Genomic DNA, 144,179 nt, shown 5'->3' on the forward strand with positions numbered 1-144,179 from the left:
CTTCCCCCTGAGTCCTCAAGTTCATTATACCATTCTTTTCTCTTTTTTTTGATACAGAGTCTCACTCTGTCACCCAGGCTGGAGTACAGTGGCGCTATCTTGGCTCACTGCAAGCTCCGCCTCTCAGGTTCACGCCATTCTCCTGCCTCAGCCTCCCGAGTAGCTGGGACTACAGGCACCCGCCACCACGCCCGGCTAATTTTTTGTATTTTTAGTAGAGACGGGGTTTCACCATGTTAGCCAGGATGGTCCGGATCTCCTGACCTCGTGATCCGCCGCCTCGGCCTCCCAAAGTGCTGGGATTACAGGCGTGAGCCACCGCGCTCGGCCTCATTATACCATTCTTATGGTGCCACACACTTTTAAACAACCACATCTCATGAAAACTCACTCACCATCAGGAGAACAGCACTGAAGGAATGGTGCTAACCCATCCATGAGAAGTTCACCCCATGATCCAATCACCTCCCACCAGGCCCCACTTCCAACATTGGGGATTACAATTTGACATGAGATTTGGGCGGGGACACAAATCCAGACCATATCACCTACATATGTTTCAAACTGGGATGCAGTTTCCCAATTTATTCCTCACCCTTCAGACACTGAAACAAGTTTATGAACAATATTTAGCTTTTTAACATTAGAATTGGAGTTATAATATTGAAAGATGTTGAAAAGGTAATCTGGGTTAGTTCCTCTCCACATCCCTGACCCTATCTGAGAAGTTTGTTAGCTTCTTTGCTCTTCTGAAACATCAATTCCCTAATGGCAAGATTCCATAAGAGAAGAAGAATTGTCATACCATTGCTAGAAATCTTCATAAATACCAGGAGTAAATGTCCCTGATCTTTGTGAAAATGCATTTGGGGCTCCTTTGCTTCCTTCCAGCCCCTTTCCAGACATATCCCTTGATTCCGCTCAGGAGGTGAGCACTGGCCACAAAGTCCTGCGCTGTCTTTATTTAGGACACTAGGCCCACAGGATTCTGGGTGCCTCCTTCAGTGAAGAGGCTTCTGCACTCTACCCTTGTGTCAGAAATCCCATAAAGTTAAGGAACAAGAGATGGTAAACCACTTCAGGAGATAAATCATTTCAGACACACCCAAACGGGATGTCTTATCTCAGGTTCCTTCTCTTTTACCAAAGGAAGACTCAACCAGGTTATCCCCGACACAAGCGACCTGAAGCATGAGTCTCGGCAGCACTTAAGTACACTGAGAAACCTGCACAAACCAGTGGCTCCTCCTAGACACTGAGAAATTAAACTTCAGGCTTGGATGAAGCCCCAGACATTTTAGGGAGATGATCAACAATTTTTCTTCTCTATTTTACGTGGAAATGCTAATTTCACTTGCAAAAGAGAAGCCCCAAAATAGTATTCTTTATGATTATAACAGCAGAAATGTAGGAGTATAAAAGTTGTAATGTTATAGACAAATTAAGCATGAAATGCAAATATAATAGCAGAGTGGGCTGGGTATCCAGATCTCAGCTGAAATTCTCTGAAAGGGTTACAATGTAAAGCTTCTTCAGGGGACTAAAGGACCACAGTGTTAGGGAGAAACAGTAGGGGAAAAAAGAGGATGAAGAGTCAGGGGAGGCCGTCTTAGGTTTGTGATCTCTCTTCAGCGCTTCTCAGGAGGCTGATCACGAATTTGAATATTTGCAGCAGTGAATTCTCCCACGGCAGTATGCGTGCTTGAGCTAATAGCTGTTACATGGGGGGGGGCTGTGGGGGGCGACAATACAGATTGCTGCTTATGGTGACTGTCACAGCTTAACGATATTTGATTACCTGCAAATCTGATTGCTTTAATCCTCTGCTCAAAATTCTTCAACAGATCCCAGTACTAATAGAATAAATCACTCATCATTCATTGGTTTGCTCATCTCATCCCTTCATTTTTTTCCCCACAAATATTTATTGAGTAATAGACCCTGTGCTAGGTGCTGGAGATATAGCAGTAAAGAAAACAGAAAAGGGAGTCCCACCCTTGTGGAGTTTGTTCTTCTGGTGGAGATAGACCATAAGTAAATAATTTAAATGGAGATAATAGTTTGATAATAGATTCATGTGGATTTTTTTCACAGACACCCTAACCCAAATCATATTTAAAAAATCCAATCATATTCCCCTGCTGCCATTCCATCAAAATGGTCCCCACCTAACAAAAGGAGCATATGATAAAGGGGAAACTCCCTCCAGAGGAGGTGAAATAAAAAGAAGCACTTTTCATTGAGAGTGGGAGTATGGAGGTGGGATGATGCAATAGAAATATTCAGATAGGAAGAAGGGTGACCTGAGATCCTTTGATCTTGGTGGCAGGGTACAAGCCTCAGAGAAGCTCTATGTTTGACATGGAGGTGGGGGAGGGAAGAGTGGGCTATAGCACAGCATCTGTAAAGGCAAGTGTCTAGGGAGTGCTGCTGAAATCATGCTGGGTTCCCAGTGGTCTGTATCTAGAAGCGATTCAAAAGTTCCTGTGTAGCCCCAGGGTACCAAGAGGACTGCAAGACCAAGGGACTCCTGGGCTACTGAGATGAGAGCAGTAATGGAGTTTGGTGCTTCCAGAGTTCTGGTGGTAGTGTTTGTCCATCCCAAGTGGATTCTAGGACAGAAGTTGATGGACAGGGATGGATTAGAGATAAGCTGGATGATACATCTCAATTGGAGTCCAGCAGAAAATGGCAATACATAGACCAGCTGTACCCAGGGAAGAGTAGTAAACTTTCCCTTATACAGACACTGTGCTCCCATAGGAGAAGGGAGAGGGGAAGAACAATTCTATAAGGGCTGAACTTTGAATTAATGCTTACCAGGAAGAGACTATCACACATGAAAAGATGGAGGGAGAATGAAAAAAAGACTGGCCTGATAGGAAAGGTTTAGCTCAGGAGAGTCTTTTTTGCCACAAAGCAGAAGCATAAAATTTGTTGACTCATTAGTGGGTTTTTAAAAATTTTTAATTTTTTGGGTATATAGGTATATGTATTTATGGGGTACATGAGATGTTTTGATACAGACAAGCAATGCATAATAATCACATCATGGAGAATGGGGTATCCATCCCTTAAGCATTTATCCTTTGTGTTACAAACAATCCAATTATACTCTTTTAGTTATTTTAAAATGTACAATTATTATTGGCTATAGTCACCCTGTTGTGCCGTCAAAGAGTAGATGTGTTTTTTTGTTTGTTTGTTTGTTTGTTTGAGACAGAGTCTCACTCTTGTTGCCCAGGCTGGAGTGCAATGGTGTGATTTCAGCTCACTGCAACCTTCACCTCCTGGGTTCAAGTGACTCTCCTGTCTCAGCCTCCCAAGTAGCTGGGATTACAGGCGCTCTCCACCATGCCTGGCTAATTTTTGTATTTTTAATAGAGGCGAGGTTTCACCATGTTGGCCAGGCAGGTCCAAAAGGTAGATCTTATTAATTCTTTCCAGCTATTTTTCTATATCCATTAACTATCCCCACCTCCCCCCAGCTCCCAACTCATTAATGTTTTAAAACATAAGTTTCATGAAGTCACACCTCTGCTTAAAATCCTTCAATAGTGACGTTGGCAAGATGGCTGGCTAGAGACGCCTGGTATTCATCTATTCCACAAGAAAGGCCCAACACAATGAATAAACAGACTAAGGTTTGACTGGAGCGTGGAAGGGAGAGTGGTGGAGTGTGGTGGGGGAGTGGAGATGCACCTGTGGTGATTAGAAATCCAGGAGGGCAGCGAGGAGGCACTGGGCCTCTATAGCCCTGTCTCCCCCGCCTGGATTGGATGTGTCCAGAGTCAGGAAGGACTTCTTATTGCAGGGAAAAGGTAAGCACAAGATCTCCACCAGCCCCCACTGCCACTGCAAAAACCTACAGTCCTTATTACAGAAGAATCCTACGGTCTTCCCAAGCCCTGAGCCCAGTTTGAAGAGCTGCTGGGTATTCATGCAGCTACATTGCTCCAGATTAGGAGAGCAAGGTGTGCACTCCCCATTCCCCCCATCCTACTCCCTGTGGGCCAAGCTGCTGCAGCATAATGGCATCTTGAGAAAAGAGCAAACTCTGAAGCACACCCTGTTCTGGGAGCCAGTAGCCACTGCATATCTCCAGCACTGGGGCGCTCCATCCTCATTATGCCAAGCCCACACCACATGGTTGGCTGAATGCCATACGTCAGCTGCACAGAGCTTGGGCCTAGAATCAGCTGTGACTCTGGTCCTGCACAGCAAGAAAACAAACACCTGCTTACTGCACTTCCAGCCAGATGAACAGTCTGCCAGTCCTGCCCAGGGCCAACCTGCCTTGAGCTGGCCAAACTGCTCTGCACCCTTCCACAAGAGAGAGAGGCCCCTGAGCCTCCTAGTAGCTAATACGTACCCAGGCCAGTAGAGTGGCTATGCTCCCATGCTCAGGACCTGAGAAACAACCCCACAGCACCCCTGCCTCTGCAGACATGCGCCTGGCCTGCCTAATGGCCCTGCACTTCCCATAAATACCTGGGAAATACTCCTGCAGGCTGCCCCTGGTAGGCACGACCCCCAAACCAGCTAAGCAGCCAAGAGCCCACATCCAGGACTTGAGAAACAGCTCTGTGGGCCACCACTAGTGAACATGCCCTGGGCTGGCTAGGAAGCCATGTGCCTGCATACCAGGCCTAAGAAACAGTGGGCCATCACCAGCAGAAGTATCCCCAGGTCAACTGAGCAGCCACGAAGCTGTGTCATGAGCCTGACCAACAACCCTGTGCCTGCCCCCAGACCTGTCTCCTATGCCAACAAAGCAGGTGTGCACCCATGTCTCAGGCCCCAAAAACAGCCCCACAGGCCACCTCTGGTGGGCATACCTGCAGGCCAATCAAATAGCCCTGTGCTTATATCTCAGATCTACAAAACAACCCTGTGGGCCACCCACTGCAGAAACACCCCCAGGCCAGTCAAGCAGTTGTGCAGCTGTGTCCTGGGCCTGAGAAAATGTTCCATGAATCACCCCATCAGGTGTATCCCTAGGCCAGCCAAGCAGCTATGCACCCATATACCAGGCCTAAGAGACAGCCCTGCTGGCCTCTCTGGTGGGCATTCCTCCAGGTCAGCTGAGCAGCCTTACACCCATGTCCTAGGCCTTCGAGAAACAGCTCTGTGAGCCACTTCTGGCAGGCATGTCCCCAGGGTGGCCAAACAACTCATGCTCCTGGACAGAGTAATAGCCCCATGGCCCCAACCCCAGTGAGCCAGATCCCAAGTTGGCCAACTCACCATATGCACACACATGCCTCTGACCTGAGAAACAGGCCAGTGAACCCAGCCCTGGCAAAGTTGCACCACCATTGCCACAAACTATTTCAGACTAGGCCACTGAGAAATGGCCAAATGCCACTAGTGTGGAGAATGGCTGAAGAAACTACATGGAGGTTACATTACACTACTGTATCTTCCTAAAACCAAGGCCAGTACACCCCATGAACCAACACCCCAGGTCCCATTCATATAAACAAGTCTTTTCTTATGAAACCTACTCCATAAAATTGGAAGAGGTGATTTTTCCACCAAAGGCATATAAATCAACATAGGAACACACAATCATGACAAAGCAAGAAAACATGTCACCTCTAAAGGAAAAAGATAATTCTCTAGTAACAGGCCCCAATCTTGAGGAAGTAGATGAAATTCCAGAAAAAAGAATTCAAAATAACAACCTTAAGGAAATGGATTGAGATACAAGAAAAATACAGATAGACAATTCAATGAGGCCCCAATCTTGAGGAAGTAGATGAAATTCCAGAAAAAAGAATTCAAAATAACAACCTTAAGGAAATGGATTGAGATACAAGAAAAATACAGATAGACAATTCAATGAGGCCCCAATCTTGAGGAAGTAGATGAAATTCCAGAAAAAAGAATTCAAAATAACAACCTTAAGGAAATGGATTGAGATACAAGAAAAATACAGATAGACAATTCAATGAAATCAGGAAAACAATTGATAATTTGAACAAGAACTTCAACAAAGAGATAGATATCATAAAAAAGAGTCAAACAGAAATCCTAGAGCTAAAAAAGTCAATGAATGAAATTAAAAATACAATCCACAGCTTCAATAATAGACTAGACCAAGCAGAAGAAAGAAGAAAGCCTACTAAATTTTTGGCACACCATAAAGCAAACAAGTATTTGTATTATGGGTGTTCCTGAAATAGAAGAGAAGGGGAAAGATGAGGAAAATATATTTAATGAAATAATAGCAGAAAACTTCCCATGTCTTGGAAGAGAAATGGACATTTAAGTCCAGGAAGCTCAAAGAATTGCAAGTAGATTCAACCCAAACAGGTCCTCTCTGAGGAACATTATAGTCAAATTGTAAAAAGCCAAAGACAAAGAATTCGAAAAACAGCAATAAAAAATGTCAAGTCACATATAAGGGGCCCCACTAACAGTGGATTTCTCAGCAGAAGCCTTACAAGCCAGGTGAGTGAGGAATGAATGGGATGATATATTCAAAATACTGAAATAAAGAAATCCTGCTAGTCAAGAATATTATAGCCAGCAAAGCTATTATTCAGAAATGAGGGAGAAATAAAATCTTTCATAGACAAACAAAAATGAAAGGAATTAATTACCACTAGGCCTTACAAGACATGCTCCAGGGAGTCCTACATCTGGAATTGAAAAGGTGATTACCATTATCAAGAAAACATGTGAAACTATAAAACTCACAGGTAGAGCCAATATACAAAGAAGAAAGAGAAAGGAATCAAAGCTTAGCACTGCAGAAAACCACCCAACTACAAAAATAAACAATAAGGGAGGTGGTAAGGAACAAAAGATATACAAAACAACCAGAAAACAAATAACAAAATGGCAGAAGTCCTTACTTATCAATAACAACATTGAATGTAAATGGACTAAACTCTCCAATCAAAAGACATGGAGTGACTGAATGGATAAAAAACCAAGCCCAACTATCTGCTGCCTACAAGAAACACACTTCACCTATAAAGACACAAATAGACTGAAAATAAAGGAATGGAAAAAGATAATCCATGCAAATGGAAACCAAAAAAGAGCAGGAGTAGCTATACTAATATCAGATAAAATACATTTCAAGACAAAAACCATAAAAAGAAACACAAACAGTCATATTATATGTTGAAAAAGGGGTCAATTCAGCAAGAGTATGTAACAAGTATAAATGTATATGCAGCCAACACTGGAGTACCCAGATATATAAAGCAAATATTATTAAAGCTAGAGAGATAGACCCTAATACAATAATAGCTGGAGACTTCAACACCCCACTTTCAGACTTGGTCAGGTTATCTAGACAGAAGATCAACAAAGAAACAAAAGGACCTAATCGAAATTTACAGAACATTTCATCCAATGGCTGCAGAATACACATTCTTCTCCTCAGCACATGGAACATTCTCAAGGACAGCCCATATATTAGCCCACAAAAGAAGTCTTAAAAATTTCAGGAAAACTGAAATAATATCAAGTATCTTCTATGACCAAAATGGAATAAAACTAGAAATAATAAGAGGAATTTAAAAAACTATACAAGCACATGGAAATTAAACAATATGCTCTTGAATGACTAGTGGGTCAATGGAGAGCTTAAGAATGAAATTGCAAATTTTCTTAAAACAAACCATAATGGAAACAACATACCAAAATCTATGGGATAATCTAAAAGCAGTGCTAAGAGGAAAATTTATAGCAATAAGTGCCTACATCAAAAAAAGTAAAAACACCTTCAAATAAACAACCTAATGATGCATCTAAAAAACTAGAAAAGGGAAAATCAAACTCAAAATTAGAAGAAAAAAGTAATAAAGATCAGAGCAGAAATAAATGAAATAAAAATGAAAACAATACAAAAAAATCAATGAAATGAAAAATTTTTTTTTAAAAGATAAACAAAATGGACAAACCTTTAGTGTTAGACTAACTAGGAAAAAAGAGGGAAGACCTAAACAAAATCAGAGATGGAAAAAGAGATTACAACTGATAATGTTGAAATTCTGAGGATCATTACAGACTACTATAAGCAACTCTATGCCAATAAATTGAAAAACCTAGAAGAAGCAGATAAATTCCTACACACATACAACCTACCTAGATTATAACATGAAGAAACCCAAAACCTGAGTAGGCCAATAACAAGTAATGAGATCAAAGCCATAATAAAAGTCTCCCAGCAAAGAAAAGCCCAGGACCCAATGGCTACACTGCTGAATTTTACCAAACATTTAAAGAAGGACTAATACCAATCCTACTCAGACTATTCCAAAAAATACAAGGCCAGTATTACCCTGATACCAAAACCAGACAAAGATACATCAGAAAAGAAAACTACAGGCCAATATGTCTGATGAACATTGATGCAAAAAATCTTCAACAAAATACTAGCACACTAAATTCAATAACAGTTAAAAAGATCATGATCAAGTGGGATTCATCCTAGGGATGCAAGGATGTTTCAACATATGCAAATTAATCAATGTGATACATCATATCAACAGAATGAAGGACAAAAATCATATGATCATTTCAATTGACGCTGAAAAAGCATTTGATAAAATTCAACATCCCTTCATGATAAAAAAAAAAAAAAAACTTAAAAAACTGGGTCTAGGAGGGCTGGAGCCCAGGCCCGGCCCAGCAGCACCCCCTAGGTAGACTGGGGCGAGGCCGTGCCGGCACAAGGTGAGCCCACTGCTGGAACATCCAGTCATGGATAAAAATGAGCTGGTTCAGAAGGCCAAACTGGCCGAGCAGGCTGAGTGATATGATGACATGGCAGCCTGCATGAAGTCTGTAACTGAGCAAGGAGCTTAATTATCAAATGAGGAGAGGAATCTTCTCTCAGTTGCTTATAAAAATGTTGTAGGAGCCCGTAGGTCATCTTGGAGCGTCGTCTCAAGTATTGAACAAAAGACGAAATGTGCTGAGAAAAAAAATAGCAGATGGCTCAAGAATACAGAGAGAAAACTGAGACCGAGCTAAGAGATAGCGGCAATGATGTACTGTCTCTTTTGGAAAAGTTCTTGATCCCCAATGCTTCACAAGCGAGAGCAAATTCTTCTATTTGAAAATGAAAGGAGATCACTACCGTTACTTGGCTGAGGTTGCCGCTGGTGATGACAAGAAAGGGATTGTGGATCAGTCACAACAAGCATACCAAGAAGCTTTTGAAATCAGCAAGAAGGAAATGCAACCAACATATCCGATCAGACTGGGTCTGGCCCTTAACTTCTCCGTGTTCTATTATGACGTTCTGAATTCCCCAGAGAAAGCCTGCTCTCTTGCAAAGACAGCTTTTGATGAAGCCATTGCTGAACTTGATACATTAAGTGAAGAGTCATCCAAAGACAGCACACTAATAATGCAATTACTGAGAGACAACTTGACACTCTGGACATCAGATACCCAAGGAGACGAAGCTGAAGCAGGAGAAGGAGGGGAAAATTAACCGGCCTTCCAACTTTTGTCTGCCTTGTTCTAAAATTTACACAGTAGACCATTTGTTATTCATGCTGTCCCACAAATAGTTGTTTACAATTTATGACAGGTTTATGTTACTTCTATTTGAATTTCTATATTTCCCATGTGGTTTTTATGTTTAATATTAGGGGAGTAGAGCCAGTTAACATTTAGGGAGTTATCTGTTTTCATCTTGAGGTGGCCAATATGGGGATGTGGAATTTTTATACAAGTTATTAATGTTTGGCATAGTACTTTTGGTACATTGTGGCTTTACAAGGGCCACTGTTAAAACTGCTTCCATGTCTAAGCAAAAAAAGCTGCCTACATATTGATTTGTCCTGGTGGGGAATAAAAGGGACCATTGGTTCCAGTCACAGGTGTAGTAATTGTGGGTACTTTAAGGTTTGGAGCACTTACAAGGCTGTGGTAGAAACAGATATCCCACAGATACCACATGTTAAACCATGTATATATGTGGAACACTCAATCTCAATGTGCAGACCCTTGACTACAGCTGCAGAAGTGTTCCTTTAGACAAAGTTGTGACCCATTTTACTCTGGATAAGGGCAGAAACGGTTCACATTCCATTATTTGTAAAGTTACCTGCTGTTAGCGTTCATTATTTTTGCTACACTCATTTTATTTGTATTTAAATGTTTTAGGCAACCTAAGAACAAATGTAAAAGTAAAGATGCAGGAAAAATGAATTGCTTGGTATTCATTACTTCATGTATATCAAGCACAGCAGTAAAACAAAAACCCATGTATTTAACTTTTTTTTAGGTTTTTTGCTTTTGTGATTTTTTTTGGATACTCACCTAACATGCATGTGCTGTAAAAATAGTTAACATGGAAATAACTTGAGATGATGGCTACCTTTGTTTAATGTCTTATGAAATTTTCATGAACAATCCAAACATAATTGTTAAGAACACGTGTATTAAATTCATGTAAATGGAATAAAAGTTTTAAGAATGGAAAAAAAAAACCCAACTGGGTATAGATGAGACATACCTCAACAAAATAAAAGGCATATATGACAGACCCACAGCCAGAATCATATTGAACAGGGAAAAACTGAAAGCCTTTCTTCTAAGATCTGGAACGAGACTAGGATGCTCACTTTCACTATTATTCAACACAGTACTGAAATTCCTAGCTAGAGCAATCAGACAACAGAAAGAAAGGGCACCCAAAGAAAGGAAAAAGTCAAATTTTTCTTGTTTGCAGATGATATAATCTTGTATTTGCAAAAACCTAAAGATTTCACTACAAAACTATTAGAACTGAAAAACAAATTCAGTAAAGTGGCAGAGTACAAATCAACATACAAAAATCAGTAGCATTTCTACATGCTAACAGCAAACAATCTGAAAAATAAATCAAGGAAGTAATTCCATTTACATTATTACAAATAAAATAAAATATCTAGGAACAAACTTAACCAAAGAAGTGAAAAATCTCTGTAATGAAAACTATTTGACATTGATGCAAGAAATTGAAGAGGACACAAAAAATAGGAAGATATTCCGTATTCATAGATTGGAAAAATCAATATTGATAAAATGTCCATATTTCCTAAAGCAATCTACAAATTCAATGCAATCCCTATGAAAATACTGAGGATATTCTTTAAAGAAATAGAAAAAATAATCTTAAATTTCATATGGAACCACAAAAGACCCAGAATAACTAAAGCCATCTGAGCAAAAAGAACAAAACCGGAGGAATCACAACACTGGAGGAATCACAGAACTATAGTAACAAAAAGAGCATGGTACTAGCATAAAAACAGACACATAGGTCAACGGGACAGAACAGAGAACCCAGAAACAAATGCATACATCTACAGTGAACTCACTGATCATCAGAAAAATGCAAATTGAAACTACAATGAGATATCATCTCATTCTGGTTCAAATGGCTTTTATGTAAAAGACAGGCAATAATGAATGCTGGCGAGTATGTGCAGAAAAAGAAACCCTCCTACATTGTTGGTGAGAATGTAAATTAGTACAGCCACTGTGGAGAACAGTATGGAGGTTCCTCAGAAAACTAAAAATAGAGCAACCATATGATTCAGCCATCCCTTTGCTAGGTATATGCCCAAAAGAAAGAAAATTAGTATATCAAAGAGATATCTGCACTCCCATGTTTATTGCAGCACTATTCACAATAGCCAAGATTTGGAACCAAACTAAGCGTCCACCAACAGATGAATGGATAAAGAAAATGTTGGCACATATACACAATGGAGTACTACCTGCCCATAAAAGGAACAAGATCTTGTCAGTTGCAACAATGTGGATGGACTGGAGGACATTATGTTAAGTGAAATAAGTCAGGCACATAAAGACAAACTTTGCATGTTCTCACTCATTTGTAAGAGCTAGAAATTAAAACAATTGAACTCGTAGATATAGAGAGTAGAATGATGGTTACCAGGGGTTGGGATGTGTGTGTGTGTGTGTGTGTGTGTGTGTGTGTGTGTGTGTGTGAAATTACTGGATACAAGAAAAACATAATTAGAATGAATAAGACCTAGTATTTGATAGCACAACAGGGTTACTACAGTAAACAATGATTTATTGTACATTAAAAAATAACTAAAAGAGATCATTGGAATGTTTGGAACACAAAGAAATGATAAATGCTTGAGGTGATGGGTTTTAAAAAAAAGTTGATCTCATGAAGATAGTGAGTAGAATGATGGTTATCAGAGGCTAGAAAGGGTGGGTGGGGAGATGCGCAGAGGTTCACTAATGGGTACAAACATACAGTTAGATAGAAGAAATAAGTTCTAATGTTTGATAGCACAGTAGGGTGACAATAGTTAACAATAATTTTTTGTGTATTTCAAAATATCTAGAAGAGAAGATTTGAAATGTTCCCAATACAAGCAAATGATAAATGTTTTAGGTGATAGACATTCTAATTATCCTAATTTGGTCATTACACATTGTATGCTTTTATCAAAATATCACATGTGCTTTAATATGTATAATTACATATCAATAAAATATATTAATATTGGTTCACTAATCATAGTAAACATGTATAATAAAATGGGAACTTTCAGCACTGTCTGCTAAACTTTTCTGTAAACTTAAAACTATTTTAAAGAATAAAATTTATTAATTTAAGAAATAAGCTAATTTTTTAAAATGAAATTAAAATCAACCATTTGTGAAATGTTTGAAAACTTTGAAACACTTTGATGGAACCCAGGATTTTGGGGAACATAACATGAGAACTACTGGTCTTACCAACAAAAATGATTCTGAAGGTGATTCAATTTCCATCACAGGAATCCTCACTTTTCACAGTAGTGTGGGACTCATAAGGACTGTTCATGCTGAAATCATGCAAAGTGATCTTAATAATCAATGGGGAAAACTACAACTGTTTAGTGAAGTGACCTTTCACAATTTTTTCATCAAAATGTAAAAAATATCTTTTGTTGGTTATAATGAATAGGGAAGTGAAAAAAGTAGTAACAAATATTTATTTAGCACACTGCAATTTAAAACATTAGAAATATTGAGATTTAAAGTGTTTTTCTAATGAAAACTTACCAAAATAACCACTGCTAAGAAATTTTCTTCCTCTGTCTCTAAATTCTTAACTAATATCTTAAGATATACAGGTTGGTCTTACCTACTTATGGGAGACATTTTGGAAGGTGCGCTTTAAAATTATTTTTTATTTTTCAACATTGAAAAATTTTATAGGTATGAATGCTTCCATCATTTCATTATAGGGAAAATCCCCCATGATTTTTTTTTTTTTAAAGACCTTGGTATTCACCCTTCGAGTTACAATTGGGACAACTGGGAGAGGGGGAAGAGTTGGAGTGGGTTGAAGAACTAGGAGGGGCTCGACAGCTGGAGGTCTAGTCTACTTAGTTTTTGTACTGGAAGGGCTCATCACCAGTTTCATTGAGAAGACACTTGTGGATGAGGGCTTCTGTCACCAAAAAGGGGTCTCAGTTGGCAGAGGGGTGATGGTCTTCAAAGTAACCCTTCTTCTCCTGGCCGACAGTCCAGGGAATGCATATGCTGGCGCTACGATTGGCTACACCAGCAGAAAAGTTGTTGATGTTGGAGGTTTCATGGAATCCAGTTAGGCGTCGGGCCTTGTCCAGGCCTCCCTTGGGATCATAGGCACATATGTGGTACTGGTGTCGCTTGCTTAATTTCTCGATGGCCTCCCCAGTGTATTTCAGACCATTCTCCTCCCACGTGGCCTTGGTGCTGAAGTTGGTATGGCAGCCTGCACCATTCCAGTTCCCAGGAATGGGCTTAGGATCAACGGTTGCTATCACTCCAAAGTCTTCACACATACGATGCAAGATGAAATGGGCCACCCAGAGATGATCTCCCATGCTGATTCCTTCACAGGGTCCAATTTGAAATTCTCACTGGGGAGGCATGATCGGCACTCGTCCCCACAATCCTGACTCCAGCATACAAGCAGGCCCGGTAATGAGCCTCCACGATGTCCCTGCCATAGGGACACTGCAGTAATATGGACTGCAGTAATATGGACTCTGAGGCCCCGGGAAGCTGCTGGAAGGCCAACCAAAGGGGTGCCCATTTGTCCCCACGAGGGTATATTCCTGCTCCATGCCAAACCAGGGGTGCTGGTTGCTCATCACGTCGATTATCCGTTTACAGGTGTGCCTCAAATTGGTCTCTGCAGGCTTTTGATTGTTCTTGAAAACTTCACACAATACCAGCTTGTTAGGATCCTTACAGAAAGGGTCCTTAAAAATAGCAGCAGGAACGAGATACATGTCACTGATGGAGCCTTCAGACTGTAAAGTACTAGAGCCATTGAAATTCCCCTCAGGCAACTCTTCCACACACTTGGGCTCCCTGTCTAGGGTCCGGGTCTTGCAGTGCAGTCCTTCTCCAGTACCATCGATCCAGATATACATGACCTGGACTTTCTCTCCCTGAGGCAGGGACATGTACACCTGCTTGATGCCTTTATTTAAGTGGGAACATGCTGAGGTGGTCATGGTGGAAGATGTTCTGGGTGCCGAGCAGACGGGCCAGTAAAGGTAGGCCGCGAGAGTGAGGTGAGGTGAGGAGAGGAGGCCTCTGTGCTGCTCACACGCTCCACTCTTCTCCCACTCTTGACTCTCCCTCATGATTTTTGTTCACACTTTTGAATATTCTAGTATTCAAGAGCTTCTAAGTTTTTTACTCAAACAATTCAGTGACATTCAAAAATTTTCAAAATTATGGAACAATTTGCATAAGAAACAAGGACATTTCTTTTTGCAATATTATTGTCCATGTACGTGGCAAGTATGTATTTCTCTTTGAAAAATTATCTTTTTAAGTTGCATAGTGTGTAATAGTGGAGATAATGCTCCCAAGCACTCTCTGAACTAAGATTTAATAAAACATTTCTACCTTCTCCAAAAAAAACTTACCACACAAACAAACCACACACTTATCAAGAAAAGTATGAATAGCACTTACCTTCTCATAGTATAACTTGTGATATGGCATGAACAGCTTTGCAAATTGTCATACTCCTTTCTAAGTTTTGATTATCTTCTAACATTTCACCCTTTGTATTTTCAATGTTATGACATATCTCTGAGAGGTACTGTAATGTTAAGTTTTTGCTGGCATCACTTCCTCTAACATGAGGTCATCCTTTCCTCATTTATGTTTATAAGATGATTGTCTTCACTACATTCCTCTCACTTTATATCTAGGGTTTCTTAGAGGGTGGCGGTATCACTCATGGTCAGCTATTTTTTCTATAACTCCATTTACATTAGATTCAAATTTCACCTCCAGCATCATCACCCTTTGGTGATGCCAGGGCAATGGGTTCCTACCCTGATAAAAGAGTAGATTCCTGTAGTTGACAGGTCCACCAGAATCACAAGTGGTGGGGAAGGGGAAGTTTCTCAAATAGACACTACATATTCATGATAGATTTTGCTCCTATCACACATTGTCATAACACTATTTATAGTGATAGAGGTTTATTAGTTCGTTCTCGTGCTGCTATGAAGAAGTACCCCAAACTGGGTACTTTATAAAGAGGTTTAATTGACTCACACTCTACATGGCTGGGGAGGCCTCAGGAAACTTACAATCATGGCGGAAGGCACCTCTTCACAGGGCAGCAGGAGAGATAATGAGTGCCGAACGAAGGGGGAAGCCCCTTATAAAACCACCTGATTTTGTGAGAACTCAGTCACTATCACGAGAACAGCACCGGGGCTGGTGGTGGGGTGGTGTGGGAGGGGGACCGCTTCCATGATTCTGTTATCTCCACCTGGTCCCACCCTTGACATGTAGGGATTATTACAATTCAAGGTGAGATTTGGGTGGGGACACAGAGCCAAACCATAACAAGGATACCACCCCTAAGAGGACAAATCCAATCATCAAATCTTAAGCTCCTTTCTGCACAAATCACCACAATTCTGTTTCTCAAAAAATCTTTCCACCTCCATGGTTCCTAGTCATTATATCCCAGATGATCCTTACCTTCTCATCCACAAAAGAAATGTCCACATGTTCCATGTCTGAACTTACCTGTTCTCTGACTGCAATGGAAACAGGTGATACCTGCCTCTGATCTTCTTTACTTTGTGAACCCTTAAAATTTCCCTCTTGGCATTTCTAGCCTTGATACTTCTGTGCAGGTTTTTGTTCTGCCTACTGTTTTGGTGTTAATGTTTCTTGTTCAAAATATGAAATGAGGACTACCTACTTCAATTTTCATTCAAGGATGAAGAAAAAAAAAGGCCAACCTGCCAACATGGACTAGTGACAATATGCATTGTAAAGAAAATAGAACTATCATCCCTGAAGACTTGGAAAGACATGCTGCTGAAAATGCCTTGACTAGAAAAAGCAGACGCACATGTTAGGAACTATGATATCTGCTTAATGTGTTTTCAACAAAATAAATGTGCCTGGTGAAACCCCGTCTCTACAAAAAATACAAAAATTTAGCAGGGCATGGTGGTATGCACCTGTAGTCCCAGCTACTTGGAGGGCTGAGGCAGGAGGATAGCTTGAGCCCAGGAGGTCGAGGCTGCAGTGAGCTGTGATCGTGCCACTGCACTCCAGCCTGGGTGACAAAGTAAGACCCTGTCTCAAAAAAAAAAAAAGAAAAAAGAAAAAAGAAATGTGTCAACCTGGGCAATATGGTGAGACCTGTCTCTACCAAAAAAAAAAAAAAAAAAAAAAAAAAAAATTAGCCAGGCATGGTGGCACGCACCTGTAGTCCCAGGTACTCAGAGGGCTGAGGCAGGAGGATCCCTTGAACTTAGGAAGTCGAGGCTGCAGTGAGACATGATTGCACCACTGCACTTCAGCCTAGGTCACAGAGCAAGACCTTGTCTATCAAAAAAAGAAAAAGAAAACAAAGGAAAAAGAGGAAAAAGAAAAGCAGGTGATCACAGGAAGATATTTAGATGATTGGAATAGACTAGTAACCCAAATGTGATGTAAATAGAGATGAAGGGAGTGTTAGCTGAGAAAGAATAGATTTCAATGAAACAAAAGTTGTATAAGAAGCAGAACTGACAAGAGATTCATGGAAAAATGAGATTCCTGTCGTATAAGGATACAATTGAGAAGTACTTCCAGACTGTAAAAACAAAAACAAAACTAAAACTCCAAAGTAGACATTATAAGAGAAGATGATAGATATAGAGACCAAGGGATGAAAATCAAATGTAGGAATAAAAGACTTTTATTGTAGGAATGGGGAGCAAAACCAACAAAAAAAGAAGTAATAATGCAAGGTATAAGAATAAAACATTCCTGAGTGGAAAAAAAGAGCTTAGATTATATATTGAAGGAACTTACTGTTTTCCAGCAAACTTAACTTTTAATAAATGCTATATCTACTTATATCCTGTTGAGACTTACATTTCCAGGTAAATTTAAACACATTAATTTACCCTGCTATAATGACATAAAATATTTTTTTTAAGAAGGAAAAAACCCATGATATTAAAGAAAATGGGAAAGCAGATGGAGGAAGAGGGAGATGACAGTAAATAAAAATTGTCGACAAAATTTTGGAAACTGAAAAACAGATAGACTAGTAGTAATTGATTTAGGAGACCTGAGAAAGGAAAAGGCTAAATACCTGTGAAGTGACTATACAGGAATAAAACTCTAAAGGCTCAGGATTTGGTGGCAGCTACCTCTGAAAGTTGGGTTGAAAGTATGAGAACAGACACCTAAATCTCCTCTTCTGCTCCTCACAAACTTTTAACACTCCTTCTCCCACAAAAGCACAAAGCCTAAAGGTTTATGCTCCAGAAAAATTAATGCAGAGAGACCCTGGACTCATCTGGACCAGGCACAGCTAAGGGTGAGGGTACTGTAGTGAAAGCTAAATGCTCCTTGCTCTCTTTACCTACTGTGCTCTGACAATACGAGAGCCAGACCTATACCATCTATAGAGGCAGGAGATTGGAGGAGTCTTTTCTACCACAAAATCCACAAAACCTAAATTATTTACTCTCTAGCTGTGTCAGGGTTTGCTGAACCCTGCTTTAGGCCATAGAAATTAAAGGGTTTTTGAAAACTAAACTTTGCTAAGTTTAATTTTAGAATTCCTTAATTAGTTCTCTTTACGTTTTTCTGAAGTTTATGGATAATAAAATGATAGTGTTTCTAAGCAAAAGATAAAGATTTTGCAGAGTTCTTTAATAATTAATTCTGTGAAACGTATTCTCCTATCAATAGAGTTAAGTTGAATTTTCCAGGATGGGAAAATGAAATCAAGCAATTTCCTCCCATGTTAGGGCATGGTTTTCTTGAATTCATTCCTGTTTGGGGGGTCACTGAGATTTCATAACTGTAAATTTATAACTTTACTAAATTTGTGTAATTCTCAGCCATTATATCATCACATATATTTTCTACACCAATCTTTTTCTCCTCTCCTGGAATTCCACTGACATGAATTTTATCTTTTTGATATTGTCCCAAAAGTCCTCATGATTGTACTCATCTTTTTTTTTCCAATTTTTTTCTCTGTTTTTCAGATTGAAAATTTCTATTGGTCCAAAATCAAGTTCATGGACTGCTCAGTCATTTCCATTCTGCTCTCAACTGTGTCCAGTAAATATTTTATTTCAGACACTGTATTTCTCAGTTTTAAATTTCCAATAGGTTCCTTTTTATAATTTATATTTCTTTGCTTAGAGCTTCTATATTTCTATTTATTTCAATAGTGTTTACTTTTACCTTCTGGAAGATGCACATAATAGCCACTTTAAGGTATTTGTCTAATAATGTCAACATCTTGGGGTTGACATCTATTGATTATTTTTTCCCTTAAGAATTGGTTACATTTTCTTAATTCTTAATAGGTTGAATCTTAGACATTTTGTGTACTAAATTGTGAGACCCTGGGCCTATTTAAGTCCTCTGCAGAATGTTGGTTGTTGTTATTTTAGCAGGAAGTTAACCCTGTTAGGTTTGGATGGAAAGTTCTGTCACTTTCTGTGGGCAGTAGTTCCAAAGACTTCAGTTTTCAAAGTATTTGCTACGCTGTTTGGGTCTGCTCTTTGCATGCACTACTTAGAGGTTAGTCTGGGACACAGGTGATGGGCTATATGGCAGTTCAGCTCTCAAAGCTTTTGCTATGCGTTTTTTTTTTCATATGTTCTGAACATACACAGCTTAATGGTGAGTATGGACTTGTGACAATGCACATGGAAGTTGGGGATCCCTTATCCCCCTCTCTCCTCTGCTGGATTTTCAATACATTCTTTGTTTGTCAGGAGCCCCTTTTTACCAGTCCTTTCGTAGAGAGTTGGAGTTTCTCCTAGAGTTGTGGCCACCATAATCATACAGTTCTGTGTGATTGGGTCTACACTCAGGACAAGGTAGTTAGAGAAAAGAGAGAGAGAAAAATAACAGGAACTCTTCCATCCACCCACACACACTCTTCCTACCTCACAGGCATTTTTTTCCCCAGTTCCTCCTTCCAGAGGAACAGGTTTTCTCTCAGGGTTCTGGGTTTCTGTACCACTGCCTACCTGACAGCTCAGCTGTATGACCAGGGCTGGTCTTGGGCATGGTTTGGAAAGGATGAAAAGAGAAAAATAAAACCAAGGATTCTCTCTACACTCACTAGCTTGCTTGGTCCATCTTTTCCAGACCTATGGCCATGAAAAATGGGATTTTCTCAGTTTTTGCTATCTGTTCCTGCTATATAGTTCCCCAACTCAGGTTGCCTTTGGATCGAAATTGGTAGGTAAAGGAAGAAAACAACCCAGGAAACTCACTGCCTCCATTTGGATTGTTCTTCAGGCTTTGACTTTCCTTCACAGCCAACTGCTACTTCTACTTCTCAGAGTTCTTAGATAGTTGTTTCTTGTATTTTTCCAGAATTTTTGTTACAATCAGTGGGGGAGATAGGCTGCAACTTGGCTAGACATCAGCTGGACAGTTTTTTTTTTAATCTTAAATTTGATAAACAAAAGAGCTCACATAGCAGGCTTGAATTAACTGAAATTTGGAAAATTTCTAGACAAAACTAACTATTCCTGTTGTCCTTCCTTTTATGGGTTGAAGGAGCAAATCTCTATGGTACCTAATGGCCATTTTAGAAAACCCCATAGGCCGGGCGCAGGGTGGCTCACGCCTGTAATCCCAGCACTTTGGGAGGCTGAGGCGGGTGGATCATGACGTCAGGAGTTCAAGACCAGCCGGCCAAGATGGTGAACCCTGCCTCTACTAAAAATACAAAAAATTAGCCAGGCGTGGTGGTGGGCGCCTGTAATCCCAGCTACTTGGGAGGCTGAGGCAGAGAATTGCTTGAACCCAGGAGGCGGAGGTTGCAGTGAGCCAAGATCATGCCACTGCACTCTAGCCTGGGTGACAGAGAGAGAGTCTGTCTCAAAAGAAAAAGAAAAGAAAACCCTATAAATATAGTTTATTCATAAAAGACACCTTTACAGTTTTTTTTTTTTTTAAAGTCTGACTGACTTTTAGATAGGCAAAATCAAGAATAGTTAGTAATTAGACAAAATAGGCTGGGCATGGTGGCTTATGCCTGTAATCCCAGCACTTTCGGAGGCCAAGGTGGGAAGATCAGTTTAATTCAGGAGTTCAAGACTAGTCTGAGCAACATAGTGAGATCTCGTCTTTACTAAAAATCAAAAAAATTAGTCAGGTGTGATGATGTGTGTCTATAGTCGCAGCTATTTGGGAAGCTGAGGTAGGAGGATTGCTTGAGCCTGGGAGATGGAAGCTGTAGTAAGCTATGTTCCTGCCACTGCACTCCAGCCTGGGTGGCAGAGTGGGACTCTGTCTCAACTGAAAAAAAAAAAGAAGACAAGATACAAGTCATATATATCCAAAGATAAACATGCCATTATTTTCTATAGGGTAAACTAAAAGTTAGAGACTCTGAATCATGACAAAACCGCTTAGTCTTTAAATCTATTTCTTTTTATCTCATAACTTAGTAACATAGACTACTATGTAAATACACTTTTAAGTGTTCACAAAAAGAAACCCTAACAGTTTAATAAAGATTTTAGACTTTAAAAACATTTACTTACATATTTTAATTAACAAATAGAAATTATATGTTTATCATGTATGTTGTTTTGAAATATACATTATGAAATGGCTAATTTGAGCTAATTAACATTTGTACTACCTCACATACTTATTTTGTATGTATATAGCGAGAACACTTAAAATCTACTCTCTTAGCAATTTTCAAGATCTTTTAGACATTTTTGGCTGCTTATCTGGACTAGTTATCCCTAGAGTATGCACATAATAACAGAGTGACTTTTATTTCTAAGTTAATTTTTAATGTTTTCCAAGAGAGGGGAAAAAAGGAGGGAAAGGAACAGAACAAAACAGAGGAGATCCTCATTAGCATAGTGGTGAGCAAAAAAAAAAAAGAGGCAAAACTGGCTTCAGACAAATATGAATACTGTAGAAGGCTAATTATATTCCTTCAAGGAGAGGAGAGAAAGCTTAGATGCAGGAAAACCCATTTTCACATATAGACATACAACAGAGAGTTATTACAGCTGGTTGAAACAGTAGCTGTGACCTTCCACAATTTTATAAGTGGTACAATTTAAAAGCCAGCATTTATTAACTCCTGAAGCACAGAAATGAAGGAGGGGTGTCTTCTACACGAAACAAAACAATCACTCCATCTTAATCAGGCAAGATGAAAAACCTCCTTAAAAGGATTTCTTCGGCTGGGCGCGGTGGCTCACTCCTGTAATCCCAGCACTTTGGGAGGCTGAGGCGGGCAGATCACGAGGTCAGGAGATGAGATCCAGACCATCCTAGCTAACACGGTGAAACCCCGTCTCTATCAAAAAATTGAAAAAATTAGCCAGGCATGGTGGTGGGTGCCTGTAGTCCCAGCTACTCGGGAGGCTGAGGCAGGAGAATGGCGTGAACCCGGGAGGCGGAGCTTGCAGTGAGCCGAGATCGCGCCACTGCACTCCAGCCTGGGCGACAGAGCGGGACTCCGTCTCAAAAAAAAAAAGAAAGGATTTCTTCTCTTTATGTTCTAAGGTACCTCTCAAAGGAACAAAGTAGTCTCTATAAATAGTTCACTTAAGTGTTTGCTGCAATTGCAAACTGTCCCTGGTAAAATTATGACAGACAGAGAAGCATACAAGTTAATGTGATAGTGATAAACCATACAGGAATTGAGCATTTGACCTAGATGAGGCTCAGTTTGGGATGAGGCAGAACACGTGAAATGTCAATGGTCCATAGGATGGTGCTTGTCCAGCGCTTGGCCAAAGGCCAGGCTGCCACTGATGACAGGCTAGCTAAACCTCCCAAGTTGGGCAGACAAAACTAAACAAATTAGTCCCCAAAGACACAAAGATAAGATAAGGGAAGAGCCAGGTATAGTGGTGTGCTCTTGCAGTCCCAGCTGTTTAGGAAGCTTGAGGCTGGTAGTTCGAGGCCAGCCTAGTCAACATAGTGAGACCCCATCTCTTAAAAAAGAAAAAAAGGGGGCCAGGCGTGGTGGCTCACCTGTAATCCCAGCGCTTTGGGAGGCTGAGGCAGGTGGACCACAAGGTTAGGAGTTTGAGACCAGCCTGACCAACATGGTGAAACCCCATCTCTACTAAAAATACAAAAAATTAGCCGGGCGCGGTGGCAGGCGCCTGTAATCCCAGCTACTCGGGAGGCTGAGGCAGGAGAATTGCTTGAATCTGGGAGGTGGAGGTTGGAGTGAGCCAAGATCGGGCCACTGCACTCCAGCCCAGGCAACGATGCGAGACTCTGTCTCAAAAAAAGAAAAAAAAAAAGAAAAAAAAAGGATGAGGTAAGATAAAATAAGATTGAGAAAGAAGTCCTTATAAGGATTTGAAGTGGTGACCCGAGACAAAGTCTGTCCAAAGGACACCATACTATGGAGGCTTTCTGAAGTCCTCAACCCCTTTTGTACTGGCTTGAGGGACTGTCTTATTGGATCTTTACCTGTCTTCTCCCTATAGATGTTTCCTGTTCCCTTTTCCCAGAGACATGCATGAGTTGCTCCCTCATCTCCTACTGGTCTTTGCTCCAATATCATCTTCTCAGACCTCCCCTTGCCACCTATTTAAAATGACAAATCTTGTTTATACTCTTGACTTGGTCTCTTCTTTATTTTTCTCCATTGCACTTATCACCACCTAACATACTACATATTTTCCTATTTGTTTGCTTTCTCTCTACTTCCACTACAATGAAAGCTCCCTGAGGGATTTTTTTTTCTGTTTCTGTCTTGACTAGAACAATGCCTTTCACATAAACAAAGGTACCCAATTTAAATTTGAGGGATCAATGAATTGTCTATGGCAGTGGCAGTGAAGACAAAAGCCTTAAATGGAGCCTAAAATATCCTTACAACAAGAAGTGCCCCTCCCTCAATTACAAAACATTTGTTTCTGGGGTATGGTATTAGTTCCATAAGCTAGAAGAGAAAACTTACAGCAGGTGAAAACTACTGGAAAGAGGCTGGGCGTGGCAGCTCACGCCTATAATCCCAGCACTTTGGGAGGCTGAGGCAGGCAGATCACGAGGTTGGGAGTTCAAGACCAGCCTGACCAACACGATGAAGCCCCATCTCTACTAAAAATACAAAAATTAGCCAGGTGTGGTGGCGGGCACCTGTAATCCCAGCTACTCGGGAGGCTGAGGCAGGAGAATTGCTTGAACCCGGGAGGTGGAGGTTGCAGTGAGCCGAGATCATGCCACTGCACTTCAGCCTGGGTGACAGAGCAAGACTCCATCTTGGGGGAAACAAAACAAAACAAAGCAACAAAACAAAAACAAAAAAACAAAAAAAAACCCCAAAACTACAGTGAAGAAAGAAATCAAACTGGAAGGATAAGAAAAAGGGGAAAAAAACTAAACAAAGACAATCCAAAAAGAGGATTAAATTGGATGAAAGACTGGACCAATGAAAAGAGATAGAGTGCAATGGATGAAAGAAAAGATGGCATTTTGAAGCACTAGCCTTTTACCAATAAATGTCGTATTATAGGAAAGGAGTATCTGTGATCTATGGGACAATCAATTATCAATTATGTAAAATACTAACTATATGAAACCACACTTCGTCTTCAGAGCAGAGGTTCCCCTTCTAGGTGGCAAAGGGGAAACGTCCCTTCACCTTTAGAAGGGTCTATGAAAATCAACCGACAAAAAGCAGATTAATAGGTGAAAAGGCATATAAGTCTATTAATGTGCATGAGGGAGGGGATTATTAATAGAGTGATTATTACTGAATAACCCAGTGTGGTACAGAAATTTACATATCATTTTTCATGGACAGTAGGAGATAAGGAATGTCAACAATTCCTTTGAGGGGCAGTAAGTCATCAGGGAGAATGAATGGACCCAGGAGTTGGGAGGCCTACGTTAAGGGAAGGTGAGAGGTAGAGCTACACGGGAACAAAGGTTGTCCTACACAGATAAAGCTCCCCGGGTGATCTCTTGGGGCTACCATCAGAAGAACAGATGAAAAATCTGGGTCAGCAAGGTGGCTCACACCTGTAGTCCTAGCCCTTTGGGAGGCCAAGGAGGGAGGATCCCTTGAGGCCAGGAGTTTGGGACCAGCCTGGGCAATATAGTAGACAACCTGTCCCTATGAAAATAAAATAAAAATTAGAGGGGTGGGGTGGTGCTCACCTACAGTGAGCTATAATCACACCACTGCACTCTAGCCTGGACAACAGAGCAAGAGTCTTCCCTTTAAAAATAGTGTGTCTGGGTGTGGTGATGACACCTAATTTCTTCTCTTCTCCAGTGGTTGATCTTTCCTGGTTATTTGAATCCCTTATGGAGGGGATTTTAGACAACTGCATTGCATTTCTTTTGGAAACAAAGTTACTTGTTTAGATAAGGGAATTCCAAGAGAGTCCCTCCCTGCACTTTGAGTGTGGGGAATAAAACAAAGTTAGGGGTTAGGGTTAGGGATCTTGATTCCGAGGCAGCTTTTTTTTTTTTTGAGATGGAGTCTCACTCTGTTGCCCAGGCTAGAGTGCAGTGGTGTGATCTCGGCTCACTGCAAACTCTGCCTTCTGGGTTCAAGTGATTCACCTGGATTCTGAGGCAGCTTTTAAGGCCTCACCATGTCAAAGCATCAGGAAGGAAGCACCATGTCAAAGCACAATGAAACTTAAGATTCTTTAAGATTCCTTTCTGCTGACTCCAAATTTTTAGACAAAACTTTACTCCTTTAACCACTTGTAAATTAAAGAATCTCTCAATCCATGTATAACCTGTAAGATCTGCTTCAAGACATCCTGCCTTTTTGGGCTGAACCAATGTATAACCTTCATGTACTGATTTATGACCTTGCCTGTAACTTCTGCCTCCCTAAAATGTATAAAACCAAATTGTAATCCAACTGAGGCAGGCACACTTTCTCAGGACCTCTTGAGACTGTGTTACCCAGGCCATGGTCACTCATATTGGCTCAGAATAAACCTCTTTAAAATATTTTACAGAGTCTATTTTTTTCCACTAACAGCCCCAACACCCTCAACAACTTCTCACTTCCTTTCCCCCCCTCCCTGTTTCTCCCCTCTAATCCTTCCTCTCTTTCCTTCTCAACCCTCAGGACTACATGTGCACACACCCACAAAGACCAAAAAATCTGTGTAGAGAAATGCACCCACACAGACGTTTATACCTAGAAACACATATGGTCAGGTTCTGAAGACCCATCTCCACAGTTCATGTCCACGTGACACAGAAAAACATTCCCATGAGGAGATATCCACAACCCCAGTTTCCACACGAAGACAAAATAAAATCTAAAACTCAGTTAATTAAGATCAAATATATACAAAATAATATGCACTCAGAGTTAAATAAATATTTCAGGAATCCTTCTGTTATTTCTGCATGTTATCATTACACAGAGACACCAGCAGTTTATGCATGTTGATTCCTGCATTTTGGATCACTCCCTCTTCCAACTCCACATATTAAAATCCTCTCTCAGCTTCAAGCACCAGCTTGAATGCCATCTTCTACATGAAGCTTTCCCAGATCACTTCAGCCAAAAATAATCTCCCCTTTACAGGAGATTTATATAGCAACTTTATATAATATTTATAAGGAGATTATATACCACATACTCTCAGATACCGTATTATTGTATAGATACCTATTATTTCCCACTATGCTGTAACTTTTAAGTTATCAGAATTCACTTCTACATACTTTTATATCCCCTACAGTGTTTTATTCAACAAATAGGTTTTAATGAACACCACTTTTAGCTAACAGGGAGAAAACTAAAGCACAAGAGAGGAAGGCGGCTTAGATGAGAAATGGGGGTGCTTGGTCTCCTCTGGTAGGAGATCAGGTTGTGGTCATGCCAGTAGTCTGGTGTTTAGGATTGCCCTCCCTGCCTCTGCAGCTGTTCAGGACGGTGGAGACTAACGAGGGGAATCAGAGAGAACCAGGAGCCAGCTTTCAGCTTTATAGGCAGAAAGGTTCCATTTTGTCAAGGTTCTCTGAACCAAGTGGTTTCTTTGGGATGGATCCACTGTAACTAAACTAAAAAGAGACTGAAGCATAAATCGGAATGCTAATTTACTAATTTATAGTGATAAATGTAACTCCAACGAACCTGGCCTACTCCCACCTGCTGGTCAGGGCATTCTCTCCTTCTAGGTCTATTTACATTGCAAGTTCTAGGCTACTCAGAAGTGTCTGATGAATTTGTAATCCAGTCAGTGCTGTGAGTGCATAAACTAGAAAACCTAGAAGACATGAATAAATTCCTGGAAAAAATACAACCCTCCTAGCTTAAATCAGGAAGAATTAGATACCCTGAACAGGCCACTAACAAGCAGTGAGATTGACATGGTAATTTAAAAATTACCAACAAAAAAAAGTCCAAGACCAGACGGATTCACAGCAGAATTCTACCAAACATTCAAAGAAGAATTCGTACCGGTCCTTTTGACACTATTCCACAAGACAGAGAAAGAAGGAACCCTCCCTAATTCATTCTATGAAGCTGGCATTACTCTAAGACCAAAACCAGGAAAGGACATAACCAAAAAAGAAAACTACAGACCAATATCCTTGATGAGTATAGACACTAAAATCCTTAACAAAATACTAGCTAACCAAATCCAACAACATATCAAAAAGATAATCCACCATGCTCAAGTCGGTTTCATACCAGGGATGCAGGGATGGTTTAACATATGCAAGTCAATAAATGTGATATATCACATAAACAGAATTAAAAACAAAAGTCACATGATCATCTCAATAGATGCAGAAAAAGCATTCAACAAAATCCAGCATCCCTTTATGATTAAAACTCTAAGCAAAATCAGCATACAAGGCACATACCTTAATGTAATAAAAGCCATCCATGACAAACCCACAGCCAAAATAATACTGAATGGGAAAAGGTTGAAAGTATTCCCTCTGAGAAGGGGAATAAGAAAAGGATGCCCACTCTCACCACTCCTCTTCAACGTAGTACTGGAAGTCCTAGCCAGAGCAATCAAACAAGAGAAAGAAATAAAGGGCATCCAAATCGGTAAAGAGGAAGTGAAACTGTCACTGTTTGCTGACAACATGATCGTCTACCTTGAAAACCCTTCACTGTTTGCTGACGATATGATCGTCTACCCTAAAAACCCTAAAGCCTCCTCCAGAAAGCTCCTAGAATTGATAAAAGAATTCAGCAAAGTTTCCAGATACAAGATTAATGTACACAAATCAGTAACTCTTCTACGCACCAACAGTGACCAAGCAGAGAATCAAATCAAGAACTCAACCTCTCTTACAAGGGCTGCAAAAAAATAAAAATAAAATACTTAGGAATATACCTAACCAAGGAGTCAAAAGTCTTCTGCAAGGAAAACTACAGAACACTGCTGAAAGAAATCATAGATGACACAAACAAATGGAAACACATCAATCTCATGGATGGGTAGAATCAATATTGTGAAAATGGCCATACTGCCAAAAGGGTTGTGAGTGGAACAATCTCAGGTGCTAGTGTCACTGGGCTGTGACAGCCTAATGCCCTTCCTGCAGTTGGGGGACACACCTGATGAGAAGAACTAGGTGTGTACCAGGATGATACTGGAGACCTTTGGATCCAGCCTTGCTCTTTGGTTCCTGTTTTTAAAAAATTTACTTTATTTCATTTCATTTTATTTTTGAAATAGGGTTTAGCTCTGTAGCTTGGGGTGGAACGCAGTGGCACAATCACAGCTCGCTGCAGCTTCAACCTCTTGGGCTCAAGTGATTCTCCTGCCTCAGCCTCCTGAGTAGCTAGGGCTACAGGAGCATGCCACCATGCCCAGCTAATTTTTTATTTTTTGTAGAGATGGGGTCTTGCTGTGTTGCCCAGGTTGGTTTTGAACTCCTAGCCTCAAGTGTCCTCCTGCCTTGGCCGCCCGGGCTCCTGTCTTAAAATTTCTTTTATTACTGTCCTTCTTTTAAAAAACTACTGGATATGTGAATAGTCTGCAATTTCAAACAGCTTATTTATAATTATTCTGAGTATTTATATCCCTCTTAACTTGAATGAAATGGAGGTCGCAAGGACCTTAGTGGAGTTTAGAATCAACATTTTCATCTATCTCTAAGTTGCTGTGATGGGCTAGTTATTTTACTTCTTGGTGATTCAGTTTCCTCTTGTATAACGTGGGATAGCAATACCTGGGTCTGGCTGGTGGTAAGCAATGAATGAGGTGATGCGTATAACAGGCCTGGCACTGGGTAATGGTGCTCAGTCAGGGTTAATTCCCCTTTCTTCCTTGTGTTCCTGAATTATTTGACCTTTATTTATAGTTCATTGTCTAGGTTAGCTCATCGCCAGAGATGGCCAAACTCACCTATTATATGAGGACTTTTCATAATATTATCCACAGAGAGTTGCTGACACCCTATTAACCACCTCCCCTCCCCAAGAAAGCTCTTTTCTTTTTCTTAATTGAAATCTGTCATAGATAGGAATAAAATTTCAGAACATTTAGAAACATTTTAAATGGTGAAAAAGACGCAGCTACTGAAAACATTTTTGAAATCGTGACTAAAATTTCATTTCATTTATTTATTTTTATTTTTTTGAGACAGGGTCTTACTCTGTTGCCCAAGCTGGAGTGCAACGGTGTGATCATGGTTCACTGTAGCCTTGACCTCCCAGGTTCAAAAGATCTTCCCACCTCAGCCTCCTGAGTTGCGTAGCTGGGACTACAGATGCATGCCACCATGTCTGGCTAATTTTATAATTTTTTGTAGAGATGGGTTCCCATTATGTTGCCCAGGCTGGTCTTGAACTCCTGGGCTCAAGTCATCCTCCTGCCTCATCCTCCCAAAGTGTTGAGATTACAGGCATGAACCATCACGACCAGTCTAAAATTTAATTTTTATAGGAGTTTCTTTTAGATGCATTATTGAGGCAGATGGAAATGTAATTATTTTGTTTGGTTGAGTAGTAACTATCAGTAATATTTAATAGGATAATACTTTTATATAAGAATAAGAATATAAATTCATTTTTACAATCATAGTAACATATTTTCGAGGTATAAATAAAATTTAATCATTTTGATTATAAGATCTTCATGTGTATATTATTAAATCAAAAGCATTTCTACATGTTTATTTATTTACGCATGACTGTCTTCTGAGTTTTTACTTTATTAGTAAGGTATTTTAAAACATTTTTGGAAGATTCTGTTTTTAATTATCTTTTTACTAAGGAAAATTTCAAATAACATACCTCCATGTACCTGTCACCCAACTTCAAATTAATATTTTTTAACAATCTTGTTTCTTCTTTACCCCCACACTAGTTACCTCCTCGTTTTGAAGTAAATTCCAGATATCAGAAATTTATACCATTAAATATTTTAGTATGCATCTAAACATATACAAGCTTTTAAAATGACAGAGCTACCATTATTAAACCTAGAAAGTTCATAATAGTTTCTTCATATAATCAAATACCCAATCAGTGCTTAAATTCCCTTGATTGGCTTATAAATTTATTTTTATTTTCTCGAACTCCTGACATCAGATGATCTACCTGCCTCGGCCTCCCAAAGTGCTGGGATTACAGGCATGAGCCACCACCCCTGGCCAGTCACCATGCCCGACCCCCTGTTTTTATTTTCTATAATTTGTTTGTTGGAATCAGAATACAAATACAGCCCACAAACTTCAAGTAGTTGAAATGTCTCTTAATGCTCTTTTAATACATAGATTCTGCTCCATTGCTTTAACTTTTCTCCTTATAATTTTTTTATGGAAGAAACTAGATCCTTTGTCCATAGTCCTGATTCTGCCGATTGCATCCCTGTGGTCTATCATGTTTGTTTGCCCTCTGTATTTCCTACCAATTATATGTTGCTGAATTTGATCTGCTAAAATGTTAAGAAATTTTGCATTCATGTTCATGAAGAATGTTGGTCTCTAGTTTTCTATTCTTGTAATGTCTTTGGATTTGGTATCAAGGCAATTCTGGCTTCAAACAATGAATTGAGAAGTATTCTCTTCTCTTTAAATTTTTGAAAGAATTTATGTGGAATTGGTATTCTTTCTTCCTCAAATATTTGTTAGAATTCACTAGTGAAGAAATATGGTCATAAAGAAATAAGAGTTTTCTTGACAAGAATTTTTTTGAGACAAGATTTAAACTACAAATGCAATTTCTTTAAATGGATATAAGGCCATTCAGGATATCTATTTCTTCTTAAGTTTTGATAGTTTGTGTCTTTCAAATAATTTGTCCAGTCTTAGTCCATTTTGTGCTGTTATTACAGAATACCACAGAGTGGTAATTTATAAAGAGAGAATTTATTCTCTCACAGTTCTGAAGGGTGGGAAGGTACCAGCATTTGATGAGGGCTTCCTTGCTGTGTCCTCACGTGGAAGAAGGGCAGAAAAGCAGAAGAGAGAGAACCCACTCCTGCAAACCGTTTTTTTAGTGGCATTAATCCACTCTGTTCTCCTGACCTAAAACACCTCCCAAAAGGCCCCACCTCCCAAAACTGTCACATTGGGGATTAAGTTCCCAACACATAAAGCTTGGAAGGAACACATTCAAACCATAGCAGTCCATTTCATCTAAATTGTCCATTTACAGACATTAAAATTTTCACATTATTATTGTTATTGAGACATGGTCTTACTCTGTCACCTAGGCTGGAGTGCAGTGGTGATATCTCAGCTCACTGCAACCTCCACCTCCCAGGCTCAAGCAATCCTCCTACCTCAGCCTCCTGAGTAGCTGAGACTACAGGTGCACATCACCATGCCCAGCTAACTTTTGTAGTTTTTGTAGAGATGGAGTTTTGCCATGTTGCCCAGGCTGGTCTCGAACTCTTGAGCTCAAGTGATCCACCCACCTCAGCCTCCCAAAGTGCTGGGGTTACAGGCATGAGCCACTGTGCTTGGCCTTCACATTAACTGATTGTCCTTTAAATATCTCTGGAATTTTGGTGAGTCACCTCTCTCATTCTCAATATTGGTCATTGGTCTTCTCTCTTTTTTCCCAAAGTTCCTATGACTTTTTAAAACATGAAGGACCCTGGCCATGCTGAGGCTTCCACCTCAGAGTGATGGTGTTTCGCTTGGCATAAATTGTATGCAAATTTCTTAACCAGGCTTCCTGAGTTCCCCACAGTGTCCATAAGTGGAGTCAATGCCTCTGAAATTCAATCAAATTTTGAGTGTGAGGGGAGGGACATAGTTTCATCAGAGTCTCAAATACAAACCCATACTGAGTGCCTTCTTGCTTAAGGGTTATTTTTGATACTTATTTATTTATTTATTTATTTTTATTTATTATTTATTATTTATTATTATTATACTTTGGGTTTTATGGTACATGTGCACAATGTGCAGGTAAGTTACATATGTATACATGTGCCATGCTGGTGCGCTGCACCCACCAACTCGTCATCTAGCATTAGGTATATCTCCCAATGCTATCCCTCCCCCCTCCCCCCACCCCACAACAGTCCCCGAAGTGTGATGTTCCCCTTCCTGTGTCCATGTGTTCTCATTGTTCAATTCCCACCTATGAGTGAGAATATGCGGTGTTTGGTTTTTTGTTCTTGCGATAGTTTACTGAGAATGATGATTTCCAATTTCATCCATGTCCCTACAAAGGACATGAACTCATCATTTTTTATGGCTGCATAGTATTCCATGGTGTATATGTGACACATTTTCTTAATCCAGTCTATCATTGTTGGACATTTGGGTTGGTTCCAAGTCTTTGCTATTGTGAATAGTGCCGCAATAAACATAGCATTCCCTTTGAAAACTGGCACAAGACAGGGATGCCCTCTCTCACCACTTCTATTCAACATAGTGTTGGAAGTTCTGGCCAGGGCAATTAGGCAGGAGAAGGAAATCAAGGGTATTCAATTAGGAAAAGAGGAAGTCAAATTGTCCCTGTTTGCAGATGACATGATAGTATATCTAGAAAACCCCATTGTCTCAGCCCAAAATCTCCTTAAGCTGATAAGCAACTTCAGCAAAGTCTCAGGATACAAAATCAATGTGCAAAAATCACAAGCATTCTTATACATCAATAACAGACAAACAGAGAGCCAAATCATGAGTGAACTCCCATTCACAATTGCTTCAAAGAGAATAAAATACCTAGGAATCCAACTTACTAGGGATGTGAAAGACCTCTTCAAGGAGAACTACAAACCACTGCTCAAGGAAATAAAAGAGGATACAAACAAATGGAAGAACATTCCATGCTCATGGGTAGGAAGAATCAATATCATGATACTTATTTAATATAGAGATTGCTGGACTCTGCATCTAGAGATTCCGATTCATTAGTCTGGAGTGAAACCAGGAAATCTATATTTTTAACAAGCTCCCGAGTGATTCTGATGTAAAGGCTGGTATTGAGAGACCACTGGAGAAGATAACCTTTGAAAGCTCCTGTCAGGGTGGAGATGTCACAGGACTAGGCGTATTGGGTGGGCATGTGCTGCCCTCTAGTGTCTCTGGCTGCCATCTACCGTTACTCCCCACAATCCCGCATTGGGTAGTAATCTGCTGCGTGAGCTCTGGTGGTTTTGCTGCCTGACACTACTCTGGGGCTTCCTGCCCAACTCCCTGGAAATTCTAGCTCTTGGGCATTAACAAAGGTGCTCATCTATAAAAGTGTTGCTGCTGAGTCGCTGTCCCCGGCACCTTGGTATATTTGAGATGTTCACTAGTATTTTCTGAGTATGAGACACAGCGAAGCTCTTTCATAAGGCTTGTGTGGAGGGACAATCTCACATCAGTGGCATGTCAGTCACATTTTTGTTTACAAGGCGACAGGACTCATGGGTACGTATGAATTGGTAGCCATGAACAGTTCCTTGAAGAAATTCTGTTGCAATCACCGTGGCTCTGCAGCATTATAATGAAAGCAGGGTCTGGCTTAAAGCAAGTTTTCTAGAAACAAATGAAGAAGAATCCTTGATAGTTGTGCAGCCCTCCAGCGTCCACAGAGGCTTTTCGTGTACTTCATCTTCCTTGTTTGCTGTTCGCTCTCAACCACGAGGCAGTAAGGGCAAATGTGATGATCCATGCCCACATCGTGAGAAATGCCAGGCTTAGCTGTGATCATTACATGAATGCGCTCTTGTTTAGGAAGACACTGATCCCACTGTCCTGTCCACACAAGCACCCTTGTCGATGAGCCCCAAACCAGTAAATAAACCTATGCTAAAGGCCTAATCTGCAAAAAGACATGAGACCATTTTTGGCTCAGCCCTTGGCTCTAATTCTTCAGCTCTAAGGCAGAGGAGCAAGGGCCAGGCGAATTGCTGGAGTGGAGTTTTCAGTAGATGGTTTTAATGGCTTGGTGGGAGGGCAGAGGCTGTGGGTTATCTGTGAGGTAAGTAGTGCACTGGCAGGAGCAGGTGCAGGACTTGCAGATGTGGTGATTCTGCTGGGTGCAAGATGTCAGGCTAATGGGTGATAAAACTGTTACAGCTGCATAGAGGGTGGCAACAGCTGGTTAAGTAGGAGTAATGAAAGTAATGAAGGATCCAGGCTACTTTGCAGGTATGTTGATGACCTACTACTAAAAAGCTGACTCAAGCTGCCTTTTAACTGATTTTTGTTAACCTTTCATTCAGTGCTCTTTGGTTGAAAAAGTCTTCTCATTCCTGTATTATGGAATTTGCAAGTTCAGGGCAGATGTTGAAATAGCTCAAATTCATCCCATTTTCAGGTAGGACTCTTCTTAAATTATCCTTAATATGAAGATCTAGTTTCCTTTTGTAGGTATAAGAAGGACATTTGAGAAAAACATTCACTAATGCAAATCAAAACCGCAATGTGATACCGCCTTACTCCTGCAAGAATGGCCATAATCAAAAAATAAAAAAACAGTAGATGTTGGCATGGATGTGGCAATCAGGGAACACTTTTACACTGCTGGTGGGAATGCAAACTAGTACAACCACTATGGAAAACAGTGTGAAGATTCCTTAAAGAACTAAAAGTAGAACTACCATTTGATCCAGCAATCCCACTACTGGGTATCTACTTGGAGGAAAGGAAGCCATTATTCGAAAAAGATACTTGCACATGCATGTTTATAGCAGCACAATTTGCAATTGCAAAAACGTAGAACCAGCCCAAATGTCCATCAGTCAATGAGTGGGTAAAGAAACTGTGGTATATATATATGTGTGTGTGTGTATATATATATGTGTGTATATATATATATACGTATATATATATATATACGTATATATATGTGTGTATATATACGTATATATATGTGTATATATACGTATATATATATGTGTATATATACGTGTGTATATATATATATATATATATATATATATATATATGATGGAATACTACTCAGCCATAAAAAGGAATGAATTAACAGCATTTGCAGTGACCTGGATGAGATTGGAGACTATTATTTTAAGCAAAGTAACTCAGGAATGGAAAACCAAACATCATATGTTCTCACTGATATGTTGGAGCTAAGCTATGAGGATGCAAAGGCATAAGAATGATACAGTTGGGGACTTTGGGGGGAGGAGTGGGAGGAAGCGAGGGATAGAAGACTACAAATAGGGTGCAGTGTATACTGCTCGGGTGATGGGTGCACCAAAACCTCACAAATCACCACTAAAGAACTTACTCATGTAACCAAACACCACCTGTTCCCTAATAACCTATGGAAATAAAAAAATTAAAAGAGAAAAATGTTCACTAATCCATTTGTTTGTCAAATCATTTTTAGAATATTTTTCCTTATAGCTAGTTCAAAAAGAAACCCTTGTGCTAATGAATTTTTTGGTTGTTTTTAAGTTATGGTAAGATATGCTTAACATAAAATTTACCATTTTAGTTATTTTTAAGTGTACAATTCAGTGCCATTAAGGGCATTCACTTATGAATAAGATGGTTGTATTCATCACCCCAAACAGAAACTTCTGTACCCATTAAACAATAACTCTCTATTTCCCCCTTCTCCAGCCCCTTCCCCAGAAAAAGGTTGGCTTTTGCTTCTTGTGAATGCCTTGTCTTTGAAACTAGATTTTTAAGAATCTTGAAAGCAGGTAGGCAATACAACCCAAATGTCTTTGTACTCTCGACACTGCCCAACTTAGGGTTAAGCACGTATTGAGTGCTCACTATTCCTGTCTAGTGGAGGAACGAATGCTGGAGGAAGGATCAAATACCCTTTTCAGAGATTTTGTTTGTTTGTTTTTGAGGCAGAGTCTCATTCTGTCACCCAAGCTGGAGTGCAGTGGTGTGATCTCGGCTCACTGCAACTTCTGCCTCCTGGGTTCAAGCGATTCTCCTGCTTCAGCCTCCTGAGTAGCTGGGATTACAGGCGCCCAGCACTACGCTTGGCTAATTTTTTGTATTTTCAGTAGAGATGGGGTTTCACCATGTTGGCCAGGCTGGTCTCGAACTCCTGACCTCAGGCGATCCACCTGCCTCAGCTTCCCAAAGTGCTGGGATTACAGGTGTGAGCCGCCGCACTTGGCCCTTTTTCAGAGATTTTGAGCCTAAGACCAACCACTCCTATCAGGGCAAGAACTTCTCAAGGAAACTCAGAAATCCTAGGGTGTTGGGGACATGCCATAATATTGATAGGGGTCATGAAGTTAACATTAATGTGAGAATCAGTGGGCAAAGGAGTGGTAGATCCTGGGGTTAAATGAGGGAAAATTCTGCTCTGCCTAAAGTTATTCAAATTCAGATTTTCATAAAACACTCTTTCAGGCAAACATTCCAACCATGGTGGATTCAACCAAAGAGCCACAAGTTTGTGAACCTTATCGAAAGTTTTGCCAATAACTCATCTCCATGAATAGGCTAGATGCTATAAAATCTGTAGAGGCAATTCTGGAAAATCAAGCCTTGTACAGAGCTCCAGAAGTGAGCCTCATTCATTTGCCTCCATGAAAGGTAGTGCTTACAATCTCTGCTCACCCATCTCAGGCTGGACCACGCAGATTGGGAGGAGTCCTTCTTTAACTCTCAGAAAGTTATTTAAAAGAACATCAGCTTTGTCCTTTCCTTGACACATCATACACTGCCCTCTTTCTGAACCTCTCAATACTGACCATATATCATTGCTGGTGACATTAAAGATCGGTTTCCAAGATTTAACAATATGATGCCTGCCCTATCCTCTATTTTTTTTTTTGTTATTGTTGTTGTTATCTTCCCAGTACAGATGATGCAGTTCATGGAGTTCCTCTGATCTATCCACTGTCTCTCTTATAGGGCATGTAGTGTGCATAGAGACTCGGTTATCTAGGGATAGGTGTCAGGCCATTGTAGTAAAGGAGAGAGCTGAGCCATAAGAGTATAGAGAGCAGAGAGAACATGAAAAGGTACATGTTGCCTATGACCTTGGCATCTTTTCCCCCGGGCTCTGTAGGCCATACAGAGCACCAGACACCCTCATCTGAACATTGAATCACCATAGTAAGCCTCTTTAAAAACAGATAAAGGTCTGTGATGCTATCCCTGCCTTGTGGAACAGGAGGGCTTTGTGATGCAGTCTGGTGGTTTGGATCCCTCTTCTGTGAGGCAGAAATGACGAGGTGTAGAATCTGGAGGTATTAGGTTCCAAGACAGTGAAAGACTAGGAAGAGGGATGGCTAGTGAGGTTTAGATCATGTTGAGCCCTATCTTTGTTTTGTGGGATGTTGGATATCCCTTATACACCTATGGATCCATCTGCATTATTGCATTAATTATTTGGCAAGTGAAAAAAAGCCACCAAAAATTAAGGTTGGGACCTAACAGGACCTGTTGCCGGGTAGGGAAACACTATGACCATGGCTAAATTGATGTGCCTCAAACAAGATTTTACCCCCAGCTTTCTCTTGTTACTCTTAGCCTTTGCTTTTTTAAGGGGTTTCCTCACTGGATACCAGAAGAGCTCCCAATTTGGGTGATTATTCTGGTTGGCAGCTATTTAGGGCCATTTGATTTGACTTCTGGACCCATCCATCCTTTAATCTGTTCCACTTTTCCTCCCGTCTCATCCTAAAGTCCCCACAGAACTTATGAAAGGAATGGGGGTGGGAGGCATGGAGTATGGAAGAGCCAGAAAGTGAGTCAGAAATAAGCAAATAAGGAAACTCTTGGGGTGAAAAAGAATACAGAAAGGAAAGACAGAAGAGTATATAAAATTGGAACACAGAAAAAGACTGGGAAATGTTTATGAGTTTTGTTTCATTTTAGATATGGGAAAAAATGGTGTAGCAGCTTTACATGATAATGTTTTTGTCTTTAAGTGTCACCGAAGAGTCCAACAAAAGTCTGGAGATAGAACATCAAGAGGTAAAGTCCCAGTCTCTCCTCTAATTTGCTTCTGCTGGGGGTGAGGTTCCCATGGATCCTGACCCTCTATGACCCCTGGTGCTAACAGCCAGGTGCTCTAACCACTGCAGACTCTAGTACCCCCCAGGGACAATTTCTCATGGAAGACTTCCTTGGGTGGAAAATCAGAGCCTAGGAACATTAAAAAATTCTCTATCTTATCCTCCTGAGAATAAAGAATGAGGAAGTAGGGCAGAAGTCCTCAACTCTGTCATTTACTAGTTTTACAAACCTGTGGAAGCCTCTTCAACTCTCAGTCTTGTTCTCCATAAAATGGGCATGTGATGATCCTTCCTCACTCCCAGTGTGATGGTGAAGGACAAATGAGACAAGGTGCAGAACAACACATCGTAAATGGTTAAGTTGTACACAGATGTGACTTAGTGTTCCGACTCTTGGGGTTTTCAGTATCCTCTCATTAAAAGGCCTTCAGCTTCTTATAGGATGTCCCTGAATCCTCTCCAGTTCCACATAACACTCACTATCTTCTGTTTCTTCAGCTAGGAGAACTTCCCAGGAAGAAGCCGAGAAGTTGTGGAAGCTGCTGTTTCTCATGAAAAGGTAATCTCTTGTTCTTTGCAGTCTCCCAGCTGCTAGTCTGGTCTGTGATCATTTCTCAGCTTGGCTTGGGGTAGAGATGAGAAGAGGGATAATGGATGGGAGGGAGACATACACAGTGGAGGCTGGTTCACTAGTTGAGAGAGTTGCCAGGGCAGGGGGGCTGGGCCAGACATCTCAGGAGGGAAGGGTCACCCAATTCTGCTTTGGGCTAGGATCACAGTAGTTCTAGAATTCAGGCTTGTACTAGTGTACAATTCATAAAAGACTCTACACAGGGTTGCATTCAGCCACGAGACAAGCTATCCAGTCAAGAGGAATGGATTTTGCATAAAGAAGTCATCCCTGTCTTATTCCCTTTATTCTCTCTCCTCTGAGTCTGACTGGATTCTGCTGACATTATCTCCTCTGGCTCTGTCATTAGGGAGACAGCCCTCAGATGGCAGCCTATCATCTTATCCTCTTCTTAAGATTTCTAGAGAACAGGATTGATTCTCAAAAGATGTTCAGTATATCAGCAGGGATACCAAATAGCTCTCAGAATGCAGAGGTCCTACATGAACTTCAAGCCCAAATACCAGGCTTTGGGTTTCTTAGCCTCAAATGAGACTGATCCGGGTTCTAACTGGTGATGCCCCATCAGCTAACCACCTGGCTCCGTTCTCCTAGTTCAGCTTTTCAACAAGGTCAACAGAGAACTGACCCCAGCTCCCAGCCTTCTCTGAGGGCCACGCCCTCCCATGGGTTGTCTGAAGCCTTGCCCAACAAGCTCTAGACCGTCAGCCTAGCCCACCTTGCCAAATGGCTTTTTCTTTTTCTTTTCTTTTTTCTTTTTTTTTTTGAGACAGAGTTTCACTCTTGTTGCCCAGGCTGGAGTACAACGGCGCAATCTCGGCTCACTGAAAGCTCCGTCTCCCAGGTTCAAGCGACTCTCCTACCTCTGCCTCCCAAGTAGCTGGGACTACAGGCATGCGCCACCATGCCTGGCTAATTTTTGTATTTTTAGTAGAGACGGGGTTTCACCATGTTGGCCAGGCTGATCTCGAACTCCTGACCTCAGGTGATCCATCCACCTCAGCCTCCCAAAGTGCTAGGATTACAGGCGTGAGCCACTGTGTCCAGCCTCCAAATGGCATTTTCTTAGGAAGAAAAGCAGAGAGGTAGACAACAAGAGAGTGTAGGCTCCAGGATTTTCAGGACTGGGAAAGGACAATGCCAACCCTGGTCCACACTTTCCGAGAAGGCAGATGTCACTCCATCATTAATGTTTGTCATGTTTCTCTTCCCAGCCAGGGCTGGCTTCCTCAGGAAGGAAGTGTGCGGCGAATCCTTTGTGCAGACCCCTGCTGCCAAATCTGCAACGTTATGGCTCTGGAGATTAAGCAATTGCTGGCGGGTGAGAACAACCAGATCTCCCTTACTTCACTGGGGCCATCACAGGGCTCCTCTTGCCTAGAGGCTTTGTCCACGTCTAGTGTGTCTTTTGAGCATAGTCAGGATCTGGGCTCCCCGAAATCCAAAGAGCTTTCACTGGCATCTGTAACTCCAACACTGTCACAATTAATGGATCAGAAATCTTTAACCCAGTCAGCTGCCCAGTCAGCTGGTGCAGACAGCATCCAAGATTCCTGGGCTGATCACTTTCAGCGAGGACAGAGATCTCAAGTCCCAGCTGTGTCCCAGGTCATGGGATCTCTGTCTTCAAACTTTGAGAAGCCTGGAATTCCTCTGAGCCAGCAGGAGAGGAAGAAAAACAACTCCAAATTTGTCCTGGAGAACCAAGGTCAGCAGCCCTTGAATACTAGATTCCCTTTCTTTCCCTGAACCCAGAGCTCCCAAACCTAAAACAACACCCTATGACCCTACTACATTCCTTTCAACTGCTATTGCAATGTCCAAAAAGTCCTGAAGAATCTTCAAGTACAAGGATATTGTTGCACATATTCCCACAATTGAGGGCTCCCAAGATCTGTGGAGGAGTTCCTGTGGCAGCTTATACCACACCACTTCTAATTTTCCAAAGGATGGAAAACAGACAAACAGCCATTTCTTTCACTCTGAATGCCATCTCTAAGGCTTCTGCTGAACAGATGAGCTTCCATCCCTTTGACTCTGGGTTTCATGGGAGGCTAGCTGGTCCACCTAAGCTTTCAGGGTTTTTGAAGGATCCACTATGGACTCAGAGCGGAAAAATTACTGTGAACAAATCCCAAACCCCATGGCTCTAGCTCTACCCTCTCCTCTCTTTCGGCTTCTAAGTGGCCTCTGTCCACTGACTGGGGGATGCACTGAGGCCTCAGTGTGCCACATCTGTAGCTACCTTACAGTGGTTTCTCTTTTCTGCACATTACTGTCTGCGTTTAGAGATCCCTGGTCTGATGAGAACACATGGACACAGGAAGGGGAACATCACACTTCAGGGACTGTTGTGGGTTGGGGGGAGGGGGGAGGGATAACATTGGGAGATATACCTAATGCTAGATGACGAGTTGGTGGGTGCAGTGCACCAGCATGGCACATGTATACATATGTAACTTACTGCACATTGGGCACATGTACCATAAAACCTAAAGTATAATAATAATAATAATAATAATAATAATTACAATAAAAGAAAAAAAAAAAAAAAAAAAAAAAAAAAAAAAAAAAAGAGATCCCTGGTCTGCCTTTAGAAATCTCCAAAACAGGGGAGCCTTTGGCCCTTTCTCTGCAATGATTTCTCCTTCACCTCTGTACTAATTAAAATCTCCCCTCCTTCCCCACCTTTCCCCCCCCATCCTCCATCCGACCATTGACAAATCCAGATCAATGTCCTGTATCTGACTCAGGCTAAGTGAAAGCCTTGGAGTGGCACCTGCTGTAGAGGCAGCTCCAGCTTCAGTGGAGTTTGCCAGCTGTTGTCCAGAGATCTCTGTAGATCCAGGAAATCATACAATGTAAGCCCTGAGACATGTTGCAGCCTTTCCCACTAGATCCAGGACCCTCTTTGATTGGGGAAGTCCATTTCAGTCCTCAAGAGGGAGGAAGCATTTTCCTAGACCATGCCCAGAGGCGGCTAGGATTCCACCTCCAGGAGCAACTGAAACAGAGGGTTGATTTGCCATTGCTGGGACCTGATCCAAAAGATCCAGCAGTCTATCCAGTTCATCCTGTGACCTGATGACCAATAATCCCTGCCCTGGAGCAGGACAGCCCTGACCTATGTGGGTCTTCCCAGCATGGAGCACCGGAAGCCAGTGGGAACAGTGGCCTTCTCTGATCCACTGTGGCAGGAAGGCCAGTCCGCAATTGTTTCCTCAGGCCAAGGTAATGTTGCAGAGCCACACAGATTACAAATATGGGAAGATCTGCTAGGGCATTGTCCCTGCCCACATCTGCCATTGTTGGGACTACAAATCACTGGTTCTGCAGTATTCCAAAGGCCTGGGAAGCAACTTCGTGCCCCTGTCCTCTGAAAAGCAAACACCTGGACCTGGAAGTGACACATATCAGCCCCTATACAGATCATGAAAGGACACTCTGAATACTGACAGGCCTTGATCAGCAGCAACAGGCCTTTCCAGATGCTGTTACTGATGATCCTGAGCTGCCCAGACCCTGTCCCAGGAAGCCACTGAGAAACTTGAGACAAGTTTTGGCCCTTCTGTCAGGGCTGCCTGCTCTCTATTATGTGGCTCTTTCCAGGGCTGTGGCCCAGGCAATCACTCACGAATCCACAATCACAGATTGAGCCCATCAGAGCCTCTGACTCAATCTCATCTGAACAGCAATGTGTAAGTCCTGGGCCATGCTTTCAAAACACCAATGAGGCTTGTGTAGATAATGTACAAGTGTTCTGCACTAAAACACAAGCTGATGGAGATGGTACCGCTAGAGAGGCAGACAGATCCTTACAGCCCCTAATCACTCAAGGCACCCATCTTGGCCAAACTAAATTTCTACCTGAAAAATAAATTCCTTGAGATACATTTGGGAAGTCCCATAAAAACAAGGGAATCCAAGGAACAAATTTTGACCATCCCAAAGAATATCTCCACGCGGGGATCCTTTAGGAGTCTGAAGATTGCTAAACCAAGGGAAAACATTACTCCAGAAACTTCATATCCCACCAGGCATCCCATGTGCCCCAGATCCAGAATGGGCTGGACTGAAAGAATAGCTTGTAGTTGAACTAAAGACAGTGCAGCAGAGCTACAAGTGATCTAGTTCCATAGCAGTACCCCATGCCTACTGGGATTCTGGGATCTCACACCCAGTGGAGGCATGACAGAGGCCCAGGTACTTTGTGTTCAGCTGGAGGCTAGAGTGAACAACCCAGCCTGGAGGGCCCTGAGCCCCTTAGACCAGGTCTTTGCAAAAGTGAGGACAAGTCCCTACCCCAGCAGAGAAAACAGATGACCCAGTGACATTTGATGACATTCAAAGCAGCTGGAAATCACAGAGAAGGGGGTGTCCGGACAGCACTGGAGCTCTCCCCAGCCAGAGAGAACACCCTTTCTGCCGAGGTTCAGGGGCGAGTAGGGGCACTTCTAAGCAGAACTCTAGAGCTCACAACTTGCCAAATATATCTCCAGGATCTTTCTTAGGTAAAACTTTAGTTTAGCTAAGATGGTTGCCTTGAGCAGGGACTAGCAAGGATCTCTCTGGATCTGTGGAGCCCCATTTCCATCCTCTCAGTACTGGCTATTGCTGTTTCACCAGCTTCTCCATAACCTTGAGTTCCAAGAGCAACCTCCAGGATTACTTGGGGCAAAAGGACCAGATAAGAATAATTTGCAAAGCTGTTAGAGTAAGCTGAATAACCTCATCCAAACAGGATTTCTGAGAATGCCAAACCTGGAGTGCCCAGAGCTTAAAGGGCCAACTTACTGGGCCATTACTTGCTGGGCCAAAATTTTGCAAGTACAGTATTTGAAGGGGTAAATTTTTTCAGATCCAAAGTTTTCAGGGTCAAATAGTTTAGGGCCATATTTTACAGAGCAAAATTTGCAGGGGCAAAATGTGCAGGGCCACGCTTTCTAGGGCTAAGAGTTGCAGGGTCTGGTAAGGGCAGTCCATACTCACAAGAGCATCATCCTTCCAGAAGCTCCAGAAGTTGGCTTGGATAACAAGATGAAGCTGTTTCTGCACTGGATTAACCCTGAAATGAAAGATCGAAGGCATGAGGAATCCATTCTCCTTTCTAAGGTTGAGACAGTGACCCAAGACAGGACAAAAAACATTGAGAAGAGTCCAACTGTCACCAAAGATCATGTGTGGGGAGCTACAACAGAGAAGACAACAGAAGACCCTGAGGCTCAGCCTCCTTCTACTGAGGAGGAAGGCCTGATCTTCTGTGATGCCCCCAGTGCCTAAATAATCTGCTCTAGCAACACTCCCTTCAGTCCAGCCAATCCTGGGTCCTGTGCCACTCCTACAAATGCTCCAAACTCTGTCCTCAAATGACTTGTGCCACTCAACCAGGAAATCTATCCCAGGTCTAACTCACCTCAGCAGAAGGCACTGGTTTATGCAAGAATACCCATTACAAGAAAAAGGAGTTCATAGGTTCCTGAACCTCTGCATCCCCCTGAAAAAGGCTTTCATTGCCATTTCCATTAACATGCAGGTGAAGCAGGGCATTCTCCAAATATACTTTGTACCTTTAAGCAAAGAGCCACCTGTTTGTGCCTCCTCATTTTCAATGTGGTATATGATAGACAGAGAGAGTAAAGGACCTAAAAAGTACTTCTTATGTGGTATAGAAGCTTAAATCACATTTTATTTCAGATGGGTCAGCATTCCACATGACTCCTCCCAGCCCCACCCTAGAATGTGGATAAAGGGACTTGACAGAGAAGAAAGGCCCTTGTTTTAGGTGCATTGAAAGTAAAGGTCAGGCTTGAATTCTATTGTCCCATGGTGTGTTGGGCTCAGAGGAGGAATGTGGACATGGCGATAGTATAAAAAGCAGTGGCCAGGAATCTAATGCATTTTTGGCCCACAGGCAAAATTCACTGATGACTTCTATACAGTATATGCTGACAACCTGGAGGGAAGGTCCTTTAGAGTGCCATGGTGCTCCTTCCTTTAGGAATGTTTATCAAAAGCACACAGCTAATATGACAGATGTCAAAACCAGATGATAGAATCTCCCTGTCTTTTCCCTGCTGTTATTGAGATCTTTAAGGGTAACCTATCTGAGAGCCCGCTCTAGTCCTGTTGCTTGTTCCAACCTCCATTGCCTTTCATTTGCATGGAAAGAATGCTGCCTAGAATGAAGACTAGTTGATGAAGAGATCCCTAAAAGGGTCACAATAAAAACAACTTTGGGCTGAGTCTTGCATTCGACAATTCAAATATTCAAGTACTTGCTATGTGTCAGGCACTATGCCAGGCACTACAGAGATAACAGTGAACAATACACAAGCCTTGTCTCAAAAAGCTCACTAACTCTGGGATAGACAGTCATATAAAAAGTCATTAGAAGCAATAAGATGAAAGTACATAGGAGGGCACTTAATCTAGTTTTGGGGAATGTTCATGGAAAGTTTCCTAGAAGTGATGATACGTAGGTTGAGTTCTAAAGGATGAGCAGGCATTAGTTGGGAAGGAGGTAGGGAGTAGAGAGGCTTCCCCAGGCTGAGAGTACAACATGAACAGAGGCATGGCATCAAACAACAGCATGCCGTGTCAGAGAATAGTGACTCACTGGAGAAACTCCTGTATAATAATTAAAAAAAAAAAAAAACCACAGTAAAATGTTTAAGGGATCAGAATGAGGTTGCCAAGCTGGAGAATGAATGGCATTCATTCACCCATTCTTCATTCCTTCAATAAATATTGAGCACCTATTATATGCCAGGCACTTCTATAGGCACTGGGAATACAGCAGTGAACATAAGAGGAAAAAAAAATCTGCTCTCTCAAGGAGCTTACGTTGGGAGCATGCCTGGGAGGAAGAGAAAAGAAGTATAAATAAAAAACATGGTATATAGAAGGTGACCAGATATATGCAAAAAAATCAGGGTAATGGGATTAGAGAAGACTTCAAACGGGGTACAGTTTTAAATAAGGAGCTCAGGGAAGGTCTCACTAGGAAATTAAAATTTCAGCAAGGACTTGAGGGTGATAAGAGAGTAAACCACGTCGGTAAATGAGGACGAGCATTCCAGTCAGAAATTATAGCTAATGCAGATGCCTGGAGGTTGGAGGATGCCCAGCCTGTCAGAAGGAACAAGGAAGCCAGTGAACCTAAAGCAGAGTAATAAAGGAATAAAGGGAGAAAATGGTAGAGGATGACTCCAGTGGTAAGGGGCCACATGGTATAAGGCCTGGTAGAAAGCCAGCAAGGAAGCTGGCTCTTACTTTGAGTAAATTGGGGAGCTATTAGGGGGTCTGCTTAGATCTGACTTATGTCTTAAAGGATCACTTAGGTCATAGCGCTAAAAATAAGAGCATTGAGGGTATAGATTTGAGTAGAAGCAGGGAGATTAGTTGTAAGGTTCCTCCGGTAATTATAGCAGCAGAGGAGATTACAGGCATTTAGATGCTGGGTTCATTTTGAAGGTAGAGACAATAGGATTTACTGATAGATTGGATGTGGACAATTAGAGAAAAAAATGTCAAGGATGGCAGCAAAGTTTTTGCCCTGAACAACTGGCAGGATGAAGTTGCCATTAATTGATGTGGGAAATACTGACATTGGAGTAGGTTTGGTGTTACTGGGTGATGGTGGTGGGAGAAGGGGAGTCAGGAGTTCACATTTGTATTGTTTGAGATATATATGTTGCTTAGATAATGTATGTTGTTTAGACAATTTGGGCATTTGAGCCTGGCGTTCAGGCAACAGCCCAGACTCCAGGCAGATAGACAGCTAGAGATAGATAGATAGATAGATAGATAGATAGATAGATAGATAGATAGATAGATAGATAGATTAGATAGCTAGCTAGCTAGATAGATAGATATAAAACCATGAGACTAGATATGACCATGAAGGGAGTGAGTGTAAAAGAAAGAGATCTAAGGACTGGTCTCTGGGACTCTTTAATGTTAAAAGATTGAGAAGAGGAGGAAGAACCAGTAGGCAGAGAAGACTGAGACACAGCAGCCAGCAAGACAGGAGGAAAGCTAGAAGACTGTCATACTGGAAGCCAAGAAAGGAAAGTGTTTTAAGGAGAAGGTGACCAATGGAATGATAAGTTGCCAATCAGTCAATTAAGATGAGGACTTGTAGTTGACCATTAGATTTAGCAATATAAAGATCACTAATGACCCTGAGAAGAATAGCCTCAGGTGGAGGAACCGAAGTGACTGGAGTGGATTCAAGAGATAATGGAAGAAGAGCAGTTGGTGACAGCAAGTGTAATCAACTCTTTCAAGGACTTTTGTTTCATAGAGGTGCAGGAGGGGAGAGTGGGATCCAGAAGGAGTTTTTTTTTAAGACAGGAGATTTAGTCTGTTGAATGGTTGGATGGTGATAGAAAAGATCCAGTCAAGAGGGATAAGCAAGACAGCAAGGGGAGAATTTCTGGAACGTTGTGGTGTGGAAGTGAAGAAGTTGGGGGCAAGTACCCAAGTCAAGGAGCTGGATTTTACTAAAAGCAGACATTTTTCTGGTGGTAGGGAGAAGTAGAGTTGAGTTAATGATGGAGGAGATAATGGATTAGAAGAAGAAAGAATTCCTCCACATATAAGGGAGTGTGGGCACAGACCCAGAGGGACGAGTGAGGAGCTAGGAAGGGACCATGGGTATGGGTAGGGGGAACGGTATGGAGAACCAAAGCCAGAGAGCTGGGTGTGGAGAGAGATTCTGAAAGTTACTATTAGGGCCCAAGCAGTTAGTGGCAGTGTGAGAGTGTAGCTGGGCAGGGAAAGGTGGTCAAAGCCTGCTGCTGATTATCTGTGCAGCCGGTGCTCTTGGAAGACTGTACTAGCAGGAGAGATCACAGAGAAAGCTCTAAATGCATGGAGCCTGAGCAAGAGCATGGGGCTGGAGATGGAGAAACAGGGCAGGGGTGGCTTCCTAGTGCTCAGTGAGGAAAGGGACCAGGGAGGCTATCTGGGTGGGAGAAGTGGACTGGGAAGCAGGAAGACAGAGGCTGCCCTGAGCAGATGGGAGGGACCTCTGCTTTGGCCACCTGATATTCCTCAGAGGGTGGCACCTTTGCATTCTGCTTCCAACTTACCGCAGAGGAGCCAAGAGCTGAAGAAAGGGCAAGAAGTGAAATGACTTCTTTATGACATGTTGTGAGAGACAGTTGGGATGCCCGTGGTTCCTAAGGAGATCCAGGATTATCCATCATCCCATCATCAGAAGAAGGAGGTGGCAGGACTTTCTTCCTCGGACAGGACCCCAGCGTTAAGCATAATGTGTCCTTCTGAAAAGATGCAGAAAGCCCAGATAGGAAGAAGCATGGATGTGTCTGTCCTCTGAATGATGGTTCTGTGCCTAAGGGATGGGGGCCCAGTCCCTAGATGGCCTCCAGGCTATGAAGGCACAAGGTCTAGGCCTACTGAGCCAACACTTAACAGGTATTTGCCTAAAGCATCCCTAAAGATCAAAGGAGGTTTTATGTTGAGCACATCCTGCCTGCCTAGTGGAGTTGGGCAGAAAGCCATGTAGGAGGAAGACACAGAGTGAAAGAAAGTGACTCAGAAGGGTCACAGCAGCATGAAGTGGGAATCCGGGGTTAATGTACACACATCTTGGTTTAGGGTGGGTGGAGCAGGTCCTTCCCCTGGTCCCCCACAGGCTCCTACATGTCCCAGCAGATTTTGATTATGGTAATTTCAGGCAACTGGCCACCATGATTGCTTGACTTTTGTACCTGCTCACCCCTAGCAGGGAAGTCATAGACTATGCTGAGAGCAGAAGTGAATGTGGAAGCATCACCTTGTTTTGTTCAGTCCCGTCATGCCACCCTCTTGCCACCCTCCAGGGACTGGGAGTCCCTGAGCAGGAGCAGAAACTCCTTGTTCTGCTCAAAATTCCATCTTGTTGGAGATCCTCAGACACAAAGACTCAGTTATCTCCACTCATCCACTCAAATTCTAGTCCCTCTCCTCTGTGCGGCTTGGGGTAAAAGTCTAGAGGGACTAGAAAACATCCTCTGCCCCTAAATTTCCACATGCTCTAAGTCTCATCCTCTTCCAGCAGCCTCATTATCCTTTAGTTAACCTTCCTATCATCACCCTGTATTTGTCCTTGCCTGTCCAGGCTGAATCCCTGGAAAGACATTAATAATGTATGAACACAGTAGTCAAGAAAGCTGTTATAAAAATACTCATACTGTGGTCTTATTTTAAAAAAATTATTCTTTTTTTAAATACTTTAAGTTCTAGGGTACATGTGCACAACGTGCAGGTTTGTTACATATGTATACATGTGCCCTGTTGGTGTGCTGCACCCATTAACTCATCATTTACATTAGATATATTAGGTATATCTCCTAATGCTATCCTTCCCCACTCCCCCAACTCCATGACAGGCCCTGGTGTGTGATGTTCCCCACCCTGTGTCCAAGTGTTTTCATTGTTCAATTTCCATCTATGAGTGAGAATATGCGGTGTTTGGTTTTCTGTCCTTGCGATAGTTTGCTCAGAAGGATGGTTTACAGCTTCATCCATGTCCAAACAAAGAACATGAACTCGCCCTTTTTTATTGCTGCATAGTATTCCACGGTGTATATGTGCCACATTTTCTTAATCCAGTCTATCACTGATGGACATTTGGGATGGTTCCAAGTCTTTGCTATTGTGAATAGTGCCTCAATAAACATATGTGTGCACATGTCTATAGCAGCATGATTTATAATCCTTTGGGTATATACCCAGTAATGGGATGGCTGGGTCAAATGGTATTTCTAGTGCTAGATCCTTGAGGAATCGCCACACTGTCTTCCACAATGGTTGAACTAGTTTAGAGTCCCACCAACAGTGTAAAAGTGTTCCTATTCCTCCACATCCTCTCCAGCACCTGTTGTTTCCTGACTTTTTAATGATTGCCATTCTAACTGGTGTGAGATGGTATCTCATTGTGGTTTTGATTTGCATTTCTCTGATGGCCAGTGATGATGAGCATTTTTTTTCATGTGTCTGTTGGCTGCATAAATGTCTTCTTTTGAGAAGTGTCTGTTCATATCCTTCACCCACTTTTTGATGGGGTTGTTTGATTTTTTCTTGTAAATTTGTTTAAGTTCTTTGTAGATTCTGGATATCAGCCCTTTGTCAGATGGGTAGACTGTAAAAATTTTCTCCCATTCTGTAGGTTGCCTGTTCACTTTGATGGTAGTTTCTTTTGCTGTGCAAAAGGTCTTTAGTTTAATTAGATCCCATTTGTCAATTTTGGCTTTTGTTGCTATTGCTTTTGGTGTTTTAGTCATGAACACCTTGCCCATGCCTATGTCCTGAATGGTATTGCCTAGGTTTTCTTCTAGGGTTTTTATGGTTTTAGGTCTAACATTTAAGTCTTTAATCCATCTTGAATTAATTTTTGTATAAGGTGTAAGGAAGGGATCCAGTTTCAGCTTTCTACATATGGCTAGCCAGTTTTCCCAGCACCATTTATTAAATAGGGAATCCTTTCCCCATTGCTTGTTTTTGTCAGGTTTGTCAAAGATCAGATGGTTGTAGATGTGTGGTATTATTTCTGAGGGCTCTGTTTTGTTCCATTGATCTATATCTCTATTTTGGTACCAGTATCATGCTGTTTTGGTTACTGTAGCCTTGTAGTATAGTTTGAAGTCAGGTAGCGTGATGCCTCCAGCTTTGTTCTTTTGGCTTAGGATTGTCTTGGCAATGTGGGCTCTTTTTTGCTTCCATATGAACTTTAAAGTAGTTTTTTCCAGTTCTGTGAAGAAAGTCATTGGTAGCTTGATGGGGATGGCATTGAATCTATAAATTACCTTGGGCAGTATGGCCATTTTCACGATATTGATTCTTCCTATCCATGAGCATGGAATGTTCTTCCATTTGTTTGTGTCCTCTTTTATTTCGTTGAGCAGTAGTTTGTAGCTCTCCTTGAAGAGGTCCTTCACGTCCCTTGTAAGTTAGATTCCTAGGTATTTTCTTCTCTTTGAAGCAATTGTGAACGGGAGTTCACTCATGATTTGGCTCTCTGTTTGTCTGTTATTGGTGTACAGGAATGCTTGTGATTTTTGCATATTGATTTTGTATCCTGAGACTTTGCTGAAGTTGCTCATCAGCTTAAGGAGATTTTGGGCTGAGACAATGGGGTTTCCTAAATATACAATCATGTCATCTGCAAATAGGGACAATTTGACTTCCTCTTTTCCTAATTGAATACCCTTTATTTCTTTCTCCTGCCTGATTGCCCTGGCCAGAACTTCCAACACTATGTTGAATAGGAGTGGTGAGAGAGGGCATCCCTGTCTTGTGCCAGTTTTCAAAGGGAATGCTTCCAGTTTTTGCCCATTCATTATGATATTGGCTGTGGGTTTGTTATAAATAGCTCTTATTATTTTGAGATACGTCCCATCAATACCTAATTTATTGACAGTTTTTAGCATGAAGCGCTGTTCAATTTTGTTGAAGGCCTTTTCTGCATCTGTTGAGATAATCATGTAGTTTTTGTCTTTAGTTCTGTTTATATGAGGATTATGTTTATTGATTTGCGTATGTTGCACCAGCCTTGCATCCCAGGGATGAAACCCATTTGATCGTGGTGGATAAGCTTTTTGATGTGCTGCTGGATTTGGTTTGCCAGTATTTTATTGAGGATTTTTGCATCAATGTTCATCAGGGATATTGGTCTAAAATTCTCTTTTTTTGTTGTGTCTCTGCCAGGCTTTCGTATCAGGATGATGCTGGCCTCATCAAATGAGTTAGGGAGGATTCCCTCTTTTTCTATTGATGGGAATAGTTTCAGAAGGAATGGTACCAGCTCCTCTTTGTACCTCTGGTAGAATTTGGCTGTGAATCCGTCTGGTCCTGGACTTTTTTTGGTTGGTAGGCTATTAATTATTGCCTCAATTTCAGAGCCTGTTATTGGTCTATTCAGGGATTCAACTTCTTCCTGGTTTAGTCTTGGGAGGGTGTATGTGTCCAGGAATTTATCCATTTCTTCTAGATTTTCTAGTTTATTTGCGTAGAGGTGTTTTTAGTATTCTCTGATGGTAGTTTGTATTTCTGTAGGATCGGTGGTGACATCCCCTTTATCATTTTTTATTGCGTCTATTTGATTCTTTTCTCTTTTTTTCTTTATTAGTCTTGCTAGCGGTCTATCAATTTTGTTGATCTTTTCAAAAAACCAGCTCCTGGATTCATTGATTTTTTTGAAGGGTTTTTTGTCTCTATCTCCTTCAGTTCTGCTCTGATCTTAGTTATTTCTTGCCTTCTGCTAGCTTTTGAATATGTTTACCCTTGCTTTTCTAGTTCTTTTAATTGTGATGTTAGGGTGTCAGTTTTAGATCTTTCCTGCTTTCTCTAGTGGGCATTTAGTGCTATAAATTTCCTTCTACACATTGCTTTAAATGTGTCCCAGAGATTCTGGTATGTTGGGTCTTTGTTCTCATTGGTTTCAAAGAACATCTTTATTTCTGCCTTCATTTCATTATGTACCCAGTAGTTATTCAGGAGCAGGTTGTTCAGTTTCCATGTAGTTGAGTGGTTTTGAGTGAGTTTCTTAATCCTAAGTTCTAGTTTGATTGCACTGTGGTCTGAGAGACAATTTGTTATAATTTCTGTTTTTTTACATTTGCTGAGGAGTGCGCTTTACTTCCAACTATGTGGTCAATTTTGGAATAAGTGCAATGTGGTGCTGAGAATAATGTATATTCTGTTGATTTGGGGTGGAGAGTTCTGTAGATATCTATTAGGTCTGCTTGGTGCAGACCTGAGTTCAATTCCTGGACATCCTTGTTAACTTTCTGTCTCGTTGATATGTCTAATGTTGATAGTGGGGTGTTAAAGCCTCCCATTATTATTGTGTGGGAGTCTAAGTCTCTTTGTAGGTCTCTAAGGACTTGCTTTATGAATCTGGGTGCTCCTGTATTGGGTGTATATATATTTACGATAGTTAGCTCTTCTTGTTGAACTGATCCCTTTACCATTATGTAATGGCCTTCTTTGTCTCTTTTGATCTTTGTTGGTTTAAAGTCTGTTTTATCAGAGACTAGGATTGCAACCCCTGCTTTTTTTTGTTTTCCACTTGGTTGGTAGATCTTCCTCCATTCCTTTATTTTGAGCCTATGTGTGTCTCTGCACGTGAGATGGGTTTCCTGAATACAGCACACTGATGGATCTTGACTCTTTATCCAATTTGCCAATCTGTGTCTTTTAATTGGAGCATTTACTCCATTTACATTTAAGGTTAATATTGTTATGTGTGAATTTGATCCTGTCATTATGATGTTAGCTGGTTATTTTGCTCGTTAGTTGATGCAGTTTCTTCCTAGTCTCGATGGTCTTTACATTTTGGCATGATTTTGCAGTGGCTGGTACCGGTTGTTCCTTTCCATGTTTAGTGCTTCCTTGAGGAGCTCTTTTAGGGCAGGCCTGGTGGCGACAAAATCTGTCAGCATTTGCTTGTAAAGGATTTTATTTCTCCTTCACTTATGAAGCTTAGTTTGGCTGGATATGAAATTCTGGGTTGAAAATTCTTTTCTTTAAGAATGTTGAATATTGGCCCCCACTCTCTTCTGGCTTGTAGAGTTTCTGCCGAGAGATTCGCTGTTAGTTAGTCTGATAGGCTTCCCTTTGTGGGTAACCCGACCTTTCTCTCTGGCTGCCCTTAACATTTTTTCCTTCATTTCAACTTTGGTGAATCTGACAATTATGTGTCTTGGAGTTGCTCTTCTCAAGGAGTATCTTTGTGGCGTTCTCTGTATTTCCTGAATCTGAATGTTGGCCTGCCTTGCTAGATTGGGGAAGTTCTCCTGGATAATATCCTGCAGAGTGTTTTCCAACTTGGTTCCATTCTCTCCGTCTCTTTCAGGTACACCAGTCAGATGTAGATTTGGTCTTTTCACACAGTCCCATATTTCTTGAAGGCTTTGTTTGTTTCTTTTTACTCTTTTTTCTCTAAATTTCTCGCTTCATTTCATTCATTTGATCTTCAATCACCGATACCCTTTCTTCCCGTTGATCGAATCAGCTACTGAAGCTTGTGCACATGTCACGTAGTTCCCGTGCCATGGTTTTCAGCTCCATCAGGTCATTTAAGGTCTTCTCTATGCTGTTTATTCTAGTTAGTCATTCATCTAATCTTTTTTCAAGGTTTTTAGCTTCTTTGTGATGGGTTCGAACATCTTCCTTTAGCTCGGAGAAGTTTCTTATTACCTATCGTCTGAAGCCTTCTTCTCTCAACTCATCAAAGTCATTCTCCGTCCAGCTTTGTTCCGTTGCTGGTGAGGAGCTGCATTCCTTTGGAGGAGAAGGGGTGCTCTGATTTTTAGAATTTTCAGCTGTTCTGCTCAGGTTTCTCCCCATCTTTGTGGTTTTATCTCCTTTTGGTCTTTGATGATGGTGACCTACAGATGGGGTTTTGTTGTGAATGTTCTTTCTGTTTGTTAGTTTTCCTTCTAACAGTCAGAACCCTCAGCTGCAGGTCTGTTGGAGTTTGCTGGAGGTCCACTCCAGACCCTGTTTGCCTGGGTATCACCAACGGAGGCTGCAGAACAGCAAATATTGCAGAATGGCAGCTGTTACTGCCTGATCCTTCCAGACTGCCTGATCCTTCCTCTGGAAGCTTTGTCTCAGAGGGCACCTGGCTGTATGAGGTGTCAGTCGGCCCCTACTGGGAGGTGTCTCCCAGTTAGGCTACTCGGGGGTCAGGGACCCACTTGAGGAGGCAGTCTGCCCGTTCTCAGATCTCCAGCTGCGCGCTGGGAGAACTACTGCTCTCTTCAAAGCTGTCAGATAGGGACATTTAAGTCTGCAGAGGTTACTGCTGTCTTTTTGTTTGTCTGTGCCCTGCCCCCAGAGGTGGAGCCTACAGAGGCAGGCAGGCCTCCTTGAGCTGTGGTGGGCTCCACCCAGTTCGAGCTTTCTAGCCGCTTTGTTTACCTACTCAAGCCTCAGCAATGGTGGACGCCCCTCCCCCAGCCTTGCTGCCGCCTTGCAGTTCAATCTCAGACTGCTGTTCTAGCAGTGAGTGAGGCTCCATGGGCGTGGGACCCTCTGAGCCAGGTGTGGGATATAGTCTCCTGGTGTGCCGTTTGCTAAGACCATTGGAAAAGCACAGTTACTAGGGTGAGAGTGTCCTGATTTTCCAGCTACTGTCTGTCACGGCCTCCCTTGGCTAGGAAAGGGAATTCCCCGACCCCTTGTGCTTCCCGGGTGAGACAAAGCCCCACCCTGCTTCAACTCACACTCCGTGGGCTGCACCCACTGTCCGACAAGCCGTAGTGAGATGAACCTGGTACCTCAGTTGGAAATGCAGAAATCATCCGTCTTCTGTGTCACTCACGCTGGGAGCTATAGACTGGAGCTGTTCCTATTCGGCCATCTTGGAACCAGAACCCTAAAAAATTTATTCTTTAGAGCAGTTTTAGGTTTGCAGAAAAATTGAGTGGAGTATGGAGAGTTCCTATATATTCCCCTCCTGCCACTGGCCCACATACACACTTTCCCTTATTATTAACATATTGCATTACTGTAATACATTTGTTAGAATTGAGGAGACAATATTGATAACATTATTATTAACTAAAGCCTGTCATTTACATTAGGGTTCACTTTTTGTGTTATACATGCTGTGGGTTTTGACCAATGTATAATGACATGTATCAACCATTACAGTATCATACTGAATAATTTCACTGGCCTAAAAACCCCCTGTGCTCCAGGAAGGGGAACACCGCACATCAGGGTCTGTTGGGGAGGGGGAGTTAGGGGAGGGATAGCATTAGGAGAAATACCTAATGTAGGTGACGGGTTGATGGGTGCAGCAAACCACTGTAGCACATGTATACCTATGTAACAAAACTGCACATTCTGCACATGTACCCCAGAACTTAAACTATATAAAAGAAATCTCCTGTGCTCTACCTATTCAGTCCCTCTCTCCCTTCCCCCAAATCCCTGGTAATCACTGATCATTAAAAAAAATTATGGAGGGAGAAGCCAAGATGGCCAAATAGGAACAGCTCTGGTCTACAGCTCCCAGCGTGAGCGACGCAGAAGATGGGTGATTTCTGCATTTCCATCTGAGGTACCGGGTTCATCTCACTAGGGAGTGCCAGACAGTGGGCACAGGACAGTGGGTGCAGTGCGCCGTGCACGAGCCGAAGCAGGGCGAGGCATTGCCTCACTCAGGAGGTGCAACGGGTCAGGGAGTTCCCTTTCCTGGTCAAGGAAAGGGGTGACAGACGGCACCTGGAAAATCGGGTCACTCCCACCCCAATACTGCACTTTTCCGACGGGCTTAGGAAACAGCACACCAGGAGATTATATCCCACACCTGGCTCGGAGGGTCCTACGCCCATGGAGTCTCACTGATTGCTAGCACAGCAGTCTGAGATCAAACTGCAAGGTGGCAGCGAGGCTGGGGGAGGGGCACCCGCCATTGCCCAGGCTCACTTAGGTAAACAAAGCAGCCGGGAAGCTCGAACTGGGTGGAACCCACCACAGCTCAAGGAGGCCTGCCTGCCTCTGTAGGCTCCACCTCTGGGGGCAGGGCACAGACAAAAAGACAGCAGTAACCTCTGCAGACTTAAATGTCCCTGTCTGACAGCTTTGAAGAGAGCAGTGGTTCTCCCAGCATGCAGCTGGAGATCTGAGAACGGGCAGACTGCCTCCTCAAGTGGGTCCCTGACCCCAACCCCTGAACAGCCTAACTGGGGGGCACCCCCCAGTAGGGGCAGACTGACACCTCACACGGCTGGTTACTCCTCTGAGACAAAACTTCCAGAGGAATGATCAGACAGCAGCATTCGCAGTTCACGAAACTCCGCTGTTCTGCAGACACGGCTGCTGGTACCCAGGCAAACAGGGTCTGGAATGGACCTCTAGCAAACTCCAACAGACCTGCAGCTGAGGGTCCTGTCTGTTAGAAGGAAAACTAACAAACAGAAAGGACATCCACACCAAAAACCCATCTGTACATCACCATCATCAAAGACCAAAAGTAGATAAAACCACAAAGATGGGGAAAAAACAGAGCAGAAAAACTGGAAACTCTAAAAAGCAGAGCACCTCTCCTCCTCCAAAGGAACGCAGTTCCTTACCACCAACGGAACAAAGCTGGAAGGAGAATGACTTTGATGAGTTGAGAGAAGAAGGCTTCAGATGATCAAACTACTCCGAGCTACAGGAGGAAATTCAAACCAAAGGCAAAGAAGTTGAAAACTTTGAAAAAAATTTAGACGAATGTATAACTAGAATAACCAATACAGAGAAGTGCTTAAAAGAGCAGATGGAGCTGAAAGCCAAGGCTCGAGAACTACGTGAAGAATGCAGAAGCCTCAGGAGCTGATGCGATCAACTGGAAGAAAGGGTATCAGTGATGGAAGATGAAATGAATGAAATGAAATGAGAAGGGAAGTTTAGAGAAAAAAGAATAAAAAGAAATGAACAAAGCCTCCAAGAAATATGGGACTATGTGAAAAGACCAAATCTGCATCTGATTGGTGTACCTGAAAGTGACAGGGAGAATGGAACCAAGTTGGAAAACACTCTGCAGGATATTATCCAGGAGAACTTCCCCAATCCAGCAAGGCAGGCCAACATTCAGATTCAGGAAATACAGAGAACGCCACAAAGATACTCCTCGAGAAGAGCAACTCCAAGACACATAATTGTCAGATTCACCAAAGTTGAAATGAAGGAAAAAATGTTAAGGGCAGCCAGAGAGAAAGGTCGGGTTACCCACAAAGGGAAGCCCATCAGACTAACAGCGGATCTCTCTGCAGAAACTCTACAAGCCAGAAGAGAGTGGGGGCCAATATTCAACATTCTTAAAGAAAAGAATTTTCAACCCAGAATTTCATATCCAGCCAAACTAAGCTTCATAAGTGAAGGAGAAATAAAATCCTTCACAGACAAGCAAATGCTGACAGATTTTTTCACCACCAGGCCTGCCCTAAAAGAGCTCCTCAAGGAAGCACTAAACATGGAAAGGAACAACCGGTACCAGCCACTGCAAAATCATGCCAAAATGTAAAGACCATCGAGACTAGGAAGAAACTGCATCAACTAACGAGCAAAATAACCAGCTAACAGCATAATGACAGGATCAAATTCACACATAATATTAACTTTAAATGTAAATGGACTAAATGCTCCAATTAAAAGACACAGATTGGCAAATTGGATAAAGAGTCAAGACTCATCAGTGTGCTGTATTCAGGAAACCCATCTCATGTGCAGAGACACACATAGGCTCAAAATGAAGGAATGGAGGAAGATCTACCAACCAAGTGGAAAACAAAAAAAAGCAGGGGTTGCAATCCTAGTCTCTGATAAAACAGACTTTAAACCAACAAAGATCAAAAGAGACAAAGAAGGCCATTACATAATGGTAAAGGGATCAATTCAACAAGAAGAGCTAACTATCCTAAATATATATGCACCCAATATACGAGCACCCAGATTCATAAAGCAAGTCCCGAGTGACCTACAAAGAGACTTAGACTCCCACACAATAATAATGGGAGACTTCAACACCCCACTATCAACATTAGACATATCAACGAGACAGAAAGTTAACAAGGATGTCCAGGAATTGAACTCAGGTCTGCACCAAGCAGACCTAATAGATATCTACAGAACTCTCCACCCCAAATCAACAGAATATGCATTTTTTTCAGCACCACACCACACCTATTCCAAAATTGACCACATAGTTGGAAGTAAAGCTCTCCTCAGCAAATGTAAAAGAACTGAAATCATAACAAACTGTCTCTCAGACCACAGTGCAATCAAACTAGAACTCAGGATTAAGAAACTCATTCAAAACCGCTCAACTAGGTGGAAACTGAACAACCTGCTCCTGAATGACCACTGGGTACATAACGAAATGAAGGCAGAAATAAAGATGTTCTTTGAAACCAACGAGAACAAAGACACAACATGCCAGAATCTCTGGGACACATTCAAAGCAGTGTGTAGAGGGAAATTTATAGCACTAAATACCCACAAGAGAAAGCAGGAAAGATCCAAAATTGACACCCTAACATCACAATTAAAAGAACTAGAAAAGCAAGAGCAAACACATTCAAAAGCTAGCAGAAGGCAAGAAATAACTAAAATCAGAGCAGAACTGAAGGAAATAGAGACACAAAAAACCCTTCAAAAAAGTAATGAATCCAGGAGCTGGTTTTTTGAAAGGATCAACAAAATTGATAGACCACTAGCAAGACTAATAAAGAAAAAAAGAGAGAAGAATCAAATAGATGCAATAAAAAACGATAAAGGGGATATCACCACCGATCCCACAGAAATACAAACTACTATCAGAGAATACTACAAACACCTCTATGAAAATAAACTAGAAAATCTAGAAGAAATGGATAAATTCCTCGACACATACACTCTCCCAAGACTAAACCAGGAAGAAGTTGACTCTCTGAATAGACCAATAACAAGATCTGAAATTGTGGCTATAATCAGTAGCTTACCAATCAAAAAAAGTCCAGGACCAGATGGATTCACAGCCGAATTCTACCAGAGGTACAAGGAGGAAACGGTACCATTCCTTCTGAAACTATTCCAATCAATAGAAAAAGAGGGAATCCTCCCTAACTCTTTTTATGAGGCCAGCATCATCCTGATACCAAAGCTGGGCAGAGACACAACCAAGAAAGAGAATTTTAGACCAATATCCTTGATGAACATTGATGCAAAAATACTCAATAAAATACTGGCAAACCGAATCCAGCAGCACATCAAAAAGCTTATCCACCATGATCAAGTGGGCTTCATCCCTGGGATGCAAGGCTGGTTCAATATACGCAAATCAATAAATGTAATCCAGCATATAAACAGAACCAAAGACAAAAACCACATGATTATCTCAATAGATGCAGAAAAGGCCTTTGACAAAATTGAACAGCGCTTGATGCTAAAAACTCTCAATAAATTAGGTATTGATGGGACGTATCTCAAAATAATAAGAGCTATCTATGACAGACCCATAGCCAATATCATACTGAATGGGCAAAAACTGGAAGCATTCCCTTTGAAAACTGGCACAAGACAGGGATGCCCTCTCTCACCACTCCTATTCAACATAGTGTTGGAAGTTCTGGCCAGGGCAATTAGGCAGGAGAAGGAAATAAAGGGTATTCAATTAGGAAAAGAGGAAGTCAAATTGTCCCTGTTTGCAGATGACATGATTGTATACCTAGAAAACCCCATTGTCTCAGCCCAAAATCTCCTTAAGCTGATAAGCAACTTCAGCAAAGTTTCAGGATACAAAATCAATGTACAAAAATCACAAGCATTCTTATACACCAATAACAGACAAACAGCCAAATTATGAGTGAACTCCCGTTCACAATTGCTTCAAAGAGAAGAAAATACTTAGGAATCCAATTTACAAGGGATGTGAAGGACCTCTTCAAGGAGAACTACAAACCACTGCTCAATGAAATAAAAGAGGATACAAACAAATGGAAGAACATTCCATGCTCATGGATAGGAAGAATCAATATTGTGAAAATGGCCATACTGCCCAAGGTAATTCATAGATTCAATGCCATCCCCATCAAGCTACCAATGACTTTCTTCACAGAATTGGAAAAAACTACTTTAAAGTTCATATGGAACCAAAAAAGAGCCTGCATCGCCAAGTCAATCCTAAGCCAAAAGAACAAAGCTGGAGGCATCACACTACCTGACTTCAAACTATACTACAAGGCTACAGTAACCAAAACAGCATGGTACTGGTACCAAAATAGAGATATAGATAGATCAATGGAACAGAACAGAGCCCTCAGAAATAACACCACATATCTACAATTATCTGATCTTTGACAAACCTGACAAAAACAAGCAATGGGGAAAGGATTCCCTATTTAATAAATGGTGCTGGGAAAACTGGCTAGCCATATGTAAAAAGCTGAAACTGGATCCCTTCCTTACACTTCATACAAAAATTAATTCAAGATGGATTAAAGACTTAAATGTTAGACCTAAAACCATAAAAATCCTAGAAGGAAACCTAGGCATTACCATTCAGGACATAGGCATTGGCAAGGACTTCATGTCTAAAACACCAAAAGCAACGGCAACAAAAGCCAAAATTGACAAATGGGATCTAATTAAACTAAAGAGCTTCTGCACAGCAAAAGAAACTACCATCAGAGTGAACAGGCAACCTACAAAATGGGAGAAAATTTTCGCAACCCATTTTATTAGCCCATCTGACAAAGGGCTAATATCGAGAATCTACAATGAACTCAAAAAAATGTACAAGAAAAAAACAAACAACCCCATCAAAAAGTGGGCAAAGGATATGAACAGACACTTCTCAAAAGAAGACATTTATGCAGCCAAAAGACACATGAAAAAATGCTCATCATCACTGGCCATCAGAGAAATGCAAATCAAAACCACAATGAGATACCATCTCACACCAGTTAGAATGGCGATCATTAAAAAGTCAGGAAACAACAGGTGCTGGAGAGGATGTGGAGAAATAGGAACACTTTTACACTGTTGGTGGGACTCTAAACTAGTTCAACCATTGTGGAAGACAGTGTGGCGATTCCTCAAGGATCTAGAACTAGAAATACCATTTGACCCAGCCATCCCATTACTGGGTATATACCCAAAGGACTATAAATCATGCTGCTATAAAGACAGGTGCACATGTATGTTTATTGCGGCACTATTCACAATAGCAAAGACTTGGAACCAACCCAAATGTCCAACAACGATAGACTGGATTAAGAAAATGTGGCACATATACACCATGGAATACTACGCAGCCATAAAAAGTGATGAGTTCATGTCCTTTGTAGGGACATGGATGAAACCGGAAATCATCATTCTCAGTAAACTATCGCAAGGACAAAAAACCAAACACCGCATGTTCTCTCTCATAGATGGGAATTGAACAATGAGAACACATGGACACAGGAAGGGGAACATCACACTCTGGGGACTGTTGGGGGGTGGGGGAAGGGGGAGGGATAGCATTAGGAGATATACCTAATGCTAAATGATGAGTTAATGGGTGCAGCACACCAGCATGGCACAGGTATACATATGTAACTAACCTGTACATGGTGCACATGTACCCTAAAACTTAAAGTATAATAATAATAATAATAATAATAAATTATGGTAAAAATATATATAACACAAAGCATACCATTTTAGCCATTTTTAAGTGTAGAATTTGGTGGCACTAAATACATTCACAATGTTGTGTGACCATCACCACTATCTATTTCAAACACTTTTTCATCATACCAAACAGAAACTCTGTACCTACTAAACAATAACTCCCTCATCCTTCCCCCAAACCCTGAGACCCTGGTCACCTCAATTCCAGTTTCTGTCTCTGAGAATTTGCCTATTCTAAGTATCTCATATAAGTGAAATCATACAATATTTGTCCTTTTGTGTCTGGCTTATTTCACTTAGTGTAATGTTTTCAAGGTTTATCCACGTTGAACGTGTCAGAATTTTTTTTTTTTTGAGACAGAGTCTGGCTCTGTTGCTCAGGCTGGAGTGCAGTGGTGTGATCTCGGCTCACTGCAACCTCTGCCTCCTGGGTTCAAGTGATTCTCCTGCCTCAGCCTCCCGAGTAGCTGGGATTATAGGCGCGTGCCACCACACCCAGCCAATTTTTGTATTTTCAGTAGAGACAGGGTTTCGTCATGTTGGCCAGGCTGGTCACGAACTCCTGACCTCAGGTGATCCGCCCACCTTGGCCTCCCAAAGTGCTGGGATTACAGATGTGAGCCACCATGCCCGGTCATATGTCAGAATTTTGTTCCTTTTTATGGCAAATAATATTCCATTGTATGTATATACCACAATTTTTTTATCCATTTCATCTTTGTTTCCACATTTTGACTATTGTCAATAATGCTACTATGAACATTGGTGTGGAAGTATCTGAGACCCTGCTTTGTTTTCCTTTGGGTATATACCCAGGAGTAAAATTGCTGAATCATTATGGTAATTAATAGAGGAATTGCCAAACTGGTTTCTTCAAATGGCTGTACCATTTTACATTCCCACCAGCAATGCACCAGGGTTTCAATTTCTTTTCATCCTACAGAACACTTGCTTTTTTTTTTTTTTTTTTTTTTTAAATAATAGTCATTCTAAGTGGTATGGTGTATAATTGTGGTGTTGATTTGCATTTCTCTAATAAGTAATGATGTTGAGCATCTTTTCATGTGCTTATTGCCATCTGTGTATCTTCTTTGGAGACTGTCTATTTGAACACATTGACCATTTTTGAATTGGGCCTTTTGAGATTTTTGTTGTTGACTATGGATCTTTTTACTGTCTCCATAGTTTTGCCCTCTCCAGAATGTCATATAGTTGGAACCATACAGTATGTAGCCTTTTCAGATTTCAGATTTTAAGTGAAGACTTCTTCACTTAGTAATATGTACTTAAGGTTCTTCCATGTCTTTTCATGGTGTGACACCTCATTTCTTTTTAATGCTGAGTCATATTCCATTGCATGGATATACCACAGTTTATCTGTTCATCTATTGAAGGACATCTCAGTTGCTTCCAAATTTTGGCGATCATGAATAAAGCTGCGATAAACATCCATGTGCAGGTTTTTGTGTGGATATAGGTTTTCAATTTTTTGGGTAAATACAAAGGAGCTTAATTGCTAGGTCATATGGTAAGTGTATTGGATCCGAGAGTCACAGAGATCCCTTTCTGTCATAAACATCTGGAATGCTCATGCTTTCTTTCAAATTCTTTTTAAAAGTCCATGGACCTAACTGGAATATCCAGCTAGGGACTTGGAAGGAGTGTGTGTGTGTGTGTGTGTGTGTGTGTGTGTGTGAGAGAGAGAGAGAGAGAGAGAGAAAGAGCTTTTGCTTAGGCTATTGACCTAGGAGGTTCTTGAAATGAGAGGCTGGGTTGATAGGCCCCAGACACTGCCCACATGCCTCATGAGCACCAGATGTGCTCTACGATTAGGTGAGGAAGCATGTCCCCAATGGAGAGGAACCGACACACCTGGTGGAAGAATGTAAAACTGAACACAATCCTTCACTGCATACATTCCACATGACCAGTTATATTGTCAAGGCTCCAGTGCTTTCCTCAGAAATCTTTCACGGTATGTTTTTCAATTTTTTTCACTGTGACTATGTAGTGACTGTGACCCATAGTAAAAAATATAATTTATGAAATGACCCTGCCATATATTTTTATAAATGTTTATAGATCTGTAACTGAATTCAAAGTTTTGTGAAACAATCCTACTTTTATTATATGTGATGCTCTCTAATATTTTCTATCATATTTCAATAAAAAAATCTCTAAAGGTGACTCTCTAAAATGATTTTGTGACAATAATAGGCCTGGACCTGCAGTTTGAAAAATACAGCCTTAGGATCATTTTACATTTTTTATTAAAGAAATACACTTTTGTCATTTTGTTTAAAGATGGTTACCTCTAAAAGACAAGAAGAATATGTGGAGTATAGGTAAGCTTTGTCCTTGACTGGAGTGATGCAAGAACAGAATTCTCAAGCTTAAGAGTGTGTGATAGTATATTCTCACTTTTTTGTGGAATCTAAAAATCAAATCAATTGAACTCACAGACATAGAGTAGGATGGTTACCAGAGGCTGGGAAGGATGTGGGGTTTGAGAGGAAGGTGAAAATTGTTCACGGGTTCAAAAAGATAGAATTAATTAATAAGACCTACTATTTGATAGCACAATAAGGTGACTATAATCAGTAATAATTGTATATTTTAAAATAACTTGAAAAATGTGTTAATAATTGGTTTGTAACCCAAAGGATAAATGCTTGAGGGGATGGATGCCCCATTCTCCATGATGTGCCTATTTCATATTGCATGCCTGTATGAAAACATCTCAAGTACCCCTTAAATATATACACCTACTATGTACCCACAAAAATTTTTAAAAATAATAATAAAAATTTAAGAAGAGTCTGTGTGATTGAAAGGTGTAGTGAAAACGGACACTACTAACATACCTTTGACTGGATAAAACCCTGTACTATGTGAGAGGCTGATCCTTTCTGACCTGCAGGCATATCTAAATGAATGTTTGTTGGAGCATTGTTTATGGTGATTAAGAGGCAGAAACAACTTTAATAGGGGAATTACCAAATAACTTGTGATATACTCATGCTACAAAAAAGAGAAAAAAATAAAGTCAATCCAACAGGAATAAAAAGTCTGGAGACACAAATCTCAAATGGTGAATTGGTTAGATCCTGGGTAGGCAGTGGGGTACATATATGAAACTCCAGAAAGAGGTGACAAACGAGTGGATTGAAAAAGCATATCCCTTATTATTTTGAGATACGTCCCATCAATACCTAATTTATTGAGAGTTTTTAGCACGAAGGGTTGTTGAATTTTGTCAGAGGCCTTTTCTGCATACTGAATGGGCAAAAACTGGAAGCATTCCCTTTGAAAAGTGGCACAAGACAGGGATGCCCTCTCTCACCACTCCTATTCAACATAGTGTTGGAAGTGCTGGGCAGGGCAATTAGGCAGCAAAAGGAAATAAAGAGTATTCAATTAGGAAAAGAGGAAGTCAAATTGTCCCTGTTTGCAGATGACATGATTGTATATCTAGAAAACCCCATTGTCTCAGCCCAAAATCTCCTTAAGCTGATAAGCAACTTCAGCAAAGTCTCAGGATACAAAATCAATGTGCAAAAATCACAAGCATTCTTATACACCAATAACAGACAAACAGAGAGCCAAATCATGAGTGAACTCCCATTCACAATTACTTCAAAGAGAAGAAAATACTTAGGAATCCAACTTACAAGGGATGTGAAGGACCTCTTCAAAGAGAACTACAAACCACTGCTCAATGAAATAAAAGAGGATACAAACAAATGGAAGAATATTCCACGCTCATGGGTAGGAAGAATCAATATCATGAAAATGGCCGTACCGCCCAAGGTAATTTATAGATTCAATGCCATCCCCATCAAGCTACCAATGACTTTCTTCACAGAACTGGAAAAAACTACTTTAAAGTTCACATGGAACCAAAAAAGAGCCTGCATTGCCAAGTCAATCCTAAGCCAAAAGAACAAAGCTGGAGGCATCACGCTACCTGACTTCAAACTATACTACAAGGCTACAGTAACCAAAACAGCATGGTACTGGTACCAAAATAGAGATATAGATCAATGGAACAGAACAGAGCCCTCAGAAATAATGCCACATATCTACAACCATCTGATCTTTGACAAACCTGAGAAAAACAAGCAATGGGGAAAGGATTCCCTATTTAATAGATGGTGCTGGGAAAACTGGCTAGCCATATGTAGAAAGCTGAAACTGGATCCCTTCCTTACACCTTATACAAAAATCAATTCAAGATGGATTAAAGACTTACATGTTAGACCTAAAACCATAAAAACCCTAGAAGAAAACCTAGGCAATACCATTCAGGACATAGGCATGGGCAAGGACTTCATGTCTAAAACACCAAAAGCAATGGCAACAAAAGCCAAAATTGACAAATGGGATCTAATTAAACTAAAGAGCTTCTGCATAGCAAAAGAAACTACCATCAGAGTGAACAGGCAACCTACAAAATGGGAGAAAACTTTCGCAACCTACTCATCTGACAAAGGGCTAATATCCAGAATCTACAATGAACTCAAAAAAATTTACAAGGAAAAAACAACCCCATCAAAAAGTGGGTGAAGGATATGAACAGACACTTCTCAAAAGAAGACATTTATGCAGCCAAAAGACACATGAAAAAATGCTCATCATCACTGGCCATCAGAGAAATGCAAATCAAAACCACAATGAGATACCATCTCACACCAGTTAGAATGGCGATCATTAAAAAGTCAGGAAACAACAGGTGCTGGAGAGGATATGGAGGAATAGGAACACTTTTACACTGTTGGTGGGACTGTAAACTAGTTCAACCATTCTGGAAGACAGTGTGGTGATTCCTCAGGGATCTAGAACTAGAAATACCATTTGACCCAGCCATCCCATTACTGGGTATATACCCAAGGGACTATAAATCATGCTGCTATAAAGACACATGCACACATATGTTTATTGCGGCACTATTCACAATAGCAAAGACTTGGAACCAACCCAAATGTCCAACAACGATAGACTGGATTAAGAAAATGTGGCACATATACACCATGGAATACTATGCAGCCACAAAAAATGATGAGTTCATGTCCTTTGTAGGGACATGGATGAAACTGGAAACCATCATTCTCGGCAAACTATCGCAAGGACAAAAAACCAAACACCGCATGTTCTCACTCATAGATGGGAATTCAACAATGAGAACACATGGACACAGGAAGGGGAACGTCACACTCCGGGGACTGTTGTGGGGTGGGGGGAGGGGGGAGGGCTAGCATTAGGAGATATACCTAATGCTAAATGACGAGTTAATGGGTGCAGCACACCAACATTGCACATGTATACATATGTAACAAACCTGCACATGGTGCACATGTACCCTAAAACTTAAAGTATAATAATAATAAAATTAAAAAAAAGAAAAAGCATATCCATTATAACATACATCTTTATGCTTGAAAAGCAAACATTAAAAGCTGTTACTTTTTTCTCACTTTGTAATATAGACTACAAAACAGCAGAGCTTTACATTATCTTCTTAGTTCTTGGGGATACACAGAAGACACTAGTGCTTTAAATAATTAGGGTGTGCCCCTTCTCAGAAGTTGTATCAGAAGTTTTAGGGAGCAGTCATAAGACTTTTACGTTTTAAATATTTAGAAACATTTGTTTGAAGACCTGGTAGAAACACACTAAATTCACTTTTTCAAGAGTTACTCCTTGGAGGAAAATCAATGGTATGCATATGGTTCTTACTGCTTTTTTTTGGATAATATAAAAATAGTTATTAGACAAAGGACAGCCAAGAAAGAGGGTTACTCTGTAAGTAAATGACTCACTAAGAGTATATCGGCAAACTAACCATGGGCACCTCCTAACACACTGTAGTCCTGCTATAAATCATAATTCTCTGTAGGAGTAACAAGAATCACTATTAAGCAATCTCAGTTTTTAATGATTTAATTGCAATGGTTTTGGGAGTTTGTCTTTAAAGGAATTACAATGAAGGCTAAAGCTGATATTCACCATTAAAACAAACAAACGTTGCTCTTCCCACTCTTCCCACAAAAACTCAATACTTTCCAACCAAGACCATCAGCTCTAAGAGCACTCCTGTTCCTTTTATCTGAGAGGGCTCAATTTTCTAGGTTTCCTTATGCTTGTGAAGGCAGCAAATATATAACAGAACCATTAAAAAGAAAACATCAAAAGCCAAATAAGATCTCAAGTCTTTAAAGACAGGCTCTTACCATGTTGCCCAGGCTGGACTCAAACTCTTGGGTTCAATCGATCCTCCCACCTTAGTCTCCTGAGAAGCTGGGACTACAGGTGTGCACCATCACACCTGGCTGCAAGTCATTTTGAATGGACTTGTCTTTTATTCTCAGAGTAAACTGAGAACACAACAGATTTAGGCTTCATGAATAAGGCTAAAACCTTTAAAGCTTAAAGGAGGAAAGGATCAAACCTATATACAAAAGACACCTTGATTAAAAGTGAATGTGGCCAAATATCTAAGATGTGTGCATGGGGTATTTGATAAATTAACAAATTCAGCTCTAACTTTTAGAGAAACAAGTGACAGTGGTTAGTGATTGATACAGTTTGGGTGTGTCCCCACCCAAATCTCATCTTGAATTGTAGCTCCCACAATTCCCACATGTTGTGAGAGGGAGCTGGTGAGAGATAATTGAATCATGGGGGCGGTTTCCCTTATACTGTTCTGGTGGTAGGGAATAAGTCTCACGAGATCTGGTGGTTTTATAAAAAAATTTCCCCTTTTGCTTGACTCTCATTCTCTCTTGTCTACCACCATGTAAGATGTGGCTTTGTTCCTCCTTGCCTTTCACCATGATTAAGAGGCCTCCCCAGCCATGTGGAACTGTGAGCCAATTAAACCTCTTTCCTTTAAAAATTACCCAGTCTTCGGTATGTCTTTATTAGCAGCATGAGAACAGGCTAATATAGCGATGGATAAAAGCAAGTGCCTAAGGAGTCCTAGCTAAGGCAATAAGACACAAAAAGGAAATAAAAGGTATACAGACTGGGAAGGAAAAAAATCAAACTGCCTTTGTTCACAGATGACATAAGCATCTATGTAGAACATTACCAAGGATAGAGAGAAAAATCTTCTGGAACTGATAAGAAATTATAACAAGGTTTCAAGATACAAAGTTAATATACAAAAGCCAATTGTTTTCTGCATGCCAGCAATGAACAAATGGAAGTTGAAGTAAAAAATACATTGCTGTTTACATTGGCACTCAAAAGGAAAAAAGAAATACATACGTATAAACCTAACAAACTATGTAGCAGATCTTTATGAGGAAAACAAATAAATATATACATATGCAAAACCCTGATGAAAGATATCAAGGAAGAACTAAATAAATGCAAAGATATTCAATATTCATGAATAGGAAGACAATATTGTCAAGATCTCAGTTCTTCACAACTCAATCTACAGCTTTGATGCAATCCCAATAAAAATTCCAGCAAGCTATTTTATGGATAATGACAAATTGCTTCTAAAGTTTAGATGGAGAGGTAAAAGACTATCTCAACATGGAAGGAGAAGACCAAGATTGGAGGACTGATACTACTCAACTTCAAGACTTATTATAAAGCCACGGTAATCAAGACAGTGTGGTAGTGGTGAAGAACACATAAATCAATGGAACAGAATAGAGAGCCCAGAAACAGATCCACAGAAATATAACTGATCTTTGACAAAGGAGAAAATGGTGCTGGAACAACTGAACATCAATATGCAAAAATGAACCTAGACACAGACCTTACATCCTTTACAAAACTTAATTCAAAATGGATCATAGACCTAAACATAAAACAGAAACCTAAAAAACCCCAAAAGATAACATAGGAGAAAACCTAATGGACCTTGGGTATGATGATGACTTTTTAGGTATAACATCAAAGTCATGATCTGTGAAAGAAATAATTGATAAGCTGGACATCATTAAAATGAAAAATGTCTTCTCTCTGAAAGACAATGTCAACAGAATGAGAAGACACACCACTTACTGGAAGAAAATATTTGCAAAATACACATCTGATAAAGGACGCTATCCAAAGTATACAAAGCACTCTTAAAACTCAACAATAATAAAATAAGAACTGAATTTTAAAATGGGCAAAAGACTTGGACACCTCACCAAAGAAGGTATACAGATGGCAAGTAAACATGTGAAAAGATGTTCCACACCATATGTCCTTAGGGAATTGCAAATTAAAACAACAAGACAAGATTACATAGCTATTAAAATGGCCAAAATCCAAAACACTGACAACAGCAAATGCTAACAAGGATGTGGAAGCAACAGGCACTCTCGTTCATTGCTGGTGGGAAAATAGTACAAACACTTTGGAAAACAGGCTGGTAATTTCTTATAAACCTAAATATATTCTTGCCATACGATCCAGCAAGTGAGCTTCTTTGTATTTATCCAAACGAATTGAAAACTTATAGCCACACAAAAACCACATGGATGTTTCTAACAGCTTTACTCATGATTTCCAAAACTTGGAAGCAACCAAGATGAATTGAAAACTTATAGCCAAATGAATTTAATCAAATGAATTGAAAACTTATAGCCACACAAAAACCACATGGATGTTTATAACAGCTTTACTCATGATTTCCAAAACTTGGAAGCAACCAAGATGTCTTTCTACAGATGAATAAACTTTAGTATGTCCATACAATGCAATATTGCTCAGCATTAAAAAGAAATGAGGTATGAAGCCATGAAAAGACACGGAAGGTGGTCTTTGGGTTGATTCCATGTCTTTGCCATTGTGAATAGTGGTGCACACCTGTGGTCCCAGTTACTTGGGAGGCTGAGCTGAGAGGATTGCTTGAGTCCAGGAGGTCAAGCCTGCAGTGAGCCATGATTGTACCACTGCACTTTAGCCTGGGTGGATGAGACCCTGTCTCAAAAAAAAAGAAATACATGGAAGAACCTTAAATACATACTGCTAAGTGAAAGAAATCAATCTGAAAAGGCTACATACTGTATGATACCAATTGTATGACATTCTGGAAAAGGGTAAAACTATGGAGACAGTAAAAGGGTAAGTAGTTGCCAAAGGTTACGGGGAGGGATGAATGAATAGGTAGAGCACAGAGAATTTTTTTTCTGGACAGTGAAACTATTCTACATGATACTAACAAGGGTCGATTTACACTTATCAAAATATATATATTTATACATTTATGTAGTATTACTATACATTATATACTTATCAAAATCCATAGAATGCACACTCCCCCAAGAGTGAACTCTAATGTAAATGATGGACTTTGGGTGATAATGATGTGTCAATGTAGGTTCATCAGTGGAAACAAGTTTAGGACTGTAGTGCAGGATGTTGATAGTGGGGAAGGTTTTGCTGGGGTGGTGGCATATGCAAGCTTTTTGTACTTTCCACTTAATTTTACTGTGAACCTAAAACTGCTCTAAAAAATAAAGCTTATTAGTTTAAAAAAACAACAAAAACGAATACCTGATGAGAAAGACTGGCCTCCATTGTGCTGGAAGAAGTTCTAAGAAAAAGAAATTGTAAAGAAATGAAATGACAAAGGTGCCACAAATTATGCCTAATGATTACTTTTTTGGTTGAAAACTGGGAATTTCTGCCTTCCTAACAAGGATGAAAAGTCAGATAATTTGTGGTGAGGACTCAAAAAGAACCTCAAAAAGTGGGATAAGAAGGTAGATTAGGGTCATCTGGCTATATGAACTAAAGAAAATGAAGGCAGATTATAGCCTGAATCTTTCCTTGGTACTATTGCAGCCAAAAACAAAACAAACAAAAAAACCTCTCTAGATGTATCTGTAAGGTAGTAAGATATATGCAGGCAGTGTGTGTGTGTGTGTGTGTGTGTGTATACAAAACACACACATTTCTCTGCAGAGAACTTGCTTATTTGTAAGGGTAAAGTAGGAGGCAGGGGGAGCTGTTCTGCAGCAGGAGAAGGAGAAGACATTCATATGGCCAAGAAACATGAACAAAAGCTCAACATCACTCATCACTAGAGAAACACAAAACTACAAGGAGATAACATCTCACGTCAGTCAGAATCACGATTATTAAAAAGTCAAGAAACAACAGATGTTGGCCAGGTTGTGGAGAAAAAGGAATGCTTTTACACTGTTGATGGGAGTGTAAATTAGTTCAACCATTATAGAAGACAGTGTGGTGACTCCTCAAAGATCTAGAAGCAGAAATACCATCTGATCCAGCAATCCCATTACTGGGTACATACCCAAAGGAATATAAGTCATTCTATTATAAAGATACATGCATGCATATATTCATTGCAGCACTATTCAGAATACCAAAGACATGGAATCAACCCAAATGCCCATCAATGGTAGACTGGAGAAAGAAAATTGTGCACATACATACCATGGAATACTATGCAACCATAAAAAGGAATGAGATTATGTCCTTTGCAGGGACATGGATGGAGCTGGAAGCTGTTATCCTCAGCAAACGAATGCAGGAACAGAAAACCAAACACTGCATGTTCTCACTTATAAGTGGGAGCTGAACGATAACACATGGACACATGGTGGGGAACAACACACACTGGGGCCTGTCATGGAGGGCTGGGAGAGGAAGAGCATCAGGAAGAATAGCTAATGGATGCTGGGCTTAATGACTAGGTGATGGGTTGATCTGTACAGGAAACCACCGTGGCACACATTTACCTATGTAACAAACCTGCACATGTACTCCAGAACTTAAAGTTGAAGGAAAAAAAAAGAGAAGGAAAAGAAGAAATAAGAAAGCATTTAGGCAACCTCCCTCCTTTACCTCTCTCTATAAGGATAAGTAGCTGCGGAAGTCTGATGAGCAGCCTCCTAATCAGTTGCAACCAGAGCTCTCTCATACTGCTATGTTAAATGCAAATATAAAAGATGAGCCTTTGCTTTCATTTGATTCTTGATATGGGGGTGACAACTTTTTGGAAGACTCAAAAGAATGACAGTGATTTCCTGTTAAAAGTGACAGAGCTTCATTAGGCAAAAACAAATAAAAGAAACCTCTGAAAGGGAGAATGGGTGGAAGCAACCACAGAGGGTTCAATAGGAAGAAAATGAAACCCCAGTTTTTCATAGAGAATAGGACAGAGGAAAACAAATCGAGATAGTTCTCACTGCCTTCCACAGAACATGTGTTCTATATACTTTGTTGAATGAATGTTACAAAGATGACTGGACAACATAAAATGTTTGAGATAATGGTGTCATGATTCTTTCTTTTTCTCAAATTGGACCAGAAAGACTGATCAGACCAAATCTTCAAATGGAATTCCAGAACTACAAAGTCTTCAGCTCATCACACCTACTCTGCTTCCCCAAAAGTAGAGCCTGAACTGTGAGTCAGGGCTAGCAAGGATGAGAACAGGTAACCCATATGCTGAGTATGGGTGATTTTTCTGATCACAGAGGAGAGCTACAAAATTTTGGAATTTAGCCAGTTTCCACAACCACAATGATTAGAAAAGAGAGACCATCACTACCAAAATCAACAGTCCCCTCCATTTATGTTGTGTCCTTTAGACTTGTAGCGGGGCACAAGTAGGAAGCTTTGAAAATGCATATCCTCTGTCTTGGGTCTAAGCTGGAGAAATTTAGCAACAGTATCTACACTTACAGGTGAAAATTTTCAGAGTGGTTGACAATTGGTTCCTGAAAACATGTGCCTGAAGAATTGTTTGAGAGCCTTATGAAAAGCCACATACCTAACATAGAAGTTGACCAGCCTCAAGGGTATGGAAAACCAACAGAACTAGGGTCTGTAAAAAGTACAGAATGCATGGCACAAATCCTGAGCTCACTGTTCACATCAGCATCAACCCTGAGACTTTTAAGAAAAACCATCAAAAGGAGTCCCTATCTTCTGTGGTCTTTGAGGGAATCCAAGCCCCAAGGAGTCTGATTGTTCTCCAGTGACTGGCTGTTCCTTAGGATATCCAGTGCCTTACTACAGTGCTCTTGAAGCCTATTCCTACTCAGCTATTCTGTCACTTGGCAGTAGCCTACAAGCTATTTTTAGTTTTCATGTTTGTAGACCCTGAAGGGGTCTACCTGGTACCTCCCCACCTCTCTCCATTACCTCTGTTTGTCCAAGAAAACAGTCACCTCAACTGCACAGGCTACACTCAACAAATGTTTATAAAAGAGGCAAACAAGTGGATGGTGATTTACATGGGGTGTAATAATTGCATTAAATGGGAACTGAATCTGTTCATCAGGGACCTAGTGCAGAGAACAGGGAGTGTGTCTCCATTTTGCTGAAAAACTTTGCTTCCTAAGTGTAATCCCGCTAGCCAATCACTGATGGTGTGATGTTCTTTAACTGTTGCTCTGCTTCTGTGGGAAGTCAGCACCGTGGCTTTAAATGAAGACTTCAGCCCAGACCCCCAGAGGCTGAAGATCATGCCATAATTTTATTCTCATGTATATTGAGATTTTCGAGCTTTCAGTAAATATTATACAGCAGCAGGACTTTCCTCATGCCTTGTAGTCTAGAGCTGAGGCCAGGAGGATTTAGTTTCAGTACTTGAAAAATCCAAAATAGTTCTGTTAATTTAGGATGGCCATGCTTTCCTGAGATGACTGAGGCTAGTGTTGCTGTGCTGGATAAACATGGTGAATGGAGGGACAGCTGGTCTACAGAAATGGAAACTAAAAATAGCACGTAAGTTACTGCCAGGTGACTGGCTAGGCTGGCTATCAACAGGCTCCAAGAGCCCTGCAGTGAGGTACTGGATTTCTAAAGCAATAGCAAGTCCCTGGAAAATAGGCAGACCAGTGGGCTGGATTTCCTCAATGAGCAGGAGTATCATGAAGGAGGTAAAAGGACACTCTTTTTTATGGCTTTGGTTAGAGTCTTATTAGGGTTGATGCCACCCAGATGTGCACTGAGCTCAGGGTCAATGCTGTGCATTCAGCATTTTTTTTTATAGGCCCTGGTTCTTTTGTTTTTTCATACCCTTGTGGCTGGTCACCTTTTATGTAAGGTACGTGGCTTTCCCTGAGGTTCTCAGACAATCTTTCAGGAACATGCTTCCAGGAGTCAATTGCTGACCTCCTTGAAAGGTGTTTCATGAGCTATATCTTGAAAGATGAATAAGAGTTTCTGTAATAGATAAAGGAAGAAAAATTATTCCAGGAGGAGGGAAAAAGCACACAGAAAGGCAGGCACACAGCTCTACAGGGACCCCACTGTGGCTTGAACGGTGTGAAACTTGCCTTAGTGCTGGGTAGAAACAGGCAAGGAACTCTGCTTTCACATAAGAATTATCATTATTCCAAAGAGTTGGTTGGAAATAGTATGCTTAAAGTATTTGTTTAGCAGGAAATATATTTGGATTTCAGGAATTAAAAATAATCTGACCCAGAGAACTGGATATTCTGAGGACAGGGGGGCAGCCCCACCTCCTGATATTCATGACATTGTATAATTGCCTCCCTTTAGTAGCTTGTCTTTGACCAATCGAATAGTGCAACACTGAGGTGTGTCACCTTCCATGAGTAAGTTACAAAAGATTATTACTTGTGACTTGCTAGCTGACTTTCTTTTCTTTCTTTTTTTTTTTTTTTTTAAAGTATTTATTGATCATTCTTGGGTGTTTCTCAGAGAGGGGGATGTGGCAGGGTCATAGGATAACAGTGGAGAGAAGGTCAGCAGATAAACACATGAACAAAGGTCTCTGGTTTTCCTAGGCAGTGTTTGTGTCCCTGGGTACTTGAGATTAGGGAGTGGTGATGACTCTTAACGAGCATGGTGCCTTCAAGCATCTGTTTAACAAAGCACATCTTGCACCGCCCTTAATCCGTTTAACCCTGAGTTGACACAGCACATGTTTCAGAGAGCACGGGACTGGGGGCAAGGCCATAGATCAACAGCATCCCAAGGCAGAAGAATTTCTCCTAGTACAGAACAAAATGGAGTCTCCTATGCCTACTTCTTTCTACACAGACACAGTAACAATCTGATCTCTCTTTCTTTTCCCCAAATTTCCCCCTTTTCTTTTCAACAAAACCGCCATTGTCATCATGGCCCGTTCTCGATGGTCGCTGTCTCTTCGGAGCTGTTGGGTACACCTCCCGGACAGGGCGGCCAGGCAGAGGCGCTCCTCACCTCCCAGATGGGGTGGCCGGGCAGAGGCGCTCCTCACCTCCCAGACGGGGGGGCCGGGCAGAGGCGCTCCTTCCCTCCCAGACGGGGCGGCCGGGCAGAGGTGCTCCTCACTTCCCAGATGGGGCTGCCGGGTAGAGGCGCTCCTCACTTCCCAGATGGGGCGGCAGGGCAGAGGCGCTCCTCACTTCCTCCCAGATGGGGTGGTGGCCAGGCAGAGGTGCTCCTCACTTCCTCCCAGACAGGGTGGCGGCCGGGCAGAGGCACTCACCTCCCAGACAGGGCAGCCGGGCAGAGGCGCTCCTCACCTCCCAGACGGGGCGGCTGGGCAGAGGCACTCCTCACCTCCTACATGGGGCGGCCGGGCAGAGGCGCTCCTCACTTCCTCCCAGACGGGGTGGCGGCTGGGCAGAGGCGCTCCTCACCTCCCAGATGGGGCGGCCGGGCAGAGGTGCTCCTCACCTCCCAGATGGGGCGGCCGGGTAGAGGCGCTCCTCACTTCCCAGACGGGGCGGCCGGGCAGAGGCGCTCCTCACTTCCTCCCAGACGGGGTGGCGGCCGGTCAGAGGCGCTCCTCACCTCCCAGACGGGGCGGCTGGGCAGAGGCGCTCCTCACTTCCCAGACGGGGTGGCTGGGCCTAGGCGCTCCTCACATCCCAGACCCGGGGTCCGGGTAGAGGCGCTCCTCACTTCCTATACGGGATGGCGGCCGGGCAGAGGCGCTCCTCACTTCCCAGACGGGGCGGCCGGGCAGAGGGGCTCCTCACATCCCAGACGATGGGCGGCCAGGCAGAGACGCTCCTCACTTCCTAGACGGGGTGGCGGGCTGGCAGAGGCTGTAATCTTAGCACTTTGGGAGGCCAAGGCAGGCAGCTGGGAGGTGGAGGTTGTAGCAAGCCCAGATCATGCCACTGCACTCCAGCCTGGGCAACATTGAGCATTGAGTGAGCGAGACTCCGTCTGCAATCCCAGCACCTCGGGAGGCCGAGGCGGGCAGATCACTCAAGGCCAGGAGGTGGAGACCAGCCCGGTCAACACGGCGAAACCCCGTCTCCACCAAAAATACAAAAACCAGTCAGGCATGGCGGCACACGCCTGCAATCCCAGGCACTCGCGAGGCAGGAGAATCACAGGAGCCCGAGGCAGGGAGGTTGCAGCGAGCTGAGATCACGGCAGTACAGTCCAGCCTCGGCAACAGAGGGAGACCAAAGAAAGAAGTAGAGGGAGACCGAAGAAAGAAGGGGGGAGACGGAGAGGGAGACAGAGGGAGAGACAGAGGGAGAGGGAGAGACAGAGGGAGAGGGAGAGGGAAAGGGAGAGGCTAGCTGACTTTCTATTGCCTTCTTTGTGTTCACACTTTTATGAAGCAGCTACACTGGAGAGGCCCCACATGGCCAGGAACTAAAGGTGACCTGTGTCAAACAGCCAGTGAGGAACTGAAGTTCTCAGCCCAAAAGAGCATGAGGAACTGAATCTTGCCAACAATCACTGAGTGAGCTTGGAAGCAGAACCTTCCCCAGTTGAAACCTCAGATGAAACCACAGACCCTGGGCTGATACTTTGATTTTGGCTTGTGAGAGACTGAAGCAGAGGACCCAGTTAAGCTATGCATTTTACTTTTTGTGTATCCATTGTATGTTTTTTGATTTGAGGTTACTACCATGAAGCTTTCATTTATTTTTTATTTTTTTATTTTTATTTTATTTATTTACTTTTGAGACAGAGTCTTGCTTTGTCACTCAGGCTGGAGTACAGTGGTGCAATCCCAGCTCACTGAAACCTCTGCCTCTTGGATTTAAGCGATTCTCCTGTCTCAGCCTCCTGAGTGGCTGGGATTACAGGTGCCCACCACCACACCTGGCTAATTTTTGTGTTTTTAGTAGAAGCAGGGTTTCACCATGTTGGCCAGGGTAGTCTCAAACTCCTGACCTCAGGTGATCCGCCCACCTCGGCCTCCCCAAAGTACTGTGATTGCAGGCATGAGCCACCACACCCAGCACCATGAAGTTTTCAAATACTATCTTATAATTCATCATTTTAAACTGATAACAACTTAACATTGTTTGCATAAACAAACAAAAAACTAATAAAAACTCTATACCTTAACTTTGTCCCTCTGCTTTTTTTTTTGCAGTGGCGCAATCTCAGCTCACTGCAACCTCTGCCTCCCTAGTTCAAGTGATTCTCCTGCCTCAGCCTCCTGAGTAGCTGGGACTACAGGCATGCGCCACTTCACCCAGCTAATTTTTATATTTTTGGTAGAGACATGGTTTCACCATGTTGGTTAACCAGGATGGTCTCGATCTCTTGACCTCGTGATCTGCCTGCCTCGGGCCTCCCAAAGTGCTGGGATTACAGGCATGAGCCACTGCACCTGGCCTGTCCCTCTGCTTTTTAACTTTTTGTTGTTTCTATTTATATATTATACTGTCTATGTTTTGAAAAGTTGTAGTTACTATTTTTTTGATTCATTCATCTTTTAGTCTTTCTACTTAAGATAACAGTAGTTTACACACCACAGTTACAGAGTTGTAATATTTTTCAGTGTACTTACTATTACTGGTGAGTTTTGTACCTTTTGATGATTTCTTATTGCTCATTAATGTCCTTTTCTTTCTGATTGAAGTACTCCCTTTAGCACTTCTTGCAGGACAGGTCTGGTGTTAATGAAATCCCTCAGCTTTTATTTGTCTGGGAGTCTTTATTTCTCCTTCATCTTTGAAGGATATTTTCACCAGCTATTCTATTCTAGGGTAAAAGCTTTTTTTCCTTCAGCACTTTATGTCATGCCACTCCCTCCTGGCCTGTAAAGTTTCCACTGAAAAGTCTGCTGCCAGATGTATTGGAGCTCCATTGTATGTTATTTGTGTCTCTTCTCTTTCCGCTTTTAGAATCCTTCCTTTGTCCTTGACCCTTGGGAGTTCATTAGATGCCTCGAGGAAGTCTTCTTTGGGTTAAATGTGCTTGGTGTTCTATAACCTTCTTGTACTTAGATATTGGTATCCTTCTCTAGGTTTGGGAATTTCTCTGTTATTATCCCTTTGAATAAATCTTCCACCCCTATCTCTTTCTGTATCTTTTCTTTAAGTCTAATAACTCAGATTTGCCCTTCTGAGGATATTTCCTGGGTCCTGTAGGTGTGCTTTATTACTTTTTATTCTTTATTCTTTTGTATTCTCTGTGTATTTTCAAATAGCCTACCTTCAAGCTCACTAATTCTTTCTTCTACTTCATCAATTCTGCTATTAGAAGACTCTGATGCATTCTTCAGTATGTCAGCTGTATTTTTCAGCTCCAGAGTTTCTGCTTGATTCTTTTTAATTATTTCAATTGCTTTGTTAAATTTCTCTTGTAGAACTCTGAATTCCTTCTCTGTATTATCTTGAATTTATTTGAGTTTCCTCAAAACAGCTATTTTGAATTCTCTGCCTGAAAGATCACATATCTCTGTTTCTCCAGGATTGGTCCCTCGTGCCTTAGTTAGGTTGTTTGGTAAGGTCATGTTTTCCTGGATGGCTTTGATGCTTGTGGATATTTGTTGGTGTCACGGTATTGAAAGGTTAGGTATTTATTGTAGTCTCTGCCATCTGGGCTTGTTGGTACCTGTCCGCCTTAAGAAGGCTTTGCAGTGCTTCAAAAGTACTTGGGTGTTGTGATCTAAGCTCTATCTGCATTAGGGGGCACCCCATGCCCAGTAATGCTGTGCTTCTTGCAGACCTGTAGAAGCAGTACCTTGGTAATCCTGAATAAGACCCAGAGGAATTCTCTGGATTACCAGGCAGAAACTCTTCTTCTCTTCCCTTACTTTCTCCCAAATAAATGGAGTCTCTCTCTCTCTCTCTCTCTCTCTCTCTCTCTGATGAGCTGGCTGGGGGTGGCTCACAAGCACCCCTGTGGCCACCACCACTGGGACTGTGCTGGGTCAGACATGAAGCCACCACGGCACTGGGTCTTGCCCAAAGCTCACTCTAACCATTACCTGAATGCTACCTATGTTTGCTCAAGGCCCTAGGGTTCTACAATCAGCAGGTGCTAAAGCCAGCCAGGCTTCTGTCCTTCCCTTCAGGGTGTCAAGTTCCTCCAAGCCCCCAGTGAGTCTAGAGATACTGTCCGAGAGCCAGAGCCTGGAGTTGGGAACCTTAGAAATCTACCTGGTACTCTATTCTACTGTGGCTGAGCAGGCACCCAAACCACAAGAACAAGTCCATCCCACTCTTCCTTCCCCTTTCTACAAGCAGAGGAACCTCACCCTATGGCCACCACACTCCCAGGCTATTGCTGATGTACACTTATGGCCCAAGGACTCTTCAGTCAGCTTGTGATGAATGCTGTCTGGCCTAGGACTCACCTTTCAGGGCAGTAGGCTCCCTTCTGGCCCAGGGCAGATCCAGAAATGCCATCCAAGAACCAAGGCCTGAAATTGGGGATCCCAAGCACCTGCTTGCTGCTGTATCCCCCTGCGGCCAAGCTGGTACCTAAGATGCAAGACAAAGTCCCCTTTACTTTTTCCTCTACTTTTCTCAAGCAGAAGGCACTTTCCCCCATAGCCACCACACCTGGGAATTTGCTGAGTCTCACCGGAAGCCAGCAAGTCTGTCTCACCCAAGGCCCACAGCATACTACCTGGGTATTACTGCTGGTTATTCAAGGCCCAAAGGCTCTTTAGTTAGCAGGTTATGGGTCCTGCCAGGACTAGGTCTTTCCCTTCAAGGCAGCAGGTTCCCTTCTGGGCCAGGCTGTGTCTAAAAATGTTGTCCAGGAACTAGGGCTTGGGATGGGGGCCTCACAACTCTGACTGGTGCCCTATCTTACCATGGCTGGGCTGGTCACCAAACTGCAAGACAAAGTCCTCTTTTCTCTCTCCTCTCAAGTGGAAGGAAGGGTTCTCTTTTGGAGCCACAAGCCGTGCTGCCTGGGGTTGTGGAGGGGTGGTGCAAGCACTCCCTTAGATGCCCTGGCTGGCGTCTCAGTAGGTCACGTGCCCCTCAAGTCCACTGTCTCTGAGCCTAGTTCAGAAATAGAATTTGCTTAAGAGTTGCAGTTCCTGTGGTCTAGACCACCTTTTGAGTTTATTTAGGGCCCTAGAACACTTAAGCCTGTGGTGGCGAGGCTTGCTGGAACTCAAATTCTCACTACTGGGATGGGTGATTTCCCTCTGGCTAGGGCTCCTTGCATGGGTGTCAGCTGTCTTGCCCCTTCCACCATGTGAGGACACAGCAAGAAGTTGGCAGTATGCAACCTGGAAGAGGCCCCTTACCAGAACCCCATCATGCCGGCACCCAGATCTTGAACTTCCCAGCCTCCAGAACTGCAAGAAATAAATGTTTTGTTTGTATTTTGCTATAGCAGCCTGAATAGTCTAAGACAGGAGGCATATGGTTTGATTTGTTCTAGTATTGATGATGTTAGGTTTGGTTAAAGTGATGCCTTAACCTATGGGAAGATACTCTGAGGCAATGAAAATATCCTGTTCCTCATCAAACTTTCACCTACTAGTTTTAGCAACCATTATAAATTTTCCAATGTCAATTCCTTCTATATTTATAAACTGTCATTCTTCTGTAAGAAAGAACTTTCCCTTCTCCCATATCTGTTTACATTAGTACAGACTAATTAATTCTTATTTTATTTAATGGGTTCTATACATTATTATCATTATTTATTTGTATGCTCAAATTATCCCCAACCTGATCAGTGGTGGCCTCTTTACAATGGCTGCTGTATCCTTTTGATATGTCTTCATGATTCTTTGAGTACTTCTAGACTTTATGGCACAGAAGAAGTTCTATGATAATCTTATACCTCCTGTGCCTCTGCCTCTCATTTTAAAAATATTGAAATTTGCTCTGGCAGACAATTTACTGGCAGATCAGCTTGATCTTTTTCAATGATTTTTCTAAGTTTTGTAAAGGTGGGACTAAAGTGGCCCTTATCTAGGTCTAAAGTAGTTCTACCCTACAGTGTGGCCTTTGCATGTCCATAGTGTTCAATGAGGTATTTCCATTTTGACCACTTGGACTTCCTAACTCTAGCAGCACTGTGAAACCTCCAGAAATTCCATTCAGTTCACAGCTCTCCAGCAAGTGACCTGAGCCAAACCTTACAGGGTCTCATTCTGTTACCATTTGGCCAGAGACTTAATAGGCACACTATGCATTTTCCTGGTGATTTTTTTTCTGCCCAGCTGCCTTCTCTCAGGTAACCTTCTCTGAAAACTCCACCTACTTCAACAGCCAGAAATGCTGATCTTTGCCTCCTAAGCTTGGCTATGTAACTGTGCTCTGCTTGGACCCCCTACCTCTCTGCATGTAGTCTACAAGATGCCCCCAGGCAGAAATTGTGAAGCATTTCTTATGTGTTTCTCCTGTGTAAAGAGATCACAGTCCATGGCTGCTTATTGTCCAAACAGTTTGTGCATGTACTTTGCCCAATTTTACAGTTCTTTACAACAGGAGGGCTAATGTGGCTCAGTTACCCCATTATTATCCAAAGTGGATGCAACATGTAGTCTTTATAGAAATTGAATATAAAATAGAATCCTTAATATGATTATACATACACGAGTGCACACACACACACACACACACACACTTTTAAAGGTCTCATTATAAAAGTCATCAATATCTACAGACCCATTAAAATCAAGAGCATGTGAACTCTTGTATTAAACAATAAAATTAGATAAGAAAAATAAGAGAGAGAAAAAATAGAAAGAAGGATATAAAAATTATTATGTTCGTATGATGGCAACAAAGGAAAATAAATGGAAGTTATTTATTTATTTATTATTATTTATTTATTAACCTCCTGGTTAAGAGGTTTATACATAGATTCAAACAGCATTTATCAGGTTGGTGCAAAAGTAATTGCAGTTTTTGCCATTAAAAGTAAAAATAGCAAAAATAAAATACATAGGAATAAACCCTAATTAAAATCATGCCAGAACTATAGGAAAACAATTTTACAACTCTTCTACGACTCCCACTTGCAGTCAAGATGGAGCAAGAGGGCGCATATACACCCTACTCTGAAATAACTAAAAAACTAGGCAAAACATACAATGACTCTTAAGATATTAGACATCAATCAATAAATGACAGTGATCACTGAGAGATGGGAAACCAGCGAGGTGTGCTCTACAATAATGTCAGCTTACAGCGTAGACAGTTTCTAGGCTGTGGTGCAAGGAGAGGAAACTCAAAACCTTGCTGTCTCCATGAGTTGAGAAGATGGAGCTGCAAGTCACAGAAGGGTTAGGCAGCTAGAATTTGCAGGGCAGAGTACCTGAGAAGAGAGAGATGGACACAAAGAGAACTCTTGAGATTTGAAGAGAGTTCCCCTCTGGTATTCACCAGATGACTGGTTGATATATGCATGGGAGAAAAGTATCTGAGGTGGGATTTAAAAAAAACAACACTTGAAAAATATAAGGGTATAATAACCGGAGATCATGCATAGAGGCAGGTAGAGTGCCTATGCCAACAGCAAGAGTAGAAAACATCATAATAAATGGGACACTGGGTAAAGTAGCAACAAAGGCCTTACCTTAGTAGTGAGTAAAAATTAATCCTAAATAGTTATGGGTCTGCCTAATAAAGCTTGTAAGGATTACTTGAAAAAATCAAACTATTTCCAAGCAACTGAGCCATATTTGGGAAACAAAGTGCATGAATATTTATAGGGAAAAATGGTAGACTAGGAAGCTCAAAGCCCTTTTCTTCCACAGAAACATCAAAAATAACCAGAAACTGACAAATATCATAACCTTATAGGAGATCTGGAAAACAGTCAAAGGTCTAGAAAAAACAAATGTCCAAAAGAGAAAAAGCCATATTCAAAACAGTAGAAAATTTCATGACATTTTTACTTGCCCTTGCCTGACCACTTCTCCAGTATGGCAGTCTTGGTCTGGAGGAAGTGGCAGCCCTGTTTTCAATTCCCCCCTCAAACTGAAAGGAACAGAGCAACCCTTATTTGCAACATTCTAGGAGATGTTTAGGGGATGCCTGAAGGACTGGTCTCCGAGTCACCTAACTCAGACTTCGGGTGGAGAGAAGTGGCAAGTACCATTCATGAAAACTTCAAGAGGACTGCAGACCCTCTGGGCAAGAGATTATGAGAAATATATATATAGTAAACTGTAAAAGGCCCCAAGCAGTAGCTGTATGAGACTCTTTTGAGAGATCAGGACATTAAAAAACAGCTGTGTAAACCAGGAATTGAAAAAGGCACCCAGGCCCAGGCAAGATGTGTGCTCAGAAAAGACCTTAGAAACCTTCAACTTTTACTCTGAGCTAATCCCTTTTACTTTAAACTAAGTAGATCATGCTCACCTAATTAGTAAAGAACTTCCCTGACAAAGAGTCAGTTTGCAGAGTTTGAGAGAGGTAGCTGAATTTTCAAATGTTCAATTTTCAACAACAAACAACAACAACAAGTCACTAGGCATACAAGGAAACATGAAAGCACCACCCATTTAAAAGAAGAAAATAAATGGAAACTATCCTTTCAAAAGCACAGGAATTAGACTTACTAGACAAAGACTTTAAAAAATTATCTTAAATATGCTCAAAGAGCTAAACAGAAATACAAAGAACTAAAAGATTCCAAACCAACCCAGAGTCAGGTTGGTCCACAGAGCTCCAGGCTTCATGCCTGCCCCAGTGCCAAGTCAGCACCCTTGGACTCAGGCACCAGGCTGGCACCAACAGACACAGGCTTCAGGCCTGCCTAGTGTTTGGATGGTTCTTACATCCTCACCCTCTTGGCTGGCCCCTGAAGCCACACGCTCCAGCAAATCCAGGGTCCAGGTCTGCTCTAGCAGACCCAGGGTCTAGGCTCATCCCTACTCACCCCAGCATTGAGCCAGCCCCCATGGACCCAGGCTCCAGGACATACCCTATAGACCCAGGTACCAGACCTACCCTCAGCAGGCACCAAGCCAGCCTACCCAAGAACTCCCCAAACAACCATGCCACATAGCCTACCCAGAATCTCCAAATGGGCTGATGGATGAAGGGCTTTCTCAGACAAAGCCAGTCAGCAAAGATTGAAATATATCTTTTCTTCTTCAAATGTACAGATACCAATGCATGGCCATGAGAATCAAAAGCAATTAGGGAAATATGACAACACCAAATAAACAAAATAAAGCACCAGTAACTGACTCTACAGAAATGGAATCAGCTTCTTATGGAATGGAAAGAAAGAAAAATAAATAAATAAATAACTTAAAAAGAAATGGACATTTATGAACTATCTGACAAAATATTTTAAAATAATTGTTTTTTAGGGAAGCTCAGCAAATGTCAAAAAAAAAAACAAAAACAGAGAAACAATTCAACAGAACCAGAAAAATAAATAACCAAAGTTGGAAATTTAACAGAGACTGAAATGATTTTTAAAAAATCAAATGGAAATTCTGACACTAAAAAATAGGATGAATGAAATGAAAAATGCAATAGAAAGCATCAACAGCAGAACTGACTAAGCAGAAGGAAGAACATATGAACTCAAAGAATGTTTACTTGAAAATATACAGTCAGGGGGATGGGGCAAAGAAGGCCAATTAGAAGAAGCTGCATCTATGGCTCTCACAAAGAGCAATGAAAATGGCTAGTGAATTCTGCACTTTCAACTGAGGTACCCAGGTTTTCACATTGGGACTGACTAGGCAGGTGGCTCAACCTCACAGATAGTGTGGAAAAACAGTGGGGTGACAACCACCCAGGAGTGGCATGGATCCAGCAGAACCCACACCCTCAGCCAAGGGAAGCAGTGAGTGATTGTGTGACCCTGCCGCTTTTCCCACTAATCTTTGAAACCCAGGAACCAGGAGATCCCCTTGTGAGCTTACACCATCAGGGCCTTGGGTCTGAAGCACAGAGCCAGGTGGAGCCTCAGCAGAGTGCTTGGGCACACAGGAAGACCGAGGAGTTTTGCATACTCCAACTCAGGAATTCCAGCAAGACAGGAGTTCTGTCCACGCACTCCCCTAGGAATGGGGCTGAATCTAAAGAGTCAAGTGGCGTTATCCCACGGGCCCCACTCCCATGGCACCTCACAAGTTAAGACCTACTGGCTTGGAATTCCAGCTGGCCAGTGGCAGCAGGCTGGAGATAGCCTGAGATGGACCAAGTTCCTAGGGGGAGGAGTGGCCGCCATCTCTGTGGTTTGAGTCAGCTGTTCTAGCCTGCTGGCACCAGGGATGGGGAGGAGTTCCTCACAATGCAACACAACTGCTATACCTGACTGTGGCCAGTCAGTTTTGTTAAGTGGGACCCTGATCCATCCCTTCTCACTGGGTGGTGCCTCCCTGCAGAAATTTTAGCAACTCCAGCCAGGGCTATATGTACAGAACTCTGATCTCTCCCTGGGATAGAGTCCCCATCGAGAGGGGCAGCCACTGTCTTTGTGGTTCAGCCAACTTATTCTTTACAGCCTGCTGGCTCTGGAGAGTCCAGGCAGTCAGTGTAGCACACCTGCTCTGCCAAGGGGCAGCCAGACTGCTTCTTTAGGCAGGTCCCTGATCCCATTCCTCCTGACTGGGTGAGACCTCCCAACAGGGGTCTCCAGACACCTCCTACAGGAGCATTCTGGCTGGCATTAGGTTGGTGCCCCCCTGGGACAGAGCTCCTAGAGGAAGGAACAGGCTGCCATCTTTGCTGTTTTGCAGCCTTAACTGGTAATACCTCTAGGTGCAGGAGGGACCAAGGCAACTGGGGTCTGGAGTGCACAACCAGCAAACTGTAGCAGCCCTACAGAAGAGTGGCCTGACTGTTAAAAGAAAAACAAACAGAAAGCAACAACAACAATAACATCAACAAGAAGACCCCACAAAAATCCCACTTAAAGGTCAGCAAACTCAAAGATTGAATGTAGATTAGCCCACAAAGATGAGAAAGAATCAACCCAAAAATACTGAAAACTCAAAAACATAGAGTGCCTCTTCTCCAAATGATCACAACACCTCTCCAGCAAGGGCACAGAACTAGGCTGAGGCTGAGAAGGCTGAAATGACAGAAGTAGGCTTCAGAAGGTGGGTAATGATGAACTTCACTGGGCTAAAGAAGCATGTTCCAACCCAATGCAAAGAAGCTAAGAATCATGGTAAAACAATACAGGAACTGATAACCAGAATATCCAGCTTAGAGAGAAACATAGCTGACCTGACAGAGCTAAAACACACAAGAACTTCATAATGCAATCACAAATATCAACAGCAGAATAGATCAAGCAGAGGAAAGAATCTCAGAGTTTGAAGACTATCTTTCTGAAATAAGACAGGCAGACAAGAATAGAAAAAGAGAATGAAAAGGAATGTATGAAACCTCTGAGAAATATGGGATTATGTAAAAAGACTGAACCTATGACTGATTAGGGTACCTGAAAGAGACAAGGAGAAGGAAACCAAGTCAGAAAACATGCTTCAAGATATCATCCAGGAGAACTTCCCCAACTTAGCAAGACAGGCCAACATTCAAATTCAGGAAGTCCAGAGAACCCCAATAAGATACTCCACAAGAAGATCAACCCCAAGATACATAATCATCAGATTCTCCAGGGTTTAAATGAAAGAAAAAATGCTAAGAGCATCCAGAAGGAAAGGCTAGGTCACCTACAAAGGGAAGTCCATCAGGCTAACAGTGGACCTCTCAGTGGAAACACTATAAGCCAGAAGAGATTGGGGGCCAATATTCAACATTCTTAAAGAAAAGAATTTCTAACCCAGAATTTAACATCCAGCCAAACTAAGCTTCATAAGCAAAGGAGAAATAAGATCCTCTTCAGGACAAGCAAATGTTAAGGGAATTCATCACCACCAGGCCTGCCTTGCAAGAGCTCTTGAAATAAGCACTGCATATGGAAAGGCAAAACTGTTACCAGCCACTAAAAAAGCACACTGAAGTACACAGATCAATGACACTATTAAGCAACCACACAAACAAGTCTGCAAAATAACTAGCTAGCATCATGACGACAGGATCAAATTCACACATAACAATGTTAATCTTAAATGTAAATGGGTTAAATGCCCCAATTAAAAGATACAGAATGGCAAGCTGGATAAAGAGCCAAGCCCCATTGGTATGCTGTCTTCAAGAGACCCATCTAATGTGCAAAGACACACATAGGCTCAAAATAAAAGGATGGGGGAAATTTTACCAAGCAAATGAAAAACAGAAAAAAATGGGGTCATAATCCTAGTTTCTGACAAAACAGACTTTAAACCAACAAAGATCAAAAAAGCCAAAGAAGGGTATTACATATGGTAAAGCATTCAATTCAACAAGAAGAGCTAACTATCCTAAATATATATATACACCAATACAGGAGCACTCAGCTTCATAAAACAAGTTCTTAGAGACCTTCAAAGAGACTTAGACTCCCACGCAATAATAGTGGGAGATTTTAACATCCCACTGACAATATTAGACAGGTCGTCAAGACAGAAAATTAACAAAGATATTCAGGACCGGAACTCAGCTTTGGATAAAGTGGACCTGATCGATATCTACAGAACTCTTCACCCCAAAATGACGGATATATATTCTTCTCATTGACACATGGCACCTACTCTAAAATTGAAAACATAATTAGAAGAAAAATACTTCCCAGCAAATGCAAAATAACTGACATAATAACAAACATCGTCTCTCATACCACAGCGTAATAAAATTAGAACTCAAGTTTAAGAAACTCACTCAAAGCCACACAACTACAGGGAAATTGAACAACCAGCTCCTGAATGATTCCTAGGTAAATAATGAAATTAAGGCAAAAATCAAGAAGTTATTTTTGAAACTAATGACAACAAAGAGACAATGTACCAGAATCTCTGGGACACAGCTAAAGCAGTGTTAAGAGGGAAATTTATAGTACTAAATGCCCACATCAGAAAGCTAGAAATCAACAACCTAGCATCACAACTAAAAGAACTAGAGAACCAAGAGCAAACAAACCCCAAAGCTAGCAGAAGACAAGAAATAACCAAGATCAGAAAAGAACTGAAGGAGACAGAGACACAAAAAAACTTTTCAAAAAATCAACAAATCCAGAAGCTGATTTTTTTTTGAAAAAAAAAAAAATAGACTGCTAGCTAGACTAATAAAGAAGAAAAGAGAGAAGAACCAAATAGACACAATCACAAATGATAAGGGGGATATCACCACTGACCCCACAGAAATACAAACAACCATCAGAGAATACTATAAACACCTCTATGCACATAAACTAGAAGATCTAGAAGAAATGGATAAATTCCTGGACACATACACCCTCCCAAGACTAAATTAGGAGGAAACTGAATCCCTAAAAAGACCAATAACAAGTTCTAAAATTGAGGCAGTAACAAATAGCCTAGCAACCAAAAAAGCTCAGGACCAGACAGATTTACTGCTGAATCCTACCAGAGGTACAAAGAAGAGCTGGTGCCATTTCTATTGAATCTATTCCAAACAATTGAAAAGGAGGGACTCCTCCCTAACTCATTTTATGAGGCCATCACCATTCTGATACCAAAACCTGGCACAGACAAAACAAAAAAAGAAAATTTCAGGCCAATATCCCCAATGAACATCAATGCAAAAATCCTTAATAAGATACTGGCAAACCAAATCCAGCAGCACATCAAAAAGCTTATCCACCATGGTCATGTTGGCTTCATCCCCAGGATGCAAGGTCAGTTCAACATATACAAATTAATAAATTTAATTCATCACATAAACAGAACTAAAGACAAAAACCACATGATTATCTCAATAGATGCAGAAAAGGCCTTTGATAAAATTCAACATCTCTTCATGTTAAAAACTCTCAATAAACTAGGTATTGAAGGAACATAAGCCTCAAAATAATAACAGCCATATATGACAACCCCACAGCCAATACTAGGCTGAATGGGCAAAAGCTGGAAGCATTCCCTTTGAAAACCAGCACAAGACAAGGATGCCCTCTCTCATCATTCAGATATCACAGATAAAGGGGTATAAAGCTTATTTAAATAAATAATAGGAGAAAACTTTCCAAGCCTAGGGAAATATGTAACTATCCAGGTACAGAGCTGGGTGTGGTGGGGCACACCTGTAATTCCAGCTACTCAAAAGGATCAATTGAGCCGAGGAGTTCAAGACCATCTGGGCAACATAGTGAGACTCCAACTCAAAAAATACACATGCACAGGAAAGCCAAAGGTCTCTAGTCAGATTCAATCTAAACAAGTCCACACAAAAACATATCATAATGAAACTGTTAAAAAAAAAAAACAGAGGAGGGAGCCAAGATGGCCGAATAGGAACAGCTCTGTTCCACAGCTCCCAGCCTGAGCGATGCAGAAGATGGGTGATTTCTGCATTTCCATCTGAGGTACCGGCTTCATCTCACTAGGCAGTGCCAGACAGTGGGCGCAGGACAGTGGGTGCAGCGCGCCGAGCACGAGCCAAAGCAGGGCCAGGCATTCCCTCACTCAGGAAGCGCAAGGGGTCAGGGAGTTCCCTTTCCTAGTCAAAGAAACGGGTGACAGACGGCACCCGGAAAATCGGGTCACTCCCACCCCAATACTGCGCTTTTCCAACGGGCTTAAAAAACGGCGCACCAGGAGATTATATCCCGCACCTGGCTCGGAGGGTCCTACGCCCACGGAGTCTCGCTGATTGCTAGCAGAGCAGTCTGAGATCAAACTGCAAGGCGGCAGTGAGGCTGGGGGAAGGGCGCCCGCCATTGCCCAGGCTTGCTTAGGTAAACAAAGCAGCTGGGAAGCTCCAACTGGGTGGAGCCCACCACAGCTCAAGGAGGCCTGCCTGCCTCTGTAGGCTCCACCTCTGGGGGCAGGGCACAGACAAACAAAAAGACAGCAGTAACCTCTGCAGACTTAAATGTCCCTGTCTGACAGCTTTGAAGAGAGCAGTGGTTCTCCCAGCATGCAGCTGGAGATCTGAGAACGGGCAGACTGCCTCCTCAAGTGGGTCCCTGACCCCGACCCCCGAACAGCCTAACTGGGAGGCACCCCCCAAGTAGGGGCAGACTGACACCTCACATGGCCGGGTACTCCTCTGAGACAAAACTTCCAGAGGAACGATCAGACAGCAGCACTCGCGGTTCACGAAAATCCGCTGTTCTGCAGCCACCGCTGCTGGTACCCAGCCAAACAGGGTCTGGAGTGGACCTCTAGCAAACTCCAACAGACCTGCAGCTGAGGGTCCTGTCTGTTAGAAGGAAAACTAACAAACAGAAAGGACATCCACACCAAAAACCCATCTGTACATCACCATCATCAAAGACCAAAAGTAGATAAAACCACAAAGATGGGGAAAAAACAGAGCAGAAAAACTGGAAACTCTAAAAAGCAGAGCGCCTCTCCTCCTCCAAAGGAATGCAGCTCCTCACCAGCAACGGAACAAAGCTGGACAGAGAATGACTTTGACGAGTTGAGAGAAGAAGGCTTCAGATGATCAAACTACTCCAAGCTACAGGAGGAAATTCAAACCAAAGGCAAAGAAGTTGAAAACTTTGAAAAAAATTTAGACGAATGTATAACTAGAATAACCAATACAGAGAAGTGCTTAAAGGAGCTGATGGAGCTGAAAGCCAAGGCTCGAGAACTACGAGAAGAATGCAGAAGCCTCAGGAGCTGATGCGATCAACTGGAAGAAAGGGTATCAGTGATGGAAGATGAAATGAATGAAATGAAGTGAGAAGGGAAGTTTAGAGAAAAAAGAATAAAAAGAAACAAACAAAGCCTCCAAGAAATATGGGACTGTGAAAAGACCAAATCTGCGTCTGATTGGTGTACCTGAAAGTGACGGGGAGAATGGAACCAAGTTGGAAAACACTCTGCAGGATATTATCCAGGAGAACTTCCCCAATCTAGCAAGGCAGGCCAACATTCAGATTCAGGAAATACAGAGAAAGCCACAAAGATACTCCTCGAGAAGAGCAACTCCAAAACACATAATTGTCAGATTCACCAAAGTTGAAATGAAGGAAAAAATGTTAAGGGCAGCCAGAGAGAAAGGTCGGGTTACCCACAAAGGGAAGCCCATCAGACTAACAGTGAATCTCTCGGCAGAAACTCTACAAGCCAGAAGAGAGTGGGGGCCAATATTCAACATTCTTAAAGAAAAGAATTTTCAACCCAGAATTTCATATCCAGCCAAACTAAGCTTCATAAGTGAAGGAGAAATAAAATCCTTTACAGACAAGCAAATGCTGAGAGATTTTGTCACCACCAGGCCTGCCCTAAAAGACTCCTCAAGGAAGCACTAAACATGGAAAGGAACAACCAGTACCAGCTGCTGCAAAATCATGCCAAATTATAAAGACCATTGAGGCTAGGAAGAAACTGCATCAACTAACGAGCAAAATAACCAGCTAACATCATAATGACAGGATCAAATTCACACATAACAATATTAACTTTAAATGTAAATGGACTAAATGCTCCAATTAAAAGACACAGACTGGCAAATTGGATAAAGAGTCAAGACCCATCAGTGTGCTGTATTCAGGAAACCCATCTCACGTGCAGAGACACACACAGGCTCAAAATAAAAGGATGGAGGAAGATCTACCAAGCAAATGGAAAACAAAAAAAGGCAGGGGTTCCAATCCTAGTCTCTGATAAAACAGACCAACAAAGATCAAAAGAGACAAAGAAGGCCATTACATAATGGTAGAGGGATCAATTCAACAAGAAGAGCTAACTATCGTAAATATATATACACCCAATACAGGAGCACCCAGATTCATAAAGCAAGTCCTGAGTGACCTACAAAGAGACTTAGACTCCCACACAATAATAATGGGAGACTTTAACACCCCACTGTCAACATTAGACAGATCAACAAGACAGAAAGTTAACAAGGATACCCAGGAATTGAACTCAGCTCTGCACCAAGCGGACCTGATAGACATCTACAGAACTCTCCACCCCAAATCAACAGAATCTACATTTTTTTCAGCACCACACCACACCTATTCCAAAATTGACCATAGTTGGAAGTAAAGCTCTCCTCAGCAAATGCAAAAGATCAGAAATTACAACAAACTGTCTCTCAGACCACAGTGCAATCAAACTAGAACTCAGGATTAAAAAACTCACTCAAAACCACTCAACTAGGTGGAAACTGAACAACCTGCTCCTGAATGACCACTGGGTACATAACGAAATGAAGGCAGAAATAAAGATGTTCTTTGAAACCAACGAGAACAAAGACACAACATGCCAGAATCTCTGGGACACATTCAAAGCAGTGTGTAGAGGGAAATTTATAGCACTAAATGCCCAGAAGAGAAAGCAGGAAAGATCCAAATTTGACACCCTAACATCACAATTAAAAGAACTAGAAAAGCAAGAGCAAACACATTCAAAAGCTAGCAGAAGGCAAGAAATAACTAAAATCAGAGCAGAACTGAAGGAAATAGAGACACAAAAAACCCTTCAAAAAAGTAATGAATCCAGGAGCTGGTTTTTTGAAAGGATCAACAAAACTGATAGACCGCTAGCAAGACTAATAAAGAAGAAAAGAGAGAAGAATCAAATAGATGCAATAAAAAATGATAAAGGGGATATCACCACCGATCCCACAGAAATACAAACTACCATCAGAGAATACTACAAACACTTCTATGAAAATAAACTAGAAAATCTAGAAAAAATGGATAAATTCCTCAACACATACACCCTCCCAAGACTAAACCAGGAAGAAGTTGACTCTCTGAATAGACCAATAACAGGATCTGAAATTGTGGCTATAATCAATAGCTTACCAATTAAAAAGAGTCCAGGACCAGATGGATTCACACCCAAATTCTACCAGAGGTACAAGAAGGAACTGGTACCATTCTTTCTGAAACTATTCCAATCAATAGAAAAAGAGGGAATCCTCCCTAACTCTTTTTATGAGGCCAGCATCATCCTGATACCAAAGCTGGGCAGAGACACAACCAAAAAAGAGAATTTTAGACCAATATCCTTGATGAATATTGATGCAAAAATCCTTAATAAAATACTGGCAAACCGAAACCAGCAGCACATCAAAAAGCTTATCCACCATGATCAAGTGGGCTTCATCCCTGGGATGCAAGGCTGGTTCAATATACGCAAATCAATAAATGTAATCCAGCATATAAACAGAACCAAAGACAAAAACCACATGATTATCTCAATAGATTCAGAAAAGGCCTTTGACAAAATTCAACAACCCTTCATGCTAAACACTCTCAATAAATTAGGTATTGATGGGACGTATCTCAAAATAATAAGAGCTATCTATGACAAAACCACAGCCAGTATCATAATGAATGGGCAAAAACTGGAAGCATTCCCTTTGAAAACTGGCACAAGACAGGGATGCCCTCTCTCACCACTCCTATTCAACATACTGTTGGAAGTTCTGGCCAGGGCAATTAGGCAGGAGAAGGAAATAAAGAGTATTCAATTAGGAAAAGAGGAAGTCAGATTGTCCCTGTTTGCAGATGACATGATTGTATATCTAGAAAACCCCACTGTCTCAGCCCAAAATCTCCTTAAGCTGATAAGCAACTTCAGCAAAGTCTCAGGATACAAAATCAATGAGCAAAAATCACAAGCATTCTTATACACCAATAACAGAGAGCCAAATCATGAGTGAACTCCCATTCACAATTACTTCAAAGAGAATAAAATACTTAGGAATCCAACTTACAAGGGACGTGAAGGACCTCTTCAAAGAGAACTACAAACCACTGCTCAATGAAATAAAAGAGGATACAAACAAACGGAAGAATATTCCATGCTCATGGGTAGGAAGAATCAATATCATGAAAATGGCCATACTTTCCAAGGTAATTCATAGATTCAATGCCATCCCCATCAAGCTACCAATGACTTTCTTCACAGAATTGGAAAAAACTACTTTAAAGTTCATATGGAACCAAAAAAGAGCCCGCATTGCCAAGTCAATCCTAAGCCAAAAGAACAAAGCTGGAGGCATCATGCTACCTGACTTCAAACTATACTAGAAGGCTACAGTAACCAAAACAGCATGGTACTGGTACCAAAACAGAGATATGGATCAATGGAACAGAACAGAGCCCTCAGAAATAATGCCACATATCTACAACCATCTCATCTTTGACAAACCTAAGAAGAACAAGCAATGGGGAAAGGATTCCCTATTTAATAGATGGTGCTGGGAAAACTGGCTAGCCATGTGTAGAAAGCTGAAACTGGATCCCTTCCTTACACTTTATACAAAAATTAATTCAAGACGGATTAAAGACTTACATGTTAGACCTAAAACCATAAAAACCCTAGAAGAAAACCTAGGCAATACCATTCAGGACAAAGACATGGGCAAGGACTTCATGTCTAAAACACCAAAAGCAATGGCAACAAAAGCCAAAATTGACAAATGGGATCTACTTAAACTAAAGAGCTTCTGCACAGCAAAAGAAACTACCATCAGAGTGAACAGGCAACCTACAAAATGGGAGAAAACTTTCACAACCTACTCATCTGACAAAGGGCTAATATCCAGAATCTACAATGAACTCAAAAAAATTTACAAGGAAAAAACAAACAATCCCATCAAAAAGTGGGCAAAGGATATGAACAGACACTTCTCAAAAGAAGACATTTATGCAGCCAAAAGACACATGAAAAAATGCTCATCATCACTGGCCATCAGAGAAATGCAAGTCAAAACCACAATAAGATACCATCTCACACCAGTTAGAATGGCGATCATTAAAAAGTCAGGAAACAACAGGTGCTGGAGAGGATGTGGAGAAATAGGAACACTTTTACACTGTTGGTGGGACTGTAAACTAGTTCAACCATTGTGGAAGTCAGTGTGGCGATTCCTCAGGGATCTAGAACTAGAAATACCATTTGACCCAACCATCCCATTACTGGGTATATACCCAAAGGACTATAAATCATGCTGCTATAAAGACAGGTGCACACTTACATTTATTGCGGCACTATTCACAATAGCAAAGACTTGGAACCAACCCAAATGTCCAACAATGATAGACTGGATTAAGAAAATGTGGCACATATACACCATGGAATACTATGCAGCCATAAAAAATGATGAGTTCATGTCCTTTGTAGGGATATGGATGAAATTGGAAATCATCATTCTCAGTAAACTATCGCAAGAACAAAAAACCAAACACCGCATATTCTCACTCATAGGTGGGAATTGAACAATGAGAACACATGGACACAGGAAGGGGAACATCACACTCTGGGAACTGTTGTGGGGTGGTGGGAGGGGGAGGGATAGCATTGGGAGATATACCTAATGCTAGGTGACGACTTAGTGGGTGCAGCGCACCAGCATGGCACATGTATACATATGTAACTAACCTGCACGTTGCGCACATGTACCTTAAAATCTAAAGTATAATAATAAATAAATAAATAAATAAAAAAGAAAATGTGGCACATATACACCATGGAATACTATCCAGCCATAAAAAATGATGAGTTCATGTCCTTTGTAGGGACATGGATGAAATTGGAAATCATCATTCTCAGTAAACTATCGCAAGAACAAAAAACCAAACACTGCATATTTTCACTCATAGGTGGGAATTGAACAATGAGAACACATGGACACAGGAAGGGGAACATCATACTCTGGGGACTGTTGTGGGGTGGGGGGAGGGGGGAGGGATAACTTTAGGAGATATACCTAATGCTAAATGATGAGTTAATGGGTGCAGCACACCAGCATGGCACATGTATACATATGTAACTAACCTGCACATGGTGCACATGTACCCTAAAACTTAAAGTATAATAATAATGAAATAAAATAAAATAAAGAAAAAAAAACAAAGACAGGATTCTGAAAGCAGCAAGAGAAAGGAAGCATAGCACATATGAGACTTTCAATAAGGCTAATAGCAGACTTCTCAGCAGAAACTTTATAGGCTAGAAGACAGTGGGATGATATATTCAAAGTGCTGAAGGAAAAGAAACTGACAATGAACTCTACTTTGCTCAGCAAAGCTGTCCATTAGAAATGAAGGAGAGGTAAAGACTTTCCCAGACAAACAAAAGCTCAGGTGTTCTTTACTCCCAGACCCGTGTTATAAGAATTGCTAAGGGGAGGTCTTCAAGCTGAAAGAAAGGATGCTAATTATTAACATGGAAACATATGCAGTTGACCTTTGAACAATGTAGGGGCTGGGGCACTGACCCCCCCATGCAGTTGAAAATCTGCATATAACTTTGGACTCCCCCAGAATTTACCAATAGCCTACTGTTGACCAAAAGGTTTATCAATAACATAAACAAAATTAACACATATTTTGTACATGTATTATATCTTGTATTCTTACAATAAAGTAAGCTAGAGAAAAGAAAGTCATAAGGAAGAGAAAATACATTTACTATTCATTAAGTGGAAGTGGATCATTATAGAGGTCTTCATCCTCATTGTCTTCATGTTGAGTAGGCTGAGGAAGAGGAGAATAAAGAGGGGTTGGTCTTGCTGTCTCAGGGGTGGCAGAGGCAGAAGAAAATCCACAAATAAGTGGATCATGTAGTTCGAAACTGTTATTCAAGCATCAACTGTATAAGGCACTTGTAAAAGCAAGTACATAGTCAAATCAGAATACTTTAACACTATAATGGTGGTATGTAAATCATTTATATCCTTAGTATGAAAGTTAAAAGACAAGATGTAAATTATGACATAAAAAATATAAATTTACAAAGTTTTTAAATTTTTTATGACATAAAAAATATAAAAATATAAAAGTAAACATGATTAGTTTTTTTTACACAGTCAAAGTTAACTTGTTATCAGCTAAAGTAACGTGTTGTAATCATAACATATTCTTGTAAGCCTCATGGTAACCACAAAGCAAAAAACCTATACTAGATACACAAAAGATAAAAAGTAAGGAATTAAAGCATACCACTAGAGAAAATCATCTAACCTCAACAGATGACAACAAGAGAGGGAAAAAGAAATAAAGGGTCTATAAAACAACTAGAAAACAATTAGCAAAATGGTAGTAGTAAGTCCTTACCTATCAATAATTACCTTGAATGTAAATGGATTAAATTCTCCAATGAAAAGACATAAAGTGGCAGAGTGGAGTACAAAAACAAGACCCAACTGTATGCTGCCTGCAAGAGAATCACTTTTCCTTTACAGATACATAGAAATTGAAAGTGAAAGGATGGAAAAAGAGATTTCATACAAATGAGAACAAAAAGAGAGGAAGGGTAGCTATACTCAGATAAAATAGACTTTAAGTCAAGAACTGTAAAATAAGACAAAGAAGGTCATTATATAATGATAGTAAGGTCAATTCATCAAGAGGATACAATAATTGTAAATATAGCATATATGCACCCAATATTGGAGCACCTAAATATATAAAGCAAATATCAGTAGGTCTAAAGGGAAAAATAAGACTAGTAAAATAACAGTAGGGGACTTCATACCCCACTTTTAGCAATTGGGCAGATCACCCAGACAGAAAATCAATAAGGAAACATTGGACTTAAACTTTGGACCGAATGGACCTAACAGACATTTACAGAACATTTCATTCAACAGAAGCTGAATGCACATTTCTCTCAAGCACACATGGAACATTATTCAGTATAGATAACATGTTAGGCCACAAATACAAATTTAAGAAGACTGAAATAACAAATTTAAGAAGAGTGAAATAACAAATTTAAGAAGACTGAAATAATGTCAAGTATCTTTTTCCAACCTCAATGGTATAAAACTAGAACTTGTTAACAGGAAGAATTTGGGAAAAATTCACAAATACCTGGAAATTAAACAACATGCTCCTGAATAACCAATGGATCAAATAAATCACAAGGGAAATTAGAAAATATCTTGAGACAAATGAAAGAGGAAACACAATATCAAAACTTATGAAATGCAGGAAAAACAATTCTAAAAGGGAAGTTTATAGCAATAAATGCCTACATCAAAAAAGAAGAAAGATCTCAAGCAACCTAATGTTACACCTCAAGGAACTAGAAAAAGAAGAACAAACTAAGCCCAAAGTTAGTGAAAGGAAAGAAATAATAAAGATTAGAGGTTAAATAAATAAAATTGACACTAGAAAAACAACAAAAAATATGAACAAAAGGAAGAGTTGGTTATCTGAAAAGAAACAAAATTGACAAATCTTTAGTTACATTAAGAAAAAAAGAGAGAAGACTCAAATAAATAAACTCAGAATGAAAAAGGAGACATTACAATTGATACCACAGAAATACAAATGATCATAAGAGCCTACCATGAATAATTATTCACAAACAAATTAAATAACCTAGAAGAAATGGATAAAGTCCTAGAACATACAATCTACAAGAAGGAATCATGAAGAAATAGAAAATCTGAACAGACCAACAATAAATATGGAGATTGAAACAGTAATAAAAAATCTCCCATCAAAAAGAAAAGTACAGGACCTGATAGCTTCACTACTGGATTCTACCAAATATTTAAGAACGGATACTGGTCTGACATGGTGGTTCACACCTGTAATCCCAACACTTTGGGAGGCTGAGGCAGGAGGATTGTTTGAGGCCAAGAGGTAAAGACCAGCCTGAGCAACGTAGTGAGATCCTGTCTCTAAAAAATAAAAAAAAATTAAATAAAAAAAATTAGCCAAGCATGGTGAAATAATAAATGTATGTTATTTTGAATCACTAAATTTTGTGGTAATTTGTTATGCAGCAATAGACAAATAAAACAACATTCAACACAATCCCAATTAAAATCCCACTACAGAAATTGAAAAACTTATTCTAAAATTAATGACCTATAATAGCCAAAATAGCTCTGAAAAAGAAGATTACTTATTCCACCTGACTTCAAGACTTAGTATAAAACTATAGTAATCAAGACAATGTCACTGACATTAACAAAGACAAATAGATCAATGGAACAGAATAGCGTTCTGGACTAGGCCTATACATATATCGTCACTTGATTTTTTTTTGACTTGTTATAATTTTTATTTTTGTGAGATACACACTTTCCAAAAGATTTGCATTGTTCATACAGAAGTATTTTATAAGCCACATTAATAATGTTTTCATGCAACAAACCATAAGGTTCAAAGTTGTTTGGCAATCTAATATTTTTACATTAATATTTTAGAGCTCATAATGTGGTGCCAGACTCCTAAAAGCCATCAGAAAATTAGTCTCCTTCTTTTGGAATCAGTTTACTAATAAGGATGGCAACAATCCAACATTTATGGATTTCTAGACAAGTAATGTGTCCTTTACCACTTTTTGGTAATTGCTTTTCAATTGGTTTCTAAAAATTAACACAATAGGAAAAATGTTTGTACAAAGCTTCACCATAAAAATGGATGACACATAGTGCATGAAAAAATGCTCAACATCATTATTAATTAGAGAAACACAGATTAAAACCCCAAAGTGATACCATTACACACATATTAGAATGGCTAAAATTAAAAAGGATTGTACCAAGGGTTGACAAAGATATAGGAAAATAAACCCTCATACACTGCTGGGAGGAATGGAAATAGTACAACCATCTTGGAAAACAGTTTGGAAATTTAAAAAAATTAAACACACAGTTTTAATCCATTCATGCTGCTATAACAAATACTACAGATTGGGCAACTTATAAAGAACAGAAATTTATCTCTCACAGTTCTTGAGGCTGGATGTACAAGATCGAGGTGCTGGCAGGTCCCGTGTCTGATGAGGGCCCAGTCTCTGCTTCCAAGATGGAACCTGGTTGCTGCATCCTCCAGAGGGGACAAATGCTTTGTCCTCATATGGTGGGAGGGGCAAACAGCTCCTTCACATCTTATTTATAAAGTCATTAATCCCATTCATGAGGGCAGAGCTTTCATGCCCTAATCACCTCCCCAAAAGCTCCAACTTCTAATACCATCACCTCGGTAATTAGGTTTCAATCTATAAAATTTGGAGGGACACATACATTCAAACCATAGCATACAACTATCATATGATTCAGTCATTCTACTCCTGGGTATTTACCCAAGAAAAATGGGAATACATGTCCTTATAAAAACTGGTACATGAATGTTCACAGCAGCATTATTTCTAGTAGCCCCAAACTGGTAATAACTCAAATGTCTATCAACTACCGAATGGTTAAACAAATTGTTATATATGCATACAATGGAATCTACTCTGCAATAAAAATGAATGAACTAATAATATACAAAACAACATGAATATATTCAAATAACTGGGCTGAGTGCAGGAAGCCAGACATAAATGTATACATACTGCATGATTACGTTTATATAAAACTCTAGAAAAATGCAAACTAAACTACAGTGATGGAAAATAGGTCAATGGTTTGGAAGAGAGAGGAAACGAAAGGTGTAGGGAAAAACGATTACAAAGGGGCATAAATAAAGTTTTGAGGATGTGTTAATCTTGACTGTGATAATGGTTTCACAAGTATATACAAACGTGAAAATTTATCAAATTGTTCATTCTTTGTTTGTTTTTTGAGACGGAGTCTCACTCTTGTTGCCCAGGTTGGAGAGCAGTGGTGTGATCTCAGCTCACTGCAACCTCCACCAACTGGTTCAAGCGATTTTCCTGCCTCAGCCTCTGGAGTAGCTGGGATTACAGGTGCCTGCCACCACTCCTGGCTAATTTTTGTATTTTTAGTAGAGACAGGGTTTCACCATGTTTGACAGGCTAGTCTTAAACTCCTGACTTCAGGTAATCCACCTGCCTCGGCCTCCCAAAGTGCTGGGATTACAGGTGTGAGCCACTGTGCCCAGCCTAAATTGTTCACTTTAAATATGTGTAGTTTATTGCACATTAATCATACCTCAGAAAAGTGTTTTTAATTACTAAACTCTAGACAAATGAAAAATTTAAGCAACAAAAATGAAACTGTGGTATATACTCAAAAGGACTGAAAACAAGGATTTGAAGAGATACTTGTAAACCAACATTCACTTGAACATTATTCACGACAGCAAAAAGGTGGAAAGAACTGACGTATTCATCAATATGGAAAAGAGGCACTCTTAAAACATTTTTTAGAAGTGTGAATTTCTGGCTGGGTGTGGTGGCTCACGCCTGTAATCCCAGCACTTTGGGAGGCCAAGACGGGAGGATCACAAGGTCAGGAGATCAAGACCATCCTGGCTAACACGGTGAAATCCTGTCTCTACTAAAAATACAAAAAATTAGCCTGGTGTGGTGGTGGGTGCCTGCAGTCCCAGCTACTCGGGAGGCTGAGGCAGGAGAAAGGCAGGAGAATGGCATGAACCTGGGAGGCGGAGCTTGCAGTGAGCCGAGATCACGCCACTGCACTCCAGCATGGGGGATAGAGCGAGACTCTGTCTCAAAAAATAAAAAATAAAAAAAAAAGTGTGAATTTCTACAATTGGAGGGCAATTAGGCAATATAAACATTGAAAATGCACACACCCTTTGACCCAGCAATTTCACTAGAAGGAATTTTTCCTACAAATATACCTATATATTTATGCAAAGATTTATATTACATAAGGTTTGTGTCAGCATTTTTAGAGCAAAATTATACGAAATATTCAAGAATATGGCATGGAAGATGAACTGTGTTTCAGCCATATCAAGGAAAATATTAAAGACATTAAAGAAAATGATATGCTCAAGATATATTTATTTTATTAAATGAAATAAGACTGTAATCCTAGCATCTGGGGGGGCTCAGGTGGGACTTGGGAGGCTGAGGCAAGAGGAACCCTTGAACCCAGGAGTTAGAGGCTGCAGTGAGCTATGATTGTGTCGCTGCACTCCAGCCTGGGTGACCTTGTCAGAAGAAGAAGAAGAAAGAAGAAGAAGAAGGAAGGAGAGGAGGAGGAAAAGGAGGAGGAGGAGGAAGGAAGGAAGGGAGGGAGGGGAAGAAGAAGGAGGAGGAGAATAAGAGGGAGAAGAAGGAGGAGAAGGAGAAGAAGAAGGAGGAGGAGGAGAAGGAGGGAAACAAGAGAGAAAAGTATCTATACTACCTTTCCCTTTGTGAATAAAACATTAAAATTCATTTTTTAAATTTATGCTAGACTAGTCTGGAAAGATACACAAGAACCTGATAGAAGTGATTGACTGAGGGAATAAAAATGAGAGATGAGAGACAAGGATGAGGAGACAGTAGGTTATACCTTCTTCTACCTTTTGAAGTTTATACCATTTATATGTATGCTTACTTTAAAAAAATCAATTAATCTAAGTGATTAAAATAAAATAAATGCAAAGGCCCTCCATCAAGGAGGGCCTCACCCCTGCTCCTCCAATCTTTCCCACAATTGCTCTCCAATACATTCATCTGCACCTCTGCTACAGACAGACTGCATTTTTTAGTATCAAATGAACTCTGTGGCACATTCCTTGGGGTTCTGCGTTTGTTAGGAATTTTCTCTCCCACCTGGAACAGTCCTTTTCCCTATAACCTGCACTTTTAGACAAAACTCCAAAATTAATCTCCCCAGGAACCCTCTCTGACCAAATTGATCCCCTCCATGCATTCTCTCTCTTGAAAGGTTGAGACCTGAACCTCAATAATACATTAAATTATTTGAAATAAGTCATTGGCTCTTGATTCACGTAAATTTGTCTTGTCTTTGAAACTAGATTTTTAAGTGTCTTGAGAGGAGGAAGCCAACATGACTCAAAGTCCTTATACCCTTGACATTACCCAGCTTAGGGATGAGCATACTGAATATACTTACCATGCCAGTGAGGTAAAGGATGGGATACTGGATGAATGTTCAAAGATTTCGAGCCCAAGAATTTTTTTCTCCGCTTTTGGCTGTAACCATTCTCACCAGGGCAACACCTTCTAAGCATATTCAGAAATCATTGGCTGTTACGGAAGTATTGCAATATTCATGGAGGTTAAGCAGGTAACATAAATGTATAAATTAATGGGCAAAGTATAGGAGTGATGAGTCCTGAGGCAAAAGTGGAAAACATCTGCTCTGCTTTAAAAGTTTCCAGAATCCAACTCAAGCAAACAAATAAAAATTCTACAGGCAAACAGAATACATCCAGAGATGAACAGATCCAACCACAAGCAGCAACCAGTTTGCGACCCAAAGCCAGAAATGGCTACTAATCCATCTCTACAGGCATTCATCTCCCTGAACAGGCAGAATGCTATAACAAGGACAGAGGCAGCTCTAGAAAACCATGACTTGGACAGAACTCCAGAAGTGAGCCACATTAATGTGCCTTAAAAAGATTGCAGCATTTACAATCTCTCCCCACCCATCTGCAAGCTTGAGGCCACACAGACTGGATAGATACGGCCACCGTGGCCTCTCCCTACCACCCTACCACATCAGCCATAGTCCCCTTCCTGCACCTCTGTTACCAATCACCCATTGCCTGAAACATCAAAGATCTCCATTTCCAAGCCATAACCAGACTCCGCCCTCCCTAAATTCTGTGTGCTTCTCAGGTATATTTCCAAAACAAGTGGGAGAGTTAGTGGAGGTTCCTCTGGCCTAACCACCCCTTCTCATAAGGTGCCCCCTGTGCCAAAGCACTCAGTTTTCTGAAGACAGGTGACCATACAGTTGTGAAGGAGAGAGCCGAGACATCAGGCTGGTATAGGGAGTGGAAAGTGAAGACAGACTAGGGAATAGACACTGCTTGTGGCACCTTCAGTCCCAGGCTCAAAACACCCTCATCTACAGACTGAATCACCACCTGAGCTTCCCTACTACATGTACCTTATGAAACAGGAGGGCTTTGTGATGCAGTTTGGTGGCCTAATTCCATCCTCTGTGAGGTGGACATGACAAGGCACCAGAACCCTGAATGCCAAGATATAGGGATGGCTGATCTCATGCTAATGAGGTTTAGACCATGTTGAGCCCTACTTTTGTTCTGTGGGATGTTGAATATCCCTTATACACCTATGGCTCCATCTTCATCATTATTGTAATTATCTGGCAAGTGAAAAGGAGCCACCATAAATTGAACTTGGAAGTTGAAAGGAGCTGCTGCTGGGTAGGGCAACACTATGATTCCAACTGAACTAATTAAGTCTCAGATAATATGCTTTTGAGCTCCAGAGTCCTTCCTTATTGACCCCACTTCCCCTCTCTCCCAATTTTTATGCCATACCTTTAGTTACTTTTATATAGTCTTTTCCTTCTCAGAGCCTAAAAGTAATTCCTTACCAGGTCTTCCCTGAACCATACTCTAATTGAAAAGCCAAGAAGCTTTCCATTTGACTTAATAGAGACCTAGATGATATGGAATCTATCTCACTGGATCTCAGAAGACCTCACAATATGGGGGATTTTTTTGGTTGGTGGCCCTTTAAGGTGTTTATAAACTGAAGTCTTTGGGTATTAGAACCACATACTCTTTGATCTGTACCATCCTTTCTCTTGCTTCATCCTCAGCATCCAGCAGGACTTATCTGGGAATCAGATGGGAGGTATAGAATATGGAAAAGCCTCCAAGTGAATCAGAAATAAGCAGAGAAGGAAAATGGGGTAAAAAGGTGGAATAGGCAAAGAAAATCCAGGACAGTGTATAAAATACAGATAGATATATAGAAAGGGAGTGGAAAATAAATGTAAGTCTCATTTTGGACATGAGAAAGAAAATGGTGTCCCAGCTTCACATTCTAATGTTTTTGTCTTTTAAGCGTCACCAAAAAGTCAGGCAAAGAGCTAGAGATGCAGCATCAACAGGTAAAGTCCCAATCTCTCCTCTGACTCCCTTCCACTGTGGGTGTTTCCCATGAATCCTGTCCCTCTATGACCCCTGGAGCCAAGAGCCAGGTGCTCTGCCACTGAAGACTCCAGTTCCCCAGACTGAAACTTTCTTGGGTGGGAAATCTTACCTCGGAAACATTCCAAAATTCTCCACATTATTCCCATGGGAATAAAGAATTGAGGAAATAGTGCAGATGTCCTTAGTTGTGTCATTTACTAGTTTTAAAACCTGTGGAAGTCACTTCATCTCTCATTCTTGTTTGCCATAACATGGGCATCTGATGATCCTCTCACTCACAGTATGGTTGTTAAGGTCAAATAAGAATGGGCACAGGAGAACAAATCATGATTCATTATACTGTGCACAGAAAGGGCTTAAAGCATTTATAATTAGGGTTCTCAGTGTCTTCTGGCTGAGAGTCAAAGGCCTCCAACCTCCTATAGATACTCTGAAACTCTACCATGCCACTGTCTACTATAACACTGTCTTCTGCTTCCTCAGCTAGGAGACTTTCTCAGGAAGAAGATGAGAAGCCACAAGAGCTGCTCTCTGTCATGAAAAGGTGATCTATTGCTGTTTGCAGTCTCTAAACACCAGCCTGGCCTGTGGTGATTTTTTCATTTAGCCTGGGGCAGGACTGAGGAGATGGAAAATGGCTGGGAGGGAGACATACACAGTGGAGGCTGGTTCACTAGTTGAGAGGGTTGCAAAGGCATAATCATCTCAGGAGGAAAGAGTCACCCAATACTGATTTGGGGCAGGGTCACAGTAGTTCTGAAATTCAGGATTTTACTAGTACATTATTCATAAAAGACATTATATGGGGTTCTACTCAGCTCTGAGATATGTTATCCAGTCAAGAGAATGGATTTTGCATGAGGAAGTCACCCATGTCACATTCTCTTTACAGCTACACCCTTACATGGGCAGACTCAGCTGACCAAGATGAACCCTGCTGATAATACCTCCTTTAGTTCTGTATTCAAGGAGTCCAGTTCCTGGCACAGCCCTAAGACAGGAGCCTATCATCTTATCCTCTTAAGATTTCTAGAGAAAAAGATTGATTCCCAGGAGATGTTGGGTACATCATCAGGGATATCTCATAGCCCCCAGAATGCATAAGTACCACATAAACCTCATTTTCCACAGTTTGGATGTACTGAAAACTAGACTTCAGGTTTCTTAGCCTCAAATGAGACTGCAAGACAGTTCTACCTTGTGATATTCCTGGTTATGCCCCATCAGCTAACCAACTGACTCTTCCTTCCACATGCTTGGTTCCTTTCTCCTAGTTCAGCTTCTCAACAAGGCCAACACAGAACTCAGCTCCCAGTCTTCTCTGAGGGCCATGCCCTTCGGTGGGTTGTCTGAGGCCTTGTCTAACAAGTCCTAACCCCCAGCCCACCATACCTTACCAAATGCCATTTCCTTAAGAAGAAAAGTAGAGGAGTAGACATGAAGGGGGTGTAGGCTTCTAGACTTGCAGGACTAGGGAAGGGCAACACCAACCCTAGCCCACACTCTTCCAAGAAGGTAGATGCTACTCCATAATTAATGTTTGCCATGTTTCTCTTTCCAGCCAGGGCTGGCTTCCCCCGGAGGGAAGTGTGCGGCGAATCCTATGTACAGATCCCTGTTGCCAAATTTGCAATGCCATGGCTCTAGAGATTCAGCAATTGCTGGTGGATAAGAACAACCAGATCTCCCCAACTTTATCGAGGAGTCCATCACAGGTCTCCTCTTGCCTAGAGATCTTGTCTGTGTCTAGTGTATCCTTTGAGCAGAGTCTAGAGCTCCATTCCAGAAACATCAGAGAGCTTTCACTGGCATCTATAAACCCAACACTGTCACAATTAACAGATCAGAAATCTTTAACCCAGTCAGCTGCCCAGTCAACGTATGCAGATGGCATACAAGATTACTGGGCTGATCACCTCCACCTAGGGCCGGAATTTCAAGTGCCAGATGTGCTCACGGGCCCAAACACCATAGCTTCTTCAAGGCTTGAGAAGCCAAGGGCTCCACTGAACCAGGAGGAGATGATGCAGAGCAACCCCAGCTCTATCCAGAAGAACCAAGGCCAGCATCACTTGAATTCCCAGGTCTCCTTGCTGTCCCTGAACCCAGAAACCCCGAACCCGATGCATCCGATGGCCTTGCATATGGTCCTCCCTGCCCACCTGCCATTTCTCAGTCCTGAAGTGCTGAAGCTTCTTGAGGTACATGTTAAAAAATGGACGCATTTCCAGAGGTGGGGGCTCCCAAGACGTGTGGAGGAGTCCCTGAGGCAGCTTATGCCAGACCCACCATTGTATTACCAACCTGGAAATGACCAGCCAGTTTCTTTCAACCTGAATAATACTTCTCAGGTCTCTCTTCAAAGATTTGAGACCATTTCCCTCCAGACCTGGTGTTCATGTGTGGCTGGCCAGCCCATCCAGACCTTCTGGGTTTCTGAATGGTCCAATAAGAACCCAGAACAAAGACACCACTGTCAGCAAAGTCCAAACCCTATGGCTCTAGCCTTGCCCTCTCCAGCCCTTAAAGCCCTAAGTGGCCCCCATCCACAGTCTGGGGGACAAGATAATGACTCAGGGAATGATCTCCAGCAGAAATACAGCCAGCTATTCTGTGGGCTCCCTTCTCTGCACAGTGAGTCCCTGGTTGCCACTTTCATGGGATCTCAAGGCCTCCTCAAGAATGAAAATGTGCCCAAGCCCCCCTTGAAGGATCCTTTTCTCTTGAATGAGCTTTCCTTCCCCCAACTGCTCCCTAATACTTCACCCCAGTCAGCCCCACCCTCTTCCCCACTTTTCCCAAATTGGGTGTCTCCATCTGACCATCAACGAGCTCAGATCAAAGTCCCATTTCTGACTCTGGCCGAGTATGAAGCCTTGGAGTGGCACCTGCTACAGAGGCAACTCCAGCTTCAGTGGGGCTGGCCAGCTGCCCTCCAGAGGTCTCAGCACACCCAGTGCCTCATGCAGCATGAGCCCTGTGGCAAAGCTCAGTCTCCTGAGACCATGACAGCTTCCCAGACAGGGAAGTCCATCTCAGTGCTCACCAGGGAACTACTCTTCTTCCCGGAGCATGCCCGGAAGCTGCTGGAATTCCACATCCAGAAACGGTTGATTCACCATCGCTGGGGCCTGCCTCAGAAGATCCAGCAGTCCATCCAGTTGCTCCTTACCTCCACTGACCAGCAGACTGTGTCCTGCAGCAGCACAGCCCTAGCCAAAGTGAGCATCCCCCAGCCTGTAGCCCTAGAGGCTAACGGGGCTTGCGACGTGCTCTCACCCATTGTGGCCCCAGTGTCCATCCCCATGCCACACTTGTTCACTCAGGTCAAGGCAATACTGCAGAAACACATCGACTCCAAATGTGGACAGATCCACCAGGGCAAGATACCTGCCTGTGTACATAGGTCCTGGGACTGCAGAATTTCTGGGGTCCTGGCAGTGGCTCCTTTAATCTGCATTCCAGAAAGCCAGTTCCTGGAACTGCAGACAGCAAGTGACCCAGACCTACATCACAAAGTTATGCCCTGGATGCCAACGGCCCTTGATCAGCAGCAACAGGCTTTACCAGGTACTGTCACTGAACACCCTAAGCTGCTCCGAGTCTTGTCTGTGGAAGCCATTGAGAAACTGGAGACAACTTTACGGCACAAGCATCTGGCCTTCCTGTCGGGGCTGCCTGCTCTGTATTATGTGGCGCTCCCCAGGGCCCTGGCCCCGGCAGTCACTAGCCAATCTGTCATCACAGAGATGGTGCCTAGTCCTATGGAAATCCCAGCAGAGCCTCTGATTCAGATGGTTTCATTTGAAGAACAGTGTATAAGTCTTGGGCCATGCCCTCAAGGCAACAAGGAGAGTTGTACAGAAGTTGCAAAAGAGTTCCAGCCTGCAGTGCCAGTAAAAGGAACAATGGAGACACTGCCTCTAGAAAGCCAGACGCATCCTACTAGCCCCCACTCACTCCAGACACATATCTTGACCAAACTAAACTTCCACCTGAGAAAAAAGGTCCTAGAGATACAATGGGGAATTCCCATTAGGGCAAGGAAGTCCAGGGAACAAACTGCTGCAGCACCAGAGAACATATCCACACAGAAGTCTCTTGAAAGTCTAAACCACCAAGGGGAGACATTGCTCCAGAAACTACCCATCCCACCAGACACTCTTCCTGCCCCTAATCCAGAAGGGGTTCACCTTAAAGAACAGCTGGCCAATGACTTGAAGGCAGTGCAGCAGAACCAAAAGCAATCTAGTTCCAAAGCAGTACCCCAGGGTTCTGCCCACTCGGTCTCTGAGATCTCACAACCCAGTGGGGACATGACAGAGGCCCACATGCTTTGTGTTCAGGTAGAGGCCAGTGTGAACAACCCCAGCCTGGAGGAACCCTGTGGCCCTGAGCCTCAAAGCCTTGGCAAGAGCAAGGACCCAGCCCATGTCCCCATGCTAGCAGGAAAGAGAGAGGACCCGGAGAAAACCAAAGCAGCCAGGGACCACAGAGAAGGGGATGCAGGGTTTGGGCGCTCCTCAACCAGAGAAGAGAGACGCCCTGCTGAAGACCAGAGGCCAGCAGGGATGCTTCCAAACAAGACACCCCGAGGGTCCTGGCGATGGAGCCGTAGCTTTCATCTTGCTAATCCCTGTCAACACAGCCCCCAGCATCACCCTCAGCTTAAGCTCCCACAGCTACCTCCGCGAGTCCCTGGGGAGAAAGAGTCTGAGAAGGACCTGCAAGACAGTCAAACCAAGCTAAATGTCATCCTTGAACCAGCGACAATTCCTGAGAACGCCCAGACTGTGGTGCCCCAGGCTTCACAGGGTCAGGCTTTCCTGAGCCAACCAACTCAGGGTAAGCCTTTGCAGGGCCAAACTTTGCAACGCCAAGTTTTACACGGGCTGGTGATGCCAGCCCATACTCAAAAGAAGCCCAGCCTTCCAGAGTCTAGCTTGAGAAATAAAATTAAATGTTTTCTGCAGCGTATTAACCCCAAGACAAAAGGCAAAGCGCACAAGGACTCCATGTTCTCAGCTGCTGGGAAGGTGGCCAAAACCAGAAAAGAAAATGTTGCAAAGAGCCTGGCTCCAGCCAAGAGCCCTGTAGGGAGAAATAAGACAGAGAAGCCAACAGGGTACTCCAAGGCCCAATCTCGTCCTGCTCAGAAGCTGGTAGGCCCAGCTTTCTTGGATGGTCCCCAGTCCCTAGACAATAAGCTTCGGCTGCACTCCAGACAACCTGGCTCTGCCTCAACCCCAGGCCACCCCCACCACTGCCCTCGTCACTGTCCTCGAGTGGCTTGTGCCCCCCAACCAGGGCACCCACCCTAGCTCCTAACCCTCAGTTCAGATAGAAACATTGGTCTGCTCAAGGAGAACACACAGAGCCATGAAAAAGAGTTTATAGGCTCCCCAACTGCTGCAGCCCTCCAGAGGACCAGTATTGTCATTTCCATAAATATGCCGGTGGGGCAGGGTGCCACTAGAAATACACTCTATATGTTTCAGCAATACGTCACCCGTCTGCTCCTTATCTCCACTGTATTGTGTTAAGGGAAGGTGTGAGGGAGGGTAAAAAGACCTTCCTGTCTAGGGAAGGAGCTTTAACCCACAATTAAGATGGTTCATTTTAGAGGAGTGCCACAGTATTCCCTCCTTGAGGAGGTGCTTTTGTGTTTATCAAAACACAATATCTAATATGACAGATGTCAGATCCAGATGATAGACTCTCCTCTGACTGCTCCCTGTTTATATTGGGAAGATCTTTCTAGAAAAGCCATCTTGGAGCCTGCTGTAATCCTGCTGCCTGTTTACTGCCTCCACTGCCTCTCAGTTGCATGAAATGAAAGCCTCCTGGAAGGAGATGACAATAGAAAATGGAGAAGGGCCTGTCCCACAGGCCCAGGGATTAGTAGGGAGCAGGGGCATGTAGTTGGAGGTCTGAGTACCTGTGACAAAAGCTGATTCTCATGCCTGACTGGGGCATGAGAATAGAGAAAAGACAGTTTGCTTGGTGCTAAAATGAGCTTAGAGCCAGGAGGCAAACCCAAGTGCTTTGGGAGGGATCACTGAGCTTAGTTCTGCTTGCCCTTAGTGTGATGAAGGGCAGGGAGTTGAGCACTGAAGTTTCTGGGAAAGAACCACAAATATAAGAGGTTTTCTAAACATATGTGAGCCTGTCAAGTTACTGCCAGCAGCTTATACCCAGGCCTACTGTTTCTATACCACCTGTGCCTGGAGTCCTTCTCCACCACTCTCCTTGCCATGATCCTTGCTCCTTGAATTTATCTTCACAGTAGCTAATGGTGGGCACCCAGTCAGCTGAATCCCCTCCCAGGATCTACCTGGTGCCTTTTCCTCAGGGGATGACTCCTACACTTTTTCCTGCCAAGGACGGCACCACAGAAGCCTGGCAGCTCCAGCCCTTGGCTCCTGTCACCTTTCTACATCTCTTCATTGTGTCCCACTGCATTTCTGAAAACACCGAAGCCAATCACCTTGGCTATCAAAAGAAGACACAGCTTTTGGAAAGTGTCCTATTAACACAGAAAGTGACCACAAATCTAGAATTTAATGCCACACATGAGTCTAACAATGAGATCAGCTGCTCATAACTGAGGTGGTGGAACTCTGGCCCTTTTGCCTCTCTCTGGGAATGTCCAATATTTTGCTATTCAGGGAAATACACAGTTATTATTAATTGAAATACTATGTGGAATTCTCTGAAACCTTTGGAATGAAATGAAGTCCAAGAGGGAGGCTGAGTGGCAAGCTGAGATCTACAAGGAGCTGCTAAGAAATGTAAGCCCCTCCCAGTGATATCCTATTCACATTCTCCCTCACACACAGATTAAACAAAGTCCCTCCTACAGACCTGCTTTGGGAGGTCTCTCAGTGTAGCTTGCCATACCAAGATGTTCCTAGAGTTCTTTCCTGCTACCTTTTCAGTCAAGCCTCCCACCCCAATCCCAGCACCATCACTGGGTGAGTGATCCACCACCAAAGGCAGCTTTGGTAATCCTAGCCACACATCAAGCCTCTTAATAATGGCCATCATACTCATATTCCCTGGAACCTCTAAGGAGACCGAAGGGGACCTTGTCCTTCCTTCTCCAGTTACTTGGGTTAAGGCAAGCACTAGTCTCCCTGGAATGCCTGACCTCTTAAGGAGCCGTGGCAGAACAGCATAGCTCAAGGTTGTGCTTGCTCCACTCAATAGGTTAAACATGAGTAAAAGATTTGGGTCACCCCCTTCCCTCTGGAAATTTCTGGCTGAAGTGACCAAAGAATGATTTTAGGGCAAAATGATAAACATGAACAAAGGGCAATAAAACAGCGCAAAGAAAATATTACAAAATTCTTGAGCAAGTGTTTTTGTAACTTCTAGGACAAATGCCTGACCCTGTGGGGAGAATGCAGATTTTAAAGTCAAAGTCACAAGAATGGAATGTAGGGAAAAATGAAGTTTAGAATTCTAGCTCAGAGATTTGACAAGTTACTTAACATTTCTGAGCCCCAGTTTCTAGATCTGGCAAAAGGGGATAATTGTACATCCATACCCAAACCTCAATTACTGTTAATGTACTGGTGATTCTCAAAGCCACATTTCTGACCCAGTCTTTCCACTGAGCTCCAAACTGTATATTCAACAACTGACACAAAACTCTATCTTGTTACAAAGACAATGCAAATTAATTCAAAACCTCCACCTCACCAACCTGATTTCCAAAGTCAGGGAACGTTATCACTATACATTCACTTTTTTGTTCAGTTCATACATCAAGAGAGTCACTGGGTTCTAATCTTGATGACTCTCAAGTTAGCCCCCTCTCCTCTATTTTTACTGACTCTCCTTGTAGTTCAGTTTCTCATCCTTAACTTGCCTGAATGGTTAAAATATGCCTCATAACCCCAGGGCCTAAGAAAGTGGCTAATGCATAGTAATACCTTATATTAGTTGAATCCAAAGTCTGCGCTGGGGAGGCAGAGAAAGCGTTACATCTTTGTGATGAGTGCTATAAGGTGTGAGGTTGTGCCACAGGAGGAAGTAATTAGCTGGTCAGGAGAATCCCAGAAGGGTCACAATAAAAATTACTTTGAAAAACATCTTACATTCAACAATTAAAATACTGGAGTACTTACTATGTGCCAAGTATTATGCCAAACATAACAAACAAGACACAAGCTTTGCCCCAGGGGAGCTCATCATCTTATGAGGTAGATAGTCTCATAGGTTCAAATTGCCTAGTCAACACATATATTTGGATATCAAATATTCATCTCAACCTATACAAAAATGAACTCTTGATTCCCTGTCCACCCACCACCACCATCCATTTACACATACCAAATCTGCTCCAATCATGGTATTTCTCACATCAGTTAAGGGCAATTCCATCTTTCCAGTAATTCAGGACAAAAACAATAGTGTCATTCTTGAATTTTTTTTCCTAACAGTCCACATCCGTTCCATCAGTAATCCTGTTGTCTTTACTTCAAAAATCCATCCAGAATATGACCACTTCTCACTTTCTCTACTGCTACCATTACTGCAGTAGCATCACAACGTCCCCCATTTTATCCTGACACCATATCCCCAACAGTCTATCTTCAACACAGAAGCCTGATGGTCCTCAGGGAGGGTCCTGGTTGCAGATGACAGACAGATATAGATATAGATATAGATATAGATATAGATATAGATATAGACATAGATATAGATATAGATATAGATAAAACCATGCAACTGGATAACATCACCATGGAACTAAGTGTAAATGAAGAGATCTAAAGACTGGCCTAGGACACTCTAAAGTTAACTGGGAATAAAAGTAGGAACCAGTAAATAGAGGAACAAAGAAGCAGTAGCCAGTGAGGTAGGAAGAAAAACAGAAGAGTGTGGTGTACTGAAAGCAAAGAGAGGAAAGTATTTCAAAGAGAAAGTGATCAACTGCATAACCAGTTGCCAACTAGTCAAGCAAGATGAATGGCATTCAATTTAAAAACATAGAGATCCTCTGTGACATTAAGAAAAACAGATTTAGATGAGTGATGCAGGTGTGATGGGAGTGGATTCAAGATACAATGGAAGGAGAGCAATTGGTGATAGCAAGTATAATCACATATTCAAGGAGGTTTGGTCCAGAGAGGTGCAGAAAAATGAGGAAATAGCAGAAAGAGAACATGGGATTCAGAGAGGGTTTTTGAAAAATATGAGATACATAGCACGTCGGATGTTGGCGGGAAAGATTCAGTTGAGAGGGATAAACTGATGAGGAAAAGAGGGAAGAACTACTGGAGCAATGCCCTGTTGTAGAGGACACAGAATAGAAGTGAATTCCCAAGTCAAGGGGCTGGCTTTGGCTAAAAGTACAGACACTGGTGGTAGATAGAAAGCATCGTTAATGAGAGGGGACTTTGTGGATAAGGGAAGAAAAAGGTTTCTTTTACATATAAGAGAGTGTGGGCACAGACCCAGAGGGACAAGTGGGGAGCTGGGAAGGGGCCGTGGCTGTGGGAAGGGGGAATGGTATGCAGAGCCAAAGCTAGAAAGCAGGAGGTAGAGAGGGATTCTGGAAGTTACTGTGGAAAGTTTCTATTAGGGCCCAAGCAGTTGGTGGCAGTGTGAGTGTGTATGTGGGCGGGGAAAGGTGGTTAAAAGTTGCTGCTGATATCTGTGCGGCAGGTGCTCTTGGAAGACTGTACCAGCAGGAGAGATCACAGAAAAAGCTCTAAATGCATGGAGCCTGAGCAACAGCATGGGGCTGGAGATGGAGTAATAGGGCAAGGGTGGCATCCCAGTACTCAGTGAGATGAGGGACCAGGGAGGTTATATGGGTGGGAGGAGAGGACAGGGAAGCAGGAAGACAAATAGGCTGCCCTGAGAAGATGGGAGGGACATCGATTTTGGACAGCTATTATTCCTCAGGAGATGGCACCTCTGCATTCCCCTTCTGACCTACCACAGAGGAGCCAAGAGCTACAGAAAGGCCAAGAAGTACTGTGACTTCTTTATGACATGTTTTGAGGGACAGCGGGATGCCCCTGGTTCCTAAGGAAATCCAGGATCACTCACCATCCCATCATCAGGAGGAGGAGGTGGCAGGACTTGCTTCCTCTGATAGGACCCCAGCATTTAGCACAATGTGTCCACTGCTTGGATACAGAAGAGCCAGGATGGGAAGAAGCATGGATATGTCCCTGCTCTGAATGCTGATTCTGTGCCTAAGGGATGGGGGCCCACCCCATGGATGGTCTCCAGGATGGAGAAGCACAAGGTTCAGGCCTGCTGAACCAACATTCAACAGGTGTTTTTCTAAAGCATCCCCAAAGATCAAAGGAGGTCTTGTGACAGGCACATCCTCCCTGCCTGGTGGGAGTGGTGCAGGCAGCCACACAGCTAGGAGAATAGAGGGAAGCCCAGAATGAAGGGAATTAACTCAGGAGGGTCACAGCAGCATCAGGTAGGGAGCCAGGGGTTAGCATGCACACATCCTGGTTTAGGGTGGAGCAGGTCCTTCCCATGGTTCCCTGCAGGCTCCTACCTGCTTGAGGCCAGCATGGGCTCATGCTGCTGACAGAAGTCCCAGGGGCAGAGAAATGAGTTGAAACTGATAGCTTCAGGATTCTGAGTTCTTGGCAAAGTCAAGAGCTAAGAGAAATAGAGGTCATAGCCTATGACTTATGTGGAATGCTGATGGTGGATGAAGCCTTGCTCATCCCATAATCCCTGCATAAATCCATGTTCTATCTTCCCCAGGGTGAAGAGAGGCAAGAAGCAAAAGTCACATGAAGGGTATAAACTCAAGAATTTACTACTTCAGATTTGGGGGTAGATGCTAGGAATATATCAGTGCTTGCTTGGGATATTTGGGTTCACCTCTGGCACACTCAGGTAACATCATGTCATGGTGAATGGCCCCAACCTTCTAGAGCTCTTCTCTTGGGCTTTCCAGAAGGGCACTTCAGAATTGGCTGGAGGGAATTTCAGGAAACCGACCACCAGCAGTGGGAGGAGGGTGGCTTCTCCACAACATCACTTGTGTTCAACGCTGAGTTGTTGAGGGCAGGGACTGTGACTGCTTCACTTCTATACCTGCTCACTGCAGCCCAGGCAGGGAGGGCAAGGGACACAGGATGAACACAGGAATAGACTCCACGGAGACACTGCTTCCTGCACCATGTGGGAGGTGGCTGGGCCTCTGCTGCTTAACCAGCCAACCAGGGCCGAATGCTCTACCTGGCCTCTGGAGCCCACGGTCTAGGCCAGGCCTGCCATAGATGGAAGGGCCAGAATAGCCCCTGTGTCCACTGCAGGGACAGAAGAGAAGGGAGGACTTCCTTGAGCTCAGGTGGGAATATGAGAGGTAAGCACAATACAGGCATGTAAAGTGCTTGGGGACACAAAGGACCAGATGCCTCACAGGGCTGACCAGGCTTGTAGAGGTCTGTGCATTCTCATGCCCAGAGACAGTGAGGCCAGGACCCTGGGAGAGCATGGGGAGGGAGAGGGGAGCCTGGGAAGGGGCCAGTGAGATCCAGTTTCCAGAAGGAGGGGTGGGTGCTGCCAACTGCCCCCCTTTCCTGCCTTGTCCCTCTCCTCCACTATAAACTTCTCTCGTGTTCTTGCCTGGTCCACAGCCAGGCAAGTAGCATACTAGGGGATTTCCAGAGTGTATCAATTCCAAGGTCAGGCCTACTACAAAGGCCACAGGGGCAGGTCCCTGGGCAGGCAGACTGACCCATGGGAATCCAGACGGTGGGAAGGGAAGCCCTCCTTGCGGTAAACTGTGCTAGCAGCTAGGCTGTGTCAGGGGAGGTGGAAGATACAGTGAGGGGTCAGGGCAGAATTACATACATATGGTTTTGCCATAATGGCAAAAACCACAATTACTTTTGCACCAACCTAAGAGTTCGGAGTAAGCATAAACATGTCAAGAAAGACACATTTATGTCTTCCTTGGATATGACTTGGGTGTTCTTGGACTCATGAACTTGGATTTGGGTGTTCATGAGTCCTTGGGTGTTCAAGGACTCATGAACACCCTATATCAGACATGCTCGAGCAAACACAGTCACAAACGCACAGACACAAAGACAAGTTGACAAGTTTGCACACAGAACAGACAGCCCATCTTACAGACCCACAGACACAAATGCAGTCCAAATCCATCCTGCAAAGACCCTCTCCTCCATAAATCCTCTAGGCTACCTCAGACCAGGCTCATCTCTCCTTTAAACTCTGGTTTGTCATTTCTGTCCCATTGCTTGTCCTTTAATAGGATAGTTTTGGTTTCACATGCATACCCCTGGTCTCAACAATGTGGCTGTGTGCTCTTAAAGAATGTCAGGGTCAGGAAGAGAGTCCTCTTCAGCAGCCTCATCCTTCGCCTATACACCCATCACCCCAAGGGCCCCCAATTTACTGCTGGCTCCATCCTGGAAGGGTCCTGACTCTCAGACTCTTTGACATAGCAGACGCAAGGGAAGAACAAACCAGGTAGACACACTTAGTCCACGGTATCCTCGGGAAGCCATGAAGAACCAGATCCTGGTTCCCCATTAGAAAACCCTTACACAAGACATGATCTCATATGTAGCTCTAGCCTAAACTTTATGTTAACCACAATCCCACCCCTATCGACCACACCTCTAAACCCAACTCCAACCCCATTCCCAAAGAAACCTCTAAACCATAGTTTTTCAAATAAGAAGGAACAACTGTACCTCAGACAGGTAATGCTAGTGACTGTGATCCAAAATGTTTACATGGCCAAATAAGTTAGAGATAGAAAACTGATCCGCCCTCTCCCCAGCAGCTTAATGCCTACCTTCCCTAGCTGGACCACAGCTATAGTGACCACTCTGTACCCATGAACTGTGGAGGACCCAGAAACAGCAAACAACCTGTCATCTATACAAGATTAACACCACATGTTATGCATAAGCCTAAATCCCTCTCCACACTATCTTGAAAGCTTAAAATCAGCCTCCAACACAAAATTTATCTCTGTCTAAATTCTAAATGCCAGCAGTGCCTTACTCCAACCCTAACACCTTCCTCATCTAAGATACACCAACTTCTATCAACAGGAACCACAAACCTAGTTCCAAACCCTACTTTAATATCACCATGATTCCCACCCTATCCTTACCACTACCTCACTCCAAACTGGAACCATAACATCAATGCTGTTCTAAGCATAATTCTAACTCTAACTGTAACCCTAGGTAGCTATACATTGAGGAATACATACATCTATGCTAGGCACACACATTTTGCACACATATGTGTCATATATTTCCCCAGGAGCTCAGGAGATATTTCAATAACAGCTGCACAGTCCATGGGGCATCCTGCTTGGGAAGACTCAATGCTCACCTGTGAACCCAGGAACAGCCATGCTCCCAGACTCTGTGACCCTTGTCGGATATACAGGCCTATAGGGCCTAGCCCACTCCAAATTCTGTTGCAGAACTAGCCCAGCCCTTGAGCTGAAATTCCCACCATACCCCTCTGTGGCTCTTACCTGCCAAGCTGGGAGCATCTCCTGCCCTGGAAACTCTACCAGGCGAGTAAACAGGCCCTGAGGGTGAAGGGAAATGTGGGGATTTCCAGGCTCTTGCAACACCCAAACCTAGGAGGTCTACTCCAGAACTGGCCCAGGTGCCTGTCCTAGAGAGGTAGTGGGCCTGCTAACACTGTGGCTGAGGTAGATGTGAATAAGCACAGTTCCTCTCACCTTCCAGGATCTCAGTCTGGTGATAGAGTGTTAGATCTGAATTCATCATCACAGGTAGGGCTGAAGTCATGTGTGGCTCAATCTCTTCTCAGCTGCCTCAATGCCTCCCTCTCAAGCTTCCAGGTTCGCCCACAGACCAGAGTGTGGGCAGAGACTCACTATCCCATTCTTGCTCTCAGGGCAGCTGTTTTCTGACCTAGTTTTTCGTCCAGCCAGGTTTCCACCTCCAGCAAAGCTTCCCCTCTTTCCTTTGGGCTCCTAACTTTTTTCTAAGCCACAGGACCAAGCAGGGAGGCCCCAACATCTCCAGGATGGAACATCTCTCTGAGGCTGCTCAACCACTGAAGGCTCTAGGCCACAGGTAGGGGCTTAGAGTCTATACTAGAAAGAGCTTCCTGAATCTAGAAAAGGTAGGCAAGGATGGGACCCGAAGGTGCTGTGGACACCACCTGACACTAACAAGTGGCCTCCTGGATGGCATGACCAAGGGCAAAGGGACAACAGGATGTTTTGAGTGAGATAGGGAACCTGGGATTTTAGGAGAGGAAGAAGCACAGCCCCTTCCTCTTCCCTGCCATGTTCCCCCTAGCTTTCTCAGAGGCAGTGCCAGGCTGGAAAGTCCCTTCCCTAGGTGAGCACCACTCCAGCTTCTTCAGACAATCTTTTTTTGCTTTCTACTGCATCTGTGCCCAGATGAAGTATGAATGAGGAGCAGAATAGATCCACATGGCTCTTCTGGCTGCACCTCACCAAATGCTGGCTACCTGCACAGCAGAATCCTGGATAACCTGGTAAAAATAAAGATTCTTTGGCTGTACTCTGATGATATCCTATTTAGGAACTGATGTAATGCCTCTAATTCTGTTTTTTAAACAAGGTCCACAAGTGATTCTGATGGGCCTCCAAGTTTTGGAAACTGTCATCCATTGCAATATATTATTCTGGAATCATGCACATAACAACCCTACCACACATACACACTAAGCTCATGACATCCTGCCTTTCTTGGAAGTATGGAATGAGAAATGACTGCTAATGGGTATAGAATCTCTTTTTGGAGGTATGAAGATACTCTGGTATTAGTCATGATAGTTTCATAACTGAATATTCTAAAAACCAATGAATTGTGAACTTTAAAATATGAATTTTATAGTATGTGAATTCTACCTCTATTTTAAAAAGACAAAGGTGAAATAAAAGACTTTTTCAGAGATATAATAGCTGAAACAATTCATCATCAACAGAACTTTATGCAAAGAAATTTTATAGAAAGTCCTTCAGGCAGAAGGCAAATATTACCATACAGTAATCTGGATATACACCAAGAAATGAAGAGCAGAAATGATAACTATGTTGGTAAATGTAAGATCTCTTTTCTTAATTTTTAGTCACTCTAAAAGATAATGGATTTTAAAAATAATTAAATGAAAAATAATGATAATGTCAGGTTAGGTTTAGAAAAAATAGAGACATAAAATGAATGACAATAGCACAAATGCCAGGAGATACAGAAGTAGAAAAGAAACTAATGTTTTAAGGCTATAAGTGGAATAACATTACTTGAAGATTGTATCAGTTAGAATTCAATTAAGGAAGCACAACCACTAGGAGATATTTTATACAAATAAAAGTTTAAATATATATTAATATGGGTTTATTTAAGGGATTTGGCCTTATTAAGTGTGAGAGCTGGTTAAGCAATCTTAGATAGCTACTGTCTTTACCTCTGATACCAGAGACTGAAATCCATAAGGTGGGAATCAGGAGTAAAGGTGGATATAAAATGAGAGATAAGACTAGGAGGGACCAAGCAAGCATGAGCTGGGTCTCATGATGATGGAGCAAAATTCATGTCAGTTCTGCTGTCACTGATCTTAGTGGTGTGAGTGTCCTGCAGAGATCAAGACTCTTCAGCAGGGATCTAAACACAGGCACTTGGCTCAGTTGTTAGAGAGCCTGATGGAGGATCCAGGGAAAGGTGGGGCACTTGCAGACCCACCCACTGTCACCCACCAGCAAGTTGAGCCAGCAAATTAGGAGACATGTACATATACTACAAAACAGCTGCTACCTCACTTCTGCTTCCCAAGCCCCTATAAGAAACTGTCCTGTGACCCATCAAAACCATAAACATAAAGGAAAGGGAACCCTGAGAAATTCAGTTTAACTCCTCCAAAATGACACATTACAAAATCATCACAAAGATAAAGAAGTATATGCCCATTTTCTTAATCCAGTCTATCATTGTTGGACATTTGGGTTGGTTCCAAGTCTTATACACCATGGAATACTATGCAGCCATAAAAAATGATGAGTTCATGTCCTTTGTAGGGACATGGATGAAATTGGAAATCATCATTCTCAGTAAACTATCGCAAGGACAAAAAACCAAACACCGCATGTTCTCACTCATAGGTGGGAATTAAACAATGAGAACACATGGACACAGGAAGGGGAACATCACACTCTGGGGACTGTTGTGGGGTGGGGGAAGGGGGGAGGGATAGCATTAGGAGATATACCAAATGCTAAATGACGAGTTAATGGGTGCAGCACACCAGCATGGCACATGTACACATGTGTAACTAACCTGCACATTGTGCACACGCACCCTAAAACTTAAAGTATAATAATAGTAAAATAAAAAAAAGAAGTATATGCCCTAAAACAACCATTATAGAAATAAACGTCATAAACCAAAAAGATGCATAACAACAACAAAGGAGAAAGAAATAAACAAAATGTTTTAAATCATAAAAAGAAAAAGGGAGCAAAGAATATATGGGACAAATAGTAAATGGCAGGATGGTAGATTTAAACACAATCATATCATTAATTACCTTAAATGTAAATGTTCTAAAAATCCTAATAAGAGGCAAAGCTTGTGATACAGGATTTTTTTTTAAGTAAGACCCAACTACATGCTGCCTTCAAGAAGCCCACTTTATGGGCAAAGGACATGAACAGACACTCTTCAAAAGAAGACATACGAGTGTCCAAAAAACATATGAAAACATGCTCAACAGCACTGATCATTAGAGAAACGCAAATCAAAACCACAGTGAGATTCCCTTTCACACCAGTCAGAATGGCTATTATTAAAAAGTCAAAAAATAACAGATGCTGCGAGATTGTGGAGAAAAAGGAATACTTATACACTGCTGATAGAAATGTAAATTAGTTGAACCATGTGGAAAGCAGTTTGGCAATTTCTCATAGAACTTAAAACAGAAGTACCATTCAACCCAGCAATCCCGTTATTGGGTATATACCCAAAGGAATATAAATCATTCTACCATAAAGACACATGCACACAAATATTAATCACAGTAGTATTCACAATAGCAAAGACATGAAATCAACCTAAATACCCATAAATAATAGACTGGATAAAGAAAATGTGGTACATATATGCCATGGAATACTACACAGCCATAAAAAAGAATAACATCATGTCCTTTGCAGGGACATGGAGGAGCTGGAAGCCGTTATTCTGAGCAAATAAACACAGGAACAGAAAACCAAACACCACATGTTCTCACTTATAAGTGGGAAGCTAAACACTGAGTACACATGGACACAAAGAAGGAAACAACAAATACTGGGGCCTACTTGAGGGTGGAGGGTGGAAGGAAGGTGAGGATCAAAAAACTACCTATCAGTACTACGTTTATTACCTGGGTGATAAAATACTCTGCATAACAAACTCCTGTGTTCACACAATTTACCTATATAACAATCCTGCACATGTACCCCTTAACCTAAAATAAGAGTTTTTTAAAAAAAGAAACCCATTTTAAATATAAAGACACAAGTAAGTTTAAAATGTTATGTGTGGATATATATAATATATATATTTATATATATATTTATATTTCTATAATGCTAATATTATTCAGAAGAAAGCTGGAGTGGCTATATTAATATTAGTCAAAATAGATTTTATAGCAAGGAATACTACCAGATTAAGGATCATTTCAGAATGGTAACAGGTTCAACTCATCAAAAGGATATAAAAATCCTTATGTTTAAGCATCTAGTAGCACAGCATCAAAGTAAAGGAAACAAAACCTGATAGAATTGCAAGGATGAATCCACAATTAAAATTGAAGATTTCCAGCCCCTCTCACAATAATTGGGAAAATAAATACACAGATCAGTAGCTTACAGAAGATTTGAACAATACTTGGAAGCAACTTGACATAATTAACATTTGTAGATGATTTCATCCAACAACAGCAAAGTACACATTCTTTTCAAAAACACACAGAACAGTTAGCATGATATACCACATTCTGAGCCATAAGATAAGACTGAATAAATTTAGAAGTTTTCTATTATACAGAGTATGTTCTCTAAATACAATAGAATTAAGTTAGAAATCAGTGGCAGAAAGATATCTGGAAAATCCTCAAATATTTGGAAACTAAATAACATACTTCTAAATATCTCATGGATAAAGGAAACACTCAAAAGGAGAATTAAAAATATTTTGAACTAATGGAAATTGAAAATGTAATGTATCAAAAATTGTTGTATGTAGCTAAAGCAGTTAAATTTATAAACAAATTTTATAAATACAAATTTAAAGGGAAATTTATAGCAATAAATACTGATATTAAAGAAATAGAAAAATCTCAAATAAATTAAGATTCCACCTTAATAAACTAGGAAAAGCAAGTCAATTAAACACAAAGAAAGCAGAAGGAAACGATAAAGATAGCAGAAATCAATACTATAGAAAACAGAAAAACAATATAGAATCTTAATGAAATCAGAAACTGATTCTTTGAGAACAAATAATAAAACTAGTCAGATTGATCCAGTAAAAAAGAGAGAAGACACAAATTACCAATATCAGGAATTGAGGAGTATTATAAAACAGTCTACAGGTATTATCATGAGAAAAGGAATATTACGAATAACTTTATGCCAACAAATTTAACAGATTAAATAAAATTTAATTAAAAGATATAAACTATAAAAAGTTCACTCCAGAAGAAACAGATAACCTGAATAGCCCTACATCTAATACAAAACTTGTAACTGTCATTAAAAGCTTTTACATGAAGAAAATTTTAGACCCAGATGGTCTTACTGGTATTCTATTAAACACTGAAGGAAGACTACTACCTACCAAATCTCCACAAACTCTTCCATAAAACTGAAGACAAGGTAGTACTTGCCAACTCATTCCGAGGCAAGCACTATTTTTTAAAAAAAATTATATAGACGGGGTCTCACAGGCTGATCTTGAACTCCTGGCTTCAAGTGATCCTTCTGCCTCAGCCTCCCAAAGTGCTGAGATTACAGAAATGAGCCAGTGTGCCTGGGCAAAGTGAGTACTGTTTTGATGCTAAAAGAGGCAAATTACAAGAAAAGTATAGCGAGTACCCTTCGTAATCAAAGACACTAACTTCTTAAGAAAAAATTAGCAAACAAATTGAACAATATATAAAAAAATAAAAATTTTCATGACTAAGTGGGGGTATGCCTGGGAATGCAAGGCTGGTTAAACGTTTGAAAATCAGTTAATGTAATATGCAATATCAATAGGTTAAAGAAGAAAACACAATATGATCAACTCAATAGATGCAGAAAATACATTTGACAAAATCCAAGATTGTTCATGACAAAAACACTCAGAAAACCAGGACAGATGAGAACTTCCTCAACATGATAAAGGGCATCTACAGAAGTCCTACAGCTAATATCATATTCGGTGGTAAAAAACTGAATACTTTCCCCTACTATCAGGAACAATGCAAGGAAGCCCACTTTCACCACTCTTTTTCAACATAATACTCAAGTTAGCCAATGCAATAAAACATGATAAAGAAATAAGAGATACAAGATTGCAAAGGAATAGTGTCCCTATTCACAAGCAACATTATTGTCTCTGTAGACAGTCTCACAGATAAAAAGATACCAGAACTAGTGAGTTTAGTAAGGTCACAAAATATAAAGTAAATATGCAATAATCAGTCATATACCTATGCATTATCAATGAACAATTTGAAAAAAATTTTGAGTATCATTTAGAATAGCACCAGTGTGGTATTGGAATAAAGACTCAAAAACAGATCTATGAAACAGAATAGAGATTTCAGAAATAGATTCCTACATATATGGCCAATTGAGTTTCAACAATAGTCTTCAATAGATAGTACTAGAACAATTGCATATTCTCACTTTTAAAAAGAACTTCAATCCTGTATCTTGTACCATACACAAAATTACTAGTCCAATACCAAAATGATCCATAAAAGAAAAAAATTGATAAATTCTACCTCATCAGAATTAAGAACTTGTGTTCTTTAAAAGACATGGTTGAGAGAATGAAAGGACAAGCCACGCTCTGGTAGAAAATATTTGCAAATCACATATCTGATAAAGGACTTGTATTCAGAATATATAAACTCATTAAGTAATTTAAAAAAACAAACAACTCCCACAAAAAGAAGATATAAGAGATTGTCCCCAGGACTTTGGGAGGTGAAGGCAGGAGGATCGCTTGAGGCCAAGAGTTTGAGACCAGCCTGGGCAACATAGTGAGACCCTGCCTCTACAAAAAAATAAAAAAATTAGCTGGGCACAGTGATGTGCACCTGTAGTCCCAGCTACTTGGGAGACTGGGACAGGAAGATGGCTTGACCCCAGGAGTTTGAGGCTGCAGTGAGCTATGATTGTGCCACTACACTTCAGCCTGGGAAACAAAGTAAGACCCTGCCTCTGAAAAGAAAATTAATAATACAAATGATAAAAAGAAATGGTCAAGCAAACATATAAAGAGCCTCTGCATTATTAGTCATTGAGGAAATATAATTAAAATCACTTAGTTAAAAATAATTTATATTTCAAAATAGAAGAAAATAGAGTGTTCTCAACACAAAAATATTATCTGTCCTAGTTGATTAAAACAATCCTAATAGTGACTTTCTAAAATGATTTCATGATCTATTACTGGATCTATACACAACCTGAGAGGATCATTTTAAAGTTTTAATCAAAGAACTACCACTTTTTCTTTTGATTTGAAAATGGTCACCTCTAAGAGACAAAGGCAACATGTGAGGTATAAGGTAAGTTTTGCCTTTGACTGGAGTGGTACAAGAACAAATTGCTCAAACTTGTCCTGAGAGTCTGTGTGGTTGGGAGGTCTAGAGATGGATAGTTACTAATATAACTTTGACTGAAGAAGAAAAGTCTACTCCATGCAAGAAACTTATTGCTATGGTCTGAATGTGTCTCTCCAAAATCCATTATATTGAAACTTTATAACCAATGTGATGGTGTTAGGAGGTGGAGACTTTGGGAGGCTCCGCCCTCATGAATGGGATTGGTGCCCTTATAAAAGAGTCCCCAGAGAACTGCCTCACCCCTTTCACCATGGGAGGACACAGTGAGAAGGCACTATCTGTAAACCAAAAAGCAGGCCCTCACCAGATACCGAATCTGCCAGCATCTTGATCTTGGAATTCCTAGCTTCCTACACTATAAGAAATACATTTCTATTGTTTATAAGCTGCCTGATTGTGGCATTCTGTTATAGCAGCCTAAATGGACTGACACTGATCCTCTTTGATCTGTGGGGATACGTAAAAAGAATGTTGATTGCAGCACTGCTTATAGCGATAAATAGGTAGAACAACCTCAAAAAAGGAATTATTTGATAAATTGTAATATATTCATGCTATGAATAAGAAAAGAAAACAACACTGCTTTAATCCAGTGAGAACACAGTGACTAATCAGTGACTCCATTTGCAAATTGGATCAGCTGTATTTTCAGCACAGGATGGTGTATTCAGAAGTTCCAGTGGGGAGATGGAGAAATGAGTGAATTGCAAAAGTTTATCAGTTATAACATTTATATTTGAAAAAACATTTAAACCCTCTCATTTTCTATGTCATGCAGACTATGAAAGGCAAAACTCAACATCTTAGCTATCTGGTTCCTAGGAATATGCAGACAGCTCTAGTTCATCAAATAGTGGAGCAAACCTGTCCCCTGAGGAGCATCAGAATTTAGGAGGAGAAGCATCCATGAGACTGCTATATTCATCAGAAAGAGGGCATAGGCTAAAAAGTCTTAAAATATTGATTTGTAGACCTGGAAGTCTTCAAATTAGTATAGAAACATACTAAATTCACTTTTTTGAGACCTGCTCACTGGAGGAATATCAAGGCTATGCATATTTAAAACAAACAAATATACACAGAAACCCCAAAATGTTTTCCAGCCCTGACCATGGGATCTGTGAGGGCAGAAATCCATTGAGTAGAATTATTAAGGGAAGGGGGCCAGGCATGGTAGCTCACGCCTGTAATCCCAGCACTTGGGGATGCCAAGGCAGGTGGATCACAAGGGGAGGAGATCGAGACCATCCTGGCTAACACGGTGAAACCCCGTCTCTACTAAAAATACAAAAAATTAGCTGGGTGTGGTGGCGGGCGCCTGTAGTCCCAGCTACTCGGGAGGCTGAGGCAGGAGAATGGCGTGAACCCGGGAGGCGGAGCTTGCAGTGAGCCAAGATAGCACCACTGCACTCCAGCCTGGGTAACAGAGTGAGACTACATTTCAAAAACAAACAAACAAAAAAAGAATTCTTAAAGGAAAACAAAGTCCAAATCCAAATAATAACAACACAGATTAACCAAGTCATTTTTAAAGTGACATAGCTCCTCTTCAAGGAGAACTACAAACCACTGCTCAAGGAAATAAAAGAGGATACAAACAAATGGAAGAACATTCCATGCTCATGGGTAGGAAGAATCAATATCCTGAAAATGGCCATCCTTCCCAAGGTAATTTACAGATTCAATGCCATCCCCATCAAGTTACCAATGACTTTCTTCACAGAATTGGAAAAAACTACTTTAAAGTTCATATGGAACCAAAAAAGAGCCCGTATCGCCAAGTCATCCTAAGCCAAAAGAACAAAGCTGGAGGCATCACACTACCTGACTTCAAACTATACTACAAGGCTACAGTAACCAAAACAGCATGGTACTGGTACCAAAACAGAGATATAGATCAATGGAACAGAACAGAGCCGTCAGAAATAATGCCACATATCTACAACTATCTGATCTTTGACAAACCTGAGAAAAACAAGAAATGGGGAAAGGATTCCCTATTTAATAAATGGTGCTGGGAAAACTGGCTAGCCATATGTAGAAAGCTGAAACTGGATCCCTTCCTTACACCTTATACAAAAATCAATTCAAGATGGATTAAAGATTTAAATGTTAGACCTAAAACCATAAAAACCCTAGAAGAAAACCTAGGCAAAACCATTCAGGACATAGGCATGGGCAAGGACTTCATGTCTAAAACACCAAAAGCAATGGCAACAAAAGCCAAAATTGACAAATGGGATCTAATTAAACTAAAGAGCTTCTGCACAGCAAAGGAAACTACCATCAGAGTGAACAGGCAACCTACAAAATGGGAGAAAATTTTCGCAACCTACTCATCTGACAAAGGGCTAATATCCAGAATCTACAATGAACTCCAACAAATTTACAAGAAAAAAACAAACAACCCCATCAAAAAGTGGGCGAAGGACATGAACAGACACTTCTCAAAAGAAGACATTTATGCAGCCAAAAAACACATGAAAAAATGCTCACCATCACTGGCCATCAGAGAAATGCAAATCAAAACCACAATGAGATACCATCTCACACCAGTTAGAATGGCAATCATTAAAAAGTCAGGAAACAACAGGTGCTGGAGAGGATGTGGAGAAACAGGAACACTTTTACACTGTTGGTGGGACTGTAAACTAGTTCAACCCTTGTGGAAGTCAGTGTGGCGATTCCTCAGGGATCTAGAACTAGAAATTCCATTTGACCCAGCCATCCCATTACTGGGTATATACCCAAAGGACTATAAATCATGCTGCCATAAAGACACATGCACACGTATGTTTATTGCAGCATTATTCACAATAGCAAAGACTTGGAACCAACCCAAATGTCCAACAATGATAGACTGGATTAAGAAAATGTGGCACATATACACCATGGAATACTATGCAGCCATAAAAAATGATGAGTTCATGTCCTTTGTAGGGACATGGATGAAATTGGAAATCATCATTCTCAGTAAACTATCACAAGAACAAAAAACCAAACACCGCATATTCTCACTCATAGGTGGGAATTGAACAATGAGAACACATGGACACAGGAAGGGGAACATCACACTTCGGGGACTGTTGTGAGGTGGGGGGAGGGATAGCATTGGGAGATATACCTAATGCTAGATGACGAGTTGGTGGGTGCAGCGCACCAGCATGGCACATGTATACATATGTAACTTACCTGCACGTTGCGCACATGTACCATAGAGCCTAAAGTATAATAATAATAATAATAATAATAATAATAAAAAGAAAAAATAAAATAAAGTGACATAGCTTTAGTTTTGGGAGGAAATTGTGGGGAAGCAACCAATTAGGCTAATGCCCTTGATGCTTAACTGAGGTGAGTATCAAACTTACAGGACACTTTGATTAAAAGAGATGTTGCTCCAGTATTCAAGATATGCAGCTGCAGTGCTTGAGAAATTAACAAAATCAGCTTTAGCTTCTAGAAAAACAAATGGTAGTGATTGTCAAGAATTGTGCCAAGCGCGGTGGCTCAAGCCTGTAATCCCAGCACTTTGGGCGGGCAGATCACCTGAGGTTGGGAGTTCGAGACCAGCCTGGCCAACATGGTGAAACCCTGTCTCTACTAAAAGTACAAAAATTAGCCGGCTGTGGTGGCGGGCACCTATAATCCCAGCTACTCAGGAGGCTGAGGTAGAAGAATCACTTGAACCCAGGTGGCAGAGGTTGCAGTGAGATGATATCACGCCACTGTACTCCAGCCTGGGTAACAAGAGTGAGACTCCACCAAAAAAAAAAAAAAAGAAAGAAAAGAAAAGAATTGTACAGGATCTGCGATTTTATTTGCAAGTTAACAAACTATCCTACTACTGTTTCATGAATGCTGGCAGAAGATGCAAGACTCCCAAGTCAGAAATGAAGGACTTTATTACTCACAGTACAGCCACAGCAAAAGCCTCACCATGTTTTTTTTGCATCAGTTCCCCTTGTCTCCTAAGTCCCATGAGATTGGCACAGCGTCTATGATAGATGCCTGCACATGCAGTGGGCTGCATTACAGTAGAGAAACACTGAATTTTGGGGACTCATTGCTTTTACAGTAAGAAGAAACAAGCCTGATCTTTGTTCATGAGTAGACATTACCTTAACCCTAAAAGTTGCTTGTTGTAAATATAACGCCGAGAAATGGATAAGAAACAGTCAGAACCTTGCATTCTCGGCATCCCTAGTATAGCCCAGGACAGGTTGCCTCTCTCAACGGTGATTAGTGATAGATAAAAATAAATGGCTGGTGAGAAAAAACAAGACAAAACAAAACAGAAAACTGGCTTTCCTTGTGCTAGCAGAAGTCCTAGGAAAGACACTTGGGTTAAAAAGGAAATCAATTAACAAAGACCCCCACAAATTATGCTTAATGATTACTTCTTTAGCTGGTAGGTGGAATTGAGTTTCCTGTTTCCTTATTAAGGAAGAAAAGAGAGATAGAAAACATAATCACAGGAACAATATGAATGTCAAAGAATCTGTGGTAACTTGAGAAGGGTATGGAAAAACCTTCTGGGCAAAATCAAAGGTGGTGCTAAACAACAATGGGACAAGAAAATAGAATAGACCTATCTGGCTGAATGAAATGAGAGTAAATGGTGAACCTAAACCTCTTCTTGCTATTGTTGGTGGGGACAGTCTCTAACATGGCCCCCCCCCATGATCCCACCTCCTGGTGTTCATGCTTTGTGTAATCCCATCTTCTTGAGTCTGTGGGTGGATATGTGACTTGATTCTAATTAACAGAACATGGCAAAGGTGAGCAGAAGTCACGCCCATGAAGACACTGCATTATATAACTTCATCTTCTAGCACACTTGCTCTGGCTTAATGAAGTGGCCATGTTGGGAAGGCCCACATGGCAAAGAACTGCAGGTGGACTTTAGATACTGAGAGTAATCTCCAGTTGACATCCAGCAAGAAGCCAAGGTCTGCAATTCTAAAACTGCAAAGAAATGAATTCTGCCAACAATCTGAGTGAGCTTGGAAGAAGATTCTTCCCCAGTCAAGCCTCCAAATGACAACGCTGCCCAGACAACACCTTAACTGCAGCCTATGAGACCACAAGCAAGGATCAAGCTGGACTCCTGACCCACAGAAACTGTGAGATAACAAATTGTATGTTGTTTTAAGACACCACATTTCAGGTCATTTGTTACATAATAATAGAAAACCAATACAATGCTGTAGCCATGATTGAAAGAGAAGTGTTTGTCAGGTAGCAATGCATATGTGGGTAGCATGGAATTTGAACAGCACCTGCTTAAAGTGCAGTGAGACCATTTATAAAGGCAAGCAGAGGTAGGAGGAAGATATGACTGCTCCATAGCATGAGCTAAGGAAGAAATGGGGAAGAAAAAGGCATCTAGGGAAATCATCTCCCTCAGCTCATCCTATAAAGAAATCTACAAAGCTGTGGATAATCTGAAGCCCTAAGCAGGAAGGAACCACCTCATCCTGCATGTTAACTGTAAAGTATCTTTATGTGCTTTCACTGGCTGCTTATATGTGAGTGGCAGATTTTTATAAAAGGCTTTAAAAATGTAACAGTGATCTTGAAGCAAATGTCAGGTTGGGGATGGGGCAAGAGGACTAAAGCAAAAGAAACTTCTGAAAATGGAAGCAAGGAAACACTAAAAATCAGTGGGTTTCACAGAAAAAGGAAGTCTCAATTTTCTTTGATCTCAGGAGGAAGGAACAATCGGGATAGTTCCCACTGCTTTACAAAGTGCAAGTGTTCACGAGTCATTGAATAAATGCTGTAAAGATGACTGGGGAAAGCAAAGGGTTTATTTGAGATCACAGCGTCAGCACCCTTTCTCTAGGTCAAAGTGAGCCAGAGAGGGCTGAGGAGACCAAATCTTCAGAACTTGTTTCTAGAAACTATGGAGTCACAAGCTCATCATATCCAGTCTACTTCCTCAGAGATAGAACCTGAATGGTGAGTTGGGTTTAGCAGGGATGATGGTATGTAACCAATACAATAAATATAGATGATTTCTCTGGCATCAGGGAAGAGCCACTAAATTTTGGAATTGAGATGGTTTCCATACCACATTTCACTTCTCTTAAATATACACATCAGTATATAGCAGAATTGCCAGGTCATATAGAGATTCTTTTTAACTTTTTAAAGAAACACGAAATGTTTTCCACAGCAGCTGCACCATTTTACATTTCCACCAGCAATGCACCAGGGTTCCAATTTTTCCACATCCTCACCACACATTATTTTCCTTTTTTTAAATAGCCATCCTACTGGGTGTGAAGTAATATCTCATTGTGTACGTATGTGTTTGTTTGCCTGTTTTAATTGGGGCTGGGTCTCCTGTGTTGTCAAGGCTGATCTCAAAGTCCTAGGCTCAAGTAATCCTCCTGCCTCAGCCCCCGCCAAGTAGCTGGGATTACAGGCACATGTCACTGCATCCAGCTTCACTGTAGTTTTGATTTGCATTTTCCTAACGACTAACGATGTAGAGCATGTTTTTAATGTGCTTATTGGTCGTTTGCATATCTTCTTTGGAGAAATGTCTATTCACATCATTTTCCCATTTCTAAATAAAGTTGTTTCTTTCTTGTTGAGTTGCAGGGTTCTTTATATATACTGGATATTAATCCTTTATCAGATGTATGATTTGCAACTATTTTCTCCTATTCCATGGGTTGTCTTTTCACTTTCTTTATGGTATTCTTTTATGCTAGAATTTTTAAAATATTCATATTTTATCTGTTTTTTCTTTTGTTACTCATGCTTTTGGTATCAAAATCTAAGAAATTATTGCCAAATCCAAGGCGATAAATATTTTCTCCTGTTTCCTTCTAAGAGATTTATCATTTTAGCCTTGTCTTAGTCTATTTTGTGATGCTATAACAGAACAAGAGATTTATATCTTACATCTCTGGAGGCTGGGAAGCCCAAGATTGAGGGTCCACTTTCAGTGAAGGCCTTCATGTGGCATCATTTCATGGCAGAAGGTGGAAGGGCAAGAGAGCACGTGAGAAAGCAGAACAAGAGAGCCAAACTCGCTCTTACAACAAACCCCCTGCCATGACTTACCCATTCCGGAGATAATGTCAATTAATTTATGAGGGCAGAGCTGTCAAGACCTAATCACCTATTAGGCCCCACCTCTCAATACGGTTGCATTGAGAATTATGTTTCCAACACATGAACTTTGGGAGACACATTCAAACCATAGTAGCTCTTAAACTTAAGCAAGAGTACATTCTTGCTTCTTCCTCTCCTTGACATTTCTTCCCAAATAAAATCTGTGAAAAACAGATTTCATGAGTTTAATCTTTGTAACGTTGGTCAAATTGCTTAATCTTTCTAAATCTCATTTTAGAAGGGGATAATTTCACAAAGCTGTTGTAAGAGTTATATGAGATGTTTAAACATACCTAGTATAGTGCCTAGCACACTGGTGCTCAACAATCCTATACATCCTTTATTCTTTCGTTCAAAGGTCTTTTGCTCCAGGACCTGCCAAAGTCAGTTATTCCACCCGATCTTACTGCTTCCTTCTGGACGGTCAAACCCAGGGGCTCAAATCTCCTATCTTTGCTTTAGAGGCCTCACTGGTCCTCATCCCCCGCTTGGGGCCCTGTGCTCTCGCAGCAGTTTCTACCTCCACTAAAATGCAGCCTGGAGCAACTAGGCTACCATGGAGAAGAAAAATCCGAATAGGGATAGAGGGGAATGGAAAGAGACCCTACAAGGCCTCCATCTCTGGGCCACGGTGGTCACAAGTGAGGGGACATGTAGGCCAATAGGGAGATAAAAGCCAAAGTCCTTGGAGCCGTGGCAAGTCACTCATGGATCCCATGGCAGGATCCCCTCTCCCCAGTCAGAGGTTGCTTCTGACAGTTCAAGAGCACAGTTTCAGGTCCTCCTTTTCTAGGGAGCCCTCTGGGGGCTCCACCATCACGAGGCTCCTGCAGCTCCCCTATGTTCCCAGGTGGTCTTCCACTGAGCCAACTCGAGAGCACCTTTGTGCTTGCTCCCACAGTGACACAGAAGGGCTCCCTAAGGGCCAGTGCCCTCCACACGGGGGCTCCCCATGGCAGCAAATCCAGAGAGCACCCCAGGAGTCCATTCCCACAGCGGGTCTTCATGGGGGCGGTTCCCCGCAGCACCTCAGGGACTCCCCCAAGTAGAGGCAGCTGTCACTCGGGGTTCATCCAGTGACACGGGGGCCACCTTGGAGGCAGCTCCCACGCAAGCACCTCAGAGTCCCCGGAGGACTGTCCACGGCCACAAACCCGCCCCTCAGGTGACTGCCCGGTCCCGCCGCCCCCGTCCCCACTTACCGGGGCCGTCCGGGGCGGGCGGACTCTACACTGCGGGCCCTGAGCTGCCCAGCGGAGCTCGAGGGCCGGCTTGCTGGGCTGAGGGCCTGCAGCATGCAGCGCTGGCTGAGCTGGCGAGTTGAGGCGTGGGCGGCGGCGGCGCGTGGGCGGTGGCGGCGCGTGCGCCCACGCGAGGCTTTCTGGGCCGGCAGGTGTCCGCGCGCTGCGTTCCGCCCCGCCCCCCGCGCCTCGAGGTACTGGCGTCGCGAATCAGCTAGGGGCACCGGCGTGCTTACGGTGAGGGGACGCGGGAGTGGGGTTCCATGGGCTCGGATGAGTAGTGGGCCTAGATGCCAGTTGGCGCCCCCTACGAGCGCCCTGGACTGCGGCGCGGGGACTGAACCTGCCGGCCAACTGCAGCAAGAACAGTGTCCGCCCGGAGGGGGCGCAGGGCTGAGGCCGCTAACACTTTGTTCCGCTCCTGCCCATAAGGCAGGAGCGACTTTGGCCCTCGTGCTCTCTCGCCAAGCTGCCCACCCTAGGCCTCCAGGCTCACGACGCTGGCATTCGGACACTCTCTGCAGTACTCCACTGGCCTCCGGAATGTCCAAATGACCCAACTCTGACTGTGCACTGTTTCCTGAGAGTATTGGTCTCCCATCTCCAGCAGGAAAGCTGGGCTGTCATGTAACCCACTTTTTGCTGCAGCAACCTCATCCCTCAGACTAATCAAACAGCCAGACGTTCTGAAGGCTTTAATGTGCATTACACCAGGCCACGTGCTTCGAAGAAAGTGAGGGCAACACAAAGAATATCAAAAATAATTAAGCCACTGATAGCTAATTATAAAGAAATAACTGAAGAAGTACAAATGAAATGCTGAGGACCTTATTTAAATTATTTTATTTATATATTTACAGTTTATGTACATTTGGCATACCTTGTGTTTCCAGATGAATTCAATTTCTATACCGTAAAAAAGAATTCATCTCATCTTGGGGATGCAAACAAGAACTCATTTTGTCCTTACTGTGATGAAACTTACCAATAAGGACTATAAGGGAAGTATAGTATTTACTATGGTTTTAATGTTTGTTCCCTCCAAAACTCCTTGAAATTTAATTGCCCTTGTAGTAGTATATAGAGGTGGACCTTTAAGAGATGATTTGCCCATGAGGACTCTGCCCTTTTGGGTGAGTTTAATGCCTTTTAAAAAGGGCTTTCAGGAGTCAGTTACTCTCTTGGTTCTTCTCCCCTGCCATGTGAAAAACAGCATTCCCCAACTCTGGAAGATGCAGTGCTCAAGGCACCATCTTGGAAGTAGAGACCAGGTCCTTACCAGACACCAAACTGTTGGTGCCATGATCTTGGACTTCCCAGCCTCCAGAATTGTAAGAAATAAATTTCTGTTCATTATAAATTACCTAGTCTGTGGTATTTTGTCATAGCAGCACAAAATGGACTAAGGCAATACTATATTTTGCTATTTTTTTGGCGGGGGGATGGGGTCTCCCTCTGTTACCCAGGCTGGAGTACAGTGGTGTGATCATAGCTCACTATTGTCTCAAACTCCTGGGCTCAAGCAATCCTCCTCCCTCAGCCTCTGGAGTAGCTGGTATTACAGGCATGAGCCACCCACCCAGCTTGCTATCACTTTTAGACACAAAATGCTAGATACTAAACACTACATACATATATAAGTCATTTAAACTTCACACAACTATGAAGTACTATACTTTCATTATTTTCATTATACAGCTATAGAAACTGAGGTACAGAAAGATTAAACAACCTCCCTAAGGTCACATAACTAATATGTGGAATCTAGGTATTCTGAATCCAGAGCCCTTACTCCAAATCAAGTTGACTGTACTGCCTCCAGGACCACCTTTAAAGTGTGGCAGGATCCCAGATAAACATGTTTTTGCAATTTATCTTAAGTATGCAAACAATTTGATTAAAATATCTACTGCAAAATCCATGGACTCATATGAGGTGTAATGTTTCATTAATGAAGATTTGAAATAATGGCTAAGGAAATGGTACTTACATATTTGTTTACTGTTACGTCAGTGCACATAAAGCTTCTTGGTGGTGTCTAGGCACTGTTCTTGTTCGAGTCTAATTACCATCTCTTTCTGTCTTTATTATCAGATGCACCACTTCTGGTTAATTTCACATCTCCCACATAACAAAAAGTAATGATGCTATTGTTACTCTTCAGAACCTGTTTGTATCAAGACAATATAGATCTTCTGCCTTTATGGCTTCCTATCACTTATTTAGCGCTAATTAAATCATCTTGCCACCTGTGAATACTGACTTCTAAAGACTCTCTCAGTGGTTATTACTGAATTTCATTAATGATGACCACAAATTCAAGTCTTATCCAGAGGATACGGTCAAATGTGAAATGATCACTTGTTTTCAGGATTGTTAAATATACCCTTTTGGATTTTATAATATAAATAAAATTTAGAACAACATGCCTTCCAACCATGGCTTTTCTTGAATTTTTTTTTAGGCCATAATGACTGCATTCCTTGAGTGAGCTCTTTCAATGTTTACTGCATCCCTACTTTACTCACACTGCCACTAGCAGAGAGAATAGGTGGGGGGCTGTTGACTTAGTGAGAGGAGCAATGCCGTTGGCAGAGGCTATCTGATACTCTTCTAGCATGGCTTAAGATCAACCAGGGAATACCCCCTTTACAATAAAAATGCTCAGCAAACTAGGAATAGAATGAAATTTCCTTAATCTGATAAAGGGCATCTATTAAAAACTAAATAGTAGCATCATACTTAATGGTAAAAGACTGAATGCTTTCTCCCTAAGATCAGGAATAAAACAAGTATGTCCACTCTCACCACTTATACTCAACATTGTACTGGAGGTTCTAGTCAGGGCTGTAAGGCAATAAAATCAAGTGAAAAACATCCAAATGAGAAAGGAAAAATAAAACTATCTGTAGATGATATGATCTTGTATATAGAAAATACTAAGGAATCCACTTAAACAACCTGTTAGAACTAATAAATAAGTTCAGCAATGTTGCAAACTACAAGATCAATATACAAACTTAATTTTATTTCAATGTACTTGAATGAACAATACAAAACTGGAATTTTAAACAATTCCATTACTAATAGCATCAAAACAATAAAATACTTAGGAATAAGTTTTGCAAAACTTATAATCTGGGCCAGGCGCAGAGGCTCATGCCTGTAATGCCAGCACTTTGGGAGGCTGAGGTGGGTGGATCACTTGAGGTCAGTAATTCAAGACCATAAAAACCCTAGAAGAAAACCTAGGCAAAACCATTCAGGACATAGGCATGGGCAAGGACTTCATGTCTAAAACACCAAAAGCAATGGCAACAAAAGCCAAAATTGACAAATGGGATCTAATTAAACTAAAGAGCTTCTGCACAGCAAAGGAAACTACCATCAGAGTGAACAGGCAACCTACAAAATGGGAGAAAATTTTCGCAACCTACTCATCTGACAAAGGGCTAATATCCAGAATCTACAATGAACTCCAACAAATTTACAAGAAAAAAACAAACAACCCCATCAAAAAGTGGGCGAAGGACATGAACAGACACTTCTCAAAAGAAGACATTTATGCAGCCAAAAAACACATGAAAAAATGCTCACCATCACTGGCCATCAGAGAAATGCAAATCAAAACCACAATGAGATACCATCTCACACCAGTTAGAATGGCAATCATTAAAAAGTCAGGAAACAACAGGTGCTGGAGAGGATGTGGAGAAACAGGAACACTTTTACACTGTTGGTGGGACTGTAAACTAGTTCAACCCTTGTGGAAGTCAGTGTGGCGATTCCTCAGGGATCTAGAACTAGAAATTCCATTTGACCCAGCCATCCCATTACTGGGTATATACCCAAAGGACTGTAAATCATGCTGCCATAAAGACACATGCACACGTATGTTTATTGCGGCATTATTCACAATAGCAAAGACTTGGAACCAACCCAAATGTCCAACAATGATAGACTGGATTAAGAAAATGTGGCACATATGCACCATGGAATACTATGCAGCCATAAAAAATGATGAGTTCACGTCCTTTGTAGGGACATGGATGAAATTGGAAATCATCATTCTCAGTAAACTATCGCAAGAACAAAAAACCAAACACCGCATATTCTCACTCATAGGTGGGAATTGAACAATGAGAACACATGGACACAGGAAGGGGAACATCACACTTCGGGGACTGTTGTGGGGTGGGGGGAAGGGGGAGGGATAACATTGGGAGATATACCTAATGCTAGATGACGAGTTGGTGGGTGCAGCGCACCAGCATGGCACATGTATACATATGTAACTTACCTGCATGTTGCGCACATGTACCATAGAGCCTAAAGTATTATAATAATAATAAGAAGAAGAAGAAGAAGAAGAAGAAGAATAAAAAGAAAAAAATAATAAAAAAATAAAAAAATATATATATATATATCAAAAAAAAAAAAAAAAAAAAAAAAGACCAGCCTGGCCAATATGGTGAAACCCTGTCTCTACTAAAAATACAAAAATTAGCTGGGCGTGGTGGCAGGCACCTGTAATCCTGGCTACTCAGGAGGCTGAGGTGGGAGAATTGCTTGAACCCAGGAGGTGGAAGTCTCAGTGAGCCGAGATCGTGCCACTGCACTCCAGCCTGGGTGACAGAGCAAGACTCTGTCTCAAAAAAAGCACACACAAAAAAAACCCCAAAACAACAACAACAACAACAAACTTTTACTCTGAAAACTACAAACCATTGTTGAAAGAAATTAAAGAAGAGCTAAGTAAAGATTTTTTTAAACCCCATTTTCATGGATTGGAAGACATCATGAAGATAATAATATTCCCCACATTGATCTATAGATTCAAAACAATGCCTCCCAGAATCCCAGCTGACATTGTTTTAGAAAGTGATAGATGATTCTAAAATTCATATAGAATTGCAAGAGACTCTGAATAGCCCAAGCAATCTTGAAAAAAAAAATGAAGTAAGAGGACTCACACTTCCCAATTTCAAAACTTACTATGAAGCAACAGTAATTAAGTCAGTGTGGTACTGGCACAGGGATAGATATATACATCAATGAAATAGAGTTAAGAGTACAAAAATAAGCCCATACATCTGTGGACAACTAAGTTTCAACAAGGCTACCAAGATCCATCAATGAGAAAATACAACAACAATGAAAATACATTCAACAAACAATGCTGGGCCAACTGTTTTCTTTTGTATCCACATACAAAAGGATGAATTTGGACCCTTACCTCACACCATACACAAAGTTGGATCTAAGACTTGAACAAAAAGCTAAAACTATAAAACTCTTAGAAGACAACATAAGGGAAAGCCTTCATAATGTTGGAGTTGGCAATGACTTCTTGGATATGACACCAAAAGCACAGGCAACAAAAGAAAAAAGTAGATAAATTGGACTTTATTGAAATTAAATAAAAACTTTTGCACATCAAAGGACTATCAAGAGAGTGAAAAAGCAACTCAAAAATGGAAGTAAGTATTTGCAAATCATATATCTGATAAGGGACTTGCATCTGAAATACATAAAGAACTCTTATAACTCAGTAAGGGAAAGATAAATAACTAGATTTTAAAGTGGACGAAGGGTCTGAATAGACATTTCTCAAAAATAAGTTATACAAATAGCCAATAAGCACATGAAAAGATGCTCAACATCATTAGTCATCAGAGAAATGCAAATCAAAACCACAGTGGGTTACCACTTCATACTCACTGGGATGGCTAGAATCAAAAAGTCAGATAACAACAAGTGTTGAGGAGGATTTGGAGAAATAGAACCCTCATACGTTGCTGATGAGAATGTAAAATGGTGCAATTGCTTTGGAAAACAGTTTGGCAGCTCCTCAAAAGGTTAAACAGAGTTGCCATATGACCCAGCAATTTCACTCCTAGGTATATTCCCAATAGAAATGAAAACATATGTCCAGACAAAAACTTTTACATGAATATTCCTGGCAGCATTATTTATAATAGCCAAAAGATGGAAACAACCCAAATGTTCATCAGCAAATAAGTGGATAAACAAAATATGGTATATCCATACAATGGAATATTATTCAGCCATTAAAAAGAATGAAATACTGCTACATGCTACAGTGAACCTTGAAAACATAACGCTAAGTGAAAGAAACCAATCACAATAGACAGTATACTGTATGATTCCATTGATATGAAAGTCCAGAATAGAAAAAGCTATAGAGACAGAAAGTAGATTACTGGTTACCTAAGACCTGGGAGGAAACAGATGTGGTAGATAAAATGTACAGGGTTTCTTTTTTGAGGTGATGAGAATGTTCTAAAACTGTAATGATGGTTGCACCAGATACCACTGAACTGTCTACTTTATGTGGATGGATTTGGTATGCATGCTATAGTCTGTATATTATAGCTCAATAAATATTTTTCAAGCATGGATTCTGGAGTCAAAGAGATCTACATTCATACCCCAAAACTGCAGTTAGTAGATATGTGTCCTTGGGAGTGGTTTCTTAATACATCTGAGTCTTAGTCTTCTCATCTATGAAATGAGGATTTAATAAAATAATGTAGATAAAACACTTAGTCTAATGCCTGGAATAAAGTAAATATTTAATAAATGTCAACTATTAATAGTTAACATCTATATTGCCCAAGATTACAAAATCGTTTAATGCTGAAATTCTAATTTCACAAACATTACTCGGTGTTCTTTATATAACACTGCCCTTAAGCCTATATCCCCAATGACATAGCAGGGGTGGTATATAAGAACTTTATATATTATATGTGACAATGTGTTAGTTTGGAAAAACAGACTTTTTTACTCTGCCATTGACTCACTCCTTCCTCACATCACCTCAAACTTACTCATCAACTCAATTCTCTCTTCAGATTGCTAAACTCTCTTTCATGACAGAAACCCAATTCAAACAAATTTGAGAGGATAAAGGAATTTGTTGATTCACATAATAGGAAGTTGGGAAGTCCAGGGGTGGAGCTGAGTTCAAATAGTTAAAAATGTCATTTCTTTGCACCCTTGGGTCTCTCTGTGGCCCCTTTTACTCTCACCAAGCTTGGGGTTTGACAAGCTGGGAGACTAAGAACATAGCTGGAGACAGTTTCAGAATCAGGTCATACCAGTTTAGCAGCCCCAGTGAAAAGAGAAAACACCTCTTTCTTAGCATCTATATGAAAAATCTTAGAAATTTCATCCAGCAGCTCTGTGAAAAATGTATTTTTTAAGCTTGGGATAATTTTATCAAGAGAGCACATATTAATGCTGCATATTATTGCTGAGGCCTATATTTAGTGTTCTTCCTCAAGGCTAAAATGTATGCCTTGTTTTAATATGTAAAAGGGTCTACTGCAAGAAGCCAGCCTTACGGACATAAGAAGAGTGTAAAACACGCCTATTCCAGTTGGGAATGGCATTCTGGCCATCTCTCCCATCATAAAACATTTTCTTCAAGGAAGCCTCTTAGAATATTAACAGTCTGATGAGGTTGTTAGCCCTGCTCCATACACCCAGAAGAATAGCAGAACCATTTATGCTTCACACTGCCAAAGTACTGAATTTTAAAGGAAACAGATCCTGGTCCCCTCTTTCACTACTGTTTTCACAGTCATGCCTCACCCCTTTGCTTTTCTCTGACCTAACCTTGGCCTTTTAACAGATTTAGAATGTGCTGTGTCCAGGATGTCTGTGGGCTGCTGCTTTTTATTTTTTCTTTTTAGAATTCAGCAAATTAATGGCTTCCCTGATAAAGAAGTTGGACATTGACTTGATAGCTCAAGATATATCAAAAAGGTATTCATTTAGAACATACTAAATATTCCAAAACAATTGCTCTTTAATTTTCTCTAGTGTGTTTTTGGCAGGGAGTCTTTAAAAGACATCCACCTGAGTTGATGCTAATACTGGGTCACCACCTGGAACATGATTTTTGACTGGCAAGCTGAACCTACTCCAAACTCCCCAGGGGCCTCATAGCCTGGAGATGTATCTGTGTTCTTTCTGCATGGTTTATGCTTGAAAAATAGAAAATGTATTTAGATGGCTCATTGCTAGGGTATGGGACATGCATATCCCCTGAGATATGGTTTAAAGGAAGCACACTGAGAGAGTGGCACAAGTAGGTGAGGGAGCAAGGATTTGTTCATGTTTAATCAGGGTCTATTAGAATTCTAATGGCTGCAAGTCTAATGGCAGGAAGTCTCAAAACCCATTTGGGAAGGAGAATTTCTAGATGAAGTCAGTGAAGGTCAAAGTGAAACTCACCCCGAGGACAGCAAGTTTTGAGGTTTTGTAGTGGGCAGCCAGATCAGATAGGAGGATCAGAGGCTCAGCCTTCTTAGCATTTAAGATACTACAATGGAAAGGATCTGAAAATCCTGTCCACGTAGGGAATTTCTTGACTACTTGAGCAGCCTTTTCAGATTGTAAACTGGCATTGTCTAATCATGTGACCTCACAACAAAGTCAAACATATTTAATCCAGAAATTAGTTTCATTTGGTAAGGGGTTGCAGATTTATAAATATCATTTTGCTTTTCAGGTTAGATTAGGATGCAGAAAGAGTTTTCAATATTTTTTTAAACACTGACAACCACTGAGTATTAACGGAAACATAATGGGTGGAAGTTCAAATCAGGATGATGCATGGGATGGATTACCTTGCTATGATGCAAATGTGTACAATAAAGATTCTATGACAGAAAAAAAAAAATCTAAAGGAAGGTTGGTGATTGGAATGACCTGGGTCACGTGGCCATTACTGGACCGACCACTGTGGCCAGAAGGATGAGACTCTACAATTGGCTAGGTCTGGGTCTCATGCCCACCTTGTGATTAGGAAGTGGGGTACTATAATTGGCAGCCGAATGAGAACCACATGGAGTGGAGCAGGGGAACGTCTCCAGAGGAGAGTGTTGCTGTGAGCAGAAGAGAGTAAAGGAGTTGATGGGCAGATTAAAAGGAAGAAACAAACAATAAAAACTGGATACCCATTCTACTCTCTCAACTAGACCATTCTTCTTTCTTATTTCATTTTATTTTATTTTATTTTTACTTTAAGTTCCGGGATACATGTGCAGGTTTTTTACATAGGTATAGATGTGCCGTGATGGTTTGCTGCACCTATCAACCCATCATCTAGGTTTTCAGCCCTGCATGCATCAGGTATTTGTCCTAATGCTCTCCCTCCCCTTGCCCCCCAACCCCGTAACAGGCCCCACGGTGTGTTGTTCCCCTCCTTGTGTCCATGTGTTCTCATTGTCCAACTCCCACTTATGAGTGAGAACATGCAGTGTTTGGTTTTCTGTTCCGGTGTTAGTTTGCTGAGAATGATAGCTTCCAGCTTCATCCATGTCCCTGCAAAGGACATGATCTCATTCTTTTTTTTTT

General features: G+C 41.6%; 2 protein-coding genes, 1 long non-coding RNA gene and 2 pseudogenes across 6 annotated transcripts; 3 read left to right on the forward strand and 2 right to left on the reverse strand.

Moving 5' to 3' along the window:
* Window positions 1–8,718: 8,718 nt before the first annotated feature.
* On the forward strand, window positions 8,719–9,542 carry LOC129044654 (14-3-3 protein zeta/delta-like; annotated as a pseudogene).
* A 3,765-nt stretch (window positions 9,543–13,307) lies between these two features.
* On the reverse strand, window positions 13,308–14,521 carry LOC129044652 (glutamine synthetase-like; annotated as a pseudogene).
* Window positions 14,522–18,527: 4,006 nt separating this feature from the next.
* LOC129044655 (uncharacterized) lies at window positions 18,528–104,507 on the reverse strand. The gene is made up of 6 exons (XR_008504734.1): window positions 104,458–104,507; window positions 103,524–103,633; window positions 80,620–80,813; window positions 80,156–80,282; window positions 43,483–43,558; window positions 18,528–20,805 (listed from the first exon to the last, which is right to left on the reverse strand). It is a non-coding gene; the product is annotated as an uncharacterized LOC129044655 (long non-coding RNA).
* On the forward strand, window positions 37,065–44,735 carry SPATA31F3 (SPATA31 subfamily F member 3). 4 transcript variants are annotated; one of them, XM_054502718.2, is made up of 5 exons: window positions 37,065–37,294; window positions 37,776–37,821; window positions 38,361–38,421; window positions 39,708–40,201; window positions 43,502–44,735. In XM_054502718.2, exons 1-5 carry the CDS (start codon window positions 37,151–37,153, stop codon window positions 43,771–43,773), a joined length of 1,017 nt encoding a protein of 338 aa, XP_054358693.1. In that variant the 5' UTR covers window positions 37,065–37,150; the 3' UTR covers window positions 43,774–44,735. The 4 variants fall into 4 exon arrangements, with proteins under 4 accessions (XP_054358693.1, XP_054358696.1, XP_054358694.1 ...); XM_054502721.2 differs by having other exon boundaries at window positions 37,081–37,294; window positions 39,708–39,814; XM_054502719.2 differs by having other exon boundaries at window positions 37,089–37,294; window positions 43,505–44,735.
* A 68-nt stretch (window positions 104,508–104,575) lies between the features above and the next one.
* On the forward strand, window positions 104,576–112,888 carry LOC129044649 (protein SPATA31F1-like). Its single transcript, XM_054502707.1, has 4 exons — window positions 104,576–104,808; window positions 105,458–105,503; window positions 106,030–106,090; window positions 107,108–112,888. Exons 1-4 carry the CDS (start codon window positions 104,665–104,667, stop codon window positions 110,865–110,867), a joined length of 4,011 nt encoding a protein of 1,336 aa, XP_054358682.1. The 5' UTR covers window positions 104,576–104,664; the 3' UTR covers window positions 110,868–112,888.
* Window positions 112,889–144,179: the final 31,291 nt, after the last annotated feature.

Source organism: Pongo pygmaeus, chromosome 13, assembly GCF_028885625.2.
Source record: "Pongo pygmaeus isolate AG05252 chromosome 13, NHGRI_mPonPyg2-v2.0_pri, whole genome shotgun sequence".
Lineage (NCBI taxonomy): Eukaryota > Metazoa > Chordata > Mammalia > Primates > Hominidae > Pongo > Pongo pygmaeus.

What these genes read in the sequence shown, in the direction of transcription:
- SPATA31F3 (XM_054502718.2), top strand. Translation starts at nt 37,151, where the DNA reads ATGTTGAGCCCTATCTTTGTTTTGTGGGATGTTGGATATCCCTTATAC. An exon ending in TGGAGATAGAACATCAAGAG is followed by an intron (nt 37,822 to 38,360) that starts GTAAAGTCCCAG and finishes CTGTTTCTTCAG; the next exon opens with CTAGGAGAACTTCCCAGGAA. An exon ending in ATTTGTCCTGGAGAACCAAG is followed by an intron (nt 40,202 to 43,501) that starts GTCAGCAGCCCT and finishes TCATCCTTCCAG; the next exon opens with AAGCTCCAGAAGTTGGCTTG.
- LOC129044649 (XM_054502707.1), top strand. Translation starts at nt 104,665, where the DNA reads ATGTTGAGCCCTACTTTTGTTCTGTGGGATGTTGAATATCCCTTATAC. An exon ending in TTGAAAGGAGCTGCTGCTGG is followed by an intron (nt 104,809 to 105,457) that starts GTAGGGCAACAC and finishes TTGTCTTTTAAG; the next exon opens with CGTCACCAAAAAGTCAGGCA. An exon ending in CTGCTCTCTGTCATGAAAAG is followed by an intron (nt 106,091 to 107,107) that starts GTGATCTATTGC and finishes TTCTCTTTCCAG; the next exon opens with CCAGGGCTGGCTTCCCCCGG.